The 144,179-nt window shown below is 36.9% G+C and overlaps 6 protein-coding genes across 7 annotated transcripts; 2 read left to right on the forward strand and 4 right to left on the reverse strand.

Moving 5' to 3' along the window:
• Positions 1-4,924: 4,924 nt before the first annotated feature.
• Positions 4,925-7,951, reverse strand: LOC115918612 (alpha-N-acetylgalactosaminide alpha-2,6-sialyltransferase 6-like). Its single transcript, XM_030984947.1, has 3 exons — positions 7,629-7,951; positions 6,215-6,322; positions 4,925-5,565 (listed from the first exon to the last, which is right to left on the reverse strand). The coding sequence occupies exons 1-3, from the start codon at positions 7,949-7,951 to the stop codon at positions 5,295-5,297; spliced, it is 702 nt and encodes a 233-aa protein (XP_030840807.1). The 3' UTR covers positions 4,925-5,294.
• A 24,341-nt stretch (positions 7,952-32,292) lies between these two features.
• On the reverse strand, positions 32,293-34,969 carry LOC588013 (alpha-N-acetyl-neuraminyl-2,3-beta-galactosyl-1,3-N-acetyl-galactosaminide alpha-2,6-sialyltransferase). The gene is made up of 3 exons (XM_030984949.1): positions 34,836-34,969; positions 33,410-33,517; positions 32,293-32,759 (listed from the first exon to the last, which is right to left on the reverse strand). The coding sequence occupies exons 1-3, from the start codon at positions 34,967-34,969 to the stop codon at positions 32,489-32,491; spliced, it is 513 nt and encodes a 170-aa protein (XP_030840809.1). The 3' UTR covers positions 32,293-32,488.
• Positions 34,970-43,091: 8,122 nt separating this feature from the next.
• On the reverse strand, positions 43,092-66,950 carry LOC100890413 (sodium/glucose cotransporter 1). The gene is made up of 13 exons (XM_003728561.3): positions 66,676-66,950; positions 57,007-57,078; positions 56,736-56,840; positions 54,599-54,763; positions 53,192-53,378; positions 52,135-52,343; positions 49,902-50,037; positions 48,949-49,056; positions 47,947-48,142; positions 47,126-47,516; positions 44,698-44,802; positions 44,259-44,346; positions 43,092-43,520 (listed from the first exon to the last, which is right to left on the reverse strand). The coding sequence occupies exons 1-13, from the start codon at positions 66,754-66,756 to the stop codon at positions 43,291-43,293; spliced, it is 2,073 nt and encodes a 690-aa protein (XP_003728609.2). The 5' UTR covers positions 66,757-66,950; the 3' UTR covers positions 43,092-43,290.
• Positions 66,951-67,417: 467 nt separating this feature from the next.
• On the forward strand, positions 67,418-79,369 carry LOC581255 (Golgi to ER traffic protein 4 homolog). 2 transcript variants are annotated; one of them, XM_030984002.1, is made up of 9 exons: positions 67,418-68,047; positions 72,638-72,785; positions 73,247-73,325; positions 73,780-73,861; positions 74,719-74,865; positions 75,906-76,044; positions 76,481-76,621; positions 77,354-77,502; positions 78,177-79,369. In XM_030984002.1, exons 2-9 carry the CDS (start codon positions 72,655-72,657, stop codon positions 78,281-78,283), a joined length of 975 nt encoding a protein of 324 aa, XP_030839862.1. In that variant the 5' UTR covers positions 67,418-68,047; positions 72,638-72,654; the 3' UTR covers positions 78,284-79,369. The 2 variants fall into 2 exon arrangements, with proteins under 2 accessions (XP_030839862.1, XP_030839861.1); XM_030984001.1 differs by having other exon boundaries at positions 67,419-68,047; positions 72,642-72,785.
• A 4,334-nt stretch (positions 79,370-83,703) lies between these two features.
• Positions 83,704-101,939, reverse strand: LOC581205 (ubiquitin carboxyl-terminal hydrolase 22). The gene is made up of 13 exons (XM_030984004.1): positions 101,435-101,939; positions 100,581-100,713; positions 99,922-100,035; positions 98,544-98,648; positions 96,754-96,926; positions 95,673-95,820; positions 94,194-94,296; positions 93,259-93,401; positions 92,076-92,178; positions 90,945-91,071; positions 90,096-90,250; positions 89,206-89,355; positions 83,704-88,430 (listed from the first exon to the last, which is right to left on the reverse strand). Exons 1-13 carry the CDS (start codon positions 101,552-101,554, stop codon positions 88,388-88,390), a joined length of 1,617 nt encoding a protein of 538 aa, XP_030839864.1. The 5' UTR covers positions 101,555-101,939; the 3' UTR covers positions 83,704-88,387.
• Positions 101,940-116,500: 14,561 nt separating this feature from the next.
• Positions 116,501-138,236, forward strand: LOC115923437. Its single transcript, XM_030984005.1, has 2 exons — positions 116,501-117,397; positions 137,893-138,236. The coding sequence occupies exons 1-2, from the start codon at positions 116,633-116,635 to the stop codon at positions 137,899-137,901; spliced, it is 774 nt and encodes a 257-aa protein (XP_030839865.1). The 5' UTR covers positions 116,501-116,632; the 3' UTR covers positions 137,902-138,236.
• The last annotated feature ends 5,943 nt before the right edge of the window (positions 138,237-144,179 follow it).

Genomic DNA, 144,179 nt, shown 5'->3' on the forward strand with positions numbered 1-144,179 from the left:
GATTTTATGAATTAGATCAATATTAAATACAACTTGTGACCAAATCAGGTCTCCAAGATACAACTATACTTCACTTGTTTTTTCATCTCAGCTTGGCAAAACAACTCGCACTATGCGGAAGGTCAAATACAACAAAAAGAAAACGCCCAGAGATGATTGTGAAATGGAGTCTGCAGTTCCCATGCATATACCCTCATCTTTCACTGGAATTATATTCATATGTAAGTTTACGATCTCTCCCCCTGTTACACCCACAAATGTAATAATGCCCTCAAATGTAATAACGCCCTCAAATGTAATAACACTTTACCCACAAATGTAACAACACCCACAAATGTAATAACACTTTACCCACAAATGTAATAATTTCACCCACAAATGTAATAACCACTTTACCCACAAATGTAATAATTTTGAATCACCCACAAATGTAATAATGACTTTACCCACAAATGTAAAAAATTTGAAGTGATATTTTGAATCACCCATAAATGTAATAATGACTTTACCCACTAATGTAATAAATTTAAAGGGATATTTTATCGAATTTAAAACTAAAACCCTGTAATAAAGCATGGATATAGCGCGCAGTCTTTGCTCCAGACCCGGTTATTTCATAAAAAATTAAAAAATCTTCAAAACTAAGACCCCACCATCTTCCAAACTAAGACCGGTAATAAAGCATGGGTTTAGAGCGTAGTTTTTCTTCAGACCCGGTTATTTCAAAACTTTTTTAAAAATCTTCAAAACTAAGACCCCATCATCTTATTCCTGTGGAAGGATATAAGTATTGAGCGTAGTCTTTCCTCCAGACCCGGTTTTTCAAAAGTTAAAAAACAAACAAAAAACAAAACAAAACAAAACAAAACAACAAAAAAACCTCTTAAACTAAGACACCTCCATCTTCCAAATTAAAACCCGGTAATAAAGCATGGGATTAGAACGTAGTCTTTACTTCAGACTCGGTTATTAAAAAAAAAAAAATCTTCAAACTAAGACCTCACCATCTCATTCCTGTGGAATAACATGGGTATAGAGAGTAGTCTTTCCTCCAGACCCGGTTATTTCAAAGGAAATAGAAATTTAAACAAATCTTCGAAACTAAGACCCACCATCTTATTCTTTTTTTTTCATTTTAAAAATAAATTACATTATTACATATATGGACACAACTATTATTTGGTTCTGTTACCGTCTGTATATTAATGAAACAACCTCTTCATTCGTTTGGAATAAAATACTTTCTATCTTACAAAATCTATGTATCCGTCATTGCATTACTATAAAACCATAACCTCTGCAATTTACTCACATTGATTGAGAGAGTATATAGATATTTTATCAGTCAAAGGGTTCTGCAATCGTTCATTCAAAGGATCTTTTATTTATTTTGAGGTCCCACTGTATGTATTTGACCTAGAATGATTTTTAAAATTCATAACTTGTTTTATCCTTCATCAGATTTTACTCAACTTCCACTCATCCATATTTCTCTCATTTTTTCTGATTTTATTAATCCAACTTAATATCAGGGTGGATGTCCCCTGCATGTATACATGAACATATAATTGAAAATTGAATTTCACAATTGAAATGGATGCAAATGACATATATCAACATATCAAAAGGTGCATAGACATGTATACAATAAACTGAAAATTCTTCAATCAAGGACTTAACGATGTCCAGGTATGGCCCAAAAACGAGCAGAATAATTTCAGTTAGTACGAGCTTAGTTAAAGGTGCATATGGTTTAAACATATATGCAATATATGTTCCAAATATAAATAGTAACATTCTTTAACCATCATTGTTGGTTGGTACAGCTCAAAAGCTGAATTTATTCAATTTACACCAAGTTCATCTGTATCAAAATCACAACAGTATTTGGTAAAAACAACATCGAAATAGCCAAGCATTTGATATCAAATAAGAAATAATTCCCTTTATTAATGAATAACTAAAAACTAATTTTCTCAATTCATAAATGAGAATTAATTTCCCTATTACTAAAATAGGAATTAATTCTCGCGATTAACAATTTATCATCATCAGTTATAAAAAGTCAGCATTTTCCATCTAATTAGGGGGGAATGCCATATTATGGGACAATTCCCTCCCAGGGGCAGATGTTTTAAAGGGTGGTCTCTCTCTCTCTCTCTCTCTCTCTCTCTCAGATGTGTTGCCAAGGGCAGGTCCACACACCACAGCCCTCTTTGTTTCTTTCTTTCTCCGTCCCTCTTTATCTTTATCCTTCTTCTTCATTATGCCATAATTATGATCTATCCCCTATTAAGTCTGACACCACCCTAATTCTTTTTCTAACTTTTCCATGCAATATGTGGCGTAAAACAAAATAAATCATGACTGATGAAGAGTCAGCAGATATGTGATTTTTTCCACAGAACCTCGCTATATTGGTAATCTGACGTCGAGCAAATACTGTTACGATATGCGATATCCGAATATCCGGTATCCGTCGTAGTTGAATAGATAACATATCTACCATAACAAACCAGTAATATATTGCCTAACACCCCTGAGCCTCTGGGGGCTCCGCCTCCTGGACCGCACGCCAATTCGTGACTGCCAGTGTCACAAATAAGGTTATAAAATTATGCTCATCTGACGATAAATTGATGTATAAACTTCTAAGCTTCTGAGGGCTCCGCATCCTGAACCCAAAAACAAATTTGTTTCCTGCCAGTGTCACAAATAAGGTATAGAAATAATGCTTATCTGACAGTAATTTATTCCCCAAAACTCCTGAGCTTCCTTGGGCTCCGCCCCCTGGACCCCAAGCCAATTCGTGTCCTGCCAGTGTCACAAATAAGGTATAGAAATATGCTCATCTGACGGCTATTTATTGCCAAAAACCCCCGAGCTTCCGGGGGTCTCCGCCCCCTGGACCCCACGCCAATTCGTGACCTGTCAGTTTCACAAATAAGGTATAAAATATGCTCATCTGAAGAGAATTTAATGTATAAAAACCCCTGTGCTTCTGGGGGCTCTGCCCCTGGACCGAACACCAATTTGTGTCCTGCCAGTGTCACAAATAGATATAAAAATATGCTCATCTGACCGTTATTTATTGTCCAAAACCCCTGAGCTTCCGGGGGCTCCGCCCCAGACCCCACATCAATTCGCAATCTGCCAGTGTCACAAATAAGGTATAAAATATGCACATCTGACAATAATTTGATGTATAAAACCCCTGAGCTTCTGGGGGCTCTGCCCACTGGACCCAACACCAATTCGTGTCCTGCCAGTGTCACAAATAAGATATAACATTATGCTCATCTGACCGTTATGTATTGCCCAAAACCCCTGAACTTCCGGGAGCTCCGCCCCTGGACCTCACGCCAATTCGTGACCTGCCAATTAGTGCTCACTACCCTCCCCCCCCCCCCCCTCCCACTGAGCGAAATATTGGCCGGCACGATTTTCAAATTTTAGCGCACTAAACTTCAAATTGATTTCAAATTTGGGCCCCCACCCCTAAGAAATCCTTGACCCCCGCCTGACGGGCCAAGCTGTTATGCTTATGCTTTGGGATAGGGGTGTGGCCTTGAGGCACCTGTAAACAAAACTCGATAGCCCGTCTCATACTTTTTTATTACTAATAGTAGTAATAAAAATAATAATAAAAGATAACGGTGATAACAATCATCTCAATCAATTATCAAGAAACTAATGACTTACATAAATACCATAAATTTCTTTCCACAAAAACTATAATTAGCGGTTGAACTATTTGATGACTGTATCAAGCTAACAGCACTTCTCAGATCAAATAACTTGATATTCATATCAATTTTTGTTTACAATTCCATAATACAATTTAAAAACTTGTTAACGGATGGGACTTGTCTTGGACTTGCTCATAATCTTCTGATCATAATACATTGTCAACGCTCAGTATACAATGAGGGAGGGGGGCTTTAATCTGAACAAAAATACCAATCGGAAATGGAGTTTTTATATATTTTTCTTCTTTATTTGACTTCATTTTCAATTCTTTATACACACTTTCTACATGGCATCGCTTCAGGAAACTATCATACCTTTACAAGTTCACCGATATTCCATCGAAATACATGCTTTTTGAATATGACGGTTTGGTGAAAAAGTGTAATAATTAACATTATATTAACAATAATTATAGCAATATTTACATAGCGCTTGATACGCCTATTATGTTTCTAAGCGCTGTAGTTACAGGTATCACACAGTCATGCATTATAACCCAGATACCGTGATAATATTTAAGGCGCTCTGGCATTCGATGAGTATCTTCCCATCGGCCATTGCATCACTGATGAAGGATGGCAATGTTGATTGATATCATGCCAAAGGACGTTTAACTTAATGCCGGGCTAGGATTCGAATGGTCAACCCTGGATTGAGAGTCAAGTGAATAAACCACGTCATCTCCGGCTTGAAGAACCTCCTCTCAAACAAAGCAGGTTTTTGCATTTTTGTTTATATACATACAATTTAATTACTAAAAGGACGGGGAGAGTGCTGGCTCGGGGGGGGGGGGGGGAGGGGGTGGAGAGACGTGCCCCCAAAATCTTTTCCAAGATCGGTTGAACTTTTTTAGACCCCTCCCCAGGAGGTCGATCAATTACATGTATTTGCCCTCCCCCCCCCCCAAAAAAAAAAAAAAACATCAAACTTTGGCTACGGCCCCTGCTTATAGCTATAGTAAAAATAAACCGATTCCGAAATTGGAGGACAGTGGCAACCACCCACGTGGATCAACACCTCTGCTAGAGTAGAACACATATTTACCTGTAAAAGAATATTATAGGTAACTTTCGGGGCTACATGAAGAATTGACCAACTGAATTTGGCACTTCATAAAAGAAAAGAAAATATCAGGAATTAAATTTCTGGCCAATTTTGATTTTTTTTTTTTTTCTTTTTCTTTTTCTCCAGAGATTTTGCTAAAAGTACTCAATATTAAACAAACAAATCAGTATCTTCCCTTATTTTTTTTAAAACTCACGTGCTTGATATTTCCTTATGGTTACATTGCGTATAATAGTCCATTACAAAGATAAATTTCGATGTTGAATCAATACATGCATTTACCTATAAAAATTACAAACAAGACAACGTGATAGTATAAGTATATAAAGTATTATCGGAAAGCAGGTTTCCCTAAACATAAAAATTATGCTGGGGCAAAACTTCTTCATGACTGCTCCGGACAGAAGGAGCACATGACTAAACTCGCTGTCACACCGTCTCGCATATACATATCTCTGTGGCGATGTGAACATTGTAACTCATCCTTTCTTGCTTTTCAAAGTCTTTCCTAATGTGTTTTTATATTTCTTCAAATAGTATGAACCGACGCGTCCGGATGCTTCTGAGCCATTCCACGATGGATAGCGAAAAGTGATGTTGTGAACGGTAGACCATCGTGCGAACATCGCATGCTCTGTCAAAAACTTGTGGCCTCTTTTTAAATTCATCTCCGATTTTTGGACGAAGAAACACTCGCTCCTTTTCTTAGGTTCGTAGTAGTGATAGGGGACCTTTGCCTTTGGATTTTTCCTGAAAGGAGAAGAAAATGACGAGGAATGGTAGGATGAGAAAACGGATGTCATAAAATCAGTAGAGACATGAAACCGTCGGCTGTTCGCTATATAGAAGGGTGTTAGATCTATGTTTTGTCATAACGCCCCTCTGAGCAGCCAATGATTAGATTCAACAGTTTCACATCACAATCTTCCAAATCATGGATTTATGTTCTCATAGGCCTTTCTGGTCTGTACATCGAGTATAGACTTGCATCTACTCAGGAACTTAAAATCCTACATGTAGGCCAGTCAGAACCTCTTCATTTCATGCATTTATTTACATTGCGTTATTACGTACGCTAATACATTAGAGCCTGATGTCAAGACAAATGGGTGCATAATAATTACGCCCCAATGGGAGGCGCTAGTCTTTCCAAAATCCGAAGGGTAAAAAATGACTTTATAATTTGGTTTACATCAGATCCAGTGTAAGTTTTCAGAACATTAAAGTAACTGCTTGTTGCGTATAATGCTTTTTTTTTTACTTTGAAATTCATTCAGAGGTTATTAAACAAAATAAGTGGATGCGTATACCTTACAGTAAACTAAGTCTTGTTCTTTTTTTAAATGAGGCCGTCGTATAGTATAGAGAAATATGAAATTAAAAATGATCGCAAACATACTTGCAGAAGTCATCCCTTGATATTCCGTATACCAGCACCTTATCACAGATATCAAGAGCAAATACCATGGATACAAAGCCCGTGCTGAATTTTGTTCGCATCGCGGCTCTGAAAGGATAGAGTACACAAGAATAAGGGACAGGAAGAAGAGGAGAAGAAAAAGAAGAAAAGAACTCGCAAGATTTCTTGAGGTAAAGCCTTTTCTTTCCAGCATTCCACGAAAGGATTATTGAGGCTCATGAGTGCATGGACTCTTAGAAGAAGAAAAATAGCCGTTTACACTCTAAAAAAATATTGGGCAAAAAATTGCCCAATTTTTACCCAGCATATATGTGTCCAACCAACTGTTGGGTAAATTACAGATTTTGAATGATTTCCCCAGTGTTGGATAAAAAGAAAATACCAACTTTTAACCAACAAAAATTTACCCAATCAGAAATTCACCTAACTCTCACTATAATGTGTAGCATAAGTTACACACCTAGTTGGGCAAATAAGTTGGATAAAATATAAAAGGAGAATAGTGCCGCGGCGGGACTCGAAACGCGTACCTTGTAATCCTTTAGTCCTGTGACATATCCACTCGATCCCGACACCTCTAATGAATAAACATAACCCTATATTGTTGGATAATAATGTTGCCCGACTTACGTTTGCCCAATGACATTACCCAACCTATTTTTTACCTTTCATTGGGTAACTTCATATAGTAAATGGTTGGGAGAAAATAACCCAATTAGCAGACAAAATTTGCCCAACTTCGATTTACCCAGTAACATCTGCCCAACCTTTTTTTTACAGTGTAGGCTAAATCGAGTTACCGTGATTACATTGATAAATGAAAATGAATTAGGCCTAAGTCCATTCGTACTCGATCAACGGGTGAAAATAAACACTACTACTACTACTACTACTACTACTACTACTACTACTACTACTACTACTATTACTATACTACTACTACTACTACTACTACTACTACTACTACTACTACTACTACTACTACTATTACTACTACTACTATTACTACTACTACTACTACTACTACTACTACTACTACTACTACTACTACTATAACTACTACTACTACTATTACTACTACTACTACTATTACTACTACTACTATTACTACTACTACTACTACTACTACTACTACTACTACTACTATTACTACTACTACATGTATGGAATTACTTTTACTACTACTACTACAAACAATCATAATGACAGTATTAGCATTTATAATAATAATAATGATCATTATAATAATGATGATGATAACCATTATAATGATGATAATAATAATTTACTCTTCTATTACCACTACCACCACCCCCCCCCCCCCACCCCCCTCCACCCGACCATCTTCCTGTTCATATTATGTTACTTCTGCAATATTACAATATGTCATTACCTGGAATACCCTGTTTCGTTCTTGTACCTCGCCTCTGACTGAGAATATTTCTTGGTTGTCAGGAAGACGAAATCAACCTTAGGGTACTTGCGCTTGTACTGCCTCGCAAGTTTGACAATCTTATTCGTCTTCATGTTCACTTTCTCCTTATTCAGCCAGGGCACCACGACGTATCTCGTCCTCGTCGTCGAGTTCGACAAGATCTCATTCCTCAACGAACTCCTCTTCACGAGTCCTCGTGGGAGGTTGACGTGGCCGATGATTCGGATGTCGGTACGAAGCCCGACGTCGCTAGAATAGCCGGTGACCGGGGCGGTGTTCATACGAAGGACACAATCAGCGCTGTCGATTTCGGCACCGGCTCCAGATCGATACAGATGACCACCACTCGATACCAACGCACATAGTCTACACCGCTTCGTGAATGGCTGAATAAATCAAAGACATCACAAGCAGAATCAGAGAATTTGTTAAACACTATAATGTTTAGGACTCTGAATATACCTAAGAATATCATCGTATATACACAAATAAAACATCCAATAAAATTAGAATCATTAATATAAAAAGTAGCCTAGTGTGCGTTTATTCATTGAGACTTTGAGAGGGCATCGGTCTTATAATTGATGAATGAAATGCGAATTAACCGACCATCGATTAAGGGATAGGGAACGGGAAGATAAGTTGTCACCCTTCCCCTCCATTTTCTCTCTTCTCTTCTTAAAATGTCTTTCTTCTCTTCCCTTTTCTTTTCCCTGAATTCGCCATTTGACTGGGGAGGGGTAAGTGCTTCCCTTAGCTATACGCCACTGCCTGTGATTTATGAGCAGTGTAGTCTTTGAGTTGATTATACAAAATCTCATCCTCAAAGGGCTATTATTTAAATGGCCAAATATCAGCTTCATACTCTAGATAACCATTCTGAGTGATCGTAAATATTTCTTCTCATCCACGTCTTCATTTGCAATATTTTCATTGTCGTACTTCATTTCATGATGTATACACAATATGTGATTTAAATTCTTAAAATATACTAAATGATAAATAGTATACTGCGTAAAACTTTAATTGATGTGACGAAATGTCCATCCAAAATATAGGGACTTTATCACGACCAGTGATGAATGTAATACCTAATAAAATCAAATAGCGGGTAAAATGGTCTTGTTGACTAGTTGAATTGTTTTGCAAAAGCGTTTTCGAAAGGAAACAAACAGTTACAAAAGAGTCAAGATAAACGATAATCTGTTGCCCGAGACTGCCCACTTTGATCTGCCAGGCCTTCCAAGCAGATAAGACTGATATTATGCCAATGCTGGCATTAAAGGCTAAATTGTATTTTCGAAATTCTTTAGGAATATTTAACCAGTCACATATCTTTTTCACTTCAATGATAATAATAATAATAATAATAGGCATTTGTATAGCGCCGTCTATCTAGAGAATGCTTTTCCGAGGCGCACAAGAAAATTCTCAAATTAAAGGTAAATTATTCCAAAAACAAGGTGCTGCAGATGAAAAAGCCCTTTCACCACAGGCTACTCGTGTCTTTGGGATCTTAAGAAGATGCTGGTGTGATGATCTTAGACTACGAGCTGGTGTATAAGGCATAACAAGGTTTTGTAAATGGTTTGGTGCTAATCCGTTTACAGCCTTCCATGTGAGGAGAAGGATTATGAATTCTATGCGCTTGCGGATTGGCAACCAGTGCAGCTTTTTGAGAACAGGAGTTTGGACGAGAAATGGTAATGGTAACGGAAAAGAAATAAACCTACCTGTTTAGTATCCAGTATAAAGTATCCACTTGAAGAAAGGTTTGCTGGAGAGGAAGGGGGTATATTGTGTCCCGACTGGTTTCTCGTCTCCACCCCACTCGCCACATCGTCTACACCCTCTCCATGTGGCATAACATCACCTTCTCTTCCTTCTTTTCGTGCTCCGCCAGCCCCTGCACCCCCTTCGTCTGGTATCTCACCTTCAGATTCATCCGTTTCTCCTGATGATCCCCAAGCACCTACACCCTTTACACCTTCCTCTTCCTCCTGTATCACAGCATCATCATCCCCATCCTCTGGTATCAGAACATCATCTCTAGCTCCCTCTCCTCCCTCATTTAGCTTTTCATCGTGGTGGGTCAGGGTCAGGATGTCGTCTTCGGAGGACAAATTAATGGTGAATCGTCTGGAAGGGGGGTAAGCTTGGAAAACATCGTGGTGGGTTTCATAGAGGAGGCAGAAGAGAAGGAAACACGTCACTGCGGAGTAGATACACACCAGCAGGTATGCGGTCTCTTTCCTCTGGGAGGGAGAAATGCAGGGGACATGTTTAGATGAAATCTCTCCCCACAATACTTAACGAACTGAAAGAGTTATATCATGAAAATATACCAGATGGAAGCTGATTGAAGGAAACAAAAAAAAAAAAAAAATTACGAGGGTGAAAAGCAAAATGAAAAAAAGGAAGAAGAATTAGTTATTATTAAGCGATTTTCGTAATGTAACAAAACTTAATGCATAAGTCTTCATGCCTCGATTATTACATTTACCTAATACAATCAATTGTATCTCAATAGTCAGAAAGCGAATTGCATACATTATTTGTTGCTGTTATAAAAAGCATTACGAATTCCCCTTTCTAGCAACATCTAATGTATGCAGTTCGCATCATGTAAACATGTACACATGTAAACATTACGTATCTATATGGATAATAAAACAGTGAATGAATGAATGATTGAATGAATAAATGAATGAGTGAATGAATGGATGATGGAATGAATGAATGAATGAGTGAATGAATGAATGAATGAATGAATGAATGAATGAATGATTGATTAAATAAATGAATGAATGGATGATGGAATGAATGAATGAATGAATGATTGAATGAATGAATGAATGAATGATTGAATGAATGAATGAATGAATGAATGGATGATGGAATGAATGAATGAATGAATGAATGGATGATGAAATGAATGAATGAATGGATGATGGAATGAATGAATGAACGAATGAATGAATGGATGATGAAATGAATGAATGAATGATGGAATGATGATGGAATGAATGATGGAATGAATGATTGAATGAATGAATGAAATAACGAATGTTTGATTGAATGTATGATTGAATGATTGATCGGATGAATGAGTGAATGAACGAGTAAATGGAAGAATGAATGATTCCACGAATCATATTCCATACTATACTTCCTTTAAAAAAAAAAAATTATATTTTATGAATCAAATCAATTGTGCCATTGTAGCATGACATGAATGTTCAACCCCATATACGTAGATAAGCATATTCCATCGACCGCACTCAAAATACAGAAGGAATCAAATATTTTGATGAAAAAGGAAAAAAAGAAAATCTAAGGGAAAAGTAGAGCAGCATAGAAGAGAAGGAAAGGTGAAAATTATTAAGCACCAATAGATGAAAATAAAGAAATTAGGACATTTTTATCTCCATTACACTGGCCCAAATAAGGAATATGTAAAAATAGAAGCAGCTTATTTTGCATATAGAAGATAATGCTTCTGTATAAAAAAAGAAAAAACCGCAGTAATAGTTGCAAACTTCTAAACCGACCAACCTTTCACACAATCACAATTCTTAAATGATAAAAGAAAACCACTTATTTACCTCCATCGCATCGTGGTCTAGTGTATTCAGTAAAATGTATTATTCCGATGAAATTCTTAGCTTGATCCTTGCACCTTCATTAATGAAGGCAGCATATATCACAAGCATCAATAGTTGCACGATTTACCACAGGGGGCTACTTACAAGAGAGGCAATATAATTGTGACCAAAACGGTGACACGCCCACGAGAACAAAAATAATAACCATCAGGAACAAAAATAATATTTGTATCTCTAGAAAAAATGAATAATGAATTGATGAGAGAAGCACGTCACACGTACACCTTCCAACTTTACTACAAACAGGGATTCTATTGATTGAATATACTTCATTCAAGGTTGTTTTGCATTCGTAACGCTTTGTACAATCAACGGGGTGTCGGTAATGATTGGGGAGACGTGGAAGATGTTTTTTCTCATAATAAACTAGCACTTACAACAAGAACCTAGTTCATCAATTACACTAAGTTCACTTGATGTCTAGCTTCTTCTAAGTACAAACGAGATATATCTGGTGATCCTAAATTAAATGTCGAAAATTTAAACACAAATTTCAGTTAGAAGTTTAGAATCGACCCAGTGTATGAAAGACCTTTTCTTTCAAAAAATTAGACCCCAGACTGACTTCCTCTGTTGAACACGATTTTTTTAGAATAAAAGCTTGAACCAAAAATTTACCAGCGTTGGCTTTAAAATTTGACAGAATACAACAAAAAACTCAGTTAAATATTGGTGTCTATTCATACTTAACATCGTAGTTTGTAAGTCGTCATAGAACCAAACATTTACATAATTATGCTATAATTACGACGCAGGAAAGTCGAAGGGTCATTACTGTGTTGGCTGCCATCGAACATTTGATCTTCTATCAATGAACAATAATTGTGTAATTGCATATTTGATTTTATGAATTAGATCAATATTAAATACAACTTGTGACCGAATCAGGTCTCCAAGATACAACTATACTTCCCTTGTTTTCTCATCTCAGCTTGGCAAAACAACTCGCTCGATGCGGAAGGTCAAATACAACAAAAAGAAAACGCCCAGAGATGATTGTGAAATGGAGTCTGCAGTTCCCATGCATATACCCTCATCTTTCACTGGAATTATATTCATATGTAAGTTTACGATCTCTCCCCCCCCCCTCTCTCCCCTCTCTTTCTCTAAATACAAAGATATATATATATATATATATATATATATATATATATATATATATATATATATATATATATATATAAATATATATGACATATTTTATACTTTATCAAGTGCATTTTCATAATACTTTATAGTAGCTGGAATATTTTCTGTTGCAACTCGTTTAAAGTTGACGCCTTTGTTATTGTTCACAAAATGACCGTATCATTGTCACGAGATCACACCTTTCTCATGTGAAGCGAAGCGTGTCTTTCAGCTTCTGATTGTTGCCTGTCAGTGTTCCCTTCCTTCTCTTCCCCAAAAGGTTTGTGATGAAAATTATATTTGGCCTTTATGATGGCGACTCGGGTACCCCTTTTTCTTGGACACATGCTAATCTAATTAACCATATCTTCCAACCTTACATATGTTATGTGATCTTCATCAAGAGAAAATGATAACTATAATAATAATCTATCAAAATAAAAACACACATTGAAGATTTTTGAGGAAATCTGATGGAGTTTTGATGTGACGGGGCCGAGTTGAGAGTTAATTAATTGTATCCATGTAGACCCCATTTGGACAAATCTGTCTAAAAGTTCAGTGAAGTTGATGCAGAAATCATACAAGGTGGCCAACTAGTTGTTAGTCGTCTACTTGTTTCATGGACTGAACACATTTTCACAGACATCTGCCATGAACATAACTAAGAGAGCTTGAAAATATGACACATGATACAACTAAAAGTTTGTATAATGATAAAATATGATTTTATTTCTATCACAGTATTTAATACCTCATATTCCATAATATAAACTTTCAAAAATACATGTATAATAAATACAATTAAGATACAAGAATAATAGCACCGGGAATATTTTTTTCTAAATCACATGATATATTAAGACTGTCGCAAATATTTAAAAAAACTCCATGGCAATTTCAATACTCCTTAAAAATCATTTCAGATTATATGTAATACATTACTGTAATATTTCTATATTTCAATAGGTGATGAAAAAAAGCTAATTAAATCATGTGAAGATAGGTATACAAATATATATTTTCAGGAAATCAAATATAAAAACACATGGAAGACAATTGTTAATAGTCTACACAATGGATTGAATATACCCCTGAACTATTAAAATGGTTCATTTTAATATGATCTTGGTTCAGAGACAAAGCAGGAAAAAGTTTGAGGAATATCCTTTAAAGATAAGAAATTTGAGATATTTTAAAGCCGTAACCAATAATAATAATAATAATAATAATAATATGGATATTTATATAGCGCCGGTATCCGCCAGGCTCTGACGCTCATGGCGCTGTACATACATGTATTACTATCACAAAAAATATAACTTCTTAACTAAAATAAAGTAAACTAAAACAACACAAATTGTTACGCTACATTGACATGATTAAATAGCACTATTTAGAAAGAGATGGGTTTTTAGAGCAACTTTGAAGGCATGAAGGGTAGTTAAATTACGAATACTAAGTGGCAGCTTATTCCAAAGGGACGGACCAGAATGAGAAAATGCTCTATCCCCCCAGGAACTGCGCGTCTTAGGGACAACTAATAAGGAGGATTGAGATGAACGAAGATGTCTTGTAGGCTTATACTTAACAATCAAAAATGGCAAGTGTGTATTATATAGCTATACCATGGTATCATTTGTTTTATAGCAAAATATTCAAATTACATTTTATTTTCTCTACAGAATATATGTCATTATACCTGTACCATGGAATATAACATTTGTACACATCCCTTCTATAGAATACACCGATCTATTCCTTCTCCATTAAACAGGAAAATGTTAAATGTACTTTAAGTACGAAGTATATGGGAATGGTGCTGGCAATGTAAATTACATAGTGACCAATGCAGCATAACCATGTTATAAGAACACTGTTATAAAAACAAACCTGGTAGGAATTTATTCCTTGAAATGCTAGAGCGCAGTATGGCAGCCGTGCTAAAGCCATTGTTATAATCGGGAGCGCCAGGAGGGTCAAGTCTGACTGACATGAGCGCTATACAAGAACCCACTATTATTACTATCATTATTAAAACAATGTGATTTTGCTAGCCCCTCCTATTCTATTTTTCTTTTAGTCCTGATATAAACGTGGTTGGAATGCAACAGGGTAATTTCCCAGGCCTCAAGGTTCTTTTATTTATTTTGAGGTCCCACTGTATGTACTTGACCTAGAATGATTTTAAAAATTCATAACTTGTTTATCCTTCATCAGATTTTACTCAAACTTCCACTCATCCATTTCTCTCATTTGTTAATTCTGATTTTATTAATCCAACTTAATATTAGGGTGGATGTCCTCTGCATGTATAAATGAACATATAATTGAAAATTGAATTTCACAATTGAAATGGATGCAAATGACATATATCAACATATCAAAAGGTGCATAGACATGTATACAATAAACTGAAAATTCTTCAATCAAGGACTTAACGATGTCCAGGTATGGCCCAAAAACGAGCAGAATAATTTCAGTTAGTACGAGCTTAGTTAAAGGTGCATATGGTTTAAACATACATGCAATATATTTTCCAAATATAAATAGTAACATTCTTTAACCATCATTGTTGGTTGGTGCAGCTCAAAAACTGAACTTATTCAATTTACACCAAGTTCATATGTATCAAAATGACAACAGTATTTGGTAAAAACAACATCGAAATAGCCAAGCATTTGATATCAAATAAGAAATAATTCCCTTTATTAATGAATAACTAAAAACTAATTTTCTCAATTCATAAATGAGAATTAATTTCCCTATTACTAAAATAGGAATTAATTATCGCAATTAACAATTTATCATCATCAGTTATAAAAAGTCAGCATTTTCCCTCTAATTAGGGGGGAATGCCATATTATGGGACAATTCCCTCCCAGGGGCAGATGTTTTAAAGGGTGGTCTCTCTCTCTCTCTCTCGCTCTCTCTCTCTCTCTCTCTCTCTCTCTCTCTCTCTCTCTCTCTCTCTCTCTCTCAGATGTTTTGCCAAGGGCAGGTCCACACACCACAGCCCTCTTGTTTCTTTCTTTCTCCATCCCTCTTTACCTTTATCCTTCTTCTTCATTATGCCATATGATCTATCCCCTATTAAGTCTGACACCACCCAAATTCTTTTTCTAACTTTTCCATGCAATATGTGGCGTAAAACAAAATAAATCATGACTGATGAAGAGTCAGCAGATATGTGATTTTTTCCACAGAACCTCGCTATATTGGTAATCTGACGTCGAGCAAGTACTGTTACGATATGCGATATCCGAATATCCGGTATCCGTCGTGGTTGAATAGATAACATATCTACCATAACAAACCAGTAATATATTGCCTAACAACCCTGAGCCTCTGGGGGCTCCGCCTCCTGGACCGCACGCCAATTCGTGACCTGCCAGTGTCACAAATAAGGTTATAAAATTATGCTCATCTGACGATAAATTGATGTATAAACTTCTAAGCTTCTGAGGGCTCCGCATTTGGAAACCCAAAACAAATTTGTTTCCTGCCAGTGTCACAAATAAGGTATAGAAATAATGCTTATCTGACAGTAATTTATTCCCCAAAACCCCTGAGCTTCCTTGGGCTCCGCCCCCTGGACCCCAAGCCAATTCGTGTCCTGCCAGTGTCACAAATAAGGTATAGAAATATGCTCATCTGACGGCTATTTATTGCCAAAAAAACCTGAGCTTCCGGGGGTCTCCGCCCCCTGGACCCCACGCCAATTCGTGACCTGTCAGTTTCACAAATAAGGTATAAAATATGCTCATCTGAAGAGAATTTAATGTATAAAAACCCCTGTGCTTCTGGGGGCTCTGCCCCTGGACCGAACACCAATTTGTGTCCTGCCAGTGTCACAAATAGATATAAAAATATGCTTAGCTGACCGTTATTTATTGTCCAAAACCCCTGAGCTTCCGGGGGCTCCGCCCCCAGACCCCACATCAATTCGAAATCTGCCAGTGTCACAAATAAGGTATAAAATATGCACATCTGACGATAATTTGATGTATAAAACCCCTGAGTTTCTGGGGGCTCTGCCCACTGGACCTAACACCAATTCGTGTCCTGCCAGTGTCACAAATAAGATATAACATTATGCTCATCTGACCGTTATGTATTGCCCAAAACCCCTGAACTTCCGGGAGCTCCGCCCCCTGGACCTCACGCCAATTCGTGACCTGCCAATTAGTGCTCACTACCCTCCCCCCCCCCCCCTGAGCGAAATATTGGCCGGCACGATTTTCAAATTTCAGCGCACTAAATTTCAAATTGATTTCAAATTTGGGCCCCCACCCCTAAGAAATCCTGGATCCCCGCCTGACGGGCCAAGCTGTTATGCTTATGCTTTGGGATAGGGGTGTGGCCTTGAGGCACCTGTAAACAAAACTCGATAGCCCGTCTCATACTTTTTTATTACTAATAGTAGTAATAAAAATAATAATACAAGATAACGGTGATAACAATGATAATCTCAATCAATTATCAAGAAACTAATGACTTACATAAATACCATAAATTTCTTTCCACAAAAACTATAATTAGCGGTTGAACTATTTGATGACTGTATCAAGCTAACAGCACTTCTCAGATCAAATAACTTGATATTCATATCAATTTTTGTTTACAATTCCATAATACAATTTAAAAACTTGTTAACGGATGGGACTTGTCTTGGACTTGCTCATAATATTCTGATCATAATACATTGTCAACGCTCAGTATACAATGAGGGAGGGGAGCTTTAATCTAAACAAAAATACCAATCGGAAATGGAGTTTTTTATATATTTTTCTTCTTTATTTGTCTTCATTTTCAATTCTTTATACACGCTATCTACATGGCATCGCTTCAGGAAACTATCATACCTATACAAGTTCACCGATATTCCATCGAAAGGCGTGTTAAATTAAAAACATGCTTTTCACTGCATGGTTGCCGGCGAATTTGTTATTGAATATGACGGTTTGGTGAAAAAGTGTAATAAATAACATTATATTAACAATAATTATAGCAATATTTACACAGCGCTTGATATGCTTATTATGTTTCTAAGCGCTGTAGTTTTACAGGTATCACACATGCATTATAACCCAGATACCCTGATAATATTTAAGGCGCTCTGGCATTCGAGGAGTATCTTCCCATCGGCCATTGCATCACCTGGATGAAGGGTGGCAATGTAGATTGATATCATGCCAAAGGACGTTTAACTTAATGCCGGGCTAGGATTCGAATGGTCAACCCCTGGATTGAGAGTCAAGTGAATAAACCACGTCATCTCCGGCTTGAAGAACCTCCTCTCAAACAAAGCAGGTTTTTGCATTTTTGTTTATATACATACAATTTAATTACTAAAAGGACGGGGAGAGTGCTGGCTCGGGGGGGGGGGGGAGAGACGTGCCCCCCAAATCTTTTCCAAGATCGGTTGAACTTTTTTAGACCCCTCCCCAGGACGTCGATCAATTACATGTATGTGCCCTCCCCCCCCAAAAAAAAAAACCATCAAACTTTGGCTACGGCCCTGCTTATAGCTGTAGTAAAAATAAACCGATTCCGAAATTGGAGGACGGTGGCAACCACCCACGTGGATCAACACCTCTGCTAGAGTAGAACACCCATTACCTGTAAAAGAATATTATAGGTAAATTTCGGGGCTACATGAAGAAATGACCTGTTTGCAACATCAAAGTAACAACTGAATTTGGCACTTCATAAAAGAAAGAGAAAATATCAGGAATTAAATTTCTGGCCAATTTTGATTTCTTTTTTTCTTCTTTTTCTCCAGAGATTTTGCTAAAAGTACTCAATATTAAACAAACAAATCAGTATCTTCCCTTATTTTTTTAAAAACTCACGTGCTTGATATTTCCTTATGGTTACATTGCGTATAATAGTCCATTACAAAGATAAATTTCGATGTTGAATCAATACATGCATTTACCTATAAAAATTACAAACAAGACAACGTGATAGCATAAGTATATAAAGTATTATCGGAAAGCAGGTTTCCCTAAACATTAAAATGATGCTTGGGCAAAACTTCTTCATGACTGCTCCGGACAGAAGGAGCACATGACTAAACTCGCTGTCACACCGTCTCGCATATACATATCTCTGTGGCGATGTGAACATTGTAACTCATCCTTTCTTGCTTTTCAAAGTCTTTTCTAATGTGTTTTTATATTTCTTCAAATAGTATGAACCGACGCGTCCGGATGCTTCTGAGCCATTCCACGATGGATAGCGAAAAGTGATGTTGTGAACGGTAGACCATCGTGCGAACATCGCATGCTCTGTCAAAAACTTGTGGCCACTTTTATAACTCATCTCCGATTTTTTGACGAAGAAACACTCGCTCCTTTTTTTAGGTTCGTAGTAGTGATAGGGGACCTTTGCCTTTGGATTTTTCCTGAAAGGAGAAGAAAATGACGAGGAATGGTAGATGAGAAAACGGATGTCATAAAATCAGTAGAGACATGAAACCGTCGGCTGTTCGCTATATAGAAGGGTGTTAGATCTATGTTTTGTCATAACGCCCCTCTGATCGAGCAGCCGACGATTAGATAGAACAGTTTCACATCACAATCTTCCAAATCATGGATTTATGTTCTCATAGGCCTTTCTGGTCTGTACATCGAGTATAGACTTGCATCTACTCAGGAACTTAAAATCCTACATGTAGGCCAGTCAGAACCTCTTCATTTCATGCATTTATGTACATTGCGTTATTACGTACGCTAATACATTAGAGCCTGATGTCAAGACAAATGGGTGCATAATAATTACGCCCCAATGGGAGGCGCTAGTCTTTCCAAAATCCGAAGGGTAAAAAATGACTTTATAATTTGGTTTACATCAGGTCCAGTGTAAGTTTTCAGAACATTAAAGTAACTGCTTGTTGCGTATAATGCTTTTTTTTTTTTTACTTTGAAATTCATTCAGAGGTTATTAAACAAAATAAGTGGATGCGTATACCTTAAAGTAATCTAAGTCTTGTTTTTTTTTAATGAGGCCGTCGTAGTATAGAAAAATATGAAAATAAAAATGATAGCAAACATACTTGCAGAAGTCATCCCTTGATATTCCGTATACCAGCACCTTATCACAGATATCAAGAGCAAATACCATGGATACAAAGCCCGTGCTGAATTTTGTTCGCATCGCGGCTCTGAAAGGATAGAGTACACAAGAATAAGGGACAGGAAGAAGAGGAGAAGAAAAAGAAGAAAAGAACTCGCAAGATTTCTTGAGGTAAAGCCTTTTCTTTCCAGCATTCCACGAAAGGATTATTGAGGCTCATGAGTGCATGGACTCTTAGAAGAAGAAAAATAGCCGTTTACACTCTAAAAAATATTGGGCAAAAAATTGCCCAATTTTTACCCAGCATATTATGTGTCCAACCAACTGTTGGGTAAATTACAGATTTTGCATGATTTACCCAGTGTTGGATAAAAAGAAAATACCAACTTTTAACCAACAAAAATTTACCCAATCAGAAATTCACCTAACTCTCACTATAATGTGTAGCATAAGTTACACACCTAGTTGGGCAAATAAGTTGGATAAAATATAAAAGGAGAATAGTGCCGCGGCGGGACTCGAACCGCGTACCTTGTAATCCTTAGTCCTGTGACATATCCACTCGACCCCGACACCTCTAATAAATAAACATAACCCTATATTGTTGGATAATAATGTTGCCCGACTTACATTTGCCCAATGACATTACCCAACCTATTTTTTACCTTTCATTGGGTAACTTCATATAGTAAATGGTTGGGAGAAAATAACCCAATTATCAGACAAAATTTGCCCAACTTCGATTTACCCAGTAACATCTGCCCAACCTTTTTTTTACAGTGTAGGCTAAATCGAGTTACCGTGATTACATTGATAAATGAAAATGAATTAGTCCATTCGTACTCGATCAACGGGTGAAAATAAACACTACTTCTTCTGCTACTACTACTACTACTACTACTACTACTACTACTACTACTACTATTACTACTACTACTACTACTACTATTACTACTACTACTACTACTACTACTACTACTACTACTACTTTTACTACTACTACTACTACTACTACTACTACTACTACTACTACTACTACTACTACTACTATAACTACTACTACTACTATTACTACTACTACTACTACTACTACTACTACTTTTACTACTACTACTATTACTACTACTACTACTATTACTACTACTACTACTATTAATATAACTACTACTACTATTACTACTACTACATGTATGGAATTACTTTTACTACTACTACTACAAACAATCATAATGACAGTATTAGCATTTATAATAATAATAATGATAATAATTATAATAATGATGATAATAACCATTATGATGATAATAATAATAATTTACTCTTCTATTACCACTACCACCACCCCCCCCCCCACCCACTCCAACCGACCATCTTCCTGTTCATATTATGTTACTTCTGCAATATTACAATATGTCATTACCTGGAATACCCTGTTTCGTTCTTGTACCTCGCCTCTGACTGAGAATATTTCTTGGTTGTCAGGAAGACGAAATCAACCTTAGGGTACTTGCGCTTGTACTGCCTCGCGAGTTTGACAACCTTATTCGTCTTCATGTTCACTTTCTCCTTATTCAGCCAGGGCACCACGACGTATCTCGTCCTCGTCGTCGAGTTCGACAAGATCTCATTCCTCAACAAACTCCTCTTCACGAGTCCTCGTGGGAGGTTGACGTGGCCGATGATTCGGATGTCGGTACGAAGCCCGACGTCGCTAGAATAGCCGGTGACCGGGGCGGTGTTCATACGAAGGACACAATCAGCGCTGTCGATTTCGGCACCAGCTCCAGACCGATACAGATGACCACCACTCGATACCAACGCACATAGTCTACACCGCTTCGTGAATGGCTGAAGAAATCAAAGACATCACAAGCAGAATCAGAGAATTTGTTAAACACTATAATGTTTAGGACTGTGAATATACCTAAGAATATCATCGTATATACACAAATAAAACATCCAATAAAATTATAATTATTAATATAAAAAGTAGCCTAGTGTGCGTTTATTCATTGAGACTTTGAGAGGGCATCGGTCTTATAATTGATGAATGAAATGCGAATTAACCGACCATCGATTAAGGGATAGGGAACGGGAAGATAATTTGTCACCCTTCCCCTCCATTTTCTCTCTTCTCTTCTTAAAATGTCTTTCTTCTCTTTCCTTTTCTTTTCCCTGAATTCGCCATTTGACTGGGGAGGAATAAGTGCTTCCCTTAGCTATACGCCACTGCCTGTGATTTATGAGCAGTGTAGTCTTTGAGTTGATTATACAAAATCTCATCCTCAAAGGGCTATTAATTAAATGGCCAAATATCAGCTTCATACTCTAGATAACCATTCTGAGTGATCGTAAATATTTCTTCTCATCCACGTCTTCATTTGCAATATTTTCATTGTCGTACTTCATTTCATGATGTATACACAATATGTGATTTAAATTCTTAAAATATACTAAATGATAAATAGTATACTGCGTAAAACTTTAATTGATGTGACGAAATGTCCATCCAAAATATAGGGACTTTATCACGACCAGTGATGAATGTAATACCTAATAAAATCAAATAGCGGGTAAAATGTTCTTGTTGACTAGTTGAATTGTTTCGCAAATGCGTCTTCGAAAGGAAACAAACAGTTACAAAAGAGTCAAGATAAACGATAATCTGTTGCCCGAGACTGCCCTCTTTGATCTGCCAGGTCTTCCAAGCAGATAAGACTTGATATGCCAATGCTGACATTAAAGGCTAAATTGTATTTTCGAAATTCTTTAGGAATATTTAACCAGTCACATATCTTTTTCACTTCAATGATAATAATAATAATAATGATAGGCATTTGTATAGCGCCGTCTATCTAGAGAATGGTATTCCGAGGCACAAGAAAAATAGAAAGAATGAGAAAGTTTGGACGAGAAAGTTCGGATGAGTGTCATAGTGCCAAGTACAGGTATTGTTAAAAAAAAAAGATAAGATTTCAGCTTGGATTTAAAAGTCTCTAAGGAAGTTATAATTCTCAAATTAAATGGTAAATTATTCCAAAGACAAGGTCCTGTCGATGAAAAAGCCCTTTCACCACAGGCTACTCGTGTGATGATCTTATACGAGTTGGTTTATAAGGCATAACAAGGTTTTGTAAATAGTTTGGTGCTAATCCGTTTACAGCCTTCCATGTGAGGAGAAGGATTTTGAATTCTATGCGCTTGCGGATTGGCAACCAGTGCAGCTTTTTGAGAAAAGGAGGTTGGACGAGAAATGGTAATGGTAACGGAAAAGAAATAAACCTACCTGTTTAGTATCCAGTATAAAGTATCCACTTGAAGAAAGGTTTGCTGGAGAGGAAGGGGGTATATTGTGTCCCGACTGGTTTCTCGTCTCCACCCCACTCGCCACATCGTCTACACCCTCTCCATGTGGCACAACATCACCTTCTCTTCCTTCTTTTCGTGCTCCGCCAGCGCCTGTACCCCCTGCGTCTGGTACCCCACCTTCAGATTCATCGGTTTCTCCTGATGATCCCCAAGCACCTACACCCTTTACACCTTCCTCTTCCTCTGGTATCACAGCATCATCATCCCCATCCTCTGGTATCAGAACATCATCTCTAGCTCCCTCTCCTCCCTCATTTAGCTTTTCCTCGTGGTGGAAACGGGTTAGGGTGTCGCCTTCGGAGCTGGACAGATTATTGACTACCTTGATCACACCGTTAAAGGTGAATCGTCTGGAAGGGGGGTAAGCTTGGGAGACATCGTGGTGGGTTTCATAGAGGAGGCAGAAGAGAAGGAAACACGCCACTGCGGAGTAGATACACACCAGCAGGTATGCGGTCTCTTTCCTCTGGGAGGGAGAAATGCAGGGGACATGTTTAGATGAAATCTCTCCCCACAATACTTAACGAACTGAAAGAGTTATATCATGAAAATATACCAGATGGAAGCTGATTGAAGGGGGGAAAAAATAAATTACGAGGGTGAAAAGCAAAATGAAAAAAAGGAAGAAGAATTATTTATTATTAAGCGATTTTCGTAATGTAACAAAATTTAATGCATAAGTCTTCATGCCTCGATTATTACATTTGCCTATTGTATCTCAATAGCCAGAATGCGAATTGCATACATAATTTGTTGCCGTTATAAAAAGCATTACGAATTTCCCTTTGTAGCAACATCTAATGTATGCAGTTCGCATCATGTAAACATGTACACATGTAAACATTACGTATCTATATGGATAATAAAACAGTGAATGAATGAATGATGGAATGAATGAATGAATGAATGAATGAATGAACGAATGAATGAATGAATGATGGAATGAATGATGGAATAAATGATTGAATGAATGAATGGATGAATGAATGGATGATGGAATGAATGATGGAATGAATGAATGAATGAATGAATGAATGAATGATGGAATGAATGAATGGATGATGGAATGAATGAATGGATGATGGAATGAATGAATGAATGAATGAATGAATGAATGAATGATGGAATGAATGAATGGATGATGGAATGAATGAATGAATGGATAATGGAATGAATGAATGAATGAATGAATGGATGATGGAATGAATGAATGGATGATGGAATGAATGAATGAATGGATGATGGAATGAATGAATGGATGATGGAATGAATGAATGAATGAATGAATGAATGAATGGATGATGGAATGAATGAATGAATGATTGAATGAATGCATGAATGAATGAATGAATGGATGATGGAATGAATGAATGAATGATTGAATGAATGAATGAATGAATGAATGGATGATGGAATGAATGAATGGATGATGGAATGAATGAATGAATGGATGATGGAATGAATGAATGGATGATGGAATGAATGAATGAATGAATGAATGAATGAATGAATGAATGAATGAATGTATGATGGAATGAATGAATGAATGAATGAATGAATGGATGATGGAATGAATGAATGAATGATTGAATGAATGCATGAATGAATGGATGATGGAATGAATGAATGGATGATGGAATGAATGAATGAATGATTGAATGAATGAATGAATGAATGAATGGATGATGGAATGAATGAATGAATGAATGATTGAATGAATGAATGAATGAATGAATGGATTGTGGAATGAATGAATGAATGAATGGATGAATGGATGATGAAATGAATGAATGAATGAATGATGGAATGATGATGGAATAAATGATGGAATGAATGATTGAATGAATGAATTAATTAATTAACGAATGTTCGATTGAATGTATGATTGAATGATTGATCGGATGAATGATTGAATGAACGAGTAAATGAAAGAATGAATGATTCCACGAATCATATTCCATACTATACTTCCTTTAAACAAAAAATATATTTTATGATTCAAATCAATTGTGCCATTGTAGCATGACATGAATGTTCAACCCCATATACGTAGATAAGCATATTCCATCGACCGCACTCAAAATAAGGAAGGAACCAACTATTTTGATGAAAAGAGGAAAAAAAGAGAATCTTAGGGAAAAGTAGAGCAGCATAGAAGAGAAGGAAAGGTGAAAATTATTAAGCACCAATAGATGAAAATAAAGAAATTAGGACATTTTTATCTCCATTACACTGGCCCAAATAAGGAATGTGTGAAAAATAGAAGCAGCTTATTTTGCATATAGAAGATAATGCTTCTGTATAAAAAAGAAAAAACCGGAGTAATAGTTGCAAACTTCTAAACCGACCAACCTAGCTTTCACACAATCACAATTCTTAAATGATAAAAGAAAATCACTTATCTACCTCCATCGCATCGTGGTGTAGTGTATCCAGTAAAATGTATTAATCCGATGAAATTCTTAGTTTGATCCTTGCACCTACATTAATGAAGGCAGCATATATCACAAGCATCAATAGTTGCACGATTTACCACAGGGGGCTACTTACAAGAGAGGCAATATAATTGTGACCAAAACGGTGACACGCCCACGAGAACAAAAATAATAACCATCAGGAACAAAAATAATATTTGTATCTCTAGAAAGAATGAATAATGAATTCATGAGAGAAGCACGTCACACGTACACCTTCCAACTTTAGTATATAAACAGGGATTCATTTTGATTGAATATATTTCATTCAAGGTTGTTTTGCATTGGCAACGCTTTGTACAATCAAAGGGGTGTCGGCAATGATTGGGGAGACGTGGAAGATGTTTTTTCCTCATAATAAACTAGCTCTTACAACAAGAACCTAGTTCATTAATTACACTAAGTTCACTTAATGTCTAGCTTCTAAGTACAAACGAGATATATCTGGTGATCCTAAATTAAATGTCGAAAATTTAAACACAAATTTCAGTTAGAAGTTTAGAATCGACCCAGTGTATGTAAAAGACCTTTTCTTTCAAACAAGTAGACCTCAGACTGACTTCCTCTGTTGAACACGATTTTTTTTTTATAAAAGTTTGAACCCAAAATTTACCAGCGTTGGCTTTAAAATTTGACAGAATACAACAAAAAACTCAGTGAAATATTGGTGTCTCTTTATACTTGGCATCGTAGTTTGTAAGTCGTCATAGAACCAAACATTTACATAATTATGTTATAATTACGACGCAGGAAAGTCGAAGGGTCATTACTGTGTTGGCTGCCATCGAACATTTGATCTTCTATCAATGAACAATAATTGTGTAATTGCATATTTGATTTTATGAATTAGATCAATATTAAATACAACTTGTGACCGAATCAGGTCTCCAAGATACAACTATACTTCCCTTGTTTTCTCATCTCAGCTTGACAAAACAACTCGCTCGAAGCGGAAGGTCAAATACAACAAAAAGAAAACGCCCAGAGATGATTGTGAAATGGAGTCTGCAGTTCCCATGCATATACCCTAATCTTTCACTGGAATTATATTCATATGTAAGTTTACGATCTCCCCCCCCCCCCCCTCTCTCTCTCTCTCTCTCCCCCCTCTCTTTCTCTAAATACAAAGATATATATATATATATATATAATTTTTTCTGTTGCAACTCGTTTAAAGTTGACGCCTTTGTTATTGTTCACTAAATGACAGTATCATTGTCACAAGATCACTTCTTTCTCATGTGAACTGAAGCGTGTCTTTCAGCTTTTGATTTTTGCCAGTGGCGGATCCAGGAATTTCTTACCGGGTGGGGGGGGGGGGCACAAACTGGCATGGGGTGAAATCAGTAGCGTACGCCGGATTTTTTCGAGGGGGGGGGGGGGTTTATTTTGTATAAATCTGGCCGAAAAATTTGCAACGACTCAGCCGGCCGCTGAATAAGCGGGGGGGGGGGGAGGGTAGTGAGCACAATTTTTTTTTTGCCCGGGGGGGGGGGCACGTGCCCCCAGTGCCCCCTAAATCCGCCCCTGATTGCTTGTCAGTGTTTCCTTCCTTATCTTCCCCAAAGGTTTGTGGTGAAAATTATATTTGGCCTTTATGATGGCGACTCGGGTACCCCTTTTTTTTTAGACACATGCTAATCTAATTAACCATATCTTCCAACCTTACATATGTTATATGATCTTCATCAAGAGGAAATAATAATTATAATAATAATAATCTATCGAAATAAAAACAAACATTGAAGATTTTTGATGAAATCTGATGGAGTTTTAATGTGACGGGGCCGAGTTGAGGGTTAATTAATTGTATCCAATTTGTAGACCCAATTTGGACAAATCTGTCTTAAAGTTCAGTGAAGTTGATGCAGAAGTCATACAAGGTGGCCAACTAGTTGTTAGTCGTCTACTTGTTTCATGGACTGAACACATTTTCACAGACATCTGCCCGGTGCACATAACTAAGAGAGCTTGAAAATATGACACATGATACAACTAAAAGTTTGTATAATGATAAAATATAATTTTATTTCTATCACAGTATTTAATACCTCATATTCCATAATATAAACTTTCAAAAATACATGTATAATAAATACAATTAAGATACAAGAATAATAGCACCAGGAATATTTTTTTCTAAATCACATGATATATTAAGACTATCGCAAATATTTTAAAAAACTCCATGGCAATTTCAATACTCCTTAAAAATCATTTCAGATTATATGTAATACATTACTGTAATATTTCTATATTTCAATAGGTGATGAAAAAAAGCTAATTAAATCATGTGAAGATAGGTATACAAATATATATTTTCAGGAAATCAAATAGAAAAACACATGGAAGATAATTGTTAATAGTGTACACAATGGATTGAATATACCCCTGAACTATTAAAATGGTTCATTCTAATATGATCTTGGTTCAGAGACAAAGCAGGAAAAATTTTGAGGAAAATCCTTTAAAGATAAGAAATTTTAGATATTTTAAAGCCGTAACCAATAAAACACAAAGATGGCAAGTCTGTATTATACCATCGTATCATTTGCTTCATAGCAAAATATTGAAATGAAATTTTTATTTTCTCTACAGAATATATTTTATTATACCTGTACCATGGAATATAATATTTGTACACATCCCTTCTATAGAATACACCGATCTATTCCTTCTTCATTAAACAGGAAAATGTTAAATGTGCTTTAAGTACAAAACACATGGGAATGGTGCTGGCAATGTAAATGACATAGTGACCAATGCAGCATGGTAACCATGTTATAAGAACACTGTTATAAAAACAAACTCTCATTATAACAATGTGATTTTGCTAGCCCCTCCTCTTTGTATTCCATTTTTCGTTTAGCCCTGATATAAACATGGTTGGAATGCAACAGGGTAATTTCCTTTTTATTTTTTATTTTGAGGTCACACTGTATGTATTTGACCTAGAATGATTTTAAAAATTCATAACTTGTTTATCCTTCATCAGATTTTACTCAAACTTCCACTCATCCATTTCTCTCATTTTTTAATTCTGATTTTATTAATCCAACTTAATATCAGGGTGGATGTCCTCTGCATGTATAAATGAACATATAATTGAAAATTGAATTTCGCAATTGAAATGGATGCATGTGACATATATCTGCATATCAAAATGTGCATAGACATGTTTATATACCTCACTTAAGAAATCCAGCCATCTGATTGGTCGAAATTGCATTCATAAACTTTAACTATTTCTGTAAAATAGCACGCCTCGGGGCAATAGCACAATTCTAACCTTCCCTTGAGCGTATAAAAACAACTATTTCTCTCAAAGCAGTCATTAATACTATAATAAAATTGAAAATTCTCAATTAAGACTTAAATATGTCCAGATATGGCCAAAAAACGAGCAGAATAATTTCAGTTAGTACAATCTTAGTTAAATGTGCATAATATGGTTTAAACATACCCGGTACATGCAATATTTGATCCCAATATAAATAGTAACTTTCTTTAGCCATTATTGTTGGTTGGTTCAGCTCAATTTACACTAAGTACATCTGTATCAAAATCACAATAGTATTTGGTAAAAACAATATCGAAATAGCCAAGCATTTGATATCAAAAAGAATTGATTCTCTTTATAAATAAATAAATAACAATTAATTCTCCCAATTAGTTAATGAGGATTACTTTCCCTGTTACCAAAACAGGAATTAATTCTCCCAATTAACAAATCATCATCATCAGTTATAAAAAGTCAGCATTTTTCCTCTTATTAGGGGGGAATGCCATATTATGGGACAATTCCCTCCCAAGGGCAGATCGTTTAAAGGGTGGTCTCTCCCTCCCCCACCCCTCTCTCTCTCTCTCTCTCTCACTCTCTCTCTCTCTCTCTCCCTTCTCTTGCTCTTACTCTCTCACTCTCTCTCTCTCTTGCTATTACTCTCTCTCTCTCTCAGATGTTTTTCCAAGGGCAGGTCCACACACCACAGCCCTCTTGTTTCTTTCTTTCTCCATCCCTCTTTATCCTTCTTCTTCATTATGCCATTTGATCTGTCCCCTATCAAGTCTGACACCACCCTAATTCTTTTTCTAACTTTTCCATGCAATATGTGGCGTAAAACAAAATAAATCATGACTGATGAAGAGTCAGCAGATATGTGATTTTTTCCACAGAACCTCGCTATATTGGTAATCTGACGTCGAGCAAATACTTTTACGATATGCGATATCCGAATATCCGGTATCCGTCGTAGTTGAATAGATAACATATCTACCATAACAAACCAGTAATATATTGCCTAACACCCCTGAGCCTCTGGGGGCTCCGCCTCCTGGACCGCACGCCAATTCGTGACCTGCCAGTGTCACAAATAAGGTTATAAAATTATGCTCATCTGACGATAAATTGATGTATAAACTTCTAAGCTTCTGAGGGCTCCGCATCCTGAACCCAAAACAAATTTGTTTCCTGCCAGTGTCACAAATAAGGTATAGAAATAATGCTTATCTGACAGTAATTTATTCTCCAAAACCCCTGAGCTTCCTTGGGCTCCGCCCCCTGGACCCCAAGCCAATTCGTGTCCTGCCAGTGTCACAAAATAATAAGGTATAGAAATATGCTCATCTGACGGCTATTTATTGCCAAAAACCCCTGAGCTTTCGGGGGTCTCCGCCCCCTGGACCCCACGCCAATTCGTGACCTGTCAGTTTCACAAATAAGGTATAAAATATGCTCATCTGAAGAGAATTTAATGTATAAAAACCCCTGTGCTTCTGGGGGCTCTGCCCCTGGACCGAACACCAATTTGTGTCCTGCCAGTGTCACAAATAGATATAAAAATATGCTCATCTGACCGTTATTTATTGTCCAAAACCCCTGAGCTTCCGGGGGCTCCGCCCCCAGACCCCACATCAATTCGCAATCTGCCAATGTCACAAATAAGGTATAAAATATGCACATCTGACGATAATTTGATGTATAAAACCCCTGAGCTTCTGGGGGCTCTGCCCACTGGACCCAACACCAATTCGGGTCCTGCCAGTGTCACAAATAATATATAACATTATGCTCATCTGACCGTTATGTATTGCCCAAAACCCCTGAACTTCCGGGAGCTCCGCCCCTGGACCTCACGCCAATTCGTGACCTGCCAATTAGTGCTCACTACCCTCCCCCCCCCCCCCCCCCCTCCCACTGAGCGAAATATTGGCCGGCACGATTTTCAAATTTCAGCGCACTAAATTTCAAATTGATTTCAAATTTGGGCCCTCACCCCTAAGAAATCCTGGATCCCCGCCTGACGGGCCAAGCTGTTATGCTTATGCTTTGGGATAGGGGTGTGGCCTTGAGGCACCTGTAAACAAAACTCGATAGCCCGTCTCATACTTTTTTATTACTAATAGTAGTAATAAAAATAATAATAAAAGATAACGGTGATAACAATCATCTCAATCAATTATCAAGAAACTAATGACTTACATAAATACCATAAATTTCTTTCCACAAAAACTACAATTAGCGGTTGAACTATTTGATGACTGTATCAAGCTAACAGCACTTCTCAGATCAAATAACTTGATATTCATATCAATTTTTGTTTACAATTCCATAATACAATTTAAAAACTTGTTAACGGATGGGACTTGTCTTGGACTTGCTCATAATATTCTGATCATAATACATTGTCAATGCTCAGTATACAATGAGGGAGGGGGGCTTTAATCTGAACAAAAATACCAATCGGAAATGGACTTTTTATATATTTGTCTTCTTTATTTGACTTCATTTTCAATTCTTTATACACGCTATCTACATGGCATCGCTTCAGGAAACTATCATACCTATACAAGTTCACCGATATTCCATCGAAAGGCGTGTTAAATTAAATACATGCTTTTCACTGCATGGTTGCCGGCGAATTTGTTATTGAATATGACGGTTCGGTGAAAAAGTGTAACAAATAACATTATATTAACAATAATTATAGCAATATTTACATAGCGCTTGATATGCCTATTATGTTTCTAAGCGCTGTAGTTTTACAGGTATCACACATGCATTATAACCCAGATACCCTGATAATATTTAAGGCGCTCTGGCATTCGATGAGTATCTTCCCATCGGCCATTGCATCACCTGGGTGATGGGTGGCAATGTAGATTGATATCATGCCAAAGGACGTTTAACTTAATGCCGGGCTAGGATTCGAATGGTCAACCCCTGGATTGAGAGTCAAGTGAATAAACCACGTCATCTCCGGCTTGAAGAACCTCCTCTCAAACAAAGCAGGTTTTTGCATTTTTGTTTATATACATACAATTTAATTACTAAAAGGACGGGGAGAGTGCTGGCTCGGGGGGGGGGAGGGGGTGGAAAGACGTGCCCCCAAAATCTTTTCCAAGATCGGTTGAACTTTTTAGACCCCTCCCCAGGACGTCGATCAATTACATGTATTTGCCCTCCCCCCCAAAAAAAAAAAAAACATCAAACTTTGGCTACGGCCCCTGCTTATAGCTATAGTAAAAATAAACCGATTCCGAAATTGGAGGACAGTGGCAACCACCCACGTGGATCAACACCTCTGCTAGAGTAGAACACATATTTACCTGTAAAAGAATATTATAGGTAACTTTCGGGGCTACATGAAGAATTGACCAACTGAATTTGGCACTTCATAAAAGAAAAGAAAATATCAGGAATTAAATTTCTGGCCAATTTTGATTTTTTTTTTTTCTTTTTCTTTTTCTCCAGAGATTTTGCTAAAAGTACTCAATATTAAACAAACAAATCAGTATCTTCCCTTATTTTTTTTAAAACTCACGTGCTTGATATTTCCTTATGGTTACATTGCGTATAATAGTCCATTACAAAGATAAATTTCGATGTTGAATCAACATGTATTTACCTATAAAAATTACAAACAAGACAACGTGATAGTATAAGTATATAAAGTATTATCGGAAAGCAGGTTTCCCTAAACATAAAAATTATGCTGGGGCAAAACTTCTTCATGACTGCTCCGGACAGAAGGAGCACATGACTAAACTCGCTGTCACACCGTCTCGCATATACATATCTCTGTGGCGATGTGAACATTGTAACTCATCCTTTCTTGCTTTTCAAAGTCTTTCCTAATGTGTTTTTATATTTCTTCAAATAGTATGAACCGACGCGTCCGGATGCTTCTGAGCCATTCCACGATGGATAGCGAAAAGTGATGTTGCGAACGGTAGACCATCGTGCGAACATCGCATGTTCTGTCAAAAACTTGTGGCCACTTTTATAATTCATCTCCGATTTTTTGACGAAGAAACACTCGCTCCTTTTCTTAGGTTCGTAGTAGTGATAGGGGACCTTTGCCTTTGGATTTTTCCTGAAAGGAGAAGAAAATGACGAGGAATGGTAGGATGAGAAAACGGATGTCATAAAATCAGTAGAGACATGAAACCGTCGGCTGTTCGCTATATAGAAGGGTGTTAGATCTATGTTTTGTCATAACGCCCCTCTGAGCAGCCAATGATTAGATAGAACAGTTTCACATCACAATCTTCCAAATCATGGATTTATGTTCTCGTAGGCCTTTCTGGTCTGTACATGGAGTATAGACTTGCATCTACTCAGGAACTTAAAATCCTACATGTAGGCCAGTCAGAACCTCTTCATTTCATGCATTTATTTACATTGCGTTATTACGTACGCTAATACATTAGAGCCTGATGTCAAGACAAATGGGTGCATAATAATTATGCCCCAATGGGAGGCGCTAGTCTTTCCAAAATCCGAAGGGTAAAAAATGACTTTATAATTTGGTTTACATCAGATCCAGTGTAAGTTTTCAGAACATTAAAGTAAATGCTTGTTGCGTATAATGCTTTTTTTTTTTACTTTGAAATTCATTCAGAGGTTATTAAACAAAATAAGTGGATGCGTATACCTTACAGTAAACTAAGTCTTGTTCTTTTTTTAAATGAGGCCGTCGTATAGTATAGAGAAATATGAAATTAAAAATGATCGCAAACATACTTGCAGAAGTCATCCCTTGATATTCCGTATACCAGCACCTTATCACAGATATCAAGAGCAAATACCATGGATACAAAGCCCGTGCTGAATTTTGTTCGCATCGCGGCTCTGAAAGGATAGAGTACACAAGAATAAGGGACAGGAAGAAGAGGAGAAGAAAAAGAAGAAAAGAACTCGCAAGATTTCTTGAGGTAAAGCCTTTTCTTTCCAGCATTCCACGAAAGGATTATTGAGGCTCATGAGTGCATGGACTCTTAGAAGAAGAAAAATAGCCGTTTACACTCTAAAAAAATATTGGGCAAAAAATTGCCCAATTTTTACCCAGCATATGTGTCCAACCAACTGTTGGGTAAATTACAGATTTTGCATGATTTACCCAGTGTTGGATAAAAAGAAAATACCAACTTTTAACCAACAAAAATTTACCCAATCAGAAATTCACCTAACTCTCACTATAATGTGTAGCATAAGTTACACACCTAGTTGGGCAAATAAGTTGGATAAAATATAAAAGGAGAATAGTGCCGCGGCGGGACTCGAAACGCGTACCTTGTAATCCTTAGTCCTGTGACATATCCACTCGATCCCGACACCTCTAATGAATAAACATAACCCTATATTGTTGGATAATAATGTTGCCCGACTTACGTTTGCCCAATGACATTACCCAACCTATTTTTTACCTTTCATTGGGTAACTTCATATAGTAAATGGTTGGGAGAAAATAACCCAATTATTAGACAAAATTTGCCCAACTTCGATTTACCCAGTAACATCTGCCCAACCTTTTTTTTTACAGTGTAGGCTAAATCGAGTTACCGTGATTACATTGATAAATGAAAATGAATTAGGCCTAAGTCCATTCGTACTCGATCAACGGGTGAAAATAAACACTACTACTACTTCTACTACTACTACTACTACTACTACTACTACTACTATTACTACTACTACTACTACTACTACTACTACTACTACTACTACTACTACTACTACTACTACTACTACTACTACTACTACTACTATTACTACTACTACTATTACTACTACTACTACTACTACTACTACTACTACTACTACTACTACTACTACTACTATAACTACTACTACTACTATTACTACTACTACTACTATTACTACTACTACTATTACTACTACTACTACTACTACTACTACTACTATACTACTACTACTACATGTATGGAATTACTTTTACTACTACTACTACAAACAATCATAATGACAGTATTAGCATTTATAATAATAATAATGATAATTATAATAATGATGATGATAACCATTATAATGATGATAATAATAATTTACTCTTCTATTACCACTACCACCACCCCCCCCCACCCCCCTCCACCCGACCATCTTCCTGTTCATATTATGTTACTTCTGCAATATTACAATATGTCATTACCTGGAATACCCTGTTTCGTTCTTGTACCTCGCCTCTGACTGAGAATATTTCTTGGTTGTCAGGAAGACGAAATCAACCTTAGGGTACTTGCGCTTGTACTGCCTCGCGAGTTTGACAATCTTATTCGTCTTCATGTTCACTTTCTCCTTATTCAGCCAGGGCACCACGACGTATCTCGTCCTCGTCGTCGAGTTCGACAAGATCTCATTCCTCAACGAACTCCTCTTCACGAGTCCTCGTGGGAGGTTGACGTGGCCGATGATTCGGATGTCGGTACGAAGCCCGACGTCGCTAGAATAGCCGGTGACCGGGGCGGTGTTCATACGAAGGACACAATCAGCGCTGTCGATTTCGGCACCGGCTCCAGACCGATACAGATGACCACCACTCGATACCAACGCACATAGTCTACACCGCTTCGTGAATGGCTGAAGAAATCAAAGACATCACAAGCAGAATCAGAGAATTTGTTAAACACTATAATGTTTAGGTTTCTGAATATACCTAAGAATATCATCGTATATACACAAATAAAACATCCAATAAAATTAGAATCATTAATATAAAAAGTAGCCTAGTGTGCGTTTATTCATTGAGACTTTGAGAGGGCATCGGTCTTATAATTGATGAATAAAATGCGAATTAACCGACCATCGATTAAGGGATAGGGAACGGGAAGATAAGTTGTCACCCTTCCCCTCCATTTTCTCTCTTCTCTTCTTAAAATGTCTTTCTTCTCTTTCCTTTTCTTTTCCCTGAATTCGTCATTTGACTGGGGAGGGGTAAGTGCTTCCCTTAGCTATACGCCACTGCATGTGATTTATGAGCAGTGTAGTCTTTGAGTTGATTATACAAAATCTCATCCTCAAAGGGCTATTAATTAAATGGCCAAATATCAGCTTCATACTCTAGATAACCATTCTGAGTGATCGTAAATATTTCTTCTCATCCACGTCTTCATTTGCAATATTTTCGTTGTCGTACTTCATTTCATGATGTATACACAATATGTGATTTAAATTCTTAAAATATACTAAATGATAAATAGTATACTGCGTAAAACTTTAATTGATGTGATTGATAATAATAATAGGCATTTGTATAGCGCCATCTATCTAGAGAAAAATAGAAAGAATGAGAAAGTTTGGACGAAAAAGTTCGAATGAGTGTCATAGTGCCAAGTACAGGTATTGTTAAAAAAAAAGATAAGATTTCAGCTTGGATTTAAAAGTCTCTAAGGAAATTATAATTCTCAAATTAAATGGTAAATTATTCCAAAGACAAGGTGCTGCAGATGAAAAAGCCCTTTCACCACAGGCTACTCGTGTCTTTTGGATCTTAAGAAGATGCTGGTGTGATGATCTTAGACTACGAGCTGGTATAAGGCATAACAAGGTTTTGTAAATAGTTTGGTGCTAATCCGTTTACAGCCTTCCATGTGAGGAGAAGGATTATGAATTCTATGCGCTTGCGGATTGGCAACCAGTGCAGCTTTTTGAGAACAGGAGTTTGGACGAGAAATGGTAATGGTAACGGAAAAGAAATAAACCTACCTGTTTAGTATCCAGTATAAAGTATCCACTTGAAGAAAGGTTTGCTGGAGAGGAAGGGGGTATATTGTGTCCCGACTGGTTTCTCGTCTCCACCCCACTCGCCACATCGTCTACACCCTCTCCATGTGGCACAACATCACCTTCTCTTCCTTCTGTTCGTGCTCCGCCAGCCCCTGCACCCCCTTCCTCTGGTACCCCACCTTCAGATTCATCGGTTTCTCCTGATGATCCCCAAGCACCTACACCCTTTACACCTTCCTCTTCCTCCTGTATCACAGCATCATCATCCCCATCCTCTGGTATCAGAACATCATCTCTACCTCCCTCTCCTCCCTCATTTAGCTTTTCATCGTGGTGGGTCAGGGTCAGGATGTCGTCTTCGGAGGACAGATTAATGGTGAATCGTCTGGAAGGGGGGTAAGCTTGGGAAACATCGTGGTGGGTTTCATAGAGGAGGCAGAAGAGAAGGAAACACGTCACTGCGGAGTAGATACACACCAGCAGGTATGCGGTCTCTTTCCTCTGGGAGGGAGAAATGCAGGGGACATGTTTAAATGAAATCTCTCCCCACAATACTTAACGAACTTAAAGAGTTATATCATGAAAATATACCAGATGGAAGCTGATTGAAGGAAACAAAAAAAAAAAAAATACGAGGGTGAAAAGCAAAATGAAAAAAAGGAAGAAGAATTAGTTATTATTAAGCGATTTTCGTAATGTAACAAAACTTAATGCATAAGTCTTCATGCCTCGATTATTACATAATAATACAATCAATTGCATCTCAATAGTCAGAAAGCGAATTGCATACATTATTTGTTGCTGTTATAAAAAGCATTACGAATTTCCCTTTCTAGCAACATCTAATGTATACAGTTCGCATCATGTAAACATGTACACATGTAAACATTACGTATCTATATGGATAATAAAACAGTGAATGAATGAATGATGGAATGAATGAATGAATGATTGAATGAATGAATGAATGATGGAATGAATGAATGAATGATTGAATGAATGAATGAATGGATGATGGAATGAATGAATGAATGATTGATTGAATGAATGAATGAATGAATGAATGGATGATGGAATGAATGAATGAATGATTGAATGAATGAATGAATGAATGAATGGATAATGGAATGAATGAATGAATGGATGATGAAATGAATGAATGAATAAATGATGGAATGATGATGGAATGAATGATGGAATGAATGATTGAATGAATGAATGAATGATGGAATGAATGATTGAATGAATGAACGAATGAATGATGGAATGAATGATTGAATGAATGATTGAATGATTGAATGAATGAATGAATGAATTAACGAATGTTTGATTGAATGTATGATTGAATGATTGATCGGATGAATGATTGAATGAACGAGTAAATGAAAGAATGAATGATTCCACGAATCATATTCCATACAATACTTCCTTTAAAAAAAAAAATTATATTTTATGAATCAAATCAATTGTGCCATTGCAGCATGACATGAATGTTCAACCCCATATACATAGGTAAGCATATTTCATCGACCGCACTCAAAATACAGAAGGAATCAAATATTTTGATGAAAAAGGAAAAAAAGAGAATCTAAGGGAAAAGTGGAGCAGCATAGAAGAGAAGGAAAGGTGAAAATTATTAAGCACCAATAGATGAAAATAAAGAAATTAGGACATTTTTATCTCCATTACACTGGCCCAAATAAGGAATATGTGAAAAATAGAAGCAGCTTATTTTGCATATAGAAGATAATGCTTCTGTATAAAAAAGAAAAAACCGGAGTAATAGTTGCAAACTTCTAAAGCGACCAACCTTTCACACCGAATCACAATTCTTAAATGATAAAAGAAAATCACTTATTTACCTCCATCGCATCGTGGTGTAGTGTATTCAGTAAAATGTATTAATCCGATGAAATTCCTAGTTTGATCCTTGCACCTACATATATGAAGGCAGCATATATCACAAGCATCAATAGTTGCACGATTTATCACAGGGGGCTACTTACAAGAGAGGCAATATAATTGTGACCAAAACGGTGACACGCCCACGAGAACAAAGATAATAACCATCAGGAACCAAAATAATATTTGTATCTCTAGAAAGAATGAATAATGAATTGATGAGAGAAGCACGTCACACGTACACCTTCCAACTTTACTACAAACAGGGATTCTATTGATTGAATATATTTCATTCAAGGTTGTTTGGCATTCGTAACGCTTCGTACAATCAAAAGGGTGTCGGCAATAATTGGGAGACGTGGAAGAAGTTTCTTCTCATAATAAACTAGCTTTTACAACAAGAACCTAGTTCATCAATTACACTAAGTTCACTTAATGTCTAGCTTCTAAGTACAAACGAGATATATCTGGTGATCCTAAATTAAAATGTCGAAAATTTAAACACAAATTTCAGTTAGAAGTTTAGAATCGACCCAGTGTATGTAAAAGACCCTTTCTTTCAAACAAGTAGACCTCAGACTGACTTCCTCTGTTGAACACGATTTTTTTTAAATAAAAGCTTGAACCCAAAATTTACCAGCGTTGGCTTTAAAATTTGACAGAATACAACAAAAAACTCAGTTAAATATTGGTGTCTCTTCATACTTAGCATCGTAGTTTGTAAGTCGTCATAGAACCAAACATTTACATAATTATGCTATAATTACGACGCAGGAAAGTCGAAGGGTCATTTACTGTGTTGGCTGCCATCGAACATTTGATCATCTATCAATGAACAATAATTGTGTAATTGCATATTTGATTTTATGAATTAGATCAATATTAAATACAACTTGTGACCGAATCAGGTCTCCAAGATACAACTATACTTCCCCTGTTTTCTCATCTCAGCTTGGCAAAACAACTCGCTCGATGCGGAAGGTCAAATACAACAAAAAGCAAACGCCCAGAGATGATTGTGAAATGGAGTCTGCAGTTCCCATGCATATACCCTCATCTTTCACTGGAATTATATTCATATGTAAGTTTACGATCTCTCCCCCCCCCCCCCCTCTCTCCCCTCTCTTTCTCTAAATACAATTGTGTATTATATATATTATATATATATATATATATATATATATATATATATATATATATATATATATGTAAATATATATAACATATCTTATATGTTATCAAGTGCATTTTCATAATACTTTATAGCAGCTGGAATATTTTCTGTTGCAACTCTGAAAGTTGACGCCTTTGTTATTGTTCACTAAATGACAGTATCATTGTCACAAGATCACACCTTTCTCATATGAACTGAAGCGTGTCTTTCAGCTTCTGATTGTTGCTAATTGTCAGTGTTCCCTTCCTTCTCTTCCCCAAAAGGTTTGTGGTGAAAATTATATTTGGCCTTTATGATGGCGACTCGGGTACCCCTTTTTCTTGGACACATGATAATCTAATTAACCATATCTTCCAACCTTACATATGTTATATGATCTTCATCAAGAGAAAATAATAACTATAATAATAATCTATCAAAATAAAATCAAACATTGAAGACTTTTGAAGTGGTGGGGCAGATTTGAAGTTTACGTGTATCTATCAAAACCCAATTTTGACAAATCTTTTAGTCAAATTCAGTCAAGTTCAGTCAAATTGATGCAGAAATCATACAAGGGGGCCGATCGATCTTTCTCTCTCTCTCTCTCTCTTTCTCTCGATACAAAGATTTATTTATAATATATATATATATATATACAACGTGTTTTATGTTACCAAGTGCATTTTCATAATACTTTATAACAGCTGGAATCTTTTCGGTTGCAACTCGTTTAAAGTTGACGCCTTTGTTATTGTTCACAAAATGACCGTATCATTGTCACGAGATCACTTCTTTCTCATGTGAAGTGAAGCGTGTCAGTGTTTGGTTGTTACTTGTCAGTGTGTCCTTTCTTCTCTTCCCCAAAAGGTTTGTGGTGAAAATTATATTTGGCCTTTATGATGGCGACTCGGGTACCCCTTTTTCTTGGACACATGCTAATCTAATTAACCATATCTTCCAACCTTACATATGTTATATGATCTTCATCAAGAGAAAATAATAACTATAATAATAATCTATCAAAATAAAAACACACATTGAAGATTTTTGAGGAAATCTGATGGAGTTTTAATGTGACGGGCCGAGTTGAGGGTTAATTAATTGTATCCATGTAGACCCAATTTGGACAAATCTGTCTTAAAGTTCAGTGAAGTTGATGCAGAAATCATACAAGGTGGCCAACTAGTTGTTAGTCGTCTACTTGTTTCATGGACTGAACACATTTTCACAGACATCTGCCCTGTGCACATAACTAAGAGAGCTTGAAAATATGACACATGATACAACTAAAAGTTTGTATAGTAATAAAATATAATTTTATTTCTATCACAGTATTTAATACCTCATATTCCATAATATAAACTTTCCAAAATACATGTATAATAAAAACAATTAAAGATACAAGAATAATAGCACCGGGAATATTTTTTTCTAAATCACATGATATATTAAGACTATCGCAAATATTTAAAAAAAACTCCATGGCAATTTCAATACTCCTTAAAAATCATTTCAGATTATATGTAATACATTACTGTAATATTTCTATATTTCAATAGGTGATGAAAAAAAGCTAATTAAATCATGTGAAGATAGGTATACAAATATATATTTTCAGGAAATCAAATAGAAAAACACATGGAAGACAATTGTTAATAGTGTACACAATGGATTGAATATACCCCTGAACTATCAAAATGGTTCATTCTAATATGATCTTGGTTCAGAGACAAAGCAGGAAAAATTTTGAGGAAAATTGTGTAAAGATAACAAATTTTAGATATCTTAAAGCTGTAACCAATAAGAAACAAAAATGGCAAGTATGTATTATATAGCTATACCATGGTATCATTTGCTTTATAGCAAAATATTCAAATTACATTTTTATTTTCTCTACAGAATATATTTCATTATACCTGTACCATGGAATATAACATTTGTACACATCCCTTCTATAGAATACACCGATCTATTCCTTCTTCATTAAACAGGAAAATGTTAAATGTACTTTAAGTACAAAAACACATGGGAATGGTGCTGGCAATGTAAATGACATAGTGACCAATGCAGCATAACCATGTTATAAGAACATTGCTATAAAAACAAACTCTCATTATAACAATGTGATTTTGCTAGCCCCTCCTCTTTGTATTCCCTTTTTCGTTTAGCCCTGATATAAACATGGTTGGAATGCAACAGGGTAATTTCCTTTTTATTTTTTATTTTGAGGTCCCACTGTATGTATTTGACATAGAATGATTTTAAAAATTCATAACTAGTTTATCCTTCATCAGATTTTACTCAAACTTCCACTCATCCATTGCTCTCATTTTTTAATTCTGATTTTATTAATCCAACTTAATATCAGGGTAGATGTCCTCTGCATGTATAAATGAACATATAATTGAAAATTGAATTTCGCAATCGAAATGGATGCATGTGACATATATCTGCATATCAAAATGTGCATAGACATGTTTATATACCTCACTTAAGAAATCCAGCCATCTGATTGGTCGAAATTGCATTCATAAACTTTAACTATTTCTGTAAAATAGCACGCCTCGGGGCAATAGCACAATTCTAACCTTCCCTTGAGCGTATAAAAACAACTATTTCTCTCAAAGCAGTCATCAATACTATAATAAAATTGAAAATTCTCAATTAAGACTTAAATATGTCCAGATATGGCCAAAAAACGAGCAGAATAATTTCAGTTAGTACAATCTTAGTTAAATGTGCATATGGTTTAAACATACCCGGTACATGCAATATTTGATCCCAATATAAATAGTAACATTCTTTAGCCATTATTGTTGGTTGGTTCAGCTCAATTTACACTAAGTAAATCTGTATCAAAATCACAATAGTATTTGGTAAAAACAATATCGAAATAGCCAAGCATTTGATATCGAAAAGAATCGATTCCCTTTATAAATAAATAAATAACAATTAATTCTCCCAATTAGTAAATGAGGATTAATTTCCCTGTTACCAAAACAGGAATTAATTCTCCCAATTAACAAATCATCATCATCAGTTATAAAAAGTCAGCATTTTCCCTCTTATTAGGAGGGAATGCCATATTATGGAACAATTCCCTCCCAGGGGCAGATCGTTTAAAGGGTGGTCTCTCCCTCCCCCACCCCTCTCTCTCTTTCTCGCTCTCTCTCTCTCTCTTGCTCTTACTCTCTCACTCTCTCTCTCTCTCTCTTGCTATTACTCTCTCTCTCTCTCTCTCTCTCTCTCAGATGTTTTTCCAAGGGCAGATCCACACACCACAGCCCTCTTTGTTTCTTTCTTTCTCCGTCCCTCTTTATCTTTATCCTTCTTCTTCATTATGCCATTTGATCTGTCCCCTATCAAGTCTGACACCATCCAAATTCTTGTTCTACCTCTTCCATGTAGTCTGTGACGTGGTCGGGTGGATATGTCACCGGATTGTCGATCACAAAGTCTGCTGTTCAAGTCCTGCCGCAGCACTAATGTCCTTTGGCAAGACATTGATCTACATTTGCCACACTCGACCCAGGTGATGTAAATGGGTACCTCGCAGAAAATTAATTCCTTGAAATGCTAGAGCGCTGTAATGGCAGCCATGCTAAAGCCAGGGTAATAATCGGGAGCGTCAGGAGTGTCAAATCTGACAGACATGAGCGCTGTACAAGAACCCACTATTATTATTATTATTATTGAAATAAAATAAATCATTACTGATGATTTCAACATTGGGAGGAATCTGTAGATATGTGATTTATTCCACAAAACCTCGCTTTATCGGTAATCTGACGTCAAACAAGTACACCTGTACCTTGTTGTAAAATCAACCATAGTACGCAAAAAGAAAGATATCAAGTCCAATTACCACTACTGCTACAGAGCTCAAGATGTACCTATCTCTCTTGCTCTGAATCACTTTATCCATCTGCTTCGTTTCACGTTGCTCAAGCTCTTCATCTGTAATTAGGACGCCCTCTTGTGACGAGATGCCACAGAACCAGTTCCATCCACGACGCCATCGACTTGTCTCATTTCTTTCGATAAGGGGATAATCTAATGGTGAAACAACGTTTAGAGGAGATTAGTTGTTGTATTGACTTAACTTTTATAATTGAAGTAAGGAACAGAAATATGAAATCCAAGCTAAAATTAACATTCAGAAAATTGTGGTTTCAGTTTCCTCTGATGATCTAAATCAATTTCTTCAAATCATCTCTTCACTGGCATTTAGTGATGATGTCAAAACCAGTACTGAAGAAACCTGAAAATCATTCATAAAATCCAGGGACATGTCTAGCATGTCCCTGATAAAATCTAAAGGAAATTAAAATGCAGTGTGCAGTATTTATGTATGTATAACAAAGACTTGAGTGGAAGTTAAATCAATGCTTTTATAAGTATTATTATTTGATAGTATTATTATCTTTTTAAGGACATAGCATTTCTGTAGGCCCTCTCAATTGCATAAGATTTCTGTTATACACTGAATTAATGAAGTTATACACTGTTAAGCCTTGTTTACATAAAAAACCTAGTCAGTGTATTTTTACAGTGTTCAATTTAGGTAATTGATATATGCTTGTTGGAAGTGAAATAAAAATGAAACTGAAACTACTGCTATTATCATGACAGTTTTATTATCGCTATAATCTTTATCATTATTATTATTATTATTATTAATTTTATTATCATTTCATTATTATTGTTATTATAATTATTATTAATATTCTTTTACTTCTTCTTCTTCTTATTATTATCGTCTAACATTAGAATCATTAACATATTTCTCACCTTCTTTGGTTTTCCTGAGTACATGATAAGGTTCCATAGAGTTGTCAACTGAAGATTCCATTTCATCCTTTTCTCTTACCTCTCTTTCCTGGTCAAAGGTCAAATGCGAAAGATAATGTGAACAATAATAACAAGTGCATCTCACACATATAATTTTGTTTTTAAAAATTCTTCTCTCTCCCTCTCTCTCCCTCTCTCTCAATCTTTCTCTCCCTCTCTCTCTTCCTCCCTATTTCTATCTACATCTGATTAAAATTACACCTTTTCTTTTGGTTCATAAGACTTTCCCTCTGTCTACTTATCTGCCTCTGCTCTATATCTCAAACTTCCCTTTTGTTTCAAAAGGCAATTTCTCTCTCTCTCTCTCTCTCTCTTTTCTTTCTCTAACCCACCCCACTATTTCTCTCCCATCTCTATCTACCTCTGCTCAAAATCTCACCTTTTCTTTTGTTTCAAAGGATTCTTGTTCTGACTCTCCTCTCATCTCCATTATATCTTGACGATCTTCTCTGCTGAACCGTGTCCAGAATGTAAGGCGGTACAACTAGGAGACACATAGAAAGCCAAGCAAATTCACAAGAATTAAGCTCTCCACATCTATCTACCGTGTGAGTCAAAAAAAAGTTTACACCTAGAAAATTGCTAATTATTTAAAAAATCATCTATGAACAGTAAATTATTATACATCCTATGAAAGAGTGTTTTATCCTAAATCATTTGGTAACATTTTTGTGTGGTATGTGTTCATGCTTGGATGAACAGGTGGCATTGTTTGTGAGAGTGCAAAAATCGACTTGCACCAAAGTGATGCCTACAGTATGTATTATGTTGGGATTAGCGGAGTGAGAGAATGGATTGAATGTATCAAATGAAATGCATTGCACATGTTTTTTGCAAACGGCAAAGTCACACACACCCACACACACGCGCACAAATGTTTGTTGATATTTGATATTCGATATTTGATATGTGTGGCATGATTAATTTTTTTAGGGATGTTATTTGGATCTGCAAAGACCGAATTAATACCCAAATCCCAACTGTTTTATTCAAAAATCACATAGGCAACTTTGGCGCAAGTCGATTTTTGCACTCTCGCAAACAAGGTCTCCTGTTCATCCAAGCGTTAACACACATACCACACAAAAATGGTACCAAATGATTTTGGATGAAACACTCTTTCATAAGACATATAACAAATTAATGTTCATTGATGATTATTTAAATAATTAGTAATTTTCTAGGTGTAAACTTTTTATTGGACTCACACTGTATATCTATGTAAACTATGTTGAATACTAATCTGTAAAATATCTTTATAATATTGAATAAATGAAGACAATAATTTTTGGAATGTGAAGACGGTAGAAAAGGGTATCTTGAGGAGAACTGAAAGAGCCATGATACGGAAAATGTTTGGTGTGAAACAGTCCGATAGAAAGAACACGAGAAAGTTCATGGAAAGGATGCATCTGGAGGAAACTATGGTGGAAGTGGTAAAGAGAATTAAGATTAAGATGGATGGGTCATATGTTGAGAAGGGAAGATGATGAAGCTGCAATAAGAGCATTGGATCTGGAAGTGGATGTCATATACGAGGGAAGGGTAGACCGAAGATTTCATGGAAAGATAAGGTGAAGAAAGAAAGCTATAAGGTTGGTCTAAATGAGGAGGATGCTTGAGACAAGAAGCAATGGAAATAAGAGGGAATGTCATCATATCGTGAAAGTCAGTAACCCCTCGTAAAAGGGAAAATGCTAACTTTAATAAATGATGATGATGGTGGTGATGATTCTATTTTCAGATAGTGGGTTCTCATTCACTACTCTTCCATGAATATCACTCCTGATTTTAAGGGGATGGGATTTATCATTTACATGAATATTCCATATTAACTCCGCAATAAACTTCCTCGAGTAAAATTTTGATACTTTGTTTCCTTCTTAAATTGGGCATACAATATATCTCTTGAAACTAAAATGTACAGTCAAGCAACCCTTTCCGTATGTACAACACTAAGAATCTTTGGCAGGATTTGCTCAAAGTCAGAGACTAGACAACAATTTGAAGAAAGATTCAAATAATATCTTATTGGAATTGCAATAATTTAAATGTAAAAACAAGTAGGATGTCATACTGGAGAATATCCCAGATAAAAATATGACGTTGGGCCAACATCGGGCATGGTCGGCACGTTCAAAGTCAGCGAGCTAACGTTTGGCCATTGTCGTCATTTTTCCAATGGCAAACGGTGGACTTTGGTTGTCGTTACAACGTTGGACCATGGCACATGGTGGGAAAGGGGTTGGCGTAATGTTGGCCCGACGTTGGCCCAACGTCAATTTGTTGCAGTCGAGCCAACCGGCAAAAAGAAGTTGGGCCAACATAACAGCACAGGTTTGCTTCACGTTGGCCCAACGTTGTATTGCATAGCTGCCTTTATTATTAATTGAATGTCATCTGTTCTGACAAAGAAAAATTTATCATTCTGCTTGAAATCAAAGGTGGTGCATAAATTGTAAAATTAGATTTCATACATTGCATCACAACAAATAATGAAAAATACACTAAGATTGCAAATCTTTAACATTAATTATTATAAATGGTAAAACTGAATTATGAATATGGAATGTTTATCATGTTTTAATACTCACATATTGTGAAGGTACAGGTTCTGTAAAATGGCTAATTCCTATCACCCACATCATGCTCCAAGCATGGTGCATAAATTGTAAAATTAGATTTCATACATTGCATCACAACAAATAATGAAAAATACACTAAGATTGCAAATCTTTAACATTAATTATTATAAATGGTAAAACTGAATTATGAATATGGAATGTTTATCATGTTTTAATACTCACATATTGTGAAGGTACAGGTTCTGTAAAATGGCTAATTCCTATCACCCACATCATGCTCCAAGCAAAGAGAATCAGAGCAAAGTACATGTAGTTAACAAGGATTGCAGCCACGAATGGCGGCCGACTGTCCACCTCGCCGCACAAAGGCTCTGGAAAAGCCACAGTCAAACTGATCCTGATGATGCTGAGTACCAAACTGATTACAAGCCCCCAGAATGCACCCTGCTCTGTGGTGCCCTCCCACAAGACAGCGAGGATAAAGACAGCGGTGATAGGGGGCGCCAGCTGGGCTATAACCTGTTGGATGTAGACGAATAGCTGTCCGCTGGAGTTGTTCTGGACGATGGGAACCCAGAGAACACTGACCATGATGATGATAGCAATAAATAACCTGTCAAGCAATAGAATGAATGAAAGCTTATTATACCTCATAGTTTACGATCACTTAATCACTTCTCGTTATTCTCAATTTTGTTCGTTTGTTAACAAAAGTTGACATTATGGCATCTTGGTGCATGCATACATCATATAGGCCATTTACAATGAAAAGATTCTAGACTTTGTCTCATGTCCTGTGGTATTGGGATATAGAAAAGGGGTAAAATAATGTAGCAGTTGATATCTATTTACACCTTGTGTGGCTATATAAGTTTTTTTATCAAAGATCTAAATAAAATATTGTCTGTAAACAGTAATTCTTCTTTTCCCCTCTTTGTATACGTTTTAAATTCTGCATTCTTAAGTTTACTAGGGCATTCACAAAACAGATAGCAACATGTAGAATGATTATGAAATTATTCCTATAAACACAGAAGATTTACCTGCCCACAATCATCAGCTCCATTTCATGTTTCCGAGCTGTCTCTCTCGGAAGCTGTCCCATCTCTCTATCACTAGGTATCTTTCGCATCCATCGCCACACGTCCATCGTAAATATTGTGGAGCTGCTATTGAAGGTGGATGATAGTGAACTCATGAGGGCGCAAAGTATTACAGCGGTTAATAAACCATGGGCTCCTGTGATAATGTAAAGGTTTATACAGCGTATACATTACACTTAGTAACTGAATAGAGATGAGCAAAAGTAAACAATCCAAAATTTGAAACTTTAAATGACTTTAACTACAATGTTATTTGGGCTCATGTACTTTCTTCAACAGAAAGTCAGAATATAATGATTAGCTAATATGGGAAAGGATTCTCCCACTATTAAATTTTTAATTCATAATAAAAATAAAATAAAGAATCTGTAACATTCAGGGGGAAAACAATCATGTAAAAAAAACAGAAGCAAATATTCTGTTCATCCGTTTTTAAAAGCAACTTTCAGTGTCAGATTCTACAGAAGATACACTTTCATTCAGTGCCAACTGCTTCTCCCCCCTCCTCTTTTCCAACTCCACTCTAAATTAAGATATGTAGAAAAACAAGTACTGATCTCAAATGAAGAACATACTTGAAAGTGTATACCAATCACCAAAGAGGTTATATGTCTCAATACTATATTCAAAATATAAGCCTAGAAGACTGCTTCGAAGAGATATGACAAGTTTAAATACACTCTCAATTCACACATAGGCAATTTCTGAGTAGACTATAGTCATCTCAACCGTACACTACCACAGAATATAGCCCACACGATGGAACCCAAGTTTGACAACGGTTCCAGGTGCATGCAGGTTTTACGTTATCATTATTTTCTTTGAATGCCTTTATTAGCCCATAGAATGCCTGGTAAAGTTTTTTTAAGATAATGATTTGCATTCAAGCTGTATCAAGGTTTTTTTTCTTCAGGTGATTGGTATATTTTAAGTGAATCATACCTTCAGGTAGGAGATCTGGATCAAACACCAGAAGAGGAAAGGCAAGATTTGAACAACTCGTCTTGGAACCACAAATTTCTTCACAATTATCCACACAAGCAACAACATCTGAAATAAAAAACAAAGTATGACACACGATGAAGTATGTGAGCATTTTCATTGACTGATTAAAGTATTGTTAAAGTCAATCTAAGTTTAACATATATCCCAAGTAAATACATAACATAGTTTTACATTTCCACAACAAACATTGCGAATGCCTTTTCCCTTTCAAATGACAGCAGTTTAAGCTCAAATCTAGATGTTTAAACCAAAGATCATTAAATCTTTTAGATGTTTACGCCAATGACAATGATATCATGTCCATCCAGTCACTTAAAGTGATTACAAATTTCAACATAAATTTCAAAATAAACTGTAAATCTAGATATATCAGATCGAGACAAACAAACAAACAAATAACAGTAAGAAATCAAAACAAATAATTTACACATGGGTATGCAACAGTAAAACAACTTTAAAAAATGTACATCTAGGCGTAATAAGAGGAATTATATAGTGCCCTTTTTCTTGAGAGGTGTCCCACATCAAAATTACAAGAGAATCCCACAGAAATCAGAATTATCAAACAATATAGCATATGTAGGTAAACCAGAGTACATAAAAATGTTAATGAAGGTATAAGAAAGTAAATCAAGATATGCACATCAAGTTGTACAATGTTAAACCAAACAAAATATACATTCTGTTACACAAATAAAATAAGAAATTTAAAACAAGTTGTAACACAGTATGTAGGTGTACCGAAGTAAAACATGAAATGTATCATGTATGTGTAAAAGGGCAAACAAAAATAAACATCAAGGAGTACCAGAGTAGGACAAATGTGTACATGTAGGTTTATTACAGCATTACACACACAAAATGTACAAATAAGTGAGAAGAAGATTTACCAGTGTAAAATATGCGGGCAATCATCCCAGGCATAACGATGAGAAAGAGAGGTGAAATCTTGAAGAAGCCAGCTAACAATGTTGCTCCTTGACCGTGTGAGAGATTCTTGGCTGCCAGTGCTCTCTGGACAATCACCTGCAGACAGATAGACAACATTAGCACGTTTTCTTTTGTACAACGCACCCCTATATCCTAATATCAAATGGCTGGTGGAACACAGTCAAGTATGATTCATTATTCAGACTATGACACGTTTTTGAAATAAAAAGGATGCAAAAGTTTCAAATACTATCCCACGATTTTTATATCCGGGTGATGCCCAGCAGTGCACATTAAGGACATGTGTGGGCTAGAGTAAGGCCTCTGTCTTTGTGCCCCAGTATCTGCAGTAATTGCCTTAAATTAACATTTAATTGTTTGGGAAAGCAGAAATTTTGATAGTTTGGGTTCCAATACTATCCCGAGATTTTTACATCTGGGCGATGCCCAGCAGTGCAAATTCAAAGGACATTTGTGGGCTAAAGTAAGGCCACTGTCTTTGTGCCCCGGTATCTGTAATAATTGCCCTTAAATTAACGTTTCACTGTTTGGTTCATATCCTACTGCTTACACCACGCCAATGGAGCAGAATATCCCACTGCTGACAGCATGCCTATGAAGCAGAATATCCCACTGCTGCCACCATATGAAGCAGAATATCCCACTGCTGCCACCATGCAAATGAAGCAGAATATCCCAATGCTGCCACCATGCAAATGGAGCAGAATATCCCACTGCTGCCACCATGCAAATGAAGTAGAATATCCCACTGCTGCCACCATGCAAATGGAGCAGAATATCCCACTGCTGACACCATGCCAATGAAGCAGAATACCTCACTGCTGCCACCATGCAAATAAATGAGAATTCACTCAGCAGTCATTTCAATAATATGGGTTCATATATCCCACTGCTGCCACCATGAAAATGACAGAGAATCCATTCACGAGATAATTTGATAGCATGGATTAATATTTGAATGTTGCCACTATATATGTGACAGCTCAATATACTGCCGTTTTGCTTTTTGTTCATTCTTGTGATTTTCTTTGACAAAACAGACAAAACAGCTCCTGTATGTGCATTTACTTCAACTGATCTTTGAATTGTGGATCTAAAAATCTCTTTATTCCACCTTCCATCACTTTTTTGTAACATATATCTAAAACTTATTTTCGTGTTTATCTCTGATCACAGCCTCACCCACTAAGGCTGCTACGAGTATTCTGATACTTGCACCATTGAAAACTACTCAAGTACGATTTCTCGTACTTGCATACTTGGCCGCCATGTTTTTTTTTTTTACTTTCTTCTATTTTTGGGGCTATTTTTTCAGTGGTGTACAACTATCTAAAAATTAAATATTATTATTATTATTATCTCTGTGTCTCAACATAATGCGAATACAGAATACTACTTGAAGCTAACCTCTGTTCCTAATTTGAAGGGAAGAAATTAAAATAAAATGGTTGAATTATGTCTGTAGCGAGTCCAATGCAGAAGATACTCTCTGAGCAAGCTAGCTTGGCCTCCAAAGCACTGACATAATCCCCTTCGGTAACAATGGCTGTGGGAGTCCAAAGTCCAAGGCGCAAACATAATCCCCTACAGTGACAAATAAGTGACATAGCTGTGTGAGTCCAAAGCCAGCTGCTTCTCGAGCGTGCTTAGACCCAGTATACGCAACCTTTATATGAAACCTTTATTTATTTATGTATAAGGTGAATGAATTTTTGTGGTGTGTAATACTAACATTTCTTATAGACTAGAGGGTTTAGACTATACATCTAGACTAGATCTATTTCATTCGGAGCGTCAGCTTCGAAAAAACAGTCGGGATTGAGTGTCACCGACCGTACAGACTCAAGCTTATTTTTGGGAGTAAAATCACCAAAAAAAGTATTAAGTTTGAAAAACAAAATACAAAACTACAAAAACAAAACAAAACATGGCTGCCGAGTACTTGAGTATCCGCCTGTAAGCTCGGGCATGTACTCGAGTCCCTCATTACATGCTTATGCACAGCCTTATCACACACATGTTTCCCACATTAACCATTGGGAATGTGTGAATCAGGGCTCTGTATGTATTTATCATATGATATTTATTTTCTGTTACCATCAAAAGCTGCTGAAAGCTGATTTTTTTTTTCCTTTTCTTTCTTCAATCAAGGTGAAAGATATTTCTACTGACCTGGTCCGTTGCCCAGTACCACATGGCTACGAAGCTCTGTCCAAAGAAGTATCCAGGCCAGGGCAGGTCTGAGCCCACAGGATTCCTCAACATATGGAAGAAATCATCTCTTGGCATCCCACAAGAATCATTGCGATATAATGTTTCATTAGGAATGGCTTCGGCATAGAGCGGCTCCAGCATGGCGTAACCTCCAATCTTATGAAAACCTAAGAAAAAAATAACAAAAAAGATATGTAACCCATCGCATACAATCATCACGAGAGAAAACCTAGGCCATGGTCACTGGAAAATGTGTCACACCAAAATCAATCATATCCATCATAATTCTACAATATACAATAACCTATTTTCGAAAAGCATTACAATTTAATACATATTTTATTGTCAAGAGGCAAGACACACTTCTCCATTCACCTTTTCAGGGTTATTGTATTTCAATCATCAGATGAAGAATTCGAGCATAATGTTTTGATAAGCCGTAATATTTGTAAGACCTAGCAAAAACTAATGCATTCAATGTGTATTCTAGATATTGATATACAGTTTCTCTGTACATACATGGCAGTCTAAGAATTAAAATGAAAGTAGAAAGTCCACAATTTAATAAGAGGCTCGTGCTTAATCCTAGAATAAATGATTTCCTTGCTTATTCAAATCTACTTTCTGGATACCTGCCAGCCTTCTACAGCAAAAAAAAAAAAAAAAAAAAAAATCTACAAACACAGAATTTTGATGATATATTTATACAGATTTTTTTTTTACATAGTTTGGAATAATGATAACAAGTAGTTAACATTTTATGAGTAAGACAATCTGTTCCCCCTTCTCCTTGATGAATGAATTCTGCTAAAAACCAGTATAAATATCTTTTATTTTTTAATCAGAAGTATTTGAATCAAATTAAACTAATACAGTCAAACCTGTCTTAGTGGCCACCTGTTGAGAAAGAAATGCGTTGCAGAACCTGTTTAGAAAGGCCACTGGTCTACTGTGGCCACTTCCTTGTTCCCTTGGGTGGCCTCAATAGACAGGAGTGATTTAATCTCAATCTTACTTGCTATACAAAGCCATAGAGCTCCACACAACATGATACATGTTTGTAATGTCTCTGTATATATGACTGCTGCTAGACCGCCAGTGATAGTATAGATGGCCGTTATCACAAGGAGACAGAAGATAGCTGGGTAGAGGTCCCATCCTAAGGCTTGCTGAATGAACAAAGCACCGGCATACAGGTCCACCTGATGGTATTAGACCAGTTCAGAGATAGCACACATACAATTGATACCCAAATGTCCACAAATATTCTAAACATGGAGAAGTCCTGCTTTGTTAATTTTAGAATAATCACTGCCTAAGTGATGGAGGTGCATCATGAAAACATTTTGTTTGCCCTCTTAAAAAGAATGCTTCTACTTGTGCATCATAGATTGTACAAATGGTGCATACATGACAAATGAGTAATTAACTGTCATGAACACCTATATATCCAGCATTCTTCTTGATATGTTTTAGTTTTTGTACAAATTCCCATGCGTAAATAGTATCTCCAAATTGGCTTATAGAAGAGGGCATGTTCACATAAACAAATCAACAAGACTTCATTTCATATCATGTCTGGGCTGTTCACTCTCAACATAGAGGGTGTGGACACAACTGTTCAAGTATTTCGTATTTCATATGTAGCACACACATTCCTAAACATAGCAAAGAAACTTATTCTTGCTCTTTTTGCTTGTGTGCCTCGTGTAATTTGATAGATTTCTGAATAAATAAGTTAAAGGGCAATCCAATCCTTGTAATAAAACAGCTCATTTGCATGAAAGCAGAAAAATAAGATAAACCGAATGGTGAAAGTTTTAAATAAATCAGACTATCAATAGAGAGTTATGAATGTTTCAAATAGGAGATCACTAAGTTTATGTAAATCTCAAATAGGCAGTTTGGTGAGTGGATTTGTGACATAGTCGAGTATAACTCTCCCATTTGTCGTGTACAAAAATATAATGAATTTCTGTTTTTCTTGTAAGCTCCTTCTTCCTTAGGGCACTACTCAAAATATATAATGGTTATAGCATGTTATTGTAAGCCCTCTAAAGAGAAAAGACCCTCCTTATAGTCAACATTTTTTGAAAAATTGAACTTTTAGTCATTTTGTGTGTTCGAAAAAATGGGAAAGTTGTCCGCCGGTACATCAAAGAGACATTACCGATTCAGCCACTCTGAAGAGCCCATAGCTATTGTGATTACAATTAACTTTCAAATATTCATAACATTCTCACTTTTTGTCAAATTTCATTCAAACTTTCACCAGTCTACTTCACTGATTTTGTTGCTTTCCTCTAAGAGTAGTTTGTTGTCAAGGTTGGATTTCCCTTTGAAATTCAAACACAACTATGGGCAACTTTTCTGAATGGGCTATATAGCCCTTACATACAGGAGACCAGCAAAGAACACTTACAGAGACTCTAGTGAAGATGTAGATGACAAGTGAGAGAATGGCAAGGTACATCCTGATGCGGTTGCTCCCAAACCTCTTCTGCAGATACTCCGGCATTGTATAAACACCACTGGCTAGGTACACTGGTAGAAAGATCCATCCTAGTAGCTGTAGCATTACCAGTGCCTAAAGATTAGATACAGGAGAATAGATGATCAACTTTTTTGAATTTATTTGCATGCATAAATCTGGAATTATGGTGCATGCCATGGTATGCCTATTCAGTCTGAGTAGAAACTTTACCCACATAATTTCCCACCTCCTTATCCCCCCCCCCCCCCCCGGAAAAAAAAAAAGGATTAAGTCCTGTGTGGAGAGGGAGAGGGAGAGATATAGATAGAGAGAGAGAGAGATAGAGATAGAGATAGAGAAAGAGAAAGAGAGAGAGAGAGAGAGAGAGAGAAAGAGAGAGAAAGAGAGAGAAAGAGGGAGGGGATTATTTCTGATAGGATCGTTCAACCATGGTAATCCCTTTTCTACATTGATGCAAGCAATGTCAAGTATACCGGTAACTAGGAAATAGGAACCAAGGATCGTTCTGCCAAAATTCATTGTTGTTTTTTCATGTTTTCAACAGCTGCCATATATTTGATTTAGATTTATGATTAGCATATTTTCAAAAGTGATATTGAAAATATGAACAGCATCCGACTACATTTTCTGATCATTGACACTTGCCATTATGTACTGTATGTGGTATCGAAGATGCAATTCATAGGATCTGGAAGCTGCATATTGGTATAGGGCTTTAACCTTTATGTCAACATTTCTTAACTCCAACCGTGCTATTATACTTATGAATATATTCCATATACATGAACATTAAATGAACATTAGATTGCTAAATGTTGATATCAAATCACTGTTTATAGATATATCATGACTATACAGTATCTTCATAAGTAAATAATCTTCAAAATATGCAGTTTTCTGTTGTGAAATCAGCCTTTCTTAGTCCAAGCAACCATGTTGGCCCTTCCTGTCCTTGAGTAGGATAGGATAATAGGTGTTTACGTGTAGGGCACGTTCTAAATTAAGGTGTCTGGGTTTCCATCATATAAACACAATGCACAAAGACCATAATAATAGCAGTGCCATTTCAATGAAGAATTGTTCTTTTGAATGAACATATACAATAACCTCTAACCTAAAAGTTTATAATGCGGCCTTCTCAAGGTTATGAGAACGTAAAAGTGAATTTATTTTCACACTCTACCAGCATATATATATATATGTATTCATCCTTGGACGCAGTCTCATTTATTCATATATTCTGAAACTGTAAATGTGTTTCAATCACAAAGATCATGGGTAGTCCCAGGAAATATATAGACGTGAATGACAATCATACATATATGGGAATGAATGGAAGGAAACATATGGCAGACTTAGAGAGCAAAACTTAGCACTGAGATCCAATTTATTTTTGAGAGTTAATCAAGAGACAATATTTGTGATCCTATAAATGGAGTATTAATTCCAAGGTCCACTTTACAGAGGAATGAATTGTGTGTATGAGTAATATTCCAAAGTACATTGGATATATGCAATGATCTTTTATAGCAAACCTACAGCTATAAACAGATTTGATGAAGGAATAACATGCATTATAATGAACTGTGTATTCTTCTTCAAAAAAGGAGATTATCAGAAATACAATAGTGAAATAAAACTAACTCTTTCATGTGAAGCATTTGCGATACACATCATACACCAATGCACAAATAAAAAGGGATTCGTTCCCACTGTTGTGAAAACAAATGTATTGCTGTTCTATATGAGGTGAAATGGGAACAAAAAGTGGAAAAGTTATAATTATGTGTGTGTGTGTGTGTGTGTGTTTGTGGGTCAGTCTGTCTGCCTTATGGGATATAAAAACAGAATGACGCAGGCGACAACAAAAAGATGATATCTTTCGGTGCTTATAGCCTTTTCCAGATTATATTTTGCTTTCACTTTTTAATCAACAAAATAAAATCTGAAAAAAGGCCAATTAAGCACCGCAAGTCACCTTAGAGCCAAAAGCTATCAACTTATTGTTGTGACCTGCATCATTCTGTCCATGATTCTGTGTCTACGCAATCCTCTTATAACTTACATTGAGTTCAAAAGCTGCAATGGCAATGCCAGCATAGGCTCCTGATCCAGACAGACCGATGAAATGCTCACTGCCAATATTACTGGCAAACAATGAGGCCCCAACCTAAAGCAAACAAAATATAGTAACATATCATTCAATTTGTATTTCAATCCAAAACAAGAATGAAATACTATACCCTGCAGCTGTCACATCATTAATCTTGTTTTTTAAACATACCAAAACAAATTCAAAGATCGGCAAGATTCTGGACTACTAGAGCATCACTTACCGGTAACCAAAGCATAGATCCCCCAGCCAAGAAAAAACCTTCTGCAGTACTCCTGTTGGACCGCCATAGTGACTAAAAAACAAAGAAAACCAAAACAACACAGCTGAAATTAAGTGTTCATAGCTTTTCCTTAGTCATAAACTATATGCTGACATAATGTGGTTTGCTTGTAATTTTACTACACAAAGCTATGTGCAAAGAAGTGGAACTGACGAATAAATAATAATTTAAAAAAAAGAGAAGATAAATCAGAAAATAGTAGAGCAATAAAACACACAAGATTTATCACTAGAGAATTGTTTAAGTAGTTTGCTTCAAAATAACTTGTCTTCTAAAAATTCACTTTCATTTCTCAATTTCCTACTGATTATCGAGATTGTACTTGGCAAAATATGACAGGCTCTAAATACTCTTAGAACAGACATGTTTACTAATAGAGCATTTTCGTAATGTAACCTAATTTAATGCATAAGTCTTTGTTAAGTGAATTGTTTCAATCACCTATAAGAATAATAATATTTCAATAGACAGAATCCGAACTGCATACATTAATTGTTGCCAGCAGCGCTCAAAATACATGGGGGCGGTGGGCGATTCGCCCCCGTGAGCTACACAATCGCCCCCGTCAGGTTGCTCACGGGGGCGATTGCAAAATTAAAAATCGCCCCGGTGGAATTATAAAATAAAGATTATCTTTTCTGTTATAACTTTAACACAATATTGAGTTTCAATTTTCAAACCTTAAACCAATGAAATGGAACTTAGATTAGCGTGCAAGATTTCTCGTTTTATGAGTAGGCCTATTATTACCGATTCAGCTCGCAACTGCAGTGCCGCCGTCAGCAGTGGTTATAGGCCAACTGCGCCGTTAGAAGTGGTACGTATGCACGCTGCTGCGCCATGTATGCTGGAGCTGGAGGCGATCGCGCAAGGGCAGAAACATGGTCATGGAGAAGTTTTTCGTTGTGAAAGCGTTAACCCGCTGAAATCTAGTGATTTCAAATGACCAGCAAATAATGAACCTCGACCAGTAAATCAATATTAGGGACTTTTGGTTTTGCACGATGAGAACGTGGACTGCAACGTGTGACCTCCTTTTAAGGCAGTGTCAGTAATTATTTTTTGAATAGGAAGGAAGTCCCTTCATTTATTGACCATTTAAAACAACAAAATATACAAAACAACAATACAATAGAAGAACTAGAAAATTAATTTGTCATGGGGACGAATTAGGTGGTCTGTCTTCAATTCTTATGATCATGCTCATCTTCAATTTAATTACCCCATGAAATTATGTTAATGTAAAATGATGTATTTATTGTATTAAGATATGAATTGATGAATGAAGTACTGATAAACTCATGAACTGATAAAATGAACTGATGTAAAATGAACTGAATTGATGAGCTAAACGGATGAACTGATGAACTGAACTAAACTGATGAGCTGAACTGATGAACGAAATATTGAGCAATTATGATGATGCATAATTAAGTAATATTGACTGCCTTCTGGGCAATATGACGTATATCGCCTGAACCTAAGGTGAGGATGATATATGGCAAGTCGTATTGCCCTGAATTAGGCAGTAAATATTACTATTATTAACCACATCAGATATCTAGAGCAAACAAGAAACTCTTACTATCTTATACTATCTTATCAATTATAAATTACTATCTTATAAATTATGTAGCCTACACTCCACAGGATTTCCTAGCATTAGAAGTTGCAAAAACATCGTCATACAAGCACTGTGCATCCAGTGCTTGACGAATTTTCGATACACTGCAAACAGTGTGCCAAGGGTCTGATTGTAACGTCACAATAGAGTTCGTGCATGGTGCGCATTACATTGTCATTGTCACCAGCAGCTGGTGCGCGATGTTATTTACAACTGGCTCGATTATTTCTCACGAGTTTGACACGCAAAAAAATGTGGGGTCAACTTGCATCCTAAAGAGCTATAATGTATTTCGTATAGGCATGTTTTTGACCATTTATGCTATGTATTACAAGAGCTCGCACGCACAGACATTTACCTTAAACGGACGCTCATTTCGTTATTGATGGTCATAAAGAGATAAACATGGTATCAAATTGATCGGAAAAAAATGGGAAATACTATGAAAACAACAAAAAATGAATATTTAAGGTTGCGTTCGACCATTACGAACAAAAACGTGCGCGCAAATTTTTGCGCGCGGAAAGGTGTGCGCACGCAAAATTCTCGAAATGCTTGAAATGGCCTAAAACGTACTCTAATTTGATCAAAAAGTGATTATGAGCATTTTATGTTTTTGCGCGCACCGACGCGCGGACGGACGCGTACGCGCGCGTTTTTTGACCTAAGTTGACCGGACAGATATTGACCATAATCGTTATAAATATGAATGAGAAATGATTTACGGTTATGAAGATATGATCATGAGTTGATTCTCAGAGCACTTCACAAAATGGCGCCTAGATGACGTCATGATATTTTGATGAATTTGAAAATGTTCCTGTCATGTCTTAAGATAATGACCTATAACTGTTTTAAATTTGAAAGAAATTGGACGGTTTAATTTTGAGTAATCGTGCACACAAAAAAGTGGTCACAAATTTATTTTAATTGAATTGTGTTTTTGTACAAATTCAATTAAAATACTAGAAATTGAATTCGTCATGGTGACGAATTAGGTGGTCTGTTTTCAATTTTATGATCATTAAAAAATGTCAACAACAAAAAAAAATTTTAAAAAAAAATTGTTGGAGACGCCCGGACTCGAACCAGGGATCTCGAGGTCCGAAGTCAAGTGCGTTACCGATATACCAAAACATTTCCCTTATTAGCGATTACACGTAAACGGAAAGTGGAATTCTCAAATCCCTCTTTGCAAGTGAGATATGAGCATGATCCCGGCATCTGATCGAAAAATAAAGGGCACATTGGTGATAGCTTATTGTCTCAGCTACAACATATTCAAAGCTCAGCGTAAACAAAGATAAAACGACGGAGATATTGCTCCCGAAAGACGAGAATGTAGAATCCAGTTTTGAGAAAAAGTCATGTCCCTTAGAGAATACACGCAAAATATGAAAAATTGACATGCCTCCTTTAATCGCAAAAATACGTCATGATGCCTTTGTCAAAATGAAATATCGTTCTGACTGCATTTGTAGAAAATATTCTCAGGTAGAACATATCCAAATTTGAAAGAAAATTGATCAACATTTACAGAGATACAATCAATTTTCCAAAAATCTGCTGACGTCATAATATGAAAATTGAAATTTTGAGTTCGGAGGCCATTATGATGACGTCATGAGTTAATTGAGGGTCAAATGTGACATGAAATCATATCTCCAATTCATATTCTATCAAAATATGAAAAAGAAATTGGGTTCACTTTGCATCCTAAAGCGCTACAATGGATTTTGTATAGGCATGTTTTTGCCCCTGTATGCTATGTATTACAAGAGCTCGCACGCACGGACATTATTTTAAACGGACGCTCATTCCGTTATTACTGGGCAAAAAAAGGTGAACAAGGTATCAAAATGCTTGGAAAAATGTGCCAAATATGATGACAGAGAAAATTTGGCGATTTTATGTTGAAAAATACCAGTACGCGCGAAAACGCGCGCGCATGCTCGTGTGCGGGTTTTTTTTAGAAACGCTTAAAATGGCCTGAAACGTATGCAAAAATAATTTGAGACGATTTGGAGCATTTTCTTTTTTTGCGCGCGCGCTGACGGGCGGACGTACGCATGCGCGCGCGTTTTTTGACCTGAAATTGACCGGACGGATATTGACCTTAATCATGATAAATATGAATGACAAATGCCTTTCCGTTATGAAGATATGATCATGAGTAAAAAGTACCCCAAAAAACACAAAATGGCGCCTGGATGACGTCATGAAGACTTGATGACCTTGAAAATGTTGCTGTCACGTCTCATGACAATGACCTATGACCGTCCCAAAATTGAAAGAAATTGACTAAACCGATCTTGAGTTATCCTTTACACAAAAAAGTGGGGAGAAATAAATAAAAATAAAGAATAATAATAAAGAAAGAAAATTCTGACGAAAACAATAGGTGATCTGTCGTTGACAGACCACCTAATGATATCAAATAACAACAACATACAAAAGTAATAATGGTCAGGGTCCCTGAGAAGCAAGACTGCTCAGTGCTTAAAAGGACGTCACATGTGACTGCCAGTGCATTAAAAGGACGTAACACGTCCACGTCCACGCAAATCTAAAAGTCCCTATTGAGAAGAAGAGGAAGACCAAGATGTCGTGAAAATGATATGGTAACATGGGCAGATCTACGGGGGCGGAGGGGGGGGGGGGGTTTAACCCCCTCCTCCCACCCCCCGGCCCCCTTGGGCTGCCAAGTGAAAATGTGATATTAAAGCAGGGGGGGGGGGATGCTTGAGAGGAGGACTACTAATCTATTTTATTTTTTTCAGGGCAGGGGGAAGTGAAGCGCCGTTTTAGCACGACTTTCTTTTTTACTTTTACTTTCACCTATCTCAGATAACCCTAAGTTTTTGGTTGCTGCTTTATATGTAGTTGATAATGCATGATTAAAATAAAGAGAGAGAGAGAGAGAGAGAACCACCATCATTTTGCAATGGTTCAGGGTTCGTGTAATGTACATTTGAAACCATTTCTTAGCGTCTCAACCCTAAAAAAATAGCAAAACTATTTTTGAGGAAAAGCATTATACTGAATTAAATAAAGAATAATAGCTTTATATTGGATCATACTAATACTGATACGGGCTAAAGACAATGTGGTATTTGTATAGAGGTATTCCAAAATGACATTCTGATAATCAACATTTGTTCTGGTATCATATACGCATAATACAACTGATCTTTATGATTTCTTAACGTGACATAGCTTCTTCTCCCCCTGCAAAAAAAAAAGAAAACAAGGTTATTTAATAAAAGGATCATGCGACATATAATCATTGTGATTCAAATTGATGCAAGGATTTTTTTGAATAAGCAATGCTTTTCACCAGAATCTTCTTTGTAAAAACGACTTTTACAAATCTCAGCCATGCAAATCTGCCACTGTGTTGTAAGATCACTTTCAGATTAGGAGAAGTGTATTCTTTAATGAGTACTTTACATTGAAAGGAACGTCTCAACTCAGTAAGCATGGCTGAGATTTGTAAAAGTTGTTTTTACAAAGAAGATTCAGGTGAATAGCAGTGCTTATTCAAACAAATATTCGCATCAATTTGAATCACAATCATTATTTGTCGCTTAATCCCTTTTAATGACCTTGTTTTCTTTCTCGTTTGCAAGGGGAGAAGAAGATATGTCACGTTAAAGACATCATAAAGATCAGTGTTGTATGCGTATATATTATATACACAGGCCAGTAACAGCTGTGTAGCTTGTAAATTTGTAAGAGGGAAAATGCTGATTGAAATGATAATGATGAAATAGCAAATAATTGAGGAGTATCATAGGTACCAATTCAATGGATATTTGTATAAAAAAAAGCCCCCATCAGTACTCTTTTTGGGGAGGAAGAGCCCCCGTGGACAAAAAATTAATTTGAGCCCTGGTTGCCAGGTAGGACAAACATTATGGCTTGACCTAACTAGCAACACTTAATATATGCAGTTTGCATTCTGACTATTGAAATACTATTATTCTTATCAGGTGAATGAATAATTTCTATTGAGGCACTTCACAAAGACTTATGCATTAAATTTGGTTACATTACGAAAATGGCTATTGTATGAATACCTCTTTTCTATAACAAAAGTTTCTTTTGAAGCCTTAAATATTGCCAGAGTCTTGTCAGACATAGCAACAAATAATGTATGCAAAGTAAATTCTATCTATATATTGCATAGCAGATGAAACAAGTAGGTGGTAACCTAGGGTTTGGGAGAGAAACAAGCATACATTGAAATACCTTAGTATAAAAGAATTCAGTCAGTCAGTCACTCAATCGTGTCTGACAGTGAATTCTAGAAAGTTAACAGGTTTCCTTGAATAATTTAAATACTAGAACAGTTTAAATTTCACAGATAGGACATACATGACAAATTCATAATTCCTGCAAAGTTCTACAGCAGGGCTCAAATTAATTTTTTGTCCACGGGGGCTCTTCCCCCGAAAAAAGAGCCCCCGTGAGCCTTCTCACGGCGGCTCTTTTATTACTGACGGGGGCTCTTTTTTATACAAATATCCATTGAATTGGTACCTATGATACTCCTCAATTATTTGCTATTTCATCATTATAATTTCAATCAGCATTTTCCCTCTTACAAATTTACAAGCTACATAGCTGTTACTGGCCTGTGTATATAATATATACGCATACAACACTGATCTTTATGATGTCTTTAACGTGATATCTTCTTCTCCCCTTGCAAACGAAAAAGAAAACATGGTCATTAAAAGGGATTAAGCGACAAATAATGATTGTGATTCAAATTGATGCGAATATTTGTTTGAATAAGCACTGCTATTCACCTGAATCTTCTTTGTAAAAACAACTTTTACAAATCTCAGCCATGCTTACTGGGTTGAGACGTTCCATTCAATTTAAAATACCCATTACATAATACACTTTCCCTAATCTCAAAGTGATCTTACAGCACGAAAAGAAAGTCATGCTAAAACGGCGCTTCACTTCCCCCTGCCCCCTGAAAAAAATAAAATAGATTAGTAGTCCTCCTCTCCAGAACCCCCCCCCCCCCCCCCCCGCTTTAATATCACATTTTCACTTGGTAGCCCAAGGGGGCCGGAGGGGGGGGGGGGTGGGAGGAGGGGGTTCCCCCTACCCCCCCCCCCCCCCCCCCCCCCCCCCGCCGTAGATCTGCCCATGTTACCATATCATTCCACGACATTTTGGTCTTCCTCTTCTCCTCAAAAGGGACTTTTAGATTTGCGTGGACGTGGACATGGACGTGGACGTGTTACGTCCTTTTAAGGCACTGGCAATCACATGTGACATCCTTTTAAGCACTGGCAGTGCCTTAAAAGGAGGTCACACGTTGCAGTCCACGTTCTCATCGTGCAAATCTAAGAGTCCCTAATATTGATTTACTGGTCGAGGTTCATTATTTGCTGACAACGAAAAACTTCTCCAGGCCATGACCATGTTTCTGCCCTTGCCCGATCGCCTCCCGCTCCAGCAGACATGGCGCGGCAGCGTGCACGCGCACCGCTACTAACGGCGCAGTATGCCTATAACCACTAATGACGGCGGCACTGCACTGTGAGCTGAATCGGTAATAATAGGCCTACTCATAAAACGAGAAATCTTGCACGCTAATCTTAGTTCCATTTCATTGGTTTAAGGTTTGAAAATTGAAACTCAATATTGTGTTAAAGTTATAACAGAAAAGATTATCTTTATTTTACAATTCCACCGGGGCGATTTTTAATTTTGCAATCGCCCCCGTGAGCAACCGGACGGGGGCGATTTTGTAGCTCACGGGGGCGAATCGCCCACCGCCCCCGTGTATTTTGAGCGCTGTTCTACAGAATTTGATGTTGGCAGCAAAAGGGATACACTACCTTTAAAAATGGTTTTAAGCCTATGTTATTTAAACACAGCGCATAATACAATAATACACTGTTGGCCTATATTATTATGCTCAATGCATCAGAGATTTCAATTCTGAATCTATTTTTCAATCTATTGGAGCAGCAAGGCCAACATATGCATCAATCCCAATAGTCTATGAAAAGATGTCCGTCCGCAGGCATATGTGTAATAATGCTAGCTAAAACAGCAGAGGCAGATCCGAAGAGAAAGCAGGGGGGGGGGGTATACATAAACATTAAACAAAAAAGAAGAATGCACCCTTAGCATAATATATTAATAATATATTACATTTATATAGCACTTAATACAAAGTTTCTAAGCGCTTAACAAAAATAAAATTAAAGTAATGTTAACCTACAAATTACAACAATATAATACATGATACATAATTATAATAACAAATTCCTAATAACAATCATACAATAGCATGTTTGTGACCCCCACCCTGTAGCAATTCAGCTCTAAGAAGGCTACTGAAAGAAGCAAAAACCTTTAACTGGCTTCCTTGTTGAAACCCCCCACATTAAATACCCCCACCTGCCCTATCCAATCAGAGAATCCTGACTCTGCCACACTGCACTATCAGCTGTTATATTTGTTCATTTTAATAGCTTTAAATTTGCATGTATATAAAAGCTGAAGATGAATGACATATCAAGAGTAAAAGGATACCATCTGGCAACATCTGTATATGCGTAGGCATATGCCATGTAGAACCTGGATAATAATATGACACAAAACACACACATTATATAATCAAATGAAAGTTACATGGAAAGCTTACCTATCTAACAAGTTTAATTGGGTAAAATAGAAAAATCATATAAACAGATGAAGTTATGAATTTAATAAAATATGTAATCAAGTGGGAATCTGAATTTGTAAATAGTTTGTCAACATGAGTTGTACAATAAACTCCCTTCCCCTTGTGACTATACTCAAGATATAGTTATAGGTCCTTAAAACCAGGTCCTACAAAGTCAATGTGTGTTTGAAACAAATAAAAGAGTTGTCACTCCCCAACAGGTGACAGTTTCTAGTACAAAATTGATTACCATTTTTTGAATATTTATTCCTGACCTTTTATTACTTGCTAGATATGTTTGTTCAAATTCCATAATCTGCTTCTGGGGGTTCTGCTTTCTTTCAAAGGAGTTTGATAGAAATTAAGGAAGGCTGTCACTTTGAAATTAGCAAGATCATAATAATATTTAAATAATTTCATTTTCAGTTTTAGAAATCGTAACAGATTCAGCCTTAATTACAAAGAGTATAAGTTGACTTTATAGAAATCTGTTTGTCTGATTTCATTTATTGCAGTTGAATCCTATATACATACATACATGTAGATGGAGCAAAATTCATTATTCCTTTTTAACATAATTGCCTATCACTAATATTGTAAAATTATTGCAACTCCACCCCACCCCTCAGTTTTCCTGTCTCTGTCATCTCTCCACCCCCTCCCCATCTCTCAATCCCCCTCCCCCTCTCTCTCCAACCCCCCCCCCTCCCCTCTCTTTCTCTATCCATCTCTCTCTCTCTCTCTCTCTCTCTCTCTCTCCTAGCTCTCTTTCACACACACACACACAACACACATACCACAAACACACAAACTCTTTAATTGAGAGCCAGAAGGTTTTAAACTCTGTAAAGAAAAGAAATGAGTTAACTATAAACACGAATGAGTTACTGCTGGCTATCGGCAGACGAGATACAACTGCACTCAAACTCTTCGTTCCCGTATCTAGGCCATGACATTAGTGATCTAGGCACTATGAACATGACTGACAATGAGAGCGGACAAAATATACAGTTCCTCAGGTAGACAAAGGAACATCCCTTCACAGCTATTATGTAAAAAGGTGAATAAAATTATGCATGTGACACCTGTTCTACACATTTTTACATAATAGCAGTAAGGGATGTTCCTTTGTCTACCTGAGGAACTGTATATTTTGTCCGCTCTCATTGTCAGTCATATTCATAGTGAGGCCTCGCCCACCCCGAGGGAACCACGCCGCGACCCAAAATACACCGTGCATGGTAGCAAACTTTCCCGGGCCAGGCCCCGGTATGAAACGACTTACCGCTATACCAATCACTAAGATAGAGATGAGGTAAAGAACAAGAACCACGACATCCCACGGTAAAAGTCCCGACGATTCCATGGCCGTTAGCTTCTAAATGTCCACATGATTAACAATTTTAATTGTGAACATTATCAAACAAGCCACTCAAGCACAAAATATGCCTGATCAAGTTTGATGTTGTTGTACTGTTGACCGGTATGTAAGTTTATGGCGGTGTGCTTGGATGCCCACAAAAGTTAACGGTAAAGCGGAAAGCCTCCATCGTTCGCTGAATTAAGGTTCGGTCGTTGAGCGTTGAAGCACGCTGGGGGCGGGGAGCATGTTTCCCTTAGCCCCGATCTCTCCCGCAATACCTAATTTATGATGTTTATAACATTAAATAGTTTGAAAAAGGCGCTTTTGTATCATGGTATTTTTTTTAATGTAATCCTTGTTTGAAAGAAAAAGAGTTTATACATATATACATTTATATGTATAAAGGTAATTGATACATATTTATATACATACAGTACATGTATTTAGGGAAGAAAAGCTTTTGTGTACTATAGATCTAGTATTTTTTCTTTAAATTTATATACATACAGTACATGTATTTAGGGAAGAAAAGCTTTTGTGTACTATAGATCTAGTATTTTTTCTTTAAATGAAAAAGAGTTTAAACATAGCTCTAGGTTTATATTTCGTTTTCATTTTGCATGACATAACTGCATATATGTACCCCATATACCCATGCGAACCCAGCAATTGATTGCCATGACACTCAATCCAAAATAATTGAGAAGAAAGTTAATGCAAAGAAGCTAGCTAGAAGCAGCGCCAAGTGATACGCGTGACCAACACATGATTTATTTGAGCACCCATTTCTTGGGAGGAGATTTCAAGACAGAGAAGATTGGGAAATTCCCTTAAGCCGTAAACTTAAAACCAGTCGTCTTATTCCATGATCATATGAACTGCGAGATATTGTGTAGCTAAACGTCTTGTCATCAAGTCTATTGGTCGTTGCATTTACAGTACATGTTCTCGATGAGTCTATGATTTGACTGTGTATGCGGTATACCGGTATACGCGTACCTATTGCATTACATGATCCGAGACCGAGGCAAGAATGCTATGTTCGATCTGCTTTACTCTTGTAAAGACAAAACGCGTTAGTTCATATAATTCAGCTGCAATTTTCGTCGGCAATATCGTTTTTCGTCCTGTTTGATCTCAAAATCGGCACGTCAACTTTTCCCGTTCGAGCAACGTAATTTAAATTCACCGGTGGCCAACACACTTACACAGTGACTCAGTGCAGTCACTCACTCACAGACTGCCACACCACCACCACACCAGTTCAGATTCAAACTTGCATCATTGAGCCGAGGTGAGGTGACCACTATTACTTTAGCCTAAATTACTGCTTAGGTCTACTTAGTCTTGATTATCTGTACTTTTTCTAATTATTATATTGCTGTAGACCTATGTGCCCATATTCTTGGCCCAGGGGCCCACATTCTATTTCTAATTCTAACTTTTAGACATTGATTGATTTAGGTCTACATACACAGCCATCAGACCAGTACCAGGCCAGGGTTTCAACCTTCATTCATTCATGCATGCATCTTTAGAGATATGAGTGTGAGGTATTGTGAATGGATATTTGAAAGCGTGTTCACTCGTCACACAACATAACTCTTATTTTTATTTTAGCTACGAGGAAGCAAGGTTGCACTGACAATAAAATACATGAAAGAAAGTATTCCCTTTTCGTTAATTTATTGGGTACTGAACAAAGCTGACAATGCACTTGCAAAGTGCAGTCAAGCAAATATAGCAGACTTGAAAATGTGAATATTGCACGAAGATTACATAATGATTAAGGATGAGAATGAACATGAATAAATGCGATGTACATAATGACATTGAATGAATAGAGCTTACGACAGAATAGAAATGGCGTTGAAAGTCCAATGAAAATGAAGAGAGTTGAAAAGAACGAAGGAAGGGGCTCACGCGATGATGTGCGGAGGCTTGAAGGCGGAGATGCAGCTTCATTGTCGTGGCTGAAGAGCCGTGAAGAATCTCGACGCTGACGTCCGTGATGAAGATAGTGAAGAAGCTCTCAGGCGAGAAGAGAAGAGACGAGATGTGGCGCTCGACGACGGAACAGTGGGTCGTTCGATGTCGGAGGCGAAGAGTAGAAACGTAGACATGCAAAGCCGGCACTGGTGCTGAGTAGTAATAGTTGCTCGTTTGATGCGCCGGACTTTGATGAAGAAATGTTTAGATGAGCTGCGGTGAAATGATGAGCTCGTGAGTGGAAAGAGCTACCGGAACGAAGAAACTGGCAGCTCCCAGCGGAGAGTCAGGCGCCATGTCGGTGCTGACTATAACGTTCCACTGGGAGACTGCAGCCCGATGAACACGGCAGGGAAAGAGTAGACGTGCCGTAGAAGAAACGACAGGCACAGAAGAATAAAGCCTGGAGAGGAAATTATGGAGACGTCTTGACTCGACCAAGGTAAAAGCGGGAGTGAAGAAAAACCTCGTGGTGTTGAAAATACGCGGGGGAACGATGCGCGGAACCACGATGCTCGATTGGAGGAATGAACACACGTGGTCCGAATAATGAATATAAATAAGTACCGTGATGGAAAAATACAGGAGACATGAATGTACGGTGAAAGTAGGGCGAATGTAAGTAGGGCGAATGTAAGAGCCGCTACTTTACTCCCCTGCCAGAGTTGAAGCTGTGTATGCAATACACAGAGAAAAGGCGACAAAGATATAAATGAGCAAAGTACAAAATGTCACAAGAATCAATGGCTGATAAAAATGTAAAAGTGCATGTATTGTATAATATAGTGTATGCAGTAATTTACAACTGCCTAAGAAATGTACAAGCATGGCATGTTGAAAAAATGTAAACAACAAGCATGGTATGCGAACGGCTGTTTAGTTGCCAAAAATTGAACAGTGAGTATTGACATGGTATGCATCGAATAAACGTGTATAAATGCAAGAGCATAAAAACATTCGATACATAATCCAGAATGAATACATTTGATAAAACATTGCTAAGTCCAAAAAGTCTGGGAATAATAAAATCGTACAACCAAGCTTCAAAGTAAACGAGGGGTCACCACTTTAGAGATATGATTGGTGAACGTACTAGGCCTACATCATGACATAAAAAGGTAAATGGGCATTATCGAATGAATGTAATGACATAAATGGAGCTTACGACAATATGAAATGGCGTCGAAAGTCCAATGAAGATGAAGAGAGTTGAGAAGAACGAAGGAAGGGGCTCACGCGATGATGTGCGGAGGCTTGAAGGCGGAGATCACGTCGGGGTCACCACTTTAGAGATATGAGTGTGAGGTATTGTGAATGGATATTTGAAAGCGTGTTCACTCGTCACACAACATAACTCTTATTTTTATTTTAGCTACGAGGAAGCAAGGTTGCACTGACAATAAAATACATGAAAGAAAGTATTCCCTTTTCGTTAATTTATTGGGTACTGAACAAAGCTGACAATGCACTTGCAAAGTGCAGTCAAGCAAATATAGCAGACTTGAAAATGTGAATATTGCACGAAGATTACATAATGATTAAGGATGAGAATGAACATGAATAAATGCGATGTACATAATGACATTGAATGAATAGAGCTTACGACAGAATAGAAATGGCGTCGAAAGTCCAATGAAAATGAAGAGAGTTGAGAAGAACGAAGGAAGGGGCTCACGCGATGATGTGCGGAGGCTTGAAGGCGGAGATGCAGCTTCATTGTCGTGGCTGAAGAGCCGTGAAGAATCTCGACGCTGACGTCCGTGATGAAGATAGTGAAGAAGCTCTCAGGCGAGAAGAGAAGAGACGAGATGTGGCGCTCGACGACGGAACAGTGGGTCGTTCGATGTCGGAGGCGAAGAGTAGAAACGTAGACATGCAAAGCCGGCACTGGTGCTGAGTAGTAATAGTTGCTCGTTTGATGCGCCGGACTTTGATGAAGAAATGTTTAGATGAGCTGCGGTGAAATGATGAGCTCGTGAGTGGAAAGAGCTACCGGAACGAAGAAACTGGCAGCTCCCAGCGGAGAGTCAGGCGCCATGTCGGTGCTGACTATAACGTTCCACTGGGAGACTGCAGCCCGATGAACACGGCAGGGAAAGAGTAGACGTGCCGTAGAAGAAACGACAGGCACAGAAGAATAAAGCCTGGAGAGGAAATTATGGAGACGTCTTGACTCGACCAAGGTAAAAGCGGGAGTGAAGAAAAACCTCGTGGTGTTGAAAATACGCGGGGGAACGATGCGCGGAACCACGATGCTCGATTGGAGGAATGAACACACGTGGTCCGAATAATGAATATAAATAAGTACCGTGATGGAAAAATACAGGAGACATGAATGTACGGTGAAAGTAGGGCGAATGTAAGTAGGGCGAATGTAAGAGCCGCTACACATCAATAAATATGATTTGTACACTTATTGACTTAATTGATTTAAGCTTGGATGGTGTTATGATTTAAAAATAAAATTTGTTTCAACAATGATTTTCTGTATGTACATGTACGAGCGATATAATGTCTATATTATCAATACTTCAAAACTGATATGAATATTTTGCTGGTAAAAATCATATTTTGATTGAAACATGTTGAGCACCATGATGATTCATAAATGATTATGATTCATACTGCACATGGTATGCAAGCCCAAGAAATTTAATAACGCATCTAGCAGCATTGTCCATGTCCACAGCCTGGACTTGTTTCCGTGTCGCGCGCCCATTTCTCAGCTGAGAAAATAACACACTCTCAATGCAACGCTGAACCCAAGACAGTCCTTGCCTATTATTCTCTACCCCTTTTCGACGGTTGTTTTGGAGCATCGCGTGATGAGTGGAGATGCCGCGCTGTGTGAGGGAAGCGTGTAATCAAAGAATCACAAAATATATAAAAACAGACAGAATCTGGACTACTAGTACTAGCAATACAGCCCATACAGAATATGGTAGATCTGTGTCATGTATATATTTACATGAAAGACAAATTGGGGGGGGGGGGGGGGGTCACCTGACACAGCCAAAGACTTCTTCCTATCATGTGATATGTGTCAACGCACCTTTTGAATGTCTGCAAGTATTGCTACTACAGGCTTGTAGTATACTTTATAACACAAAAACTATTACAAATTTGTTTATTTCTAGCAAATTTTATCACTGGGTATCGTAAGCACCACAGACGTTAAGAATGTTCCCGCCTTTATCACATTCTGGTGACAATTTATGTTTTAAGGATGATTTACTTTTTAGGTTTCTCAGAGTTTTCATGTAATTGAGTGTGTAATTGATTCACATGCGTTTTGATTCCTTACAAGTTTAATTTTAATATTTGTTAATGAATTGTGATTTGTGGTGAACAAAATTAAGGTTGAGTAGCCTTCTAAAGTAGATGAAGCTGTCCCCTTGGCAGTGTGATCTTACAAAATATGTGGTGTACATCTAGTAGATATACCTACCATAAACATTAGCCACTTTTTATATCGTCATTTTTTGTGAAAAGATGCTTGAAATGATGACTACAAAGAACATTTTTGTTAGAATGTAATTTTTTGCAGAAATTGAACTGAACAATATCATATTGTCATAATAATACCTTTTGACAGATTCATGAAATGTTGAAAGCACCAAAATTTATTTGTAAATTTGCTCATTTGGTAGAGCAGTGGTCTTGTAATCCAGCAACCCGGGTTCGAAACCCAGGTGATGCGCTAGTGCCCTTTGGTAAGGCATTAATCCTCACTACCAGGTCCCTCGGTCTCGGAGAGGACCAAAACTCGGCGGTCCTCTGGTTGCTAACTAACAAGCATTTATGCTTTCTTAGCACTCAGGTAAAATAACCACTACTACTCTCTCTAATTGTTAAACCAAAAATTAGCAGAGTATCTCTTGTTTCTACTTGAAGGGTAGGTGAGGAACGAGAATGGCAGCTAAAGCTCCTGCCAAGAAGAGTGATCGAGGTGGGTCGAGTAGAGTCCTGGGGAAGCTCAAGAAGAGCATAGAAGCTGGAGATTACTACGAAGCTCATCAGATGTACAGGACTCTCTACTTCAGGTAAACACCCATTCATGGAAGAACCTCTTGTATGTGGGGCTTTGAAAACTTGGCAATATCTCCACGATATACACTGTTACCATTACACATTATGGTCCATATTCTAGTATTTCTACTAATACAATTAAACCTGACCCTGAATCTAAGATCAGTTTTAACTAAGGAAAACTTTTAAAGACAAGGTTTAGCCCAGGGTCATGTTTAAATTGCACTAGAGTTCTGTTCAAAGCAGTGTCTTTATTTTGCTGCGGCATGTTTGTATTGCTTTGTGTTTTTGGTTGTTGTTTTGGGGGTTTGTAATAACTTTTACATAGTTTAAAAAAAATATATTTTAAAGGTCTTGAAACCATTAACTGGCTTATATCTTTATTTAATTTCTAATATTTTAACTACAATACACAAGTTTCTGGTAAATTTTGTGTTTTTACCAACAACTGTATCCTGTAATCTTTGATTCTCAGATACATGACACAGAAGAAGCATGCAGAAGCCATAGAAATGCTTTACTCAGGAGCATCTCTTCTATTACAACACAATCAGGTAAAGGAAAACTATTTCATGCATTCATTATAAAGTAATTTATACCTTTTCCTTAAAAGATTTAAGAATGTTGAAAAATGAATTTCCCTAATTTATTTGTATTGCTTAATATTGGTTAGAACACGACTCCTGGAAAAACCTGCACTTGATAATTTGCCTTTCCAAAGATTTTTCTTCCTTTCTTTTTATCTGTCAATGACACATATTTCGTGTTATGGTTATTCTGCTCAGCGATGGAAATCTCACAAATACGATTTTATGATTCAAATTACAGAAATATGTCATTTCAAAATGGATAAAGGTAACAATTTTGTTATCAGTAGTGTGCAGTTTAAGGTCAACATGGATTCGACCCCCCCCCCCCCCTCCTTAACAAAGTCATAATGTGGAAGGTTGTGTCTGTGAAGCTGATAATATAGAACATCATTTATTTACTCATTTTTCATCTCTCCAGCACATGAGTGGAGCTGATCTTAGTCTTCTGTTGATAGAGGCCTTAGAGAGCGCAGAAGCACCCATCTCAAAAGAAAATATTTGTAAGTCTCTCTATTTTTTCTCCTGTCTCTCTCTCTCTCTTTTCTCCTCTCCCTCTCTCTCTCTTTTCTCCTCTCCCTCTCTCTCTCTTTTCTCCTGTCTCTCTCTCTTTCTCCTCTCTCTCTCTTTCTCCTCTCTCTCTCTTTCTCCTCTCTCTCTTTCCTCCTCTCCCTCTCTCTCCTTCCCTTCCTCCCTTACCTCCTTCTGTCACTGTGTCCTTTTCTGTTGTGTAATGTACGTCTGGGCCAGTATGGAGTAACCCGTCCGGGGTCCGGTGTCATAAAACTTGTTATCAATAACTAATGCTAAATTTCTATGACAAATTTGCTCTCAGCCAATCAAATGCCATAATTTCAGTTGCTTGTAACAGAAATTGTAACTTGTTATTGATAACAAGTTTAATGAAAAAGGGCCCAGGTGCCATGGGCAACAAGCCAGAGCTTTAGTGCCCTTATATTTAGATTTTGACCAGATATAGTGTATGACTTTGAACAAAATTTGTTGCTTTAAGTTTGTTTAGTTCCATGAACTCAAATCTGTGAATTTCATCCTTTTCACCATTTGGTATTTCAGCAGGGTGTAATCATTTTATCAAATATGTAGTGATTAGGCGATCCACAGAATAATTATCAATTTATCTATTTAATTTTTCTTTCAGAATAGTTTAAGTAACAAACAAATACTATCAATAGTTCACAAGATCACTTTTAACTGAATTACTTTACCTACCAACTGACTCAGAAAGATCCCAGTACGGATGAGTCACCTCTTTTAGGATAGTGTCATTAAAGGTCGGTTGCTAGACCTAAATAATCATATCGGATTGATACATGTTTGCTGTTTTTCTTCCGTTTCGTAGCAAGAATTGGTAGCTTGGGAAAGTATTTACTTCCAGAGGCTCCGGAGAGAGGGAAGTTCATCGTGGCAGCCATTAAGTGGTCTCAGAAGGATAATAAAAAAGGTGATCCAGAACTCCACAAAGAGTTTGCCAACATGCTGTGGCAGGGTAAGTACCTGTATAGTAATATCAATGATAATAATAATAATAATAATATGAATTTATAACACGTATCGGAAACTTTCGATCAAGGCGTGACAAAAATGAATATGTAGGTTACACAAAAAAGCCCAACAGATAATATTTCTACATGTAATTAAAATTAAATCTAAGATGAAAAGGAAATCAAATCATTGAGAGGGATGCGATGTTATAATAGAATTGCTATAAGAGTTGAAACTTATGCAAGCAAGAAACTTTGACAGATTTCAAGAGTTGTCCAAGGCCCTGTCTTATCAAGATTTGCGATTGATCCAAATCAATCTCATGTCCTCTTATCAATCGCAGGTTTGCAGTCTCCTTTCTCTTATGTACATAGTTGCGATTGATATAATTCGCAAATAAGTTGCAATTAATCACGTTTGTATATAAGGTGAGGCCAAGATTTGCAAAAAATTATGCCTTTGAATAATCAAATCACATCAATGAATGTTTGCAATATGCAAAAACTATCTTGCTTGAAAACAGACATTGTTATCGATTTGCCATTTACTAAATCATCTTTATCATCCTAATTCTCAAATTAATAATAATAATAATAATATTTAATTTTTATATAGCGCTTAATACAAATGTCTCTAAGCGCTTTACAAATATTCTATTACCTTCTAGGGATATGCGAGATATGATTCCCCTTCTTTAATCAATTACATTGGATATTTTTGGTGAAAGAGTAGAATTTGGATATTTCAACACTTGTAAATAAGGCTTGTAACTGATGTGATTTTCATGTGCTTCTTGATCCTTATTTCACTGTAAAAAAAATGTACATGTAATAGCATGAAACACAAATCCAGTTCATTGCCTTTTCGTATATATTTTTTCAACCATATATATTCATGGCATTATACGACACCACTATAAGTCTTAATAAGAATATATACTAACCAAAATATCCAAAATATAGATCATCCCTCCAGCTCACACTAGACAACTTAATAGATCATATGTAATATAATCGTCTTTCATCTCTCCACTGTCTCTTTCAGAGAAGAACTATTTTGAAGCTCGTTATCACTTCTTGCGATCTACGGACGGCAAGGGCTGTGCCTTAATGCTTGTGGAATATCAGCTCAGTAAAGGATATGGAAGTGAGGCCGATATGTTTGTAGCTCAAGCAGTACTTCAGTAAGTTCAGATGAATTATGGATGGAATTGGTATTGGAATCTTTTGTGTTATATCTTTTTTCTAAGTGCATAGAGATTTTACTATTATTGGTAATGTTGACGCACATTTATCCACTGTCCATAAAGTGAAAACATTTGTTAACGTCATTGAAATGTTAACATGAGCAAGATATATTTTCTACGGAAAAAGTGGCCCCCCCCCCCCCCCCCTTTAAAAAAAAAAAGTTGAAAAAATAGAAAAATAAATAAAAATGAATGAATAAAAAGATAGACAGGTAAATACTTAATTACTGTATGATTGTTTTTTTTTTGTGTGGGTAAGCTGTATTCACATTACCAGGGTAATAATAAAGCTATAAAGCATGAACAGACATAATTGTTTGCTATAATATTTCGGATTATTCTTATCATGTTCTGCCTTCTCATATATTCCTAGATACCTGTGCCTAAGGAATAAGACGACAGCATCACTCACATTACAAGTCTACACTGAGAATCATCCTGCAATTAAGGCTGGACCTCCCTTTATCTTACCTCTCCTTAACTTCATGTGGCTCTTACTCCTGGCAATCAAAACGTAAGTCAGATGGAGTGATGAATTCTCTTCTGTATTTAACCTTTGAATGACAAATCTCAGCCCAGGATTTCAACAGTCTATCATATGTTTGGACCAGGAATTCTTAGATTCTTCTTCTCAATTTAACAATGAAACGTTGAATTGAAATGGAAATTCGACAAATGATTTTTTTGTAAATTTTAATATTTGTAAATTCTTGAAAATTGTTAGGTGTAAAAGGCGTATTTGAGTGTTATTGGGTTTTTAAAGACATTTACCAGTTGTATATGATTATTTACATTTTGGGACCTACCTTTGACATTATCCCCAATATGTGTTTACTTTTTTCCATTAGGTTTCAATTCGTTTCCATTTCTTAAATCGCCATTGCCTTTGTTATTTGTTTGACGAATTGTCTTTTGTATTTTGATTTGTCACAATTATTTGCCTCATAGGCTTTTTATTTATTTGTACACTTTTGTACTTTTATTGTTGTGGAAAATAAAATGACCTTTATAAAAGCTCCAAAGCAAGATTGAACCCTGGGTCATTGTTTGAGCAGCAATAGAGAGCGGACCGTTAGACTAATATCTGCCTAAGGGGTATATGTGACACGTTATACAGGGCCTTGTTATGATAATTTGGCACTTACTTGAACATATTTCTCTTTATTTCTCTCTTTCATTCTCTCTCTCTCTCTCTCTCTTTGTCTCTCTCTCCTTTCCTTTCCTCTCCCTCTCCTTGTCTCTGCAGTCAGAAGTTAACTGCCTTCACCGTGCTTTGTGAGAAGTACCAGCCGTCTCTGCAGCGGGATCCAACGTATGCAGCGTACCTTGATAAGATAGGCCAGGTCTTCTTTGGATTACCTCCTCCAATGCCTACCGGTAGACAAGGTTTTATAGGTCAGTAGTCCACCGTTAACCCTAGTCCAGACAGTATCTGGCCAATTTAATTTGAACAATCTCCACTAACACATTGCAATCTCCTCCTACTTACTCACTACCAGCCGAAGGTGGTGTGATCTGCAAATAAGGAAACCCGGCGGAAAAAAAAACTGGGCGTATGTATTTGTTGTTAACACCATCTTCGGCGGCTTAGACACTCTCCATGTTATTAGTGCATCAGGATGGTCTAAAACCAACCCACAATCAGATGTACTCAGATAGCCATGATAAATACCTCCTGCTCTATCTTTGTGGTCCAACAAATCTTTTCCTTATTTTAATAATCAACATTAAATATCTTAAAATCATAAGTTTGGAAGAATTTTTTTTTTCATGAGATGGTTCTTAGTGATGCATAAATCTTTAAACAATCAAACCTGCTTTAGTGACGACCTGTCTTCAAAGACCACATGTCATGTTTCCCTTGAAAATGGTTTCTCATTGAAACATGTACTAAAGGAACCTGTCTACAAAGACCATTTTTTGTGTTTCCCTTGGGCATTTGCTATGGACAGGTTTGACTGTATCTGTGTAAGCTTACCGGTATACATATCCTTGAAATTCTTGATAATAAAAATATTTTAATAGGAAACATTAAATACAAGAATACATCTTTGTTTCCATTTATGCAGGTAACCTTATTTCAAATCTGTTTGGTGGCGAAGGCGGTGATGATGACGATGATGATGAGGGTCTAGCTGCATCTCCTCCTGCCTTCATGGTCGAGGACTTGGATTAAAATTAGGTTTATTAGTAAATGAATACAAGACAATAATAATAAGAGTTATATTCTTTGTTTCTTTTTTTACCTTGAATTTGATGTTCTTTTACCTCTTCATTTCTCTTTCTTTCCCTCTCTCTTTATCCTCTCTTTCTCTCTCCCCCTTTTGCTCTCCCAATCTTCCTCTCTCTATCTATTTATCGCTCTTTCCCTCTGTCACTCTTCTCCCATTCTCTCTCTCCCTTTCCCTCTCTCTCTGTCCCTTTCTCTTCTATCTCTTCCTATCTATCTCTCTTTTCCTCTCCCTTTCTCCCTTTCTCTCTCTCTTTCTAATATTGAAGTGTGTAAACTGATTACAAGATATTTCATTTTTCTTTTTCAATTATCATTGATTCTTGGACTTCCATTCAATATTGCACACCTTTGTGCATGTTACAAAATGTACCTGTGTTATGTGGATTGATTCACCATTCTAAAGAGTACACAAATAGCCCATCATCATATATGAAATGTTACATATGGCGCGTACTGAGGAATTGTTGAAATGGGTTCCTCTTCTGATTTAGTCACTGAATGTTAATACCAGGAAAATCAATCAAAATAGTGACAATAATTCCAGCTATTTGACCGTGGTTATCGGTCACCTAATTCAAACTTCTAGCAATGTTTCTGCATCAGATATAATAAGTTGTCCTATTTAATGCTGACAATTACGTGTACTGGTACAATTCCATTTTCAATATGCTTTAGCCTAATGTTGATTGGTTTTAAGCATTTGTAGTGGCATTAAAAGAAATCTCTTTGTAAAGAAGTTCGTTTTTGGTACGTGCTTTCGAGGAAGCCTGCATTGCTATGTTTTTATTTCATTGGTTTGGATAATTCAGATTGATTTAATTGGAAGTTGTACATGTTTGTGTATGGTTTATTAATGTGTTTGGCAGCTGTAGAGTTGAACAGTGACTCGATTCTAAACAATGCAGCAATGTATAACATCTTCCCAATGCTCATGTAACATGCTTTATGCTAAAAATAATTTGTCAATACTAAATGTAAGTTTACTATATTCATTTTCATGAATAGAAAGCTATATGGAACCTCTGAAAATACAGTGTACATGATTACAGGGTGTAATTCCAGATTTATTAATATTTGAAGTGAGAAGTGAAATGTACTTTACTATAAGTTAAAGATCCTGATTATGAACATATTCTTACATTATATAGTATAGTGGCTGGAAAAGACAAAAGGTGGAGGTTAATAATGGGATATTTATAATAATAATAATAATAATAAATTACATTTATATAGCGCTTAATACAAAGTTTCTAAGCGCTTAACAAAAAATTAAATTAAAGTAATAAAATATTGGATGGCTTTGAGTGTGATACAAGAATAGATCCCTCGAGCTATGACATGGCGAGAGCAATCTATTCTTGTATCACACGTAAACAAAGCCATACAATATTATTATTATTATCTTCATCAGGTTGACTAGCAAAATAACAAAATTTGACTTGCCTCAGTAAATTGGCTTTGTTTTCAAGTGATATCTATATCGATAGTTGAAGTTCCTAGATGACTGAGCAATACACAAAAACAATATTGATCAGTCATCCGGCTACTGCACTAAAGATATTAAATACACTGATCTATTGTACCACTTAGAAGCCTTATTTAGATAATAATTTTTAATACTGTTGCCTCTTGTAGGATAAAGTTGTGATTACATAAAAACTCCACACTTCACACTTTGATCTTCAGTCGATGACCATCTCATTTGAAGAGAATTATATTTGATTTTTTAGTAGCGTTTGATCACAACTGCTGATGCAAGTGGCCTATGATTAAGCTTTTAATACACTGTTTAATGTGAGGGGAATGGGGCTTTGGGGTAGAATTTACTTGGAATTGCGACAATATTGTGAGAAGAAAGGCGCCTAATTAGGTATTTTGTTAAGAAATTGACTTCGTGGAAAGTTTCAGTCATTTCAATTGTAGATTTGCTAAATGGATCTAAGAAACTATTGGAAATTTGTTTTCTTTTACATACATTTTTGCTCGTTATTGTTAAACACATACATTCTAAGTACTTCAGGGATTAGTATGTGCATTATTTATTCACTATGTGAAAATACAGGCCTAATGCAGTATGCCCCATTAAGTTGCTCATACCTGTTCAACATATACTTTAGCTTAATACTACTGGATATATTGTAATTATGATGATGGCAAAGTACGTCTCGCCATAGTCCTTTTGTGTTGATGTCATTTCATTGTGCATGCACTTTCCTCAAATTTACACATACCTGTTCAATGGGAGCACAACACACCTATCAAAACTGTATGTCAGTTATGTTTGGACAATTTGGCAAGTACATTTCATTGTTATACGTTTGTTGATAGGCAATCTCAAACAGTAATAACGGTGATATAAATATAAAGATTTGGTGGGGTAATGGGTAATATAGTTTTGTTACCTTGCCAATGTTTTATGCGATCAGTCAGTTATCATATTTTTTGTAATACTTTGATCTATGTAAAATTCTTTACCATAAACATGTTTTCCTTATCATTTACAAAATAAATATTATCTATCAATAATTCCATCGACTTGTCCTATAGTTTGATTTTGAATGTAAGCCTTAGGCCTAAAATTAAAAAACTTGTTGTATTGCCCTTTAGGTGCCAAAACATGGGTCAGTCGGGCGGAAAAGATTTTTATGCCTCTGTTACGAAGTAGCCGGAGGCATTATGTTTTCGGGTTGTCCGTCCGTCCGTACGTCCCGTTCTCGTGATCGCGTTATCTGAAGAACTGATTGATGGATACCTGCCAAACTTTGGTCATGTATGTATCTTGCAGAGCCGATGAACTGATTAGATTTTGGGGTCACGAGGTCAAAGGTCAAAGGTCACAGGGCTCATTATGTATGCAAAAACAGCTCGTGATCGCGTTATCTCAAGAACCGATTGATGGATTCCTGCCAAACTTTGGTCATGTATGTATCTTGCAGAGCCGATGAACTGATTAGATTTTGGGGTCACGAGGTCAAAGGTCAAAGGTCACAGGGCTCACATACCTGCCAACCACCCCGATTTAGGCGGAGTTCCTCCGCTTTTTACATACCAACTCCGAATTCCGAGTGCATGCCTCAAAACTCCGATTTTTTTAAAAAAAAAATTTTTAATTTTTATTATTTTTTTTTTTTTATTTTTTTTTTTTTTTAATAATTTTTTTTTTAGAGTGTAATGCACTTGGAGAGTATATAGCTATTATGTTTGTATGTTCATGTAAAGGTGCTCAATAAATACCAATATGTATGTATGTATGTATAAGACTAAAGCATAACACAGCACTGATAACCAGATCACGCCGACATCCGCGCTCGCGCTCATAGAAGATGTACACAGCGCAGCCCGAACGTGATCGTTAGTTACGCAGTCACCCCCTGTGTACCCCCCCCCCCCAATCTATGGGCTACTACCCCAATCCTTCGGTGGTTCGCGACCTCGTAGTCCATCCAGAAAAATTTACTCCTAATTTCTCTTGTCTCAGGTTGGCAGGTATGGGCTCATTATGTATGCAAAAACAGCTCGTGATCGCGTTATCTCAAGAACCGATTGATGGATTCCTGCCAAACTTAGGTCATGTATGTTACTTGCAGAGCCGATGAACTGATTAGATTTTGGGGTCTTGGTCAAGGTCAAAGGTCATGCGGCTCATTATGTATGCAAAAAATAGCTTGTGATCGCATTATCATTAGAACAGATTGATGGATTCCTGCCAAACTTAGATCATGGGATGTATCTTGCAGAGCCAATGAACTGAGTAGATTCTTGGGTCATGAGGTCAAAGGTCAAATGTCATGGGCTCATTATGTATGCAAAAATAGCTTGTGAAGGCATTCTCATTAGAACTGACAGATGGATTACTATTTAACTCAGGACATCTTGCAGAGCCAATGAACTGAGTACATTTTAGGGTCATGAGGTCAAAGATCAAAGGGTCATATATGTATATGAGAAATTGCTTTTTGGTTTGTAAACTTGCTCTATGACGGAGGCATCATTTTCGACTGCGCGCAGTCGAAGTTCCATCTAGTTTTTTTTTAAACTTTTTTTTGTCACCCTCTTTGGGCCGATATTTTTTCTTCACTTTTGAATCTTTTTTTTCTTTTTTTTTTTCACGCCCTCTTTTGGCTGTTATTTCTCAGTTTTTAATGCTTTAATGTAATACATGTGTTTCAGCGTCATCATTCCATTCTAATTGTTTTATTCAATTTTTCTCGAAAGCAGAAGTGTTTTAGGGGCCAAATTTTCTAGTGCTTATAATACATCTACGGGGCATTCAAGTATATAAAAATTGTAAAGAGTCGCTTCCACCCAATTTTCAATTTTTTTTTTTCCTCAAAACTTTGTTACCTTTAATATCCACTCTTTGAAAACTCGATTTGAGACTGTCAGGCACTATATCAACGGATCCCAAATTGATTAAAAAAATTATAATTTGTCTCGATGTATATGTCCTTTCATCTCGTCTTTACGTTATTTTCAATGTTTTTTAGTGCCTTCAAAATGTGTCATGAATATAAAAGTGTTGTGAGCCTTTCCGTAGAAAACTCTTAACAGCGACCGTCTCCCAAATCTCCCTGGTTTCTAGCTGGTGCAGTGCATGGTATAAACACGTACACTAGGCAGGGTCTACTTGCATGTTTACGCTCATAGGATTTTGAAACTAGGGCAGAAGACAAGTGAGAATTTGGGAATATTTTGATTTAATGCACTTGAACTTGAACCATTAATAAAAAAAAAATTATAAAAAAACGGTTTAAAAAAAAACTTTTTTAAAATGCCGACCGAAGATTTTCAGATTTTTGGGTCGGTTGCAAAGGGCAATACAACAAGTTTTTATTTTAGGCCTTATGAAGAGCTCTCTTCCTTCCTCTCTCTATTCCCATCTCACATTTTTCATCTCATTCTGTCATGTCCAAATCTTAAAAACTCTGTGAGTCCAAAAGAAAGAATTAAAAATTTATGTTTTCTTTGTACAACACAATAATACAAGTTTTGTATTATTTCATCAATACTCGTCTTCAAGCGTATTTATTTTGAGAGTCCTTGCAGAGTTGAGTGTTATATGTCAATCGTTACACCATTTAAGTGAAATTTGGCCATCAAATTTTTTAGAGTGAATTTGGGGCTCCCAACTCTTTGGTTTTGTACTTTTTCTGCCTCTCAGAAATGTTATTGTTTACATTGATCCAAGTAAGGGAGAAACTGCAGTGTAGTGGTTCACCTGTACACCTTTAATCAGTTATACCAGGAGGAGACACTCGAAGGTCTCAGTGATCCAGTTTGCTTCTCCCTTCCAAAGTACAGGTGACGCCAAATACTTTCATCATCATCATCACAATAATAACCACAACAATGACACTCATTAATCAGTTGACATATACATATTCAATTTTAATGTCATATTTCAAAATAAGTATTGACCATTTCTTAAATGGATATTACCTTTACTGAATGCATTTGGATACCTCTTCAATCATTAAAGAGCAAAAACAAGACAGGTAACAACAAAAAATAACATAACAATCAATATTATATCATGCAAAAAATATTATTTTCCTATCTTTTTCTTGCCAAAAGAAAATGGAAATCAATATTTCAATAATCCAAGCATGACATCAAGCATTGTGTCATGAAGGAATCCATTAAAGAGCTTTTTTTTTGCTCTATGCGAATTGATTGACTAAGTCTCAGCCATTGAAGAATACAAAAGCAATAAAACAATTTTTTCCATCAGCAATGCTCTATGTAAAGCGGATGGCTGGAAATTCCAGTTTTGACTCAATTTAAATTACAATATAGCTCTTTCCTCTTTCTCTATACTCCTATCATTATCTTCATGATCCTTTATAGTCTAATACTTGTGTAAATGGGATACATGTATAACACACATACAGAACAAGTCGTGAAATTTAGTATTCATAACCACGTTTGTTGGATCTGCAGAAGTGCTTTTCGCTGATGGAACAAAGTGAAAATCAGCCATTATAGACCTTTCTCACCACATTGAAGGAGATTTCTTCCTACCATGTAATCAGTTAATGGGTCACTTAATAAACCCGGGTCGAGAGAGACAACTGTAGATAAAATGCCTTGTTTGAGGGCATATTAGTAAGACAGACAAAGGACACAAAAAGTGCATACTAATGGCAAAAATGACTGATATTCTTACAAAAGTTGTTTATATTGTTATTCTAATACACTTGTGTGGTAAAAGATACATATATTGACTATTTGCTCAACATTCACTAATGCTTTGCAAAATGTTACTTGTCATGATATTAGCATGATTACAAGATTTAAAAAAACAAAGGTGTTTTGAGTTTTGAATGAGCATGTCAAGCAAAATTAATTTCACATATAATTTCCCCTTCCATTTCAACCATTCAGAATAAATTACCAATCATCCACAAATCTACAAAATTGAGGCTTCAATTTGTTCGCAAATGATGGAATTCAGTAGCATTATTGTGACAAAGATCTATCCCACTCGGATTCTGCAGTGGATGAAATAAATTAATGAAATAACACAAATAAAAACAAAAATAAATTATGATTTCAAAATTTGAAGTCAAATAGAAAAATTCAAGGATTATCCCATTTTCAAAATACAACTCAGATAAAAATGTCAGGTACCTTTCACATCTGGTAGGACTTGGTTTTAAACATATGCATTGAAATAATAATTAGGTCCTGCATTGACGAGACTCCATCAACAATGGTTCAACAAAATAACAGATATCTCAGGGGTATATGATACCACCATGCCTGAAAAAGAGGATTCACAAACAATCCTCATTGATGCCCATGAAAAGAAATAAAATTAAGAAGAAAATAAAAGAGAAAATAAAAATCAATGAAGAGATAAAAGTGGACTTTGCAATCAGTCATTTGTGTTGAGATACTTGGTACTCTAATAAAAACCATTACAAAATACTTAGAACAATATAATCAGTACATGCTTATAGCACCTGAGATACAAAACAAATAGAAGAAAAAAATAGTACAGAAATTCAAAATCAGGGATAGACAATTAAAAAGGTCAATATCTTAAATATATTTTCCCGCAAAAAGACATTTTCAAGCCCTTTCGTTTTGAGGGAAGCTCTAAATTAGTATGATCTTCCAAATGCCAGTGGAATTTAACCTTTTCATTTTGTTGGCCTGCAAATAGGACATAGAGCCTTTAATTAATCTACATGTATAAAGTAAAGGTTTTCTGAAGAACCTGATGTCATTGTAGTTATAGTCACCCTTTCCTCGCAAGTAATTCAGTGTAACTACATATAATGGCCAGTTTGACTGATGATCTCATTTATATCAATCCACCACTTACTCATACTGAATTTCTGATTCTACAAGGATGTAAAAATCATAATATAAAACAAGAATTTAAAAAAATGAAGTAAAATATCAAAATCATAGGCAAGGTGGGTATAAAGGGACCCCCAATATCATTAATAAACAATTCATGCAAATTTATACAAAGAAACAAACAGAAAACAATCATTATATTGGGAAAGAAAAATTATACCTTAGAAATATCTCACCATTTCCTGCAGCAATTTGAGTGAGAAGAGTCACAAAGTCTCCATTAGGATCCATATTTAATTAACCCTTTTTAGTTTGATACAAACTCAAAATTATTGAATAAATACTGTACCTCATTATCTTAATCGATATCAAATTCTGCATAACCTGTCCCTGCGATTTTCCAGGTGTTTTACAAGGTCTAATTCAAATGACCATAGGTCAGGTCAACAAGATGCAGTTACGGCATAGCGCTACAGACTATCCTACAATGACCATGTAATGTAGCTATGTAATTGGGATTCTATATCATGTTGTGGGTCAAGGTCAACCGGATATGATCATTTACGTCTGAGGATCGTCCTTTTCATGTCACCATCCAAAAGACGCAACCGGTGTCTATCAGAGTACGTTTCTGGGCAAAGACAGAGGGGTCAACTCAGAGGCGAGTGGCGACCACTAGACCAACTAGACCCTATACGTAACATTGTGTTTCACGCACATGCATGATTCAGGTGCCGTGATATACTGTCAGTACTACGTGCAAACTAAGCTTGATGACAATGCCCTCCGACTGCAGGGATGGATGGCAGCCCATGAGCCATCTTTTGTAACACTTCCATGTCAACTTTGTCAAATACAAAAAGAAGTAGGTCTATTCAATTTTCAGACAGCAGAGAAGGAGAGAGAGAGACAGACAAGGAGTGAAGGAGGGAGAGAGTGACAGACAGAGAGAGATAGAGATAGAGATAGAGATAGAGTGAGAGAGAGAGAGAGAGAGAGAGTGAGTGAGAGAGATATAGAGAGAGAGGGGGTTGGGGAGGGGGGTGGGAGAGTAAAAACCAATGAGGTATACAGCATTGTTGACAAGCACCAGGTAAAATGCCATTATCCCTCTTTCTTTGGTCCTCCATTTGTAACAACGAATTAAAAAACAAATCATATTGCTATAAAAAACTTTAAATTGTGAGACAACTTAACATGAACATTTACTTTTACAGAGTCATCATTCACATTCTCCAATCCAACTACCTTGGTCCTTCCTTGATTGTGCTTCATTCTATTTCAGCATAACAAACAGAATTGACTATAAATTGGTATGATTAAAAGAATACAATATATGTAATATTTTTGTCTTCAATGAAACTAACTCACCAATATAAGGAATTTGGCAAAGATATATTAGCGGTATAAAAGATTTGATAATGATATTGACAGTGATATCATTCCTCGGTAAATGAAACATTCATATCAATTTTTTGTTGGCTTTGGATAAACAATGTGGCTGTGAATATGTTTAAAGTACAGAATATTGAGTCTGTGTAGAAACCTGGCTTACCTGTATGACTTGTATAAATAACCCTAGGAATAGGTAACTTGTTACCATAGACCTAGTAAATACTAAATATATATATATGCTCATAAGTACAAAATACATTTAATTCCAAGAGAATCATTAAATACATAGACTACATAGGCTTGGTCTATCAATTTGGGACTGTTCCCTTGACCTAAGTGAAAGGGTTGGTTGTAAAGCATTGGAATAATAGGTGTTACTTCAGAAACTGGGTAATATCGTAGTTCTCGTCAATCGTGTTATGCAACTGTGCACAATATACCGAGTTAATTGCTTTCCAAAACTGACACCAAAAAAACAAAAAAAATAATGAGTGCATTGCAACTTTCACTGATTTTGTGGAAAATAAGCTGAGAAACAGAACAAAACAGTAAATAGAAGGGCTTATTTTTCATCTTTAAAATTGTTTTATTTGGGGGATGGGGGATAATATCCATTCTTACTTTGCTACACAACCTGATGACTCCGCTCAAATTTCAGCAGACCACACTACTAACTGTGAGAATCTTGTAATGGTGATGGATGTTCCCAATAGGCGGCATTAGGCTGGCTGGCTGGCTTGCTGGCTCGTTGGAAATGGCCTTCAGTATCAAACAGAACGATGCAACGTATCCCCCATCCTTCCAACATCTTTTCCCCAATGCAGACATCTACCTCAGGTTCCTTTCCAAACATGACAACGTAGAGATGTCTCGATGCTGGGGAATCAGCACTAACGACATTTTGGTCTACCTAAATTCACAGTAAACATTTTTTTCCTCGATTCATAATAATTTCTTGCCTTCTCTTCATCATAAGCATGAGAATCATCAGGAGCACATGAAGCCAAGACGGTGAACTAATCGTGCTTTGCTTTGGTGCTCAGCTATCCATTCAACGAAGACAACATTTTTTATTATGATGACAGACTTATGCACATACAGAGAAAGGTAGGACAGACTGGCTATTAAACACATACTCAGTCCCGCTTGGAATTCCACAATACAAGAATTTTACAGCTCGTCGACCACTAAGCATATTTCACGTCTCTTCAATGGTCTCTTGCCTTTATAGTTAGTTTCACACACAAATAAAATTGAAATAGTTTTTGATTGCATCCGAACATGTCCTGATGAGTGGAGCGGTGGAGAATACTTGCTAACTAGATGCTAGTATGTCATCCTGTGTCACTCATACTCCAGAATCCTCTTGTGGTAGAAGAGGAGGTACCTGTACAAAAAGACAAAGATTGGAAATGCATTCATCAAAATAATTGTAACAACAATTGTTTTGTCTTTATCAAAATTATGAGAGTAAATGTTAATGACTGTTTATCTACTCATCATTTTGCAACTAATGTTTGCTGAGGCACTTTACCATGACTAGAAATACCTAATAAGACCATCATCATATTTTTTTGTTTTAAGGAGGGAATCTCACTTTGTATTTGAAAAACAATCATGATTATGTCCCTTATTTGTATAAAAGATTTACAAATCATAATAAAGCTGAATCAAATTTTCAATTAATTGTAATGTGACTCTAAACATTTTTGGGGATACAAACATTCTTTACATGATTTTAAAATCATATATCTCTTGATATAGCTAAAACAAGCCCTGAAGTTTTATCTTGGGGCTTGTTAGCTGAGCAATGTAGAGCTAGGGGGTGTTTCACACAGATCCTAAGTCGAACTTAACTAAGACAAACTTAACTAAGTTGGACTTTAATATTATGGAGAGCCATTTGTAGCCTTGAGAAAATATATTTAAAAGCAAAAATTGAAGTATTTTCGACTTTTTATAAATTCCACATCAAGAACATGAAATCTCCTTGATAAAAGAAAATATGAATAATTTGAATTAACATTTTATGCCTTTTACAATAACTTGTACAAAATATTTTCATTAATGCTAACAGTTTTTCATAATTGATAAGTCCAACTTAGGATCTTTGTGAAACACCCGCCAAAGCTGATGAGAGTGACTGATGGAAGCGAACATACCCTTCGCTCTGCAGGACATCATGAACGCTTGCCTTAGTGATGAGGGCATCATCACATTTGAACCACTGATCTTGATGTTGCCTGACATAGCAGGTATAATGACCTGCTTCTAGGGACCCATGATGGTTGACTACTGCAAACAATGAGTATCTGCAAGAAAAGGAGAGTGAAGTGACAATTAAATATATTTTATGTCAACTACACTGCGGAAGTCGTATCTGTTGGGACTGCAAAATATAGACTTTCGCAAAATATGACAGAGGAAGTGTAAATAACACACGTTTTGACTAAGGGAAAATTTGACTTTTGTGACTTTAATCATGCAGAATTAACTGTATTATTAGAATGAGAGAGAGAGATCAGAAGAGGGGAAGAGACATGGGGGTAGAAGGATAGGAGGAGAGGGGATAGAGAGAGAGAGAAAGAGAGAGAGAGAGAGATAGGGAGAATGAGTAGAGAAGAAAAAGGGGATAGAGGCAGAGTATAAGAAGGAAAGGGAAAGGGGAGAGCGAGGTGGAGACAGAGAAGAAAAAGAAGTAAAGCTAACATCCAGCAGTCACGAGACAATAAACTTCTTTCACAAACTACTACTGCAAAATAGGCAGTTTTATTCACATCATCATACCTGCAAACATTTGAAAATAAGCAGAGCCTTACCATAGCCATGTATGCAGCGGCAGTGTAACTGGCAATACACGGTAAATCTCGAAGGTGCAGCCATTCAAGGCAGCCGGCACATGGTAAAACAAGCTAGATTCAGCTTCTTTTCTTTTTTTTGAATAAACAAAATATTTGGCCATTCAGTTGGCAGGTATGCATTATGTATAAATAGGACTTCAGAGATGAACTTTGACCTTGTCTTAACTCCTCCAATTAGAGATAAGACTTACTGATTATCTGAGGTAGTTGTTCTGTTTGACCTAGGATGATGACTTAGACCATTAGCTCTCCGATGGGTCGACATGTATGGTGTCATATCCAGCTCGTGAGGGAAGGAGATGAATGTAGAGATCTTTTTCCTAAACCTTGATGAATGCTCAAATCTCTGCAAAACAAGACAAGACAACAAAATGGAAAAAACATTTCAACATGCATACATATAACGTTATCAGATCTAGGGGGTGTTTCACAAAGATCCTAAGTTGAACTAATCTCTAAGTTGGACTTAACAATGATGGAAAGCTGTTAGCATATATGAAAATGTTTTGTAAAGTTATTTTAAAAGGCATAAAATGTTGATTCAAATCATTCATATTTTCTATTATCAAGGAGATTTCATGTTCTTCATGTGGAATTTATAAAAAGTATAAAATACTTGAATTTTCTCTTTTGAATATATTTCATTTTAAGACTACAATTGGCTCTCCATGATTTAAAAGTCCAACTTAGAGGCTGTTCACACCGGCAGAGATAGCGCATGCTAGACCGCGCTATCACTGCGGTGTGGAAGGTACAACGTCGTTTCGGTCCGCCCAACAGCGAGCCACGGCGAGCCAAAACGGCGTGCCACTGGAGCACCTCTTGGAGGTGGTCCACGAGAGATAGCGCGGTTTAGCGCGCGCTAGAAAAAAGGGGGTGCTACGATAGACTGCGCTATCTCTTTGCGGTGTGAACAGCCTCTTAGAGTTACGTTTTACTTAGGATCTTTGCTCATGAAACCAGAGTTAACAGCCCGCTTTGGCTCCAAACAGACTTATTCTACTTTGGATTGTGTGCGATAGTGAAAGGTGATCTCCTACCTTGAGATGAAAGCATGCAACCAGCGGTAGCGTCTTCATGGTGAGTTGCTTGGTAGATTCCTGATAGTTCTGACAAACACTGCATTTAATCTTTGCACTGCTGCCCAAATACTCTGGACGGGTAAATCTAGAAAGAAAGAAAAACAAGTCACATGTTTAAAACACCTTTACCAGTATCATCTCATGTATCTCATCATCTCATGTATCTTACATATGTATATATGCACCTGCACAATAAGAACAAAAAGTTAAAATGTGGAATAACAGGATATGTGAAAGTCTCCACATACACAAACACAACCAGTGCGTTTATCTTCATCACCTTGAAGCAGCACTTAAGTGGAAGAAGAAGAAGAACAAAGGCAATGTCATTTTAAGAAGAGTGGTAAAGGTAAAATGTCTTGGACATATACATATTTTGGACAAAGGCAATAAAGCAATGTGCTGAAGAAATCTACCACATTCAAATTAATGGCTGGTACGTCTCTATTGCACTTACTTCACTTATTTTGAAATCAGTCAATGAGATCAAGAGGGTGCTAAGGGAACATGCCATTGATTTCTTGTTTGAAACTCTGTCTATGCATAGACTTTTGGAGTGGAATACGTTTCCTCAAGAAGCATATCTGAATTGCTGAGACATTATTTGTTGCTATTAAAGCAAGCTTTTCAAGTTTCCAGGAGAACTCAAATTTTCATTTTGTAGCATACTCTGTCTTATCACCAAAATGAATACAAACATCATTTTAAAGAGTAAGTACCGATGCATTCTATCAGGCGTTAACAAAAAAGATGTTGAATTGCCCTTTGTGACTGACCCAAAAATCTTGAAATCTATGGCTTTTTTTTTGGCTTTTTTTTTTAAACCGTTATTTTAGAAGAACAAAATGTTTAATGAAGAACAAAATGTTTAATGAATAACAAAATATTCAAGCATTTAGAAATGAGACTATCAGCCCAAATAGGGAGAAAAGAAAAAGAAAAAAAGGTTTACAAAAAAAAAAGATTTCTGACCCATGATTTGGCACCTAAAGGGCAATACAACATCTTCTTTTTTAGGCCTTTAAAAGCAATCATCTAATCGATTTGTATCCATATAGAACCTAGCTTGGCTTGGAAGCATGTACGTACCTTCGTAAGCAATCATCGAGGGAATGTGGTACGTCATCAAACCCAGGGGGTGACATAAGGCCTGAGTCACCATTGTGGAGACTGCTACTACTAGTACTGGAACCTGCAAACAAAGTCAAGCACCAAGATTTAATGCATTTATTTAAAGACCATAATTAATCATTATATTTGCACACCATGATTAATGAATTCATTTGAAGACCATAATAAATGAATATATTTGAAGACCATTAAACATTCCTCAACTGTTATCTCCTACTTACTATACAAACAGACATGTATAACACATTTTTCTTTGCATTTAGTGATCTCGGCAGTCAGTACGAAATGGCCTGCCTGACCTGTCCCTTTGAACATACAGTATTTGCTTGTGCAAATGACCCACGTAGGCTTAGGACCTCCTGCAAAGTTTTAGTGATCACGTTCTCAGAAAACATGCACTTTTTTCTCTAATGCATGAAGATGCCCGGTCAAGTGGATAGTTGAAGTAATGCATTTCATGTGACCCACTTTAAACCAAACATTGGAGTTGGATCAGCCTGCCCGATCAGACCATTATTGCGGTGACATCTAACCAGTTCTAACCAGTTACAAGACTGTCCTTGATCTGAAAGTGAATTGGTCTTTCTCCTCCTGAGAGGCTAACCAACAACAACATTCAATTTTGATTTAACTGTATGCATAAGATTATCATGAACCTCAATCTAGAATTGAAGAACAACAAAAAAGTTCCATTATTTTTATATCTGATAAAAATATAATTTCTTCTAATATCAGGGAGGTGGTTAACAAAGATCCTAAGTTGAACTAATCTGTAAGACGACTTAACAATTATGGAAAGCTGTTAGCACCTTTGAAAATATTTTGTATATGTAATTTTAAAAGGCATAAAATGTTGATTCAAATCATTCATATTTTTTATTATCATGAGAGAATTCATGTTCTTGCTGTGGAATTTATAAAAAGTCTTAAATACTTGAATTTTTGCTTTTGAATATATTTTAGTTTAAGGCTACAAATGGCTCTCCATAATTTTTTAGTCCAACTTAGAGTTAAGTTCGACCTAGAATATTTGTGAAACACCCCCCTGGCATGGTTCTTTTCATGTTTCATGAAACAGAGCCCTCGGCCCTGATAAAATGTGAGGTGTTCGCTAGGATATCCTCAGGGAGCCTGGTCTTACCTGAAGAGTTACTGTCTAATGAGAAGTCTGGTAGAGGGGTGGGTACGATGATGGGAACAGGCAGGGGAGCACTATTGCTACTACTAGACGGCCCCAGGTCCAGAGATATATCCCAAAATGGATCTACTGTTGTTGATATACCCCTGAAGAGAAAAGATGGGAAGTGAAGAAGGATATCAGAACAACAAATCAATTCATAGCTTAACATCCATAGCTTATCATCGCCATAAATCACTCTTAAACAAGATTTATTACTTGCTAGTTTATATCAACTTTTGCAAAGGGACGCACCCAAATCCAATATTGTAAGGATTCTTACCGAACTAATTTTATACTTATTTTGCATTGACATCCTTTCCATTAATGGCTCAGTGGTAAAGCAGTGGTCTCGTAACCGGGAGGTCCCGGGTTTGAAACAAAGTCAATACATTAGTGCCCTTTGGTAAGGCATTAATCCTCATTACCAAGTCTCTCAAAGAGGACTTAAAGCCATCGGTCCCCTGGTTGCTTACTTACAAGTACAAGCATACACATGCTTTCTTTGCAGTCAGGTAAAAAAAAAACATCCAACCAACCCAAACCAAACAAACCATATTATTATATTTAAGTTTTCATATATCTTCTGTTGAGAGCAGAAGGCAATCAACAAAGTATACGAGTGAAGTTAAAGGCCCACTGTACTACTTGTAGCTACTTGCTCCCTCTATATCGAAAACAATGTCTAATCGGTGACCATTGGTTCCCCATGATCCTCTTTTCAAATGTTAATTAATTGAGAGCTGAGAAGATGAGAAAGCCACCTGTCAGTGACCTTCCTAGGTGGTCTAACCCCTCCTAGCCAAACTAGTACAGATGGGCTTAAAACCCTTCAAGATCTCAACGAATGATTTTTTTTTTCTTCATTTTTTATAGCGATGACTTGTAATGAGACTTACTTGCATGCTTGGCAAGTTACATCAGACTGCAGCCCTCCAGTGAAGATTTGGTCAATGATACAATTGCAATGATTTGGGTTATTGCCTGAAGCTCCATTGTGCCCTGGATAAAAGCAAAAAAGTAATTAACGAACGATAATATGTACAATAAGCCGTTTTCATAATGTAGCCAAATTTTAAATAATATGTCATTGAGAAGTGCCTTGATAGAAATTATTTCCTCACCTGTAACATGTAATTGTATTTCAAAAATCAGTATGCAAATTGCATATTTTACATGGGTAGGTAGGGCAACAGCAACTTAGCAACAACTAATATATGCAATTCGCATTCTGACTATTAAAATACAATTATCGTAACAGGTGAATTCAATAATTTGTATCGAGGCACTTCACAAAGACGTATGCGTTAAAATTGGGTTACATTACAAAAAGAGCCTATTGAGGAATCAGAAGAATGTCATTTGAGCAAAGAAACAAATACAAAACAAACAAAAAGTCAAAGTACATTCTCTTCGCCTACAAATACAAATAACTCTGAAGTGCAGAATTTAGGTAATGTAAATGGGGATCTGTCGCAACATGAAACATTCTAATGGTTACAGCAGTTTTTTGCAGCAAGAAACTGTGCAGAGTTAGCATCACCATTACAGGATGCAATTCAATCCAACAACCCGGATACTAACACGCTGGAAAGTGCTTTAAGAGGATGGCTAAGTAACTAGTAAGGCGTGATATAAATAACAGTTATCATCACTATATCTACTATAATATGACAGGGTCCTGTCTTTAAGAGTTGTGATTGATCTGAATCAATACTGAATCAATCACAAGTTTGCAGTCTCCTATCACTTATGTTCATAGTTGCAATTAATCACAACTATTTGTAAGACGGAGCCCTGGTATGTCAAGTTTACACTTTATACAACACACTCCCAGATCCTAATCAAATGATTGGTCATGCCCGGTCACATGTGATTCATTTACTGAGCCTATTGCACGCTATTTCATGAAAAAGCGTGCAATATTTTCCAGTCCTATTGCAGGCTTTTTTAGTGCGTTGTAGTGCATGTAGAGGTTAGAGCGTTAATACTGCATGTGCATATATGAGCCTATTCTTGCGCAGCACTATGCGTAAATGGGTATAGAGGTAAGTGGGCTTGCTATATCAATAGATATGTGTGTGCACTAAATTAAGCCTTATTAAACTTGAGATTTATTTTTCAGTCACATACTGTCATGAATCAATCTTGAATGAATTCTTTTTACATCAAATAACAAGGATCTAGGAGTTTCGTCGTATAAAACAAATGATGCATGTTTTCATTCGTTCATTATACGATCTATCCGCCCTCGTTGATGCTGTGTGTATCTATCGCACTCAGCCCAAAGGCTACGTGCAATAGATACACACAACTTGAGTGCGGATAGATAGTATAATGAATTCATGCTCATGCATCGTTTGTATAATAATTCCTACCTTTACAATGTCTGTGTAAGACATCTAATGCAGCAATGAAGAATTCATGGGCATCTTGCTGCTCGTAGCCAGCTAGATGCCTTGCATGAGTCCAAACCAGATGTAGTAACCGATAAGGAATGTGCACTGAGCGGATTCCAGAATAGAACTGAACAGATTCAAACACAAAATCAATGCATTGTTAGTTTCCTCTTTGGAGTCCTAATAAACATAAGAATCCTGTGTAGTTACAAGTGGGTGGATTGGTACATTAATGCTTTGTTTGATATGCTACATGCATTACAGCAACAAAATAATGATTGTCAAAACAGTCAAAAATTTGTAGGTACAGTACATTCTCAAATACTTTAGATTCCTTTTGCTAGAGATCTTCCTTCCCTGTAATCTTTTTGTAATGCAGCCCTATCACAAAGAGGAAGATGTGATTGCAATCGGTGTGGAATCTAAAAAAGTCAAGAAAGGCACTAATTGCCTAAATTTAGTCAGACACACAATAACCATAGTAAGAAGTGAGGAGCATTGCCATTCATTTAGATGATTGCATTAAATCTGACTCTGATACTGCCCATTTTGAAAATGTCAGTTTAAGAAAAAATATAAATATCTCTGATTATGTCTTAATCTTAAATGTTAGGCTTTCTTATCTGCATTCCTTCTTTTTTTTTTTAAACATGGGGTCTGCAAGTTTTGTAGAATGATTTTAGCAGAATGAAGGACCATTTGCATCCGGTATTGTATACTTGAACTTTGACTGGGTATATAATTACACAAAAATCATATCAGGACAATTACCCCCCCCCCCCCCCCCCCAGACAATTCCCCTCCCCCCGGAAATTACTCCCCAATGACAACCACCCCCCTCCCCTGGAGGGCATTATCCCCCTGAAAATTACCCCCCCCCCCCCCAGGATAATTACCCCCTTGGACAATCACTTCCGAAGACAATTGCCAAAAGACAGGATATCATGTTCAACCCCCTCCTCATACACACATACATACAGAGTGATTATCCTAGAGGGTAATTGTCATAGGGGGCAAGTTTCCGGGGGAAGGGGGGGGGGGGGGCTAGAAAGCTTTTTACCTCCTGAAATACCCTGGTCATTTCACACACAAGACAATTATCTCTACTGCGTTCGTTTTCACAGTGATGCTTGTCTGAAAGGAAGAAGTCCCTGAGAAGAGGAGTGTGGGTCAGAGCCTGAACGATGCAATTCATGAAACATGTGTTACCTAGGTTGATCAGCCCCCGTAGACCTGGGAAGGAAGAAAAGAATACAAGAGAAATAGTTCAGTTTGCTTCAATCACAAACACATATGATGTGTAAAAGACATATAGTACTCACGGATACAAATTGATGCATTCAAGTGTTTTGCATACTCCTTAGTAAAAAATAAAATAAAACAGGATACACAGGAATGCTTACTAATTCAGTTCTGGAGAGCTGGAAAGGAGCTATCTCTTTAAAAAAATAATACAACTCTTTTGCCTGTAATTTATACCGGACGCTTGGCTAAAGCCGTTGTTCAAAATTGGGTTTAATAGGAAGTTAGTGTGAGGTCTAAAGTGTCCTGTGTTAAACTATATTTAGATCAGCGGTTAGGTTGAACTGAATGAGTAGAATACAGAAAATTGTGATGAAATCTTGCTTGTTTTACGGCAATTTTCAAACCGAGCTCATATAATTACAGACAAATTAGTACTTTTAATCTGATATTTCTTGTACAAAAGTAGCTTTAATTGACCCACAAATTAACAAACATTTGCCCAACATGGCAACAACTGATGGTGATTATCATCTACGGACACGCCATCAAATATGACATGCAGTATGTTGCCGGCAGGCTAGTTGCCACGGAGAGTGGAAAAAAGGTGTGGGATCTGAAGTGGATGACATTAGAGGGAAAGAAAGACTGAAGATTTCAAGGAAAGAAATGGTGAAGAAAGAAAGAGAGCAGTAAGTTTGGTCTAAATGAGGAGGATGCTCGAGACTAGAATTGGAGGTCTCATCCTAACCACAGTAACCCCTTGTAAGATGCTGACGATGGGGTTCCTAAAAGAAAATTATCCTCCTTAATATTGAATATATTACTATATTTTTGAACTATGATCAGAAAAAATAAAATTTGAGACAAAAATATAATGAAAATCCATCTGATTTTTCCCAACTTAAATCAATGAATTCTTTTCCACAGTGGAGTAGAAAAAACAGCTGAGCATAATTCTGGTTCTGGAAGAGTATATTTGCTACTCATTCTCTTTCAGTTTCCTCCACTTCTTTGTCCTGCTTTCACCTTGATTGATTGACCCACCTATTGTAGAGCTTCTTCTATTCCTTTGTATACTGTAACTCCATTGAATGATTAACATCAATTGTCTGCCTAGAGTCTAAAGGACCTTAATAGGTACTTAATGTAGTAAAGCCCTTTTGACTATCATACAATCATGTCCCAGAGCTCTCAAGTACCCTGAATGGCCTACCTATTGTAGAGCTTCTTAACACTTTCTTTCTGTTTGTAAGGAAGGTTGTTTAAAGTCTGTTTGAAGCCAAAAGCAGACTAACTGTGAGTGAAATGATGTGAGATGACAGCCTTTTGGCTCCACATGATCACCACACCCCATCCTCCCCCGCAACCCTATTTTCTGTCTCCCTCCATCCATTTGCCCCCCCCCCCACCCCCTCCCCTTCTGAGGTGATGTACATATTGTAGAGCTTCTGAATACTTTCTTTCTGTTTGTAAGAAAGTTTGTTTGAAGTCTGTTTGAAGCCCACAGTGGGCCAACTTTGTGTAAAATGACGATCATCACATTCCACCCCTCCCCTGCAACCCCATGTCCCCCCCCCCCCCCCCCCCCCTCCTGCTGTGTCTTACCTATTGTAGAGCTTCCTGATACTTTCTTTCTGGTAGGGTTCCTCCTGAGAAGCTCTATCTCATAGCCTGTGGCTTCCCATGCAGAGAAGCCTTGAACACTAGAACCTGTCAACAGGAAATACAGAGAAACCGTTTCAACACATCACTGCAGCAATTTCAACAAGGACATTCAAGATTCCCTGAGGTTTCTCAAAAGGTGATCCAACAATTGCTCCTGCGACAATTCCTCTGGGTTTTATTTCAACTAAAGGTACAGTATCAGGTTAGGGTTAGAGTTGGAATTTGGTTAACACTAAGGATAAGGATGCAATTAGGTTAAGGATAAGATAGGGCTCATGGGCTAGATCGTCTAGATGCTTTTTGGAAGTAGTGTCTGTATGCATTAGCCCTATGCTAGAATTTTGAAATTTAGGTGTCCAGACTTAAATTGTAGGTGCCTATGTGTTCCAGGCACCTGTTAGTGTTGAACTCTGGATAAGGGATAGGGCTAGGTTTAGAGAAAGGGTTAAATTTAGGAATTCAGTTACTGTATGTAATTGTTGCTGGAGCATGTGTCATACAACATTCTAAACCACTGCAGTTTCATTGTTACTCTGATAAGCAGAGGTCACAGAGTCTGTGGAAAACTTGCCTATCCTTCGGTTGCATTCTATGAAAATACAAACTATACAAAATGTAAACCTAATGGTAAATTAACCGGTATTATTTCAAAAAATTTGCTTTTACTAGTTGGTTGTCTACAGTCAGAGTTGATAAAAGTTCCTCATTTTTTTTAAAAATTCAAATCAGATTCTCTAAACTGACTGAACCCATTGACAACCAATTTAACATATTACCCATAGGTTTACTATAGGAACCACCCCGCTCCAGTAGGCAACAGGTTAAACAAATCCAACACAATCTGATCTACGCATCCATAGGTAGAATATAATAATAATAATAATAATAATAATAATGGTGGCTTCTTATATAGCGCACATGTGCGTCACGTTCTAATTTCTTTTCAGTGTTCCCTCAGGAATTTTCCAGAAAACTTTTACAGGGATTCTCCAATTAAACAGAACCTGGTTGGATCAAAACCCTTCAAAAAAAATCAAGTGTACCACACTCAATTGTTGTATACATGTAGATCTCATAGATAAGAGAGTACCAGTAGGATCTTTGTTGCACACAGCTTCTAATTCCATCCCCACTTGCCATGCATATACCTGGGGAGTGTTTCACAAAAAACTAAGATCGACTTTTAAGTCGATCTTAGTCTTTGTGAAACACCCCCCAGTAGTTCTAAAAAGATCTGCCACAGTAAACTGCAGCGGTTGACCCCGGAATATGTGAACAACCCTTTAGAGAGAATTCTCCATGCGTTGTATATACATACCATGGAATTTTGAACAATTTAATCTCTCCTCCTGTGATATCTGTTCAAACTCAGAGTCGTAGACGTAGTCTCCACACGGCACACAGAAAACTGTCCCGTGAGTCATGTCTACGGCTGTAAGTAACAAACAACGATAGGTGAAAGGAAATGTCTTACTGATGTGAATAAATCAAAACAATAAAGACCCTTACTTTATGACACAGATGCAAAAGGTATTGTTTATAGAGACATTCAATAAAGTTGTATACACCCTCTTAGAGATTGCACACTTGGTACTCACAGCAAGTGTGGAGAACTTCAGATCCCCCTTCCCCCCCCCCCCCCCCCCCCCTCTCCACAATCAAGGGTAAAATATCCAGGTAAGGGTATTGACAAGGGTATCTAATATCACAAAGCAGGCTGTCAACCTGCAAAATAACTTTGATCCTCCCAAACTACTCCCGCCCTTAAGATGCTACAATACCCTATTTCACTCAATTGGACTAAGGGATAAACAAATTTAATCCTTTCTCTCTGTTGATATCGACCGAAGGAAAACATTCATATCTTTTACTCCATTCAGACAAGGGTAAAGAAGCTCCAGCAGAGAATCCTGCATCCATTCTCTCCTCAGATGTTGTTGGTATTGACTCTCTCTCTCTCTCTCTCTATGAACCTACCAAGATTGTGCTTGGTGGATCTGGCATGGTCTTGTATATGGCCCATGGTGTAGCAGCCGAAGAACACACAAGTTAGGCACGCATGAAGACGTTGGTTACACTGCTGGCATACGTGACAGCTACCTGCCCGAGCCTGAGCAAAGAAAAAAAGACACAGAAAGAAACCATACTCCATAGTCAAAGGATTAATACTGGTACTTAATACCTTAGTCACACCAACAAGACCGACACCAGGACCCCGTTTCATAAAAATTGTAATCAATAACAAGTTACAATATCTGTTATAAGCTACTGAAATCCTGGCATATGATTGACTGATTGCAAATTTTCCATAGAAATTTAGAATTTGCTATTGATAATAAGTTTTATGAAACGGGGCATAGATGTAGATCAACTACAGAGTGAACAATCTGTCACGTTACCCCCGATGGCAATGGATCGATCAGTTTAGATTCAGTTTGGAGTCGGTTTGGCGGTGCGACTGACTACTGAGGTATAACAAAATGCATATAGACTAGACTAACTTCTGTAACTTAGTCTATCTAGACGATGGTAAGTAAAGTGAAGTGACTATCAAAATTCGATGGCATTATCTTCAGGATCAACACTCATACATGTAGATACGTCATCAAACTAAGAAAGTGTTGCATTATTATTATTACAGCTAGGATATATACAAGAGAATGAGAGATTGCTGAAATACATTATTTCTTCATTCACGAAACATGATCTAAGGAAACAATAACGCTGCTGAATTCACTCAGTTTTTCATCTCAGCAATTCTTGAATTCATCATTAATGCATCAATTGTTTTAAAGCTAACAATACATCAACAGGACTCAAGTAATGCTCACTTTTCTCTTAACATTTTCGACAGAGCTACATGACACAAAGAAAGCTTGAATAATTCTAAACGGCTTTGTTCCTTTGCTCTTCTTGAAGGCAGCTACGTGCGGGCAGCCCGATAAGCTCATACTAAGCAGCGGCTGCCCGTTGGCTTCGTCCACTCGACTCCGTATCTTCGTAGTCTAGCGGGGCACTCCTCCGCGTGTCAAGCCTCTGCTAACCGGTAACGAGCCCAGTCTAGCTCGAACTTCAATCACTCGATGTCTAAAATGGTCAATCCCTATTTCAAAACCGAGGTCTACATCATGATCCTAGGTCCTTCACTGTGTTCAAAAATCCATAAAAAGAAATAATAAGCTGTCTTTCGCAATTAGTGCAAGTGTTTTTAAACTCCACTAACGTGTCTGTTTTGAAGTAGCGTTCCCTTGTTATACGCGATATGAATTACGCACAATAAGAATGTACGTTACTGTATGAGCTCCCCAGGTGATACAGTGTATGCCATAAGCTGTACATAACGTTTATGTAGGTTCAACAGTGCACCACAGTATTGTGTGTATAACGTTCCGCTGATATTTATCGAGTCATTTCTCGCAGGTGTTGGAAAAGTTGTTTCCAATGCGCAATCGCAGTACCCCAGTCACAGTATATTGACTTCCGGATTGGGTCAATAAACCTAAACCGTACCCATCTCGGATGATCTCTCACAAGCCCGAATTATTTTGTACATGCAGTCCCAAACTGGAGGGGATGCACCCAGCCCATGCATACAAGTGGTAAGAGCTGACAAAGACTAATAAACCTTAAAACAGTCACACACAGACAGAGTGGAGGGGAGAAAATAAAGAAAAGGGAAAGATTGTGGTTTATTCTTTCACAGATAATAATATTTCATTTCATTAAGTTTGTTCTTTACTTCCTTTAAAACCAAAATTAATACAAATATACCACACACAAGATTAATTTCTTCTGCTCATAGCAAATTTAAAAAAGAATCGTTTGGTTATAAGTTCACATCTCAGTTTGAATGAAGATGTTCCTGACTGCCAAAAAATTATTGTTTAAGTCACCACTTCTACAAAAGTATTGCGTCACTCTCATAATCTGTGGAATACATTGAGAGACTCGAAGAGTCGTGAAGGTTTTGAAGACATCATTTTTTTTTTCATGAGGACAATATTAAACTGATGGCATATGTCATAATTATCTTAGACAACGAGAAGAAGCCTAGCTGATACAAAATGAATAAAATCAACTGAGATGTCACTACTTCGTAATAAGTGACTGCCGAACTATAATTATTAGTGATCGATCGCTATTATTCTTTGATGTTTTACATATTTGACTTGCCATATATTCTGACTCGCCATATAATCATTAAATATTGATCGGGTGATGGGCTGTATGAAGATTATACCGCCAGCTATAGTACTAGATCATTTTCCCCCAAAGTTGGGGGGGGGGACACCAACAAAAAGGGCACCTACACAGGGAAATACAACTTTTAGACATTGGTATTTACACCTACATCGTGATTACATTATCAGGGATGATTTCAATTTTATTTCTCTTTTTACATGGTCCAAGATACTACTTAATCATCATACTTTACAACTGGATGTGGTGGTCTTAATTAATTTTAAAGATTTGTGAGGTCGCAGTGCGAAAAAATACATCTTAGAAATTAGGGGGGAAATCATGATGGTGTTTTAAGCACAATCTAATCATGAAAGATTGACAAGACCTTTAATAAAAAAAAAACGTAATATTATCAACTACAAATGCTTGTGAGCTTAGGGAAGATAAAGAAAAGTTGTTCTTAAGCGCTTTTAATTAGGGGCACATTTAGTGGTAAAAGGAAAAGGGGGCACACATCAAAAGGGAAAGGGACACTTATCAAAAGGGGGAAAAAGGGGCACATGTCAAAGCAAAAAGGGCAATTATCATAGGTAAAAATGTGGCACTTCTAATACCTGAAACGGGAGACTCACCAGAGAAAGAGGCACCTTTCATATTTTAATAGGGGCATTTATCAGAGGTGAAAAGGGGAATTTATGAAAAAGGGAAGGTGCTCTTATAAAATTAAAAAAAAGTGGTACGTGTCAAAGTACACAGGGCAATAATTTAACAGAAGTGAAAAAAGGGGACTTCTAGTAACTAAAAAGTGGCACTTTATTATAATGGAAAAGGTACATTTATTTTGTCAAAAGAAAAGGGGAACATATCGGATTTAATAGGGACATTTATGAGAGAAATGGGCAATTATTAAAAAAGATGAGGGGCACTTATTTGAAAGGAAAAGAAGCACAATTCATAATTTAAAAAGGGGCACTTATCAAAGGTGAAAATGGGCACCTGTCAAAGTAAGAAGGACACCTCTCATATATGAGTGGGGCAATTATAGGGGTCACTTATCAAAATCATAAAGGAACACTTATAAGAACGTGGAACAGGCACATATTTGAAAGAAAAGGGGGCACATATCTAAAGTAAAAGAGGGCACTTTTGGGGGTACCAAAAGGTTGATTCCACTGTGATATTTAAACAATTGCACTGATATGATTCAAATGTTTTAAGTCGAGAAAAGGTGCCCAGTTATACTATAACTTTAATCTCACAGGCTTACGGCGGGCTTAATATACCATCAGATTGGGGGAGGGGGAAGCTTCTAACCGAATATCAATGTTCGGTTTACTTTTTAGAAATGCAAGTGAGCGAATCGCGCTGTAATTATACAAAAAAATTACGCTGCGCCATTAAACTAAGTGAGATAATAATTCATAACCTTGCAATCCGAATTATCCACTTATGCAGGTTTACTCTTATTAATTACTACGTCAGACATAATTATCAGAAGGCACAATTAAGTTCAAACAGGCATGAACACCCCCAGCATTGCATGATCTAAGTTTTTAAAATGTAATTGTAGTCCGGCGCCATCTAGTGTTCAAATCAACGTCTTTCGCGTCGACGTTTCATACATTTTCTTGCAGCTCGAGTTTTGAATTTATTAACAACACGTCACAAGCAGCGCTCAAAATACACGGGGGCGATGGGCGATTCGCCCCCGTGAGCTCCATAATCGCCCACGTCAGGTTGCCCACGGGGGCGATTGCAAAATAAAAAATCGTCCCCGTGGAATTATTAAAAAAAAGATTATCTTTTCTTATATAACTTTAACACAATACCAATGAAATGGAACTTAGATAGCGCTTTCCCTCCCATCTCTATGAGTATTACCGATACAAACAACGGAAGCTCGCAGTGCACAGCTAATGCGGCCGTCATGCTGCGCCAGTAGTACGTACCGGTGTGCACGCTGACGCCCAATATCTGCTGGAGCTGGAGACGATCGCGCAAGGACTGAAACATGGAGAAGTTTTTCGTTGTGAAAAGTGTGAATCCTCTGAAATCTGGTTGTTCTAAAAGACCAGCAAATAATGTAACTCGACCAATAAATCAATATTGAGAAGAAGATCAGCAAAGATGTTGCAGGAGTGGATCTAGGCGGTTTAGGGGGTTTAATCCCCCGATCCCCCTTGGGCTGCCAAGTGAAAATGTGTGAATAGAAAAATGCTATCATGTGTCCAGACCTACACAGTTACTTAGATTTCAATAGATGCCAGGAAAACATCACTAACGGGGGTTCAAAATAGCACCAAAAAAAATCGCCTCGCCGCTTCGCGGCTCGTGGACGATGCTCCACATCGTATTTGGTTTACCCCCCCCCCCCCCCTGAGGAAAAATCTAGATCCGCCCCCTGTGTTTTGGAAGGATATGGTAAAGACTAAAAGTAAAGAAAGAATGTAAATAAGGTTGCTCCGAATAATGAGGAGGACATTATGTGCAGAACGGGAAGAAATTGAGAGAATGTCATCACGGGCAGGCGCGGGTCCAGGATTTCTTGGGGGGGGGGGGCAAATTTGAAATTATGCGAGCCAAATATTGGTACGTAATGGTGACCAGCATTGACGTAATGGGGGGGGGGGGTGCAGGGAGGGGCGATTTTCCCACTCCCTCCTCCGAAAAGCGCCAAAGCTTTGACGTTTCATTAAATCATTAGAGAAAGAAGACGATTCGTTGTACCGTTCTCGACTCTTAATCCTTGTCTGAAGCCAGCCCCACCCCCTCTTGCACGAAGCGCGGAAGCTTTGACGTTTCATTAAAGTATTAGAGAAAGAAGACCATTCGTTGTACCATTCTCGATTCTTAATTCTTGTCTGAATTCGGTTCCACCCCCCCCCCCCACCCTCCCGCGCGAAGCGCGAAAGCGTTGACGTTTCATTAAATCATTAGAGAAAGAAGACGATTCGCTGTACCGTTCTCGACTCGGCTCAAGGGTTTTAGGCACTAAATTACGGTCAGCTGAGTATCAAGGGGCCCGACTTAGGGCCCTCGGTTGGGTCCAGGGCCAGAGCCCCAGAAGCTCAGGGATTTTAGGCGTTTAATTACGGTTAATACTTTATTTTTTTGTGACACTGACAACTAGTGAAACTAGTGCTAAGCCAGTCACAGGGAATTCATGATTTCAACTGATGCCTGTCAGTGCATTGTAAATTTGATTTTTCTTCAAATTTCATTTAAAAATCTTTTCATATTGAGAAATATGGTGCATTGGCGTATGGGCTATGGTTGGAGCGTTGGATGCGTTGAACAGCGTTTGTGTATTATGAGGATTTATCATATTCATATTCTGAATATTTTCAGCGAATTGAATAATATTGAAAAGGATGCAATTCATAGTTGTACTCGATAATTCTCACTTAACATATTTATTCTCTCTCTCTCTCTCTCTCTCTTCCTGTCTTGCATAAAGAAAATATGAAAATAATATTTTGCCTTGATTAAGAAAAATTGAAATTTTATCAGTATTAAACAGGGAGAAGGAAAGGGGAGGAAATTAATCAAAACAAACATTGAAGAATCCAATTCAGTGTTCTTTCGTGATTCATAAGAATGAAAGTACATTAAAAGGTGAAATAATAAATTGAAGAGCGATGATAAATCAATTCTTTGACGTTGATTGATTGAATAAAAAATAATGAAACAATATGGTCTGAAGGTCATATATCTTCGAATATTAGAAAGTTTCATCCACCATCGTGTTGTTGAACACTATTTGCAATTTAATTTTAATGCGGTGACTTGTCGGTTACGAGCAGAAGGTCATTTCAGGCTTCTATACTCTATAATACTATAGAGACATCTCGTCACATCAAGCTACGAGAAAGTATATCATCATCTCACAGAATTCTACTCGAACACCGCATCGAAATTCTTTTCACCCTTTTTTTTCTTCTTCCTCTTTTTTGGTCCCTTTTAGCTCTCCTTTTTTCCTTTTCCTTCCTTCTCTCTCTTTTTTTTTAGCGGGGGCGGGGGAGGCAAAGGCCTTTTGCCCCACCCCCATCCCGATCCGCAACTTGTTTTTCGGAAAATTGCAACTGATATCCCCCTTCTTTTATTTACTTCTTTCTCAATTTTCCTTCCCTTTATTTCCTCTTTAGTGACTGGTCCCTCAGAAACTAGTGCTAAGCCAGTCACATGTAGAGAATTCATGATTTCAACTGATGCCTGTCAGTGCATTGTAAATTTGATTTTTCTTCAAATTTCATTTAAAAATCTTTTCATATTGAGAAATATGGTGCATTGGCGTATGGGCTATGGTTGGAGCGTTGGATGCGTTGAACAGCGTTGGTGTATTATGAGGATTTATCATATTCATATTCTGAATATTTTCAGCGAATTGAATAATATTGAAAAGGATGCAATTCATATTTGTACTCGATAATTCTCACTTAACATATTCTCTCTCTCTCTCTCTCTCTCTCTCTCTTCCTGTCTTGCATAAAGAAAATATGAAAATAATATTTTGCCTTGATTAAGAAAAATTGAAATTTTATCAGTATTAAACAGGGAGAAGGAAAGGGGAGGAAATTAATCAAAACAAACATTGAAGAATCCAATTCAGTGTTCTTTCGTGATTCATAAGAATGAAAGTACATTAAAAGGTGAAATAATAAATTGAAGAGCGATGATAAATCAATTCTTTGACGTTGATTGATTGAATAAAAAATAATGAAACAATATGGTCTGAAGGTCATATATCTTCGAATATTAGAAAGTTTCATCCACCATCGTGTTGTTGAACACTATTTGCAATTTAATTTTAATGCGGTGACTTGTCGGTTACGAGCAGAAGGTCATTTCAGGCTTCTATACTCTATAATACTATCAACAGATATCTGGATAGAGACATCTCGTCACATTAAGCTACGGGAAAGTATATCATCATCTCACAGAATTCTACTCGAACACCGCATCGAAATTCTTTTCACCCTTTTTTTTTTTCTTCTTCCTCTTTTTTGGTCCCTTTTAGCTCTCCTTTTTTCCTTTTCCTTCCTTCTCTCTCTTTTTTTAGCGGGGGCGGGGGGAGGCAACAGCCTGGGAGGCAAGTCCCTTTCGCACCCCCCCCCGATCTCCTTCTTCCCCTTTTCTTTTCTTCTTCCTCTTCTTTCTTTCCCTTTCTCTGCTCTTTCCCTTTCCCTTCTTTTCCTTCTCTCTCTCTCTCTCTCTCTCTCTCTCTCTCTCTCTCTCTCTCTTTTGCGGAAGGTGGGGAGGGGGGGGGGGGGCAAGGACCGCTCACCCCCGCTGGATCCGCGCCTGCATCTACATTATATCTACTAACGTTGGACCCTATATAATGGATCTAGAAGATTGATTGACCTGGTCTCAGTAAACTGGTCTCGGGTAAACTTTTTTTCCCCAATTACTAGGTCTATAACCATGAAAACCGTCTAATTTTACTTTAGATTTTCAAACAGTAACAGTTAAGGCCAAGGGCTGTACTCTACATTTTAATAACAAATTTAACGTTAACGTTAGACTAAACTTAAACTGTTGTTTCTCTGTGATACAAGTGGGATGGGAACACTTTTTTTTCAACAGCAAAAAAAAAAATATTTCCCCTTTTTTTTTGTCCTTCTTTTTTTCCCCCCTGGATCCGCCACTGATCACGGGAATAAAAGTATACAGCTATGTAACAAGTAAATTTCTAAGAGGGAAAATGCCGACTTAAATGAATGATAATGATAAAAATACCAAGGAATTTAGGAGTTTCATGGGTACCAATTCAATGGAAATTTGTATTAAAATAAGAGCCCCCGTCAGCACTAAAAGAGCCCCCGTGAGAAGGCTCACGGGGCTCTTTTGGGGGGGGGGGGGAAGGGCCCCCTTGGGCAAAAAATAATTTGAGCCCTGGTCACAAGTTATGTTAAGAATAATCATACAATACAAAGAATAATATTGATACATGTATACATAATGTTGATTGAACACTAATGGTTTTAAAACGATATTTAGACAAGGCTCTGCATACTATTAAATGTACAAAAGAAATACACGTAAATATGTGTATTACTAATATTCAGGAAACTATAAGTTAGCACAAGTGCTAGTCGAGCCTATTTCCATTCTTTGGCAAGAATTTTTTAAAAACTTGTTAATACATATCAAGTTAAAACTAGTTTGTTTTGTATTAAAATATATACAATCAAATAATACAGTATCATGACCATGTAACTTTTTTTTTTACATTTCTAAAAGAAAAGAAAAGAAAAAGTATCTTTGAACAAATAAAATCATCAATGTGTTCTTAAACTTGGGTAATCAACAACAAAAAAGCAATATCATACAAAATAATGTGCGGACATGCACAACTCCTGTAAAAGCGTATAAGGGCAGCTGTAATCGTTAACAAGCAAGTGTATACATAATTATATAAAAGAAAGACAAGTAAAATAAAAGGAAAAACGAAAGGGGGTGGGGTTGAGCCCACGTCAATTACATAGATGGAGGTGGAAAAATGTCTCCGGAAAAATAACCTCGATGTTTTTTATTCTAATTTTATCTGGGATATTATTCCACAGATTTGTTCCTACAAACGAAAGACAAAATTGCCCTTGCGTTGGCTTACATTTTGGCTGATAGAGTAAGGCACTTTCTTTTCTCCTATAGTTGCATATCTGAGTCTCATAAAGTCAGGGTATAACTTCCTCGTATTTATAGTTCTTTCTCGTCCTGTTTTCTCTCTTTTTCTTTTTCTCTTTATGTTACTGGCCTCCTATTTCTCCTCGAGTCCTTTTCCGTTTACTCTCACCTCCCTTTCCCTGCCTTTTCTATAGCCCCCCCCCCCCCCCCCCTCCTCGTCGCGTTGTCTCTCATGGCCGCCAAAGGGCCGGGGGGGGGGGGGTCGGTTCGGCTAATATTATATCAATAATGAATTTTGATTGGAACATTATTAGTATAATTGATAAAGATGGAGAACTAGAATCGGATGCACATTATAGATCTAGATGTTATAGGTCATGGAATGTATTGCAGGTAATATAATTATTTGAGAACATTCTTTTAGTTAGAAAAGGCAAATGCAATATATCAGAATAGAAGAAGAAGGAATTAAATAGGGAAGAAGTTCTCTTTTGTGCTCGCAGATAAAATTCCACCCTTTAATAAAATTGTCTCAAAACATTCTCAACAGTAAAATTGAAGTCTCTTCTGTAGCCGATAGATTAATATGATTATCTGAGTTGTCTATTAAGGACGTCGTTAATATTATCCATAGGCCAAGGAACGGTATTGTAGATAGTCAACTTAGAGAATTCTAATTAGAAATGTTACACACTTTTTCAATAGAACTATTCATACGAGTAATGATTTCCAGTTTGGACTGACTACAGGTCGTTTGTGCTCCTTTTGTAAAAAAAAAGGGAAGAAGAAATATGTTTACACGCATTACAAGAATGTGAATATATTCGTGGGTAACCATAAGTAATCTTGGATTAAACTTGGAGTGTTAGTTTTGAGGATTTGGGGAAAATATGTTTGTCCATATTAAGATATTTAATATTCCAACGTAGGAACAGAAAAACATCACCAAGCAGCAAAGAAATGAAATATATAATGGTAGAAAATCAAGTTTAAAAAAAGATCATCATCATCCTCAGATACAAGAAGCAAAGATAAGAAAAACAAACAATTAACCAAAGAGAAGAGCGCTCTCTTTGCATAATTTGGCCTTTGTTGGAAAACGCCAGCTTGAGTTTGAACCACGCTGCCAGTCTTTGGAAACAATTGGCAAAGCTAAGCGGTACAGCTGTGCACCCGAGTGTGATCTTCAGGATAAAACATCGGTAGCCTCTAATCGGGCACATCTACAAGGAGGTCAATGAATATGCATATCAGTGACGTCATGTCAATTTATGAATATTGATGTTCTTGACTGCGCGCGTACGATCGTACGTACGTGCAGAATTGGGGTCATGACTGTACAATGAAGGTAATACGTGCAACACAGTGGTTCAGCCAAATCAGGGCAAAATCTTACCATTATACAGTTGTATTGTCCGTGATTATGAGGTAGAAGTGTTTGAGTGTTAAGTAAATTTATTTAGTGTGGATTTTGATACATTTTTGATACAGTTTATACAAAATTGGCGATTCTTTTGGTCGTTTTTTAACTCCAAAAAACAAGTGACCAACTCGGTCGTCGGCTAAACCACCTCCCTGTAGATGTGCCCGCCTACCTCTACATGTGCCCGATCAAGATAGGGATCGAGTTAGTGTAATAAAATAGTATTCTATATTCAATATCCGAGAGTTCACGGATGTAACATTAAAGCTCCCTTATATATGAGTTTCACAAATATCAATTTATCTTCTTTTCATGGATTTTCTTTGGATTCTACGTGTTTTACGTTGTCAAACAACCACCTCCCTGTAGATGTGCCCGCCTCCCGCTACATGTGCCCGAGATAAAGGATATGTATATATAAGGCATACAACTTAGTGTTGTAGCCTATATTGAATTTCCGACATGTCATGAATATAATAAAGCTTCCTAAGATACAAATGAGTTTCATAAATATCAATTTATCTTCTTTTCATGGATTTTCTTTGGATTCTACGTGTTTTACGTTGTCAAATAACCACCTCCCTGTAGATGTGCCCGCCTCCCGCTACATGTGCCCGAGATAGGGGATATGTAGTAAAGCAGACAACTTAGTGTTGTAGCCTATATTGAATTTCCGACATGTCATGAATATAATAAAGCTTCCTAAGATACAAATGAGTTTCATAAATATCAATTTATCTTCTTTTCATTGATTTTCGTTGGATTTTACGTGTTTTAAGTTATCAAAACATGCACCTCCCTGTAGATGTGCCCGCCTCCCGCTACATGTGCCCGAGATAGGGGAAATGTAGTGAGGCATACAACCAGTGTTGTATATTGAATTTCCGACATGTCATGAATATAATAAAGCTCCTAAGATACAAATGAGTTTCATAAATATCAATTTATCTTCTTTTCATGGATTTTCTTTGGATTCTACGTGTTTTAAGTTATCAAAACATGCACCTCCCTGTAGATGTGCCCGCCTCCCGCTACATGTGCCCGAGATAGGGGAAATGTAGTGAGGCATACAACCAGTGTTGTATATTGAATTTCCGTCATGTCATGGATATAATAAAGCTTCCTAAGATACAAATGAGTTTCATAAATATCAATTTATCTTCTTTTCATTGATTTTCTTTGGATTCTACGTGTTTTACGTTGTCTAACAATCACCTCCCTGTAGATGTGCCCGCCTCCCGCTACATGTGCCCGAGATAATGGTGTAGCCAGACATTATATTATATTATATATATTATATCTATGCGTATCTTTCTTGCTCCCTCGACGTGGCCACTCCACCAAACATACCCCCTCTTTCTTACTCACCCCCCCTCTCTCTCTCTCTCTCTCTCTTTCATCCCCTGTTTCTTTTGTTTTCTTTTTCTCTTTTTTCTTCTTCTTTTGCTCCTTTTCTTCCTTTTCTTTCTTTTCCTTTCTTTCCTATCCTTCCTCTTTATCTCTTCTTCTTTCTTTTCCTTTCTTTCCTATCCTTCCTCTTTTTCTCTTTCTTCCTCCTTTTCCGGACAATATCCTGACAGGCGGGGGTGTCGCACCCCCACACCCCATTTGGGGACGCCCCTGGTTGTACGGAGTTAGATAATATTCACACTTTTCGTAAATATACAATATTGCACGATTTTTTTTCCTCCTCATAATAATGTAAGGAAGTAATATTTTCAAGATTTTAAGTCAAATAAGATACGATTTTGCGATCGTAAGGCATTAAGCAAACGGTAGTGTCCCCTATTTTATGTCTTTTTAAAAGTAGGCCTTTATTTTCTTTAAGCTTTGATAATTATATAAAAACATCACCATAATCTAGCTAATATATTTCCCCCGCTCCAGTGGTGACAAAAAAGGGAAACATAACACACACGTAATCCTATCGTAATTGTCCCCCTTGTGTGAAATATCCCCCCCCCCCTCAACTGATTGGCTAATCTTTGGTGACAAGACGATATATTTTACAAGGAAACCACCTCGACCGAAAAAAAAGACAAATTTAGAACGTGACAGTAAGACAATATATATATGCTTTATGATTACCAACCTCTCCTACGAGATGACCCCGACAATAAGACACTATTTCAAACTCGTGGGAGACAGTGAGCATATAGGATGACAATATATAATGCTTTTTCACAAAAACAAAACAAAAAACACAACAATATATTCCTGTTCTCAATGTGTATGATGAATTGACAGGTGATATGTATATTATGATGTGTTTGTTCTATAATAATCTATCTTGTTTCATGACAACTTACATCAGCCTTAATTTTCGTTCTATGTGTTCCCTTTGTTGTATTTTCTTTCTTTTTATTATGGTTTGGTTATTGAAATTAATTGATTATCTATATTTCGTGTGTGAACCTTTAAGCATGTATATATCGACTCGAATAACTATTACATTTATTTTCTGTGTTTGCTTTGAATTTACCATGTCTCGAATGAATTAATCAATGATTATTTTTTATTGAACCTGCATTCAAATTTATGTTTACATTCCGTATTTTTCATGTGTTTGTTCTGTGTTTATCATTATATCAGGCCCCCTTGTTGCTACGAGGGCTAGATATCCCACCCCAAAATAAAAACGAAGACAAATTTCTCACGGCATTTTTTACTGTAATTGTGTTGCACTAAAAAGACCTTATCAGACCTCCTTACCCATCACCATCACCCTCACCCCAACAAAAAAGACAATAAATGTTTGATTCATATTTGGATTGCATTATCTCTTTGTACGATACATGACGCGAAAACCGTCAAGGTCCGAAAGTGTTCAAGCCCCCTATCCCCCAAAGTCTCAAACAAATCACAATTCCGAAGTGCCCCCCCCCCTACCTCTCACCCCTCTCCGGACAGTAAGTAGGCTCGTGTTCCGGCCCAACCCCGCGTGCCTTTCTTGCTCCCTCGACGAGACAACTCCACCCAACAACCCCCTCTCTCGTTTACTCCCACCCCTCCTCTATCAGGCTCTTAACTCCACTTGTTTCCTTTTTCTCTTTTTGTTTTCTTCTTCCTTTTTCCTTTTTTTTTCTTTTCTTTCTTTTCCTTTCTTTCCTCTCCTCCCTCTTTTTCTCTCTCCTTTCTTTTCCCTTTTTTCCTTTCTTTTCCTTTCTTTCCTTTCTTTTCCTTTTCCTATTTTCTTTTCTTTTCTTTCCCTCTCTTTCTTCCCCTCCCCCTTATCTCTTTTTTCCCGACGGCAGCACAATTTTACCGACAATATCCTGACAGGTGGGGGGGGGGGGGTTGTCGCACCCCCACACTCCCCTCTTTGGAGACGCCCCTGCTCGTATGCACTATTTCGTTCTTGAAACACTGTTATATTATATTTACACAAACAAATTACCTTACAGAAAACATTAACATACCCAAAGAAAGTAGTCCGTCAAATGAATCATTATCAAACAAATAAATTACTCAAAAGTATACTGAGTAATAATCAACAATCATATTAAAGGATACTGATTTTAAATACAGGCCTCTACACTGTTAAACAAAGTTAAAAGGTAGGTGTTACCAAGCGCGGATCAAGGGAGGGCCGAGCCCCCCAGCCAAAAAAAAAAAAAAAAAGGAGAGAGCGAGAAGGAAAAGAAGGGAAAGGGAAAGAGAGAAAGGGAAAAAAGAAGAGGAAGAAGAAAAGAAAAGAGGGAAGAAGGAGATCGGGGGGGGGGGACTTGCCTTCCAGGCTGTTCCCCCCCCCCCCCCAATCAAAAAATAAAAGAGAAGGAAGGAAAGGGAAAGAAAAAAGGAAAAGAGGAGATAAAGGGAAGGAAAAAAGAGGAAGAAGAAAAGAAAAGAAGGGGGATATCAGTTGCAATTTTCCCGCCAACAAGTTGTGGATAGGGGGGGGAAGGCCCTTGCCCCCCCCCCCGTCCCTGCTAAAAAAAAAAAGAGAAAAGGAATGAAAAGGAAAAGAGGAGAGCTAAAAGGGAACAAAAAAAGGAAGAAGAAAAGAAAAGGGAGAAAAGAAGGGGAGATCAGTTGCGGTTAATCCCGCCAACAATGTGTGGAGCGGGTGGGGGTCAAAATGACCTTGCCCCCACCCCCAGCAAATCTAAAAGAGAGAGAGGGAAGGAAGGGAAGGGAAAGGGAAAGAGGAGAGAAAGAAAAAGAAGAAAAAAAGAGAATGAAGATAGGTAAGGGATATCAGTTGCAATTCCAACAAGGTGTAGATCGGGGGGGGGGGGGGGGGGGCTTTGGGGAAATAAAATTCAAACGTGGTTTATTTCTAATTCCATAACGGTTGTTTACAAATAATGGTGAAATGACATCCTTTACATTCATGTCGGAAATTCAATTTACAACAGTAGTTGTATGCCTATTTTCTACACTCCCCCTATATCGGGCACATGTAGCGGGAGGCGGGCACATCTACAGGGAGGTGGTTATTTGACAACGTAAAACACGTAGAATCCAAAGAAAATCCATGAAAAGAAGATAAATTGATATTTGTGAAACTCAATTGTATCTTAGGAAGCTTTATTATATCCATGACACGACGGAAATTCAATATACAACACAAATTTTGTATGCCTCACTACATTTCCCCTATCTCGGGCACATGTAGCGGGAGGCGGGCACATCTACAGGGAGGTGCATGTTTTGATAACTTAAAACACGTAAAATCCAACGAAAATCAATGAAAAGAAGATAAATTGATATTTATGAAACTCATTTGTATCTTAGGAAGCTTTATTATATTCATGACATGTCGGAAATTCAATATAGGCTACAACACTAAGTTGTATGCTTTACTACATATCCCCTATCTCGGGCACATGTAACGGGAGGCGGGCACATCTACAGGGAGGTGGTTATTTGACAACGTAAAACACGTAGAATCCAAAGAAAATCCATGAAAAGAAGATAAATTGATATTTATGAAACTCATTTGTATCTTAGGAAGCTTTATTATATTCATGACATGTCGGAAATTCAATATAGGCTACAACACTTAAGTTGTATGCCTTACTACATATCCCCTATCTCGGGCACATGTAGCGGGAGGCGGGCACATCTACAAGGAGGTGATGTATTGACAACGTTAAACACGTATACTCAAAGAAAATCAATGCAAAGATGTTGAATTGATAGTTGTAAACTCATATATAAGGGAGCTTTAATGTTACATCCGTGAACTCTCGGATATTGAATATAGAATACTATTTTATTACACAACTCGATCCCTATCTCGATCGGGCACATGTAGAGGTAGGCGGGCACATCTACAGGGAGGTGGTTAAGCCGACGACCGAGTTGGTCACGTGTTTTATGGAGTTAAACAACGACCAAAAGAATCGCCATTTTTGTATAAACTGTATCAAAAATGTATCAAAATCCACACTAAATAAATTTACTTAACACTCAAACACTTCTACCTCATAATCACGGACAATACAACTGTATAATGGTAAGATTTTGCCCTGATTTGGCTGAACCGCTGTGTTGCACGTATTACCTTCATTGTACAGTCATGACCCCAATTCTGCACGCACGTACGTACGATCGTACGCGCGCAGTCAAGAACATCAATATTCATAAATTGACACGACGTCACTGATATGCATATTCATTGCCTCCTTGTAGATGTGCCCGATTAGAGGCTACCATAAACATCGTTACCGTGTGCACGGAGAGAGCCGCAAGAGTGCCGGTGAAGTAGAGGTACAGCGTGAGGTAGCCGGTAGGGGATACCAAGACATGGACAAATTCAACTTCATTCGAGATTGCTCTTCGATGTGACAACATGGTGCGATTTAAAGTAAAGAAGACTCTTCAATACTTGTTTTTTGCCACGGTTGTCGTACTGGTTTGGCGAGAATTCGAACGACTTGACGGCAATCATGGGGTGAAACCCTCGCATTTGGAAGCAGAGGCGAGAGGACAGCCACTTGTTGCGGGCGTGAACGAGGGACCGAATGGTCCTGTCCGAAGGTCGGTAGGCGGCCGGGGAGGGGGAATCGATGATGGTGGTGGTGGTGGTGGCATACGCGGTGGAGGAGGGGCATGGGGACGTGAACCGTTATGGCAGGAAAACAAACAGGTGGACGCTGCAATTGTGAGAGCGAAGCAGAGGGATGTCGCTTCAGAAGTAGAATCTAAGCCAGTTTTACCTGCAAATTTAATACTTCAAAAAAATTCATCAACTTATAAGAACTCTAGCGAGATTGCTGCAAGAGTTAATCAAGAGAAAGCTGCTAAACCAAAGACCAACGAGAAAGAAGTAAAATCAGAAGGTCATCAAGTATTTTCTGTAACTATTGAGGAACCAAAAGTTGTGCAGAATCCAAATCCTCCTTTGCAAATCAAAAACTTGTCAAATTTAGTGGCAAGAAAGCCTCCATCCAATTTTACAATTATAGTTCAAAACGGAGACAACCATTCAAAGCAACAAGCACACAAACAAACGGAACTTTCAGATGTGTTTATTGGCGTGAAAACCACAGAGAAATATCACAGCAGTCGTCTGCAGCTCATCTTGGATACCTGGTATTCACTAGCTCCAGAACAGGTGAGTGTGATGCATTCATGCTGATAGATGGTTCAATCCTGTCATGATTATTTATAGAAGTGTTTGTCTGGGAGAGATGAGTTTGTAACTTTTTGTGCATGATGTTATAATTTGTGTCATTCATGTGAAACTGAGATAGCTGATTTAAAGTAGTTATCTGTAATTGTATTAGAGTTGCAATTTGAATATAGATTATTAGTATGACCAATAATTAAAGCTTTTATTTATGCCCCTCTCAAAATGGCGCAATTACAATTAAGAGGCTGATAAATGTTGGTGAAGTATTATCTTCTGTAATATAAAGTCATCTTCAAAAGGATAATTTAGACGGTGGACCTGAAGTAACTGGAGCCTGGAGGAGGGGGAGGGGCATTAAAACTAAAGCCTAAAGGGAAGGTTTCAACTCTCAAGTCACATCTTTGTCACAAAATCAGTTGTTACCTATTCATCACTCCCAAAAACATTATTTCATATTTTGAAAGTTGGATGAATTCTTATTCTATATGGGTAATATATGAATGTGAAGCATTTTGTATATATATGAAAAATTAGAAAAAGACATAGTGAATTCTTTGCTTCAGTGTGTGTCTGACCTCACCAAAGTATGCACAAAGTGAATTATACTTTTTAATAATATGTTTTTTAAATATATTTTTTTTTATTGAAGTCTAAATCAATGTGTGAAGATAAAAATAATCTGGATTTTTTTAAATGTTCTTATTGTCAAGGATGACAAGTATCTTTCCCCTAATTCCATAGTCTAAGTTTGTGCTGCTTTGTAAGTGATTTGTACTTGGATGTTGAAACACATAAAATTGAGTAAACATTGGAAAAGTGTACTGGTGTAGATATTTGATAGATGTATTAGAGCACTTGTACTATTTGAATCAGCTGAAAGACTACAGTTGTACTTGTAAACCAATACCAACTTGCTTTTAAATATGAAACATATATGCACCCTGATAATAAATCAAATACGTTTATAATTGTTACCCAAACCCAGGGATATGCAACAAAACTCTTTGCTCAAATTGTTCACAATTTTGCAAATAACTAACACATTGTCAGGAAAAACCCCACAAACATAAACAAAATAAAACTCCAAAACAAGGCAGTTTCCAACAATTCCTTGACACGTCATAAAAAAATACATCATTCATAATACAGAATTTTGAGGAGATATGATCATGGATATATTGATTCTATTCATCGCCTCATTTGTCGTTGATAGCTTAGCGTGAGTCAGAAAGGATTGTGCATTATGCAGAGCACACTTCTGCCTATTGTTGTGATGTTTAGAGAGAGGTGTGCTCGGTGAGGGTAAATAAAGAGAAATCATGAGGGAAAATGACCGCAGCTGAAATATGGAGCATCTGGAAAGTGTATGCATGGGCGATGATGCCACAGAGGAAATCATTTCGAAATCTTTTGACCGAGCCCACAGTTAAAGTATAGAACGGTGGATATTTATACACATACATTGTATGTAGGAAAATGCATTAATTAAAATGTAATAACTTGATTTTTAAATAGACATGCTTATACAGTCACAGTAGGCCTGTATTTATGTTATACACAGAGTATAACGTGCCATACCTTACATGTATTTTTGTCGAGAAGTAAACATCGCTAGTATCTAGATAGACAGTATTTTGAAGATAAGGTGCATATTGTGCTATATATTATACATGTACTGTTATCATCAGGTAACCTTGTAATAATCTTCAAATTTGAAGGTGAATTAGATAATGTAAGTCATGGAGTCATGGACCAACAGGGTGCTACAAGAATTTTTTTCACCACTTGCCCTGTCGGGCAAGTGGGTTTTCAATTTACTTGCCCAAACAATATTTCCACTTGCCCAAAACTTTAAAGCGAAAAAGGACTCGAGGTTAAAGCATTTATTATCTCGTAATGATAAGTTAGTGTTTTAGATAGCAAATTAATGCACATACATGTACAGTGTAATTACTGTACTGAATAATAACCTAATATGTCAAAGAAAATGGTCAACAAAGGATGGTTGAAGGTTTAAAAAACGCATTTTATTGATTCTCCATAAATAATCAGATTCACATGAATCTCGGCAAGGTAGAATGGTTCAAGCAGGTTTAAGTTTTTAATATTCAGTCATGTAAAAAAGCATAATGACCCTGTTGTAAAAAATATGATACAAACATGTCATTAATGGTAGCCACATGTACCATGGTGCAACATCACATGTGTGTCTGTGCAAGCCGCTGTCATTTGGAAACGTAGGCTAATTTTCAGCTGTTAATAATTTGGGTCAACTCTTCCATCAAGAAACGTCATGTAAATAATGGGTAATCAACTATTTTAAATAAAGTACGGACATTTTTATTTCATCATTCACTGCTATAAATATCATGCCAAAATTTGTAAATTCTTACTAAATAATAATATTGAAGATATTTTACGATAAATCTCGGATAAGTATGCGAAAACTAGACTAAACAACGTCGCTAAAACCATGAAAACAAAACAACAACGGCTTATATTCTGGGGGTCTCGATACTATTATCAAAATGACTCGCTCGGTCGGATCTTGAGACCGCAGTAATAAATTGAAAACGAGACAAAAACATTCATCTGATTTATATGAGCAGCGAGTTTTAAATAATATGTTCACAATCATTAACAGTCATTATGAATAAATATCAAACATTTGACTTTTTGTACTTACTAGAAAATCCCTGTTGTTTATTCCATTCCGATTCGCACGTGTTCATTTCCCTAGAATAATGACGTCATATTTGGCGTGATTCAACCAATCGGCAATCAGAGAATAGCAAAGGCCTGTCGGTGCGGCCTGCAGAGCTAGAGAGAGAGAGCGCGAATAAGCTCGCAGCTGGTACGATCGCGCTAGCTGTCTCTAGCTAGCTCACGGCCGGCCGTGCGTGGAGGCGGAGCGGCATTCATGGCTTGAAGTGTCACTGTTGCATGCGCGCTGAGCTAGCTGAGCTGGCTAGCTGTCTGTGAAGTTTTTTCGAAATCGGAACGATCGCTTTTTTGCTTCTGGATTTTGACGACGGGTAAGAAGTTGACGGGTGAATGGTAGAGTTCTTGGACACTAGGAAATTACTGTAAAAGTATCACTTGCCCGAATCGGGCAAGTGATAATTTGATTTACTTGCCCGACGGCTCAATTTGGTTGCCCCGGGACGTCGGGCAAGCGGGTTTGTCGCGCCCTGACCAATAGTTGATGTGAGGTGAATTCATTTCAAAATAGAAAGATGTTTGAGTCAAATCAGTGCAAAAAACACACCTCTCTCTATTATGGATTTCTTACATACACACATTCACAAACGACCCCATTCTTTTGGACCTGAACGTCCTTAGAACAAAGCCCTGATTGATCTGATTGTCAATGTCATATTGTGTCATCATTTAGCATGTACCGGTATTAAAAGGATTCAAATCCAGACCTCTGCTCTAGTCTACAGTAGATCTATACTAGCGAGCACTTGCTAACCTGGCAGGCTTAACCTCAAATACCAAGTGCAGACAGGGAATTAAAATCTGTCTTCTTTGTTGACCTCGACTAATTAGACGGACTCTGTCTGTGTCAGTTTAAATGAAAACATGGGTGGTTGGATTAGCAACAGCTGGCTGGAGCTATAATTGTGATTGAATATCAATTAAGGGTCAGGGAGAGATAGTTATGACAAGGAGATACCCTTTAAAACTCCAGGGCAATGTACAGGTCTAGGTGTATTGCATTAGATGAGAGTGTGAACAGTAATGTGAAAGCCCATCGTTTGTTTGAACTGTTTGGTATTTGCCTTTCATTTTTTAATCTGAGCTGATTCACTTGTACATGTTGTAGGTGTATTGAATTTGGATACACCTGGGAAAATTGTTTTAATTATTGATTATTTCTTAATGTATCTCTGTCTGTCTCTGTTTATGTGCCCATTCTGGTATTGATTTTGTGGGTTGTGGTTAACAGACTCGTAAAACAATTTATTGATCAATAATTTGGTGTAGACAAAAGAAATCAATCAACCATGTGTTGAATACTTGTTGGATCAGGGCATGATGAGCAGCATTCTAGAGCACATCACACCGCCGTTGAACCTGACTCCAAAAATATACGAATGCCTTATCAGGAGCAGTGCCCACAATGAATTCTACGGAAGCAGGAAATTGCTATGGCGATAAAAGTCTCGATATTGATTCATAGACACAGCTCCTATTAGACAGATGGAATGTCAACTGGATAAGTTTATGAATGAAACTTTACTTTCTTGCTTCCTGAGCCGGCTGCAGACCGGTCATTTTTTAGCAAAAAGGAAGTAGGCCTCATTTTCCTTTCAAGCATGATGTCTCTAAGCTGTTTTAAGGATGACTTGTTCAGTGGTTATCTATTGTCTTTGACTCTTCTGTAATTGTCTTTTGAAAGCAAATATTTAGGACATTGTTCAGGAGGGCCATGCACTATTTGATCACTAATTTATTTTTCTTGAATTCTTTTGTCTTAGTTTTATTTTTGAGGGACAAATGTTATTTAAAATGCTTATGATTCAATCTTAACAAAAGTGAAATGGGTTGAATCAAATTTGAATTGGTTCCAATTCAAAACAAAAATCAATGAACTTTGAAGTCTGCATGGTGGTAAAAGATCTTGTTTTTGTACTGTGACTAGTGACTACCCTAGCAAAAAGGAACAACAACGACAATGCCCCAATACCGGTCTTTGCTCATATTCTTGATTGATAACTCATTCCTTTAAAGACCCATCAGAGCCCCCATTTTTATTCAAGTATTTTACACCAACCATGGTTGAAATTTTCGGAAACATTGAGCTTGTAAGTACATTAAAAAAGTATAGAGTGTTTACTGTGGTGTCAATTTTATTCATCACACATTTCCAACTGCTATCTGTGCCTTAGTATTGGATCGATTGTATGAATTGCATCTTTCATCTTGATGAAAGGCCGAAAGACATGGTGGTCTTTTCCATTTTTCTGATCTTAGATAGCTCCCATTCCTTTTCGGGGTCTTTAAGAAGAAGAGAAACATTGCGTGACTTGTCAAAGCTCAGTAGATGAGAAAGCATGTGTCCCTTCCAGACTCCAAGAAAAAAAACAAATTCATCAGAAATGGAGGCGGCATAAAATGAGAAAAAGGATTTACTGTGACATCTCCGACCACATACATTCAAAACATAACATTTCTGACTTACGATTCAGAGGTCACTGAGACAGGGAGAAGGAAAGTTGTGCCAACGGTTATTAACATGATTTATCATGGAACTTGCACTTTCTAAACATTCACAGCCATGTTTGTTGCTAAAAGCTGGTTTTGTTAACCCAACACAAATTTGAAAATCAGAGTTTGTTGAGCTAAAGTGAATCTGTATAAACAATCAAGAAGGCTTTGCTAATGTCTTGAGATTGGTGCCTGCCTGGGTCATGTCTGGTACTCCTCTATCAAGTGTCATCCTTTTTAATAAAGAATACATGTAGATGATTCCTCTGTGACTCTGTCTCATATCCAAACTGAAAGACAAGACTGAAGTACAGTAAAAGTATAAAGTATCGTGTCCTTAGAGGTTGGACAGAATGGACAGGAATGCCCTTCATGGTGCAAAACACACTGGATGTACTTGTCTTGTTTGTAAAAATTGTAATGTCCTTATCAGAACAGTCTTTTAAAATAGGTTCTACTTCCTGAAACATAAAATTCAATAAAAGAAAAGTAATGGGGGTATTGGTAGTCTATTTACACCAAGTAAAATCCTAAAAGTGTCATTGACCCTTTTTTTATTGGAACAAGCTGGAATCATTTTACATCTTATATTGCATTCATTATCAAGTACACCTTGTTATGAAGGTTAAGAGAGGAAACGAGGGGGGAGCTGAAGAGAAAAAGAGGGATGGAGAGAGACATCTCTATTGATTTATAAATGAAGTAAGACACGCTCGGCTGGTAACTCAACAAGGGGTGCCTCACTCTGTCTCGAGCTTGAAAATAATCGTCTACATACAGGTCTCTCCATCTGATAGTTCTTCACAGGTTGTCTGATAAGTTTAATGGAGTACGTACCCTCCCAATATGTCGTCCAACCTTTTTCCTCTTCTTATCTACCTAGTGGGAAAGTCAAAGATATTTGGTCAATGATTAATTCCTATATGTTATCAACTACAAACTACATGTACCATCAATTAATTGCAAGTTAGATAATGATGTGTTTATCCAATTTCATTGACTACTTTTAAATTGGTCTCTAAGATAACAAAATTACCTACCTGTACATGTGGTCAAAATTCTACTTTGATTCTGGAGTTCACTCATTCATTATTCTTCGCAATTTCTTATTTCTTAAACTTGGGCTGAGAAATTGTGATTATCTCTTATTGTTATTGATAATCCAGTTAGGGTTATCCATTGATAATCAAGGTCTATACTCTCTCATCCCTCTAAAATGTATATGTATTGTCTTGTACTTCTGACTCAAGTTCTGAGCATCCTGTAGTCCACAGGGTACCTTTTTAATGAAAACCACCATTCTGGACAAAGTCACGTCCTATTTCCCTCAATTTCATCTTCTGCCCGTGACCTGTTTGGGCAATGACTCAACTACAGAATGGACAATCTGTACAGTTCAGAGAGGTCAGATAAATAGATAATCATTCCATCATGTCTACTCAAAATAGTTTCTCATTTTAAGGCCATTTTTATGGCCATACAGATAACTGTGACCAGCGGAAGTGCATGTACAACCCTGTACACTGTACACTGTATGTACTACATCTAGTGCAATAATCTCTAGTTCATTCATATATGTCAAGTTTTCCAAGTTGCCACAAATATGCTTCGACACGCTTTCTAATCTAGGCCTACAGGTGTTCATTTTTCCATATTTTGTTTTGAAAGTTAATTAATCTAATTTATTTGACTCTATGTTGAACTGTCTGTATTTATGTATACATTTGTGGTTTTTACAATGGAAATAAATACAAAATTAAAATGAGTATGTTTAGAGAAATATACAGGATAGCGTGAAAGAGAAAGAGAGAGAGAGAGAGAGAGAGAGAGAGAAGGAGAGGGAAGGAGAGAGAGAGATAAGGGGGATAGGTAGAGAGATAGAGAGAGAGAGAGAGAGAGAGAGAGAGAGAGAGAGAGATAGAGAGAATGAGAGGGAAGAAGAGAGAGAGAGATAAGGGGGATAGATAGAGAGAGAGAGAGAGAGAGAGAGAGAGAGAGAGAGCGAGAGATAGAGAAAGAGAGAGCTCTAAAGAGAGAGGGAGAGGGAGATATAATTAAGTGGATTTAGCACCAGTACGACCAGTTTGTTGATAGTACTTCGTAATCGTATGTCAATGTTATGCTGTAAGGTTTTGAGGTTTGAGAACGTGACAAAACATGATTAAATGTCTTTCCTCTGTGATTTTAGAGCATACATTTCAGGCTCCATGGAACCTCACACTTTATGCTAATTTCTTCCTGTTTTTTCCTGCTAGCTTCCTCTATTTCTACCAGTAACTAGGAGACACCAACATGTTCAACTGCTTCATAACAAATAAATGAAATGTATGTTGTGAGCTGTTATGGAAAATTAAGGCCAACAACAAGCACATTTCATGGATTATTAAGTTGAAATGTTGTTTTGAGAAAAATAGAACTATAGACCTATAGAATTTAGGGGTCACATTATTATTTGAATACATGTACATTCTATTATTAACAGGATCCAACAATCTTTCACAGGTTTTTTGATATCCCCTCCAAATAAAAATCTTGAAAGAAAGGGGAATTTGGATAATTAAAGCACTCAGAATTTAAAAATATTATTCACTACTGTATGTGCATGTATTCAGAATATAGTTCATTGCTTCTTAACTTGCCTGCATCCTATACATTGATAATATCCTGCTCAGACTCACCCTGCTGTGCTTGTAATAAGTATTTTTTTCTCATTTCTATGGAGACTGAAACACAAAAACTTGAAAGAGAAGAGAAATTTAAAAAGAATATCAAAAAGGTCAAGTTTTAAGAGACTAAACTACATGTAGAATGTGAAAAGCATCCCTAAATAAAATAGTTTTGTGGTATTCGTTGTATTCCTTCAGACGACCACGAAAGAGACAGGAGAAAGATGGTTGCTGAGCTGCATTTTTTATTTTTGGATAGTAAACTATAAAAACTTCTTTCAACTTCAAGTACATGTACATGGAAACATAACAGATTTATAATCTTTTTGAAAACAGCAGTCTCAAGATTGTGTCAACTTTACTCAGTTAAAAAATTATACACTAGTTTAGTTTAGCTTAAAATCAGCCCTTTATAAAAAGTCATCCTACTTCTACATCGTAGAATGTATGTACAAGAATGTTTCAATGTGTAAAACAACATCTCTTTGTCAGCTAACAAGCCCTGACACAGATTTAGAGCTCACCATGCAGACCAGACCAAACCAAACCAAACAGCCCACGTACTCATGCAGACATATCTATTAGTAGACGCCCTCGGTAGCACCCAAATTCAGGAAATGTTTGATATCCTGAATTTATGGAAATAAAGTTTGGACTCCATTCAAGCTATTTCATTGCCAGCCAGTCCATGAATGACTAGAAGATAAATATCCACATGGATTGCGGACAACTCAATTCATATTTTGTTTTAATATCAAATTGTTACAGACAAAAAATGAATTAAAACAAATATTTGTAATGCCATTTAGTATGCTTCATAATCTTCTTCTTTCAGATGAGGAAGCAAAATATAGAAAAATATAGAAAAGAAATTATCACAAACCTATAGAACATTGCTGTCTATTGTGTCATGGGGTCTCCCCTAAAAAGAAAGAAATTGTGAAAGATTATCACTTTGATTCTCTCTCTCTCTTGGTTGCAAGAACCATTTTAATTCACCTTTGAACAAACAATTGAGGTGGAACATGTTTTTTAGAATTTTAAATATTAACTGTATCAGGATTTATATTTATATAAAAATCAATGATTATGAATATACAAAGATTTTGTGAAATGTTATGCCCGCAATATGATACAAATCATATACACACTGAAACCTGGGCAAAGGCGTTCGGGGATAAAAAGGGAAATTAATGGGACAAATCTTTGAATGAAGCATTTGATAAATTGTGAGGCAATGACATCCATTGTTTCATAGTTTTTCATACTTAAAATAAATAAAAATTCATTACTTCCTTATTACTTATCTGATTTAACTCAAATTTGTTTTGCTCTGTTTATCTTGTTTCTCTTGTTTTTCTGCATCTATTAAATGCAAATCATTTTGGAGTGGACTTGGCCTTTAACACAGAGAGAATGCCCTTCTTGTTCTCAGTAAACAATATTATGTGTATTATTAACAAAGAAGAAGAAGAAAGAACGTTGAAACAGAACACAGTATCAGCCACCTACGTGTACACTGATCTGCGGTGTCAACTTCTTTTATTTTAAGGAGCCAAATTGGAGGCAAAAGGATAAGATTTTATGTGTTTTCATAAAATATCTGGGGACCACTTTAGCAAAGCTGAAGTTCATGGGTGCTGTTTACAAGGCAGATTGATACGACCTGTTAGGGTCGTAATCGAGGTCACTGTAAACACCATTTTTAATAAACACCATTTACAACTGACTAAGGAATTCTTTCAAAGTCCAGCAACACGGTTGCCAATTCAAGGAATGTGATGTATTGCAATATTTTTGCCATTGACAATCATAATATTCATATTTATTTGAAATGTCCTTATAAATGTTTATTTTTAATTTTTAAGTAGGCTGTAATCAATAATTAGTATTTTGTTGAACATGAGGTCATACAGTGTATCCCATTTATCGTAAAGAAGAGCTTTACATGTACCTCCTTGACCACTAGATTTTTCAGTTTTTAAAAAGAAATGTTCAAGAGTACTTTTAAAGGTAAAGACCAGTATTGGAAACGCCCCAATTTCAAAAAATGAATTGGAAGCTCTCATTACCAATCATGTGAAAGAATATGTTTTGACTAATACATGATGATACAAAATTTGCCGGGAAACCGCCTACTAAATCATATATTTGGTAAATTTGTTTCTCTCATGGTCTGTGAGAGATATAGGGTAGTCCCATATACATCTTTCTGTGTATAGTGCTTGTAACTTTACGAAGAATGGGCCAAATTTCTTATCATTTTGATGATTCCAGAACCTTGCAGATGCTAGATGCTAGATGATCAACCTTTTCTGATCGATTCCACAACGTTTCTTTCACAATGCAATCACATGACCATAACTGGTCTTTACCTTTAAGCCGGGATTCACACATTAGTTCATTGTTTTAATTTAGCACTCCCAAACAATTCCATGTCAATATTCCTTCATAATGAATATATCAATTCACGGAAATGAAATAATTTGTTGTAAACCAAAATTATAATAGAAGCTAGGATACTAGAGCGGCAAAGGACACAATGCATTATTGGGCCAGATTGGCCAGCTATAAATACAGAAAATGTTATGGAAAACAAAGTACTTGGCTGTTTGATATAATTTTCTGATTGTTATTAATTCCCTGACCTTACCACGACCTCTGCTTTTGTTCTAAAAATTCACATTGAAGGCCAACTGGTAAGGGCAGTCTGAGGCTGAGGGGGCAATACCACTTCGTCTATTTATTTATAAGTAATCACGAAGCAATGTCATCGTGGCAATCAACTTATTTTGGGTTGTTACTCATTGTGAACTTGGGGAGTTATGAGTGGATCGTGGACGTGAGTCGACATGTCGGTCGCAAAGGGAAGATGCTTCTCTTCACGCCAGCCACGTGCCCTTAGGCCTGACATTTAAATGATCATTATTCATTAATGAGGGCGTCATGGCTAGTCTCAATCTACAGACTGTCATTGTGTCGCCATTTGCAATCTCACCTCTGCATTTTTTAACAATGTTAAATCTGAGATGCACGTTATCAGTGTCTGTGATATGGTGTAATATTAAAGCCCTGAAAAAATTGTGCTTCAAAATGATCAAGAAGTGCCTAAAAAAAAAAAAATCTTTGAGTGACCGGTTTTACCATACTCATTTCCCCCAATAGACTGTGGTGATATGAAAACCGTTGGGCAAACGCAAAATTTGGTTTTGATTTCAAATCATTATTATCTTGATAATCAGACAGGCGATCAGCTTGCAAAAGTCATGGTGTTCCTGACTGACCTAAGGTTTATAATTATCATTGCAGCATGAGCTACATCCAGGATTTTGTTTCAGAATCTGATACAAAGTTACCAGATTCCTTTAAGCAATTTAGAGTGCAGAAAGTACTTATTTTGTTTTCACCTTTCAAACATCTGCGTACAATGTATGTATATATGTAAGCTCCTATGACATTTACACAAATGCTACAATTGTAGGCCTACAAAGGAATAGGAATTGTGCAGAGTTTGGTTGTAAGTAGTGTTCAAGCAACAGTTGCGCAAGTTTCAACATCCTAAACTACCTGAATTCTGAACTTGAATCCTAAACAACACACTAAACCTAACCTAAAGCTCAAGTGCAACTCTATCCCTAGTGCCTAACACTATACATGTATCTGTGACAAAGTATAGTAGGACTAAGATGTTTCTGAAAAAGTTTGATATATTTTAGAAAGCCAGAGCAACTAGAATACTTTATAAACCACATTGGAGCCTGTTCACAAAGACTACCATTAAAGATCATCCAAAGTGCCGTGTTCTGAAGTACCATCCCCACGATGGTGCTTGATGAATTAATGAGCTATCATATTCACATTAATCCATCACCTTCTATACCACATCCACCGTCCATACCATTAGCTTGAGAGGGAATTCAACCACAAGTCTCCAAAGCGAATGCTTCAGCTGGTGATGAGTATATGATCAAGAGGAATATTAGCTCATAGTGGAGTTGCCTTGGTCTAGTACACAGTAAGATACAGGCCTGTGGATCACAAGGTACAGGGTTCAAATCCCTACCATGTAACTAATGCCCTTGGAAAGACATTAATCTACACTCAACCCAGGTGAAGAAATCTCTGTCTTTATCAGGGTAGCAAAGTAATACAATAAAGCTCACTGCAAGGGCCTAGAGACATTGTTGAATTTGTTGTCCTTATTTACAACTTTTCATCTTTTTAGCAAATTAAAGAACAACATTCCATGTGTTGCCATCTCACTACTTCCATGTTATTCATCAAGATAAAGTGAAACTTCAATGATATCTGGTTAAAATTAGCGAACCTTCGAAATTCACCTGCAGCAAGTTTTTTAAGAGAATTCAAATTTGTTCCTGATAGAGATTTGAAGAAAAAAAGTGTGAAGTACCATAAAGAGATTCATATGCCTCTGTTAATATTATTTATTACTTTAATATCAAGGATCTGGGAAAACAATTGTAGGAAATAATACCGTGAATGCTTTACCACAATCTCATAAATAATTAATGGCATGCTATTCTCACCTTTCATCTTTCTGGTATGCCATCCTCTGGTACTTCTCTCATCGATCAAAAGCGGATTACTTTCATAGGTATTGTGATCTGAATATTCTTGAGTCGCTGTACGCTGTATACCCCGCTTGAATTTATATTATCCTTAAGCTTTCAGCCTACCGGTATTCATTTTTTTGTGGTGACGTGCATTTTTAATTTTCTTGATGGGAAATACATTTGTGGTTGGAAGATTTAACCTTGCAATTTTTAGTAAAGGAGATTGATAAATGTTGTCAGAAATTATTTGATTGAATTAAGCAGTTAAGGCATTTATGATGATCATGCTGAAATTGGATGTTTCTATTAAAAGGGAATTTTTTGAGGAGAGTTTCCCAGGTGTAACTGTGTAATGTCCTTTATCCTCATGATGTAGAAATATTTGTATTTATCAAAGTAAATTCCCTGTTTTTATACAACTTTAGATCACATAACCCGCCCAGGTGTTCTCAACTTTGAGGAATTTATGATGATCCTGCGGAAACTTGACGCTCCTATTAAAAATGGTTTTTTGTTTGTTTTGTGGGGGCGGGGGGGGGGGGGGGGGGGAATATTTTCCCCCGTAACCCTATCTATCTGGACTGTGTCTAATGTCTTTTATTATCATGATGTAGAAATATTTGTTTATCAAAGTAATTTCCCTATTTTTTTGTACATTTTCAGATCTCATATCCTATCCAGGTGTTCTCTTGAAACCATCACAATAAGATCTTTTTATATAAATTTGGCCTTCAACTTTTGGAGCAGAAGTTGATGAAGTTTTTGATTTGGGGATCTTTGCCACTGGAGACTAAACAGAGGTTAAATGAACCCACAGCTTTGTGGTTTGAATCATAAGAAATCCCCTTTCATCACAAGCAGTTATTGCCAGTATAATTGTTCTATTAGATCACTCAATCGTATCATCACCAGTCCATATTTCATTCCTGTTTTACATGGTCTTTTATAATGAAAAAATGCACTCCATTGCACTTTAGAGACAAGGCTGTTCTCACGAGCAAACCTTTGCAACCTGTACTGATTACTGTGTAGTGCAGATTGATCTGTTGTGAACACAGTCATTGCCTTGCGCAGGTTTACTGTGTTGTTGCGTAGCTTGGTGAGCAGTGGGGATGAGCCAGTGAGGGGTCCAGATGGCATGTTAGTTGACCGAAGGATGACTTGCTGCATTTATCCGGCGTCTCTCTGGGAGTATCCCTAATCGTTGCTCCTAACCTTACACTTGAACCTGCCTTTGTCTTACCAGGAAGACAGTGGAAGTTGTACTTCCTAGAGGTCTTACCTTCATGCAGGAATGCCAAACATGCAGGATATCACACCTCCAATCCTCCCTCTATCTCTTCCCTCTTCTCTTCCCCTCACGAATTGTCTTTGTTTTTACCCGTCTATCCTTCTTAAGGCTTTCCTTCCCGTCTCTGATCTTTACCCTTTGTCTGAATTGTCTTCCCCCTCTCCAGGGCTTAGGCCTTATAACTCCTTGTTTTAACAGTAACACAGCCTCTGTCCTCTCCTATTTCCATGCCTTTGGAGATAGATAGATGGTTTACTCATTGACATCAATAAAATAGCAGCAATGTTTTGGGCTTGATCACTTGCCACCTCTACGCCTCCGAGTAACAAAATCAATCGTATGCCACATAAGGTCCTTGGTAGAAATCATTTCCAACTAAAGGTGTAATTAATGAGGCTAGGATGTCTTCTCTATTTTTGTCTTCCTTGGAAATGATTGAGGTATTGTTGAAGTGAAAGATGACACATTTTGACTGGGGCTTTCCATCTTGTAGGATTACTCAGAAGTAGGTCCATGTTCTATTTAATCAAGGTTGCCATTTGATATCTATAGTTCTGCAGAGAACTCTGATCAACTTTGGATGTTCCAAATAAAGACCCAACAGAACCTCAACCAATAATATGATTATTGGTGGATACCTGCAAGGCCTGAAACCAATTTAAACCCAATTCATGAGTGTGTCATCAGAGAGGGTACTCAATCACGGTGCTATACAAGTTTCAAATGAACAATTTCAAGAGAAGTCTTTCATCAAAAGCTCCAAATACGATTTCCGCTATAGATCAAGAGAAGAAGTTGCTCATTTTGAATAAAAAGTGGACTATTGGTCTTGGATATCACGGTTCAATTTCCTTCACATATATATATCTCACTTTCAGTTAGAATCAGTTAAAGTCGTTTTTTCTTCCAAAGTTTCCAAGTTTGATATTTCACATTGTTTGTGTTTAAATTGGAAATTGAAGATATATCGAATTGGAATGTATTCTTTATGGAAATCCCAATTTCATTCATAACAGTTTGGCCTACATTTATTACATTTTTAGTTCTCGTGAAGTGGACTGTATTCTAGCAATTGGTCGTAGGCATGAACTGCAACAAACTATGGCATTTTCACATTTTCCTAGACTCAACAACTTTCACTATTAATTATTGATGACTACCAAACCAGAGATAACTTAATGGAAACATGTGTCAGGTGAAAATAACACCTGCCCTTCCCCTTTGTTTGTACAGACAGTAAATATAATGAGTGTTGGAATACAAGCTTCAAATAACACCATCACGTTCATGCACATAAAGTTATTTAATGTGGATTAAACTTCCTGTTAATCATTGCAAATTTGCCCACTCAAAAATGAATGATAGGCAAAGATTACAATTCAGTTTTAATATATTGAGTTTCTTTCAAATTCTCTACTAATGGATGTATAATCAAGCCTACCTCTTCACCTGTTTATGGCATCTTTAGGTATGTCTACATCAGCTCGAGATTGCAAACTAGCTCGCTATTTCTGATTTGGGAAATAAGCCAGAAGTTACAAATCGCGTCTTCATCAGCTCGAGACTCGACCTCGAAACTTGAATATTTTGCTCAGCATTCGCGCATAGTGCGAGGCTTCGGCCTGGTGAAGACGCACCGGACAAATAGCGGGATATTTTGCAAATTAGCCCAAGATATCTTGGGATGATTATCTCGACCAAATATCCCGCTAAGTGCAACTGCGGGCTGATAAGACGCAAATTAGCTGGATAATTTGCGATCGGGATAGTTAGGATAAAATAGCGGGTTATTTGGCAATCTCGAGCTGATATGAGGACCGGCCTTTTGAGGCTCTTTGAAGATGATCCTTTTGAGGATGATCTCTTTAAGGATGATGGATAGATGATGAAGACATCCCTCTTAATCTTCACCTGTTCAGGGATTCATATAATTGCATTTCTTCCCCTAGTTACTGCCAGAAAAAGACAAGTATGCCACAAAGACGTGGAAGAAGTATGATTGTTATTAGATATAAATGGAGCAGGTATTAAAGGTATCCTTAAATCTGTTCACCTGTTGTAGGATTTATATAATGGTGCTCAGCACTGACCTCCCTAAAGCTAGCTTCTTGCATCCAGAGAGCAAACGGGCAGTACGATCAAGAAGTTACTAGCTTCTTGGTACGATCAAGATAGAAATGATTCCCTCTATATATTGTGTTTTCCCTGTATTCAATATTGTTTTGACATTGAGCTGTTTACTAGTCTAGCATCAATCATAACCTTTATCATGACAGAATAATAAAAAGAAAACATTAATCTGCTAAACTTTAAGTTTTCAATGAAGTTATTACAAGGGTTGGATTTCCCTTCAACAATTAATTGTTGCATTCATTGGGTAGCATTACAATTAGACCAGACATATCTACGAACAAAAAATTTGAATAGCCTGCACTATTTTGGGACTCTCCAGCTCCAAACTTTCCTGGATGTATGAGCATAGAAATTGTGCTTACCTTCACTCATACCCCCATCCTATCCCTTTCACATACCCCCTTTATACTACTCCCATCTTACCCCCTTCTTACCCCCTTCTTAACCCCTTCTTACCCCCTTCTTACCCCCTTCTTACCCCCTTCTTACCCCCTTCTTACCCCCTTCTTACCCCATCTTACCCCATCTTACCCCTCTTCAAACCACACAAATCTTGGTTCGTACCTGCAGATGCCCCGAAGGAAAAGCATGAAAAAGGTCACTGGGCAGCTGAAGGGTTAAATTGGGAATGAATGAGGGGACCGTGAGAAACTGGGAGGGGGGCTTTTGTACTTCTCTCCAGTCAGTGTTTTACTTTTAGAGGTGTAGTCTTGCAAAACCTAGCCCACTAGTTTGATATTTACATTAAGGCTAAAGGGTCAGTAGATGCTATAAGGTCGTACATGTACATGAGCAGTATAATGACAGTCAATTAAAAAAAAGGAAGCTAGTGTTATCCCAAAATGCTTGCCCTGAGCTAACTTTGTTTGTCAACAAATTCAAAAGTGTAGCTGCACAATGTATTTAAACTATCAAACAGGTGATATTTAAAAATCAAAAAAAAATTATGAAGTCAAGTACAAAAACATTTGTTTTATGGTACGTAACATTCAGCAAGTGATGCTTACTTGCTATCTAACTGCATATATGATGTTGATAGAGTTATGAGGATCTGACGGACAGCAAAGGTTGTGGCCACTAGAATGAGTGGTGATCTTGTCAGTTGTCTGATCTTCGAGACTCCTTCGCTAGACTAGGTGCGTTGAATAGTGGAAAGGATGAAGATAGAAAAGAAGGGCTTTTCCAAGTTTCTCTTTCTATGTGAGAGATCAGTTTCCCAGGTGGGTATAAACTTACATGTATGGGAACAGGACGTGAAAAGGATAGTATTATACCGGTAATGTGAATTTGAATAGCTCTTTAAATCAAATTGGTGGGAAATGTGTAAGAAAACCCACAAATTGCTTAGCAACGAAGCACTTTTCGCGCCACGGTGATGGTGGGCATCCATCTCTGAATAGGAAAGGAGAGAGTTTACCTCAGTGGAGAGAGGTGAATAGGCGTGTGAGAAAAGTTGAAAACGTGAAAGAGTTGCAGGTGAAGAATTAAAGGGAAAAGGAAAGGAAGTTCATTGCTGGTTTGCCCTCTTTCTTCCGCATGCGTTGGCTATTTATTCACAAGATTAGTTTTTACGTCTTGTATTGGTTTACATGTATGGGAAAGGAGTCTGAATGGTATATAGTATTAGGGTATGGGATTTAAATGAATGGATGAACCTGGAATATATAGAACATCACAATTTGTAGCCCAGTTCTGGTAAGCTGATCTAGCCTAGGTGGGAAGGTTGCTTGAAAAACAAATAAAATGCATTACTAAGAAAATACTTAGGGCCACTAAACTGTATTTAGGCCTATACAGTATACACAGATTTAGCTTTTGGAAGCACCAAAAAGCTTGGGATATTTTAAAGAGCTAAAGTCAATTAGAAATATAAAAATATCACCTTTTAGAAGAGAACATTTGACAAGAGCCGCTTTGAAGACAATTTTTTTTTTGGTGGAAAGATAGAATAAAAGAAAGGCCGAGAAAAGATGAAAGTCAGCTTAGGTCTATAATATATCTATGAATGTATGCAGACAAAAATAATTGATTGGAAAATAGCAATCTAAAAAACAAGAACAAAAGTAGGATGGAGAAAGAGAGAGAGAGAGGGAGTGAGGGAGAAAAAAAAAGGAGAGAGATAAAGAGAGAGAGAGGGAGGGAGGGAGGGAGGGAGGGAGGGAGGGAGGGAGGGAGGGAGGGAGGGAGAGAGAGAGAGGGAGGGAGGGAGGGAGGGAGGGAGGGAGGAAGGGAGGAAGGAAGGAAGGAAGGAAGGAAGGAAGGAAGGAAGGAAGGAAGGAAGGAAGGAAGGAAGGAAGGAAGGAAGGAAGGAAGGAAGGAAGGAAGGAAGGAAGGAAGGAAGGAAGGAAGAAAGAAAAAAGAAAGAAAGAGAATGTAAATTGTACATATAATGGGGAGATATATAGACAGACACAGAGTGTGACATGGGGAGGCAACAGATTTTAAAAAAAGCAAGAAATAAAAGAAGGTCTTGAAATCTACCATGTACATGGGAAGTCAACAAGATAAAAAGCCTCACCCTATAGGCTTTGGAAATTAAAAGCGCTTTAATCTGCTATGCCCTTTATATGCAAATCCAGCTCAATGTTATGAATGAAATGCCTGAATACAACAGCGCGTTCATCATTGTACACACAACCAAGCTTGAAGAAAAAGATTTGGTCTCTGGTATTATTCAAAGGATTTGTTCCCACGCTCATTACTCCTCCTCCTCTCAAAGCAGACTGATAGCTTGGATTGTGAAGTCGCGTGTAATGATACCCCACTAACGAAGGCTAATGCCTGGTATAATTGGAAGATAATGAGGAACGCAAGCTTCTCATGTCATTTCATTAGGCAGTCCCTGGGGACGACTCCTTCACGCTTCACTTATAAACCATAAACCATAGCCAAACATTAATCCAATACTATGTATGTAATGCAAATTGTTTTGAATAGACTTGAACTTGAGTCTTTATATCTCTATCAAAGCTTTTCAGGAGGAATAACACAAATTTTTGTATTTGGCCAGTACGTGCGCAGGTGATTTATTATGGTAACACACCAAACACTGATTTGGCCCTTCTTTTAATCTATGTGTTATTAAATTTGTGCAATAGAGAAATGGGCAACTATTTGATTAATATATTTTAAAGATTTTGTTGTAATGCTTAGCCTTCTTTCTTCATTTTGAGTGCTTGGGCCTATTGGTAGAATACATGTCATAATGATTACAATTCTATTACACAAGTATGTCTAATGCCATACAGAAATGAGGAAGTTCAGTGAATAAAAGAGATAATAAGAGAGCGTTGGAGGGGAATGTGATTTGATCCGAGCTTCAGAAATAGGCGTGAGAATACTAATTCTGGTTTTATTATATGCGAAAAATAACATTTCTGTGAGACATATTTCTTATTTCGTCCCAATTCATCCTGGAATTTCCTGGTTACAGTGCATTTTAGTCAATATTTGATATCTTCTTCAATCTGTCTAACAGATATATTTTTGACATCATTGTTATTCTATTTGCTCAAAATGTTATGCACATTTCAAGTAGCCTTTGGACAATAAGTATGACGCATGGATTTGCTTGAATTTACAGTAGTAAATCTGAACCATTTCCTGTTTGTAATTCGCATTAACAAGTACTTTTTCAAGACTATATTTGTGAAGTTGGTTGAATCAACTTCAAATTTTGTCTATTGGTAGCCAGAAGAGCGTTACATGCAAATAACAATTAACATTGAGGCAAAATCCCTCTTGCTCTCATAAGAAGATGTAAAAGTTTTCTTGATGATTTCAGCAGTTAAAGTCAATCATGAGCTCGTTAAGTGGAGTTAGCATATTTAGAAAAACATGCTTGTAATTTTGAATTGTTTTTCTTAAATTTATTTACATGTACTTTGTTTGAACTTTGAACCATGAAAACATAAATGGATTAACAAAAATTTCTGGAAATCACATTCCATTGAAAAGCATAACTTGCATAAATGGTTGGAACTACCTGTACTAAAAGACTGACACATTTGGTTAGAGTAACCAATCACTCGCTAGCATACTGTAGGTGTACAACTGCATATCCATAGGTAATTAAAAGATACAGTCTCAACAGCAGAAGTCTTTTTCTGATTAGGAGGTTATTTCATGGAGCTTCTAATAGTTTCCTCCCATAGAGAATATTGTATATTGGAGGGATATATTAGGAGCTCCATAAGTTAAGCTACGACTGTGGTTGTTAATGAGTACATGCACATGTCAATCACAAAAATCTCACTCAATATGTTATGTGTGTATCCCACCGCTGTCACCATGATGTAACATCTGATCCAACATTTGCTCTGGTGACGTTAGCCCAAGGCTTTATTTCATCATTGATATAGGGTTATAGGTTAGGGTTGGTTTTAGAGTTGGGATGAGGGTTAGGGTTAGTTTTAGGTGTGGATTTGTATAGGGTTACATGTGTATGTAGTGTGTGGTACAGCTCATGTAGAGTTGAAACAGAAGCTTCATGGAGCTGTGCTTTGTAATTTGTTGATTACAATACAATCATGCTGATAAGTTGTACCCTGAAATTTAACATTCTAACTGATTTTCTTTCTCTTTTATCTTTCTCTACAGGTAAGTTGAACAGACACCGTACTGTTTAAAGGTCAGAAAATATGCCACATTTTGGTGGTTGTACAGATCACTTGCAGACCCCTTACAACTCAACATCAATATGAGGTATGCCTAGAATTGTCTGTTTGGAGCAGGAGAGCATTAAATCATTCAGATGTACTATACAGAGTTAACATCTTTCCCGCTCTAAACAAACCATGTTTCTGTAGTTTGAAAATTGATTTATTAGAGCAGAAAATTTATCAAACAATGCTTTCAAAATAGAACATGAAATTGTCAGTATTTATTTTAGTATTCTGCTTTTTTATGATTTCAACTCTGATCATAATTTGTTATTCATATCCAGTGAACCATTGGAATAGCATATCAGGCTGAGTTTATGCTCAAGGCCAAATGTATCCTCTCCTTAACAAAAATACTAAATAGGGATTTCATCGCAAAGATTCAATTAATTTAATTTTGGCCAACAAGTAGTGGGTTATTGATGTAGACAAATGCTCATGTTACAGCTCATTTCATGTATGTTATTACCAATGAAAAAAAGAAGCCAGTCAGCCACTCAATAGTGTCTTACAGTAAACAGGTTTCCTTGCATAATTTGAATACTACATTACTACATGTAGGACACTGCTAACGTTTAAACTTCACAGATAGGACATATGTGACATATTCACAATTGCTGCAAAGTTCTACAAAATTTGATGTTGACTGCAAAAGGGATCCGCTTCCTTTAATAAATTCTATTTTTTTAGGAATTAATTTTTTAAAATTATTAGTATTATTATTGTTATCATTTTATTTCTGTTTTGTATGTCTATCAAATTAAATGATAAACGAGGGGCATTTATTTCTAGCAAAAAATAGCAGCAATATATTCTGTGTGGTAAAAGGTGTTTCATCCAAATGTGTCATATTAATTGATTTGCACTCTTTAATTTGTTAGCCCTTCTTGAGCTTCAGCTGAACTGATTTGATTTTCAAAGAAAAAGGAAGGTCTTACATTTTAATTCACATCTGTAACATCTGTTCTGCTTACCCCAAATAGAAATTTTGCAGAAAAAATAACAAAAACACTGTACTGTATTAAAGTGACCCCATGCCATCCTATGGAGTGATGAGAGCTGTAAACGTGCTGTTATGTATAGCATATTATCTGTACTCAAAATATACTCATTCTTAATTAAATTTAATCCATAATTTTTGTAATCAACCAAGTGGATTTTTTCCAGCTAAGCTGCGTGAGAGAAAATATTTCACAGGCTGGAATAATTGAACATGATGTGTCTCCTAATTGGCATATATTGGACAAGTAATTAGCCATGGGATCACATGACCTTGAAAGCCGTGATCTGTCGTCGGGCTGTATTTCTTTGTTCTGACCCCAGCAATCAAACATAATTCAATATCTGTCCGCGCAATTATTGGGATGTTAGTGATTATAGCCGTAAGTAATTGCGATGATTGATTCTATAATAGGGTGCCTTCACTTGTTGCATTTCTAATTGATTTTCTCTCAATTTTTATGGTGAGAATATGTAATTTCTGTAAATGAAATATAGAAATTCAGAGGAAAATACAGCATGGGGATTGTGAGGGATATGTGTAATATCCATAGTTTTTCTTCAGTCCAAAATGGTCTTCATATTTAACAAATTGTCACCAGAAGACTTGAATTCTGTTCATGTATGTATTCTAGGGAAAAGAAATGACGCACATCTTTCTTTAAAGCTGTTGAAATCAAAATGGCTTCAAGATCATTCTGTTGTTAGTATATTAATAGATCAGCTTACATTAGGAGCTGAACTTGTTTGAATAGTTCTTATCAGTATATCAATGCTGGTATAATCAGTAATGGTCACAGTGACAAATGAAATCTGTGCAAGGCAAAGTCTATGTCCCATTGAGGTTTGTTTGTCATCTACATCAATAGCTTTACTATTGCTTGCTTTGGAATGTGCTGAGTTGTATTTGACTTGCTTCAATGGTTAAACTGCATCATGTGATCAGCAATATTCTAATTTTATGAATATGAAGCTAATAACAAAATGAGATCATGAAATGGCAATTTGAAAGATTGGTTCAAAAGTTTATGGGAAGGAAGATTACTTTCTCAACTACTTGTAGTTACATGTATGATATCTACAATGTATGTTTTTACAGTAACTTTTGCTGATAAATGAGGTATCCCAATAGAATTTTTTGTTCTTACAGTGTGTCTTGAACATCAAATCTTATGAAGAAAAAATATATATACTGGTAGTGAATTAGAAGGAAAAAAATCATTCTAATATTACCTATTCAACAATCCTATTCCCTTTTAGACTTTGTCAAACTGTTAAACAGAAAACAGTACCTTTGACACAGAAAAATAAGATGAATGAAAGTGTTGTGAGGCATGTAAGAAGGGAAGGGAGACAAAGAGCTTGGGATAAGATGAGGAGAAATGGAGATGTTTCACTTGATATCTCTCTCAAAAAGTCAAAGCAAGTGTATAGTTCTGTGCCGCATACGGTGTTAGTGCTGTCTAGTCAACAAGTTCTCACATGACGGTTATATTAACCAACATGTATTTATTTGCCTTAACTCTCCATGGTGTGGAAACCTAGTCTAGCTAAATAAATCTCTGATTCATAATATGTCTTTGAATGGTGAATGATAGGAGAACATTGCTGAATAAGAAACCTCTGTCTGCACAATGCCTATGCTTTTATCTTTTTTCGTAGATATTTTTTCCTTTATTTAGACTAGCCTATATTCAGACAAATCATCTTTCTTATGGTTCAATAACATTTTGTCGGTCTTTTATTTGTTATGTTGCATGTGTTTTCCTATTTCTTCTCAGTAAATATGGATGATTGATATGTTTCTGTCATATTCTGCAGAACTTGCCCTTTGGTAGTGTTCATTTCAAATTACATGGCAGTATAGACCGGGTTCATTACAATTCACATCCTGTACTAGCCTTAGGCTAATAATTGCATACAGTTTCATTGCCAGGCAACGTCTCGTCACATTCGTGTAGAATGTACATTTCTTTGTTCATTTTGATCAATACACCAGTTTACATAAATGTTGTAGGGACTATGCCAAGCCTGTAAATAATGTCTACTCATCTTTACTCTCCCTTATCCTTTATATTTACTCTTTGCACTTGAAAGTTCTCTGTACTAGGCAACTTTCAGTTGTTGTTTATCCAAGCCTCATCTTCACTGTAGACAATGGAAGCCCCACAAAGCACTCTTCACAATACGCCTTCACATATAGTAACAGTTAGTTTTCAGGTTTGTTTTGAAGGTGCTTTGTTTAGGGCATGGTTTGCTAGGGATGCTCAATTGATAGGAATATATTTTCATGGATAGCTGGATGGGACAGACCCTGGGAATGAATATATGTGAGGTGATATATATATATGCCACACGCTTCTCTCAATGGTCATGCTACCTGAGGACGATGCCACACACGAGCAGTGGCTCGTGTAGAAACACCTTGATACTTATCAAAGCTGACCACAATGTACACAGAATTTCGAGGAACAGAGGAGTTTATTTTCATTTTGTTATTGCTTTTGTTGTCAATGATTCTATTTATAGTCTGATTACAAATTTGATTTAGATATCGATCTACATCATAGGCGACATGCATGTAAAGATACATGCACTGTGGCAGATATTAACGTATTGTGGTAGGTAAGAGTCTTGGCGGAGTTACAATTTTGTTTTAGGGATTCTTAAATAATAAGTAATAAAGTTCCTTTCCTAGGAAGATCAATGATTTTATCTGAAATAAACTGATTTTATGTTTAATACAGGCCTATATGCATGTTATACTTTGAATGTAAGACTATGATACTCGATGAGTAAAGTGAAATAAAACAGAATGAAGATGGGATTCTAATTCATCTGTTCATTCTTTTCAATCACCGGGCATTGAAACACCTCTGCTATCCTCTCTTTCTCTGACTCTGAGCAGTCTGTCTGTTTGACTTAAAACATGTAACCGCTGTTTGGCTTCATAACAATCCCCAGTCATACAAATAACAACACCATCCTGATAGCTCTGCACCCGAGAAAAGCTCGTCAGAAACACTTTACCTATTTTCATAGTACCTCCTGGGTTCTCCGACCCTTATTCCAACCATTCCAAACTTCCCTCATGAATACATTGTTTCGCCTCAAAACAAGAACTACTCCACAAATTCAGGTGTAACTTGACAACTGACGGGGTGCTGTCGTGTAGGGATGGTCTTGTAAAGTGTCTTGTGTCGGCACGAGTCTTCATCTCGACTTTGCAGTGAAAACAGAATATATTTAGGCAAAGAGGCAAATCAAATTTTAAGAAAACAGTAAGGGCAGTTAGTATAGTCAACAGAGGTGCATCACAAAAGGCTTTCTAACAATGTTAAAAAGCTGACTACTGTAGCTGATTACTAGTTTTTATTCCAAAATTCAAATTTGAAATCTGTAAAAATGACCTTAATAATGTATCACAACATGAAATGTATTGTTATATTTACTAATCACTTAATACTGTTTAACTTCAGTCATGTTTTATTTACCCTTTTAAAATTGGACAAGCTTTTTTTTCCATTTAAACAAGTTTTGTCAACAGTAAATTGTATATACTGATTTTTAGATTTCGCATGATTGTGTGTATAAGATGTAGACCTACCTGGTACATGTATTGTATACATTATTATAGAATCAGGCTGTCTTTCAATGTTGCTTAAAATTGAATGAAATTAACGATAAAAGTGTTATTCAGAATTTGATACATTGATAATATCCAAATAGTGTAATTTTTCCTTTAAATTTTCCCTTTTCTGCCTTGTTTTCATTCCTAAATGGACCCTATTCTAAGTAAGAATTCAATAAGCCGTCTTAAAAGTAAGCTTAGATCTCGAGGCTTTGTGCTGTATTGACATTGCCATGTTTGTTATCACAAGTAGTGCTTAGGCCATTATAACGCAGAGAGAAAGTCAAATTTGCAATGAAAGAAGTTTTTTGTGAACACCATAGAAATTCCCTCCAATGTTTTGTTAAATTTGCCATTCGAATCTGTGAAAGTGGTATAACTTGGTGGAGAATTTGATTTTGATCTTTTGAAATTGGGAAATAGTGCTCCTGGTCAAGTTTGAGCGTATGATAACAACTTTCTCCTTTCTGGAACTTGGTGTGAACTTTTACTCTATGAACTTGTTTGAAGTAAACGAGATGGAATATGAATGCCATTGACATAGTCAGCCTACATCAGTTATAAATTATATAAATTTGATTGTTGTAAGGAAAAGAATGATTGCCACGACTTTCTAGGATTGTATTGAATTTGTAATGAAATTCTGAAATTACTTTTTATACCTCTTGCAGGATTTTTTTTGCATTGTGTGCTGAATATGAATTTAACTGAAGTTGAAGTTAACTGAAAGTCTAACAGCAAATACAATTTTTTCATGTTGAAATGGAATGGAAAATTCAAGGGAGGAAAATGCAAAACAACTCTTAATTCATAGAAAAAAAGGATTTTACAGAAAGTTATTTTTTCAGCCCCAGTTAATTTTTCAAGCAACCAATCAATACATTAGTTAATAAATCAATTAATTCAAATCCAGGACAAGTTATTTACACCTTTTGAACAACACTCTCCACTTAGCGTAGCATCACATTTTTAAATGCACAATTTTTAACTTAAATACTTTGTATATATTTGTCCCGTATTTAGATTTTTCCCCCTTCTTCTTCAGTGCAATGAAATAATGCCACGCTCTTCTTTCAAATAGTTTGAAACCCTGTCAGAGTTTTCAACATGACAGGTCTCGGATTTGATACAGTATTCAGAGAACTTGAAAGAAGTCAAGAGGGAGTATGTCATGCAGGAATAAGACTCTCCCAAGACATGTCCAAAACCAACAGAAAGAAACTCTCCCCCTATTCACACCTTTCTACCAAATCTGGGCTAGACGCTGCTGCTCTGAAGGGGATTACACATAAATACACTGACAGGTCAAACGTAAATAATAGATTTCTATATTTTTTCCTTCTTCTGAAGACCGTGAATTTGTGTGTGACAGGTTTTATTGAGAGCATTTCACAATGAGAGAAATAGGGAACGGATGATGGACATAGCAAATTGAAAGAGTTTTGTCACCTTTCTGAAGTTGTAAAGGGTTCCAAATCTAGGCAAGACTAAATGCACCTCAATGTTGCCTTTAATAATATTTTACTTATCACTACTTATATTTTGTCTATTGAATGAATTTTAGAGCTGTCTGTGTTGGCCTGCTATTTAGGGAA

This window comes from Strongylocentrotus purpuratus, unplaced genomic scaffold (assembly GCF_000002235.5).
Source record: "Strongylocentrotus purpuratus isolate Spur 01 unplaced genomic scaffold, Spur_5.0 spur5_scaffold_14, whole genome shotgun sequence".
Taxonomy (NCBI): domain Eukaryota; kingdom Metazoa; phylum Echinodermata; class Echinoidea; order Camarodonta; family Strongylocentrotidae; genus Strongylocentrotus; species Strongylocentrotus purpuratus.

Bases quoted from the DNA above. Each gene is read 5' to 3' on its own strand.
- LOC100890413 (XM_003728561.3), bottom strand. From the start codon at position 66,756: ATGGAATCGTCGGGACTTTTACCGTGGGATGTCGTGGTTCTTGTTCTT. The intron at 56,841-57,006 runs GTAAGTGATGCT...TGTTTGCTTTAG, and splicing joins GATCTATGCTTTGGTTACCG to GTTGGGGCCTCATTGTTTGC. The intron at 49,057-49,901 runs GTAAATCTTCTT...TTTTTATTTCAG, and splicing joins TGCCCGCATATTTTACACTG to ATGTTGTTGCTTGTGTGGAT.
- LOC115923437 (XM_030984005.1), top strand. From the start codon at position 116,633: ATGGTGCGATTTAAAGTAAAGAAGACTCTTCAATACTTGTTTTTTGCC.
- LOC588013 (XM_030984949.1), bottom strand. From the start codon at position 34,969: ATGAAGACGAATAAGATTGTCAAACTCGCGAGGCAGTACAAGCGCAAG. The intron at 33,518-34,835 runs GTAATGACATAT...CTATCCTTTCAG, and splicing joins AACGAAACAGGGTATTCCAG to AGCCGCGATGCGAACAAAAT. The intron at 32,760-33,409 runs GTATGTTTGCGA...TTCTCCTTTCAG, and splicing joins TCAAGGGATGACTTCTGCAA to GAAAAATCCAAAGGCAAAGG.
- LOC581255 (XM_030984002.1), top strand. From the start codon at position 72,655: ATGGCAGCTAAAGCTCCTGCCAAGAAGAGTGATCGAGGTGGGTCGAGT. The intron at 72,786-73,246 runs GTAAACACCCAT...TTTGATTCTCAG, and splicing joins TACAGGACTCTCTACTTCAG to ATACATGACACAGAAGAAGC. The intron at 74,866-75,905 runs GTAAGTACCTGT...TGTCTCTTTCAG, and splicing joins TGCCAACATGCTGTGGCAGG to AGAAGAACTATTTTGAAGCT.
- LOC115918612 (XM_030984947.1), bottom strand. From the start codon at position 7,951: ATGAACACCGCCCCGGTCACCGGCTATTCTAGCGACGTCGGGCTTCGT. The intron at 6,323-7,628 runs GTAATGACATAT...CTATCCTTTCAG, and splicing joins AACGAAACAGGGTATTCCAG to AGCCGCGATGCGAACAAAAT. The intron at 5,566-6,214 runs GTATGTTTGCGA...TTCTCCTTTCAG, and splicing joins TCAAGGGATGACTTCTGCAA to GAAAAATCCAAAGGCAAAGG.
- LOC581205 (XM_030984004.1), bottom strand. From the start codon at position 101,554: ATGAGCTTATCGGGCTGCCCGCACGTAGCTGCCTTCAAGAAGAGCAAA. The intron at 100,714-101,434 runs GTGAGCATTACT...TTCTTTGCTCAG, and splicing joins TCGAAAATGTTAAGAGAAAA to GCTCGGGCAGGTAGCTGTCA. The intron at 92,179-93,258 runs GTAAGACCAGGC...CTTTGTTTGCAG, and splicing joins ATTAGACAGTAACTCTTCAG to GTTCCAGTACTAGTAGTAGC.